Source organism: Poeciliopsis prolifica, unplaced genomic scaffold (genome assembly GCF_027474105.1).
Source record: "Poeciliopsis prolifica strain line A6 unplaced genomic scaffold, Auburn_PproV2 SCAFFOLD031, whole genome shotgun sequence".
In the NCBI taxonomy this organism is placed as follows: Eukaryota; Metazoa; Chordata; class Actinopteri; order Cyprinodontiformes; family Poeciliidae; genus Poeciliopsis; species Poeciliopsis prolifica.
The window spans coordinates 3,050,531-3,194,709 of record NW_026562406.1 but is presented as its reverse complement, the minus strand read 5'-3'; the positions used below and the strand labels follow the sequence as shown (position 1 = coordinate 3,194,709).

General features: G+C 39.6%; 1 protein-coding gene across 1 annotated transcript; it reads right to left on the bottom strand.

Moving 5' to 3' along the window:
- Positions 1–28,604: 28,604 nt before the first annotated feature.
- galnt9 (polypeptide N-acetylgalactosaminyltransferase 9) lies at positions 28,605–130,879 on the bottom strand. The gene is made up of 11 exons (XM_055050575.1): positions 129,590–130,879; positions 113,560–113,740; positions 98,346–98,512; positions 86,364–86,538; positions 72,167–72,364; positions 65,146–65,263; positions 41,260–41,445; positions 39,127–39,264; positions 34,994–35,089; positions 29,684–29,851; positions 28,605–29,572 (listed from the first exon to the last, which is right to left on the bottom strand). The coding sequence occupies exons 1-11, from the start codon at positions 129,828–129,830 to the stop codon at positions 29,426–29,428; spliced, it is 1,815 nt and encodes a 604-aa protein (XP_054906550.1). The 5' UTR covers positions 129,831–130,879; the 3' UTR covers positions 28,605–29,425.
- Between the last annotated feature and the right edge of the window lie 13,300 nt (positions 130,880–144,179).

The window sequence follows — 144,179 nt, the reverse complement described above, 5'->3', positions numbered from 1 at the left end:
CAAATAATCCCTGACCTACGGCCGTGGAGCTCAGAAGAGCTTATAGGCAGCATTGATGAAGAGCGGAAAGAGCAGAGGAAGAAACAGGAAGTCCAAACCGTCTCTTTCATTGACGGGCCGGGGTCATAACCTTGACTCTCGCTGCCTGGCTTCCTAACCACGTGACCAGACAGAGGCTTAAAAAGGAAACTTTTATATTTATACACCCCCTTTTAAATGGTTTGGTTTATTTCCAAAATGTGCTAAAAGTTTTCTTTTTATATATATACATAAATTCTCCTTTAACTTGTCTTTGTGAAACATGGCGTTGTGGTTGTTGGACTGAACATATCTCTCAGGAATGTCTGTAGATCCCCTGAGAACACTGTGATTAGACACCAAGCATTCACGAATGTCCATAGGGTGGGCCACATGCAAACACACCCTGGCGCGAGATAGCATATCTGAAGACGTAATCTTTGTTTGTCTTCCACTCCTTTCCAGCACTGTCTGATGATGAATAATTCAACCTTTCCTGAAGATAAGCCTCTGACAAATGGCCCGCTTAAATATGCAATTCATCACACAGGGGGACAAAGGGATAGTTAATTGTCACAGATTGTGAACTAACAACCACATGTAACTTTTTACCAATGCAGCCCAGAGGACAAAGAACAGGAGAACAGGAAAAATGTACTAGATTTTCAATACAATAGGGAAAAATGTCTTTTTTTATTATTATTTATTTTTTATTTATTTCAGCCTGCAGAAAAATAACCATCTCTTTATGGCGGTAAATGAATTCACCACAATGGATGCAGGTATTTCATCCTGTGCCAAAGCGCCACACGCAGTCAAGTCCACCGTTGTTCTGCAAAATTATACATTCGCTGCTCCCGCAGACACCTTTGGCTGAGGAAAAATGCTTCATAAAAAGCGTTTAATCCTTCTGTACTGCAGAAGCGAGTCCCAGGAGATAGCAGCCTATAACGGGGCCATTTTGATGAGGCTGGGCATGAAAGCATAAGTTTGTATATCTGCAAGGAACAGCCTGGCTTTACATTCCAGCAATGCCTGTAGCACCTTGCCTCTCAAGCAGGTGGGAGTATAAGAGAGTAAAACACACACACATTTAGCTCCCTGTAAGCCTCCCTCTACTGTCAGTGAACCTGAAGTAAAACTCAAAGCTTAATTTTTTGCATTCTGAAGCTGCATAATGTTGAGAAAATGGCCTTTGTGCTGCTGAAAATTCTGTAATGTGATTTTTGGGATGTATTGTTGAGACTCTTTTTTTTTTTGGCATGACAACCACTTTTCCTGCTTCTATTGTCATGTGTTAAAATATTTCACTTTGGAGATGAAAAGAAAATATGCTTTCCACCCTAGAATGAGAAAAGACCAAAGTCACATTACATTACAGTTGTCATATTTATTGTTTTATTTATTTTTTTTTAAAAAAAGTGAATGTTTGGAGGAGAACCAATTTGGTTATTTCACTTGTCGTACTTTAGCAAAGTCATCCACAGAGATTTGATGCCGCCACTTCAGACTTGAAGAAACTTAGAATAAACTCATGCGTCTAACATTTACTTCCCCTTCTGAACAGATTTCTTTAAGCACATCCTGTTTCCAATCATCTGTTGCATAGGCATCATGTCTATGGCTTGTAAATACATGCCTGACTTTGAAATCTATCTTCTTGCGAATGAAAGCAAAACTATCATATCTCATCCAGGACCGCAGCATAATTTATGTTACCTGCTATTTGCTAGTTGGATCCTCAACAAAGCAACATAGCCAATTTTTTTTTTTTTTTCGCTTTTACTGATTTGGGAGGAGCAGGAAAAGGAGCCCGACAGGCCAAACATCATTGTATCACTGCAGCAAAAAGAATTAGCTGACACAGTGAGGCATCCTTGGGCCTTCTGCACTCCTTGTTCATTCTGCCAAGGTAAGTCTTGCGAGTCTCCAATCCAATGCCACCGCCAGGGGAAGGTGATTGCAGCCGCAGTTCCTGACAACCCTTCCAGACTTCACCATGGTTACTGAAACACTGACGATACGCCTAGGAAGGCTGAAAAAAAAAAAAAAAAAGAAAAAAAGAAAAGAAAAAAAAAAGTGATAATTTGTTTTCTTCTTTCCCCTCCATCACCTGAGACAGGTGAGAGAAGACTGTGCATTCCCAATGGCACGGCGGTCCATGCATAGATCTCTAGAAGAGGAAATAACTTTGTTGTGCGCGGATCCAGTGGGGTGGAAATTTATGATAAAATATTCTGGTGGGGTAAGTTGGGGGGGCGGGGTGAGGTGGGGATAAAATATTCTTTGGGATTTTTTTTTTTTCACTTTTTTTTTTATCATTTCTGAAATATTTCACAGGCATGTGTTGTTTTCCTCGGCGCCGCCGCCGTATTTTTGTGCTGTCAAGAAGGCTTTGTCAGCGGGCTGATAATGATGGCAGTTTGCAGCGAGTCGGTGTTTAGTGGCAATGTACTCAGCATCTGCGAGGATGACAGTGGGAAGTAGGAGCCAATTATCGCCTGAAACAAAGCATTGCGTTGTTAGAGTCGGGAACAGTGACAGGAGGAAGGAGTCGACTCGCAGGAGTGCGGAATTAGAAAACATGGAAACGCCTCACCTAATGCGAGGAATGAAAACGTCATGTTAAACTTAGGAACAGTTATGAGTCAAAATGGGGGAAAAAAAAATAATTATATATTTTTTTACAGCTTCGAGATAACACTGATCCAACTGTTCACTAAATATTATCACATGTCAACTCAACCAGATGTGTGTTCTCTGCATCGGCTGCCAAATTTGTCGCGCCCCTCCAGACAATGTCACTGTCACATTTTGAAAAACACTGGAAAATGTTTTTCCACCCTCTTAACTTGCTTGATTGCTGCCCATTCAAAGTCACTGAACTGGTCTTGCACCTCCAGCCTATTGGACAATTTCAAGTGAGGTTTAGTTTCCACATCTGCTGGGTTTTCATTCTATCTGGCGAGATGTTTATTGTTGAAATAAAACGTGACGTTCCAAGACTTGAACATTTGTATGATTCCTGTCCAGGGTGAAGTCCACCTCTCACCCAATGACAGATTCAGACGCCAGCCTGTACTTAAGCAGATGCAGATATGATTTATCTCACCAATTTGAAAAGGATCCAGGATATATGGTGCTTGATTAGATAGTCCAGGAAAATATGTACCTTTTTTTTTATTGTTACGATCACAAACCAAAGAATTTAAAACACGTGTTAGAATGTGCACTAATTTTTTTTTCACAGTGTAAGAATTTGAAAAGAGAACATTTTTATCACTCTTGAAATTTTTCACATTATTTTACATTACACCCCAAAACCACACTATACCTTTTGTTTAGATTTGATTTTGCAAAGCAGCAAAACAGTGAAGCCAGAGGGAAAAAAATAATCGTTTTCAGAATATCTTAAATAAAAATATGAAGTGTGGCACTTATTTGCATTCAGTGTGTTTGGGTCAGTACTTGTTGAATTTCCTTCCACTGCAATTGCAGCTAAAAACTAAAACTTCTGAGCGTTGTTTCTCCCCAGCATGCTTTTTCAGCCTCTGACAATTTTTCCTTCAAATCCCCGCTGCTCACTTTCATCACTGATCTGTCGAGTGTGCTCTTGTTCTTCAGGATCCTGCATGTTTACCGTTTTCCACTAAACATTGACAAAATGGCTGTATTAGTCCAGGGATTTTGATGTTCTGCACTTCTCTGATCATTATCTGTACTTTTTGTAAGCCACGTAACATTTTTCTTCCACTTCACAAAAATGTGACAACGTTCTTTGTTTTGGCCTGTCGCCCAAAAATTGATGTACAATGCAAAAACTCAAAAACTACTTCCCAGTGCAAATGCGTTAGCAGGCTTGAAATAAGACAAAACTCACTTACTAGTAACTTGCTGTCAAATTATAGGAGCTTGTTTGAAGTCAATAACTTTTGTTGACAGATTACTTCACTTACAACAAGACATTTTTCCCATTTTAGAAGATCTAGTAGATCTAGTGTTTTATCATCAGAATTACAGAATTATTGACTTAAATCAAGTCAGATCGCCAAAGTGCTTCACAACGAACTCAACATCACAGGTAAATAAATGATGAGATGGGAGTAAAATTTCGTACAAATATTAATTGGACAAATATAAAGTTGGCAGATACCAAAAGCTAGTAGTGTGAATAAAAACCAAACAATACTGAATTTCAGCTGCAGCAGTTTTCTTCCATCCTTTATCTTTTCTCTTTAACTAGCGTTGAAGGCCAGGGAGAATAGATGAGGTGAATATATGCCTGTGAGTCAGTTTAGTCTTACTTCAAGCACATTATGACATTTGCTCTAGAAACTAGACCGACAATACTTGATAGGATTTCTTTGTGTTTTTGCAGTGTAACTGCATTAATATGTGCGGCTTCACCGCGACAAAACATGAAAAGGTGGAGGTGGGGAAACTTCTGCAAAGTAAATCATCATTAAAAAAAACATAATAATAATAAAAAAGAAACCTTTTGTACAGCAATTGAAAGGTTTTTATTTCCTTCAGTGGTTGTGCAGGTTTTTACTTAAAAACCTTTTTTTGCGACTTCACAGACTGGTTAGGAGTCAGGAGCTCCAATCTCCAACCATCTCAAATGAACAAGGTCGCTGTATGGCCACATCCGCTCACCACTGCTGTGAAAAGCGGGACTTGTCTCTGTGATCTTCTGGCCTGACGTATTCTGAAAGGCGCAGATGAAATCGAAAAGAACAGCTTCAGTCGTCCCGAAAACATTTGCAATTAGAAAAGCTGAAGGGGAAGTCAGGTAGCGAGGATGATGGCCGCCCTCACGCTGGCTTCTTTAAAGCCCGGGAACGGCAGAGCCCCTCCTAGTGGGGTGGATGTTTAAGTCTGGAGAACGTGGAGGCTTGTCCCGTTGAGTGAAAACAATTGGCTGGCTCCAGGTCCAATTCATCAAAGTGACAGTGCTTGGCCACATGGAAATGAATGAATAAATAAAAAGGAAGACATTCAGTGTGCGGATAAAGAGGTGCCTGCTGGGTAGACGCCGTCAGAGATTGGCTGTCACAGTGTATACCATCCAGGCCTTCTGGGTAAAATGACATCCACCAACGCCGGAAGCCATGCAGAAATCCCAGACAAATAATGTTTGACGGTTGAAAAATAATTTAAGAAATAAGTTCTTCACACCACTCACTTTCACTTCAACTCTTGTCTGATTGTGGAAAGGTAAAAACGACCAACCAAACCAGGCGGCGGTTTGGGGGCGCCTGGTTTTTAACATTTTCGTCTCCTTTTGGACAAATTTCTTTTTGCTCATGTTGTTTCTAATCGTCTGTTACATAGGCATAATGTCTGTGGCTTGAAAATACATGTCGATACATTTTTGGGACGATGATCTTACAGTACAAACAGGTGAATAATTGAAATTGCCAAAGCTAAGTTTTCAGCTTATTTCTTTGCTTTAAACGTAACAAGTGTTTTTTATGCAGGCGATCGTTTATATTTTCATTTTAGTGCAGGCCAGGTTTCTGAATAGATGGTTGTCTTTTTAAGGCTTTAGAAATATATGTACAATTTAACCTTACAATTTATCTTCCAAAAGGACATGCTTCTCAACTTTAACTATTTTTTAGAAAAACTGGTCTATGGTCTGCAAAATACCTTCATTCACTTAACATTCCAGTTTAATTAAAACATAATATAAAGTGTAACTTATTTCTCTTTTGCTAAATGTCAAGAACAGAACTATATAGAGGTTTTTTTTTGTTGAAAAAAAAATGTCCTGAATGCTTGTGATGAAAAAACAAAATGAAGTTCTTGTTCAGGTCCCTCTAAATACTTCTGAACGAAGCCTCAGTTAATCTGTCATTCGGTGAATTCAGCCAAGCAGGACAAAGTGTTTTCCTTCCTTCCTTGTGATGTCTTCTCATTCAGCTGAGTCGCATCATTCCCAGAGGAGGATATGAATCTCAAACATCTCTGCGTTATCTGATGCAAAGTCCTCTTTGGCCTGGAGACGACTGGCGGTGCCTGGCTTCTTGCTTGCTGATTCTCGTTCAAGCTTCCTATTAATCAATCTTAATCGCCCGTCGGCCATTTTATTCTATTACTTTCGTGACGAAATGATGATTGATGGAGGTGGTGTGGGGCTTTCTGGAGTAAACGGAGATTCCTTCAGGATTTTCGGGCTGTGTCACCACCTGCATTTGCAAATGACAAGAGACGCATCACTGTCACAGGGCTGCAGTGCCCCATAGAACTGCAATCCAGCCTCAAAGAGGCAGAGGCAACATTTTCATTAGCTGACAAAAATGGCCAGACAAAAGTAGTAGCTTGATTGTCAAACCTTATCATTTCTAACAGTAGTTAGTTAGCATTCACTTACTGCACACTGCAGCTTTAAAGTATGAAATTTTTCAACCGAAATGAAACCTTGCAGTACAATATATGCATATCCTGTCTGAGAAGAAACAGGCTTCTACAGCTTTCCAAAGTGGCAGAAGCAGAAAGACGAAGAGGAGGAAAAGTGAGCTCATTCGGGCTCTGAGCCAGTGTCCTCCAGGCTACATGAAACACTGATGGACTTGATAGATTGGCTCGAGCACCGGGGGGGGTTGAGCTGAGCTGAGCGCTAACTGAGCTCCGGCTCTGGGAAGGAAAATAAATCTGGCTGTCACCAGCCGAGCCTCGAACCGCCGTCTCCCCGCTCATGGATGAACAGTCAAATAGTTCTCTTGTGCTTGACAGCGAAAAGTACATGTGGGGGGATTTCTGCAAAGAGTGATTGGAAGGTGTGTGAAATAAGGCCTTTTAATTCAAATGTTGTCGATAAAAGATAGACTCGATGCATTTGCTTAAAATTCTCCGCTCACTGCGATGAATGAAATTTGTCCATTGTCAGCACTTGAGCCCGGTTTCTGACTACACCCAGCCTTAGCATTCGCGACAGGCTCTGCTGACGGTGAGAAGCTGTAGCAATAGCAGAGAGCAAGACAGGGAGAGAAAGGCTGGGTTGAGTGGCATGCACACGGTCTTGATTGACAGCGCTAAGACAGGCTTCCTGGCACTGATTGGTTATTTCTAGTTTGCAGGGAGACGGCAGAGGAGCTTGATTTTTTTCACAGATTTTCAGTCTCATATTATACTTTCATGACGAAGTGAAAGTTTATGTTAAAAAAAAAAAAAATATATATATATATATATATATATATATATATATATATATATATATATATATATATATATATATATATATATATATATATATATATATATATATATAATAATAATAATAATTCCCTTCTCACCCACCGCGGGTGGTTCTTATCTTCTGAGCTCGGGTCCTCTACCAGAGGCCTGGGAGCTTGAGGGTTCTGCGCAGTATCTTGGCTGTGCCAAGGACTGCACATTTCTGGACTGAGATGTCTGATGTTGTTCCTGGGATCTGTTGTAGCCACTGCTCCAGTTTGGGGTTACTGCCCCGAGGGCCCCGATGACCACAGGCACCACTGTGGTCTTCACCTTCCAGGCCCTCTCCAGTTCTTCCCTGAGGCCCTGGTATTTCTCCAGTTTCTCGTGCTCCTTTTTCCTGATGTTGCAATCGCTTGGTATTGCTACATCAACCACAAGGGCTTTCCTCTGATGTTTATCCACTACGACAATGTCTGGTTGGTTCGCCATTCAGACATTGTAGCTGACTGGATAGCTCAATAATATATATACATATACATATATATATATATATATATATATATATATATATATATATATATATATATATATATATATATATATATATATATATATATATATATATATATATATATATATATATATATATATATATGGTGCCGCTTTTACTGTTCTACCTGAGGGCAATGAGCAAACATTTGAAACATTTTAAATGAACGAGTAAGACAAAATGTGTTCAATCACAAAACTGGCAGAATGCAGGTACATCCTCTTACAACATTAAAAACTAAAAATGGAAACAGACACATAATAACAATTGTAAACATAGTAACTAAATTCTTTTTTTTAATCTAAACTACAATGCCACAAATCTGAAATTTGTGGAAGAATGACAGTAAGGAAATCATTGTTTGAAGAAAGCCACATGAAGCCATGTTCACGAATATCTTCTGACACGCGATCTAAAAATGTACCGTCTCGTTTCTGACCCTCGGGTTTCAGTTGCAGCTCTCTCCTGCGGTGCAACCCATCCTGGTTATCTCTGCCCATTTGCACAAACTGCGACTACACACTCACAGGGTCACCACTGAGAAAAGTGCTTACAATGATGTATCTTGGCTCAAATCGATAAGAAGTGGATTTGGACTCTGCAGAGACGGCCTCGTGTACCCGCTGGTGTTCTCGTTGCCAAGCAACAACTTTGTTTGGGGAGCAGTTCTTGACACTTTAGTTTCAACAACACAGTTATGATTTTATTTATTTTTTTTATGGGTGATGTGTAAAAAAAAAAACAAAAAATCAAGAGGACTTGTGCTTTATTCCAGTTGATTTTGTGACATTTTAAAGTTTGAAGAAAAAAAAAGAGGATTATTTTAGTTCTTTTATTTTAGTTAGAACGAATCAAAGGTCATGCAATTTGCCCATGCATAAAAAACCCCCCACAAACTTCACCTTACCTTGAATAAACAGAAGATAATAGAAGGCCATTCACTCAATCAACTGCCTACTTCATTTACCCTCAGGCTCCTGTGGCACAGCAATTATTTTATATTTTATTTTGCGTTGTGCAATAAACACAGAAATAATTTAGACAGCCGATAGTCTCCTCAAAGCTGTGAGTATCATAGCTTTTGAATCGAGGCAATTTCGTCTGTGTGGAATTTTGAATAGGAAGCGCTCACTTCCCTTCTGCTGGAAATTCCCACGAGGACGTGAAAAAAAAAAAAAGATAAATAAATAAATAGTTAAATAAATAAAGCTCGTCCAGACTTTGAAAAGAGATCAGAACAAATCAGCAAATTAGTGACCTTATTGTAATTTTGAAGTGATTTTTGGACATGTTTGGTAACCCACGAAACACTGTGTGTAGATATTTTCCCAAATTCCCTTTGGGGTTTTCTTTGTCACATCTTATTCCATAAAACTGATTGGATGTGACTAATTGGTGCTATGAATTTGCTTCTTTTGAACTTTTGCTGTGCTGTTCATCTGCTGACTGTGATTTTTTTTTTATTCCGAGGTTATATTTTGATTAAATTTCACTGTAGTATTGTACATCAAGAAGGGGCGGGATTACAGTCATTCAGAGAATTATTAAATCAGGCATGTATGAAAAAGAAATTGACTACTGACTACATTAAATGTGACTTCAGAGTACAATACAGGTTCGTTTTTTCTTAGCAGAAAATGACATGACATACTCTTTAGAAACCAACAATTACTGTGAGGAAAGTACAGTGTCTTCTATCTTATTCAGGTATTTGGTGGGAGACTAAGACAAAAACAAAGGTCCCTGCAGAAAGCAGTAGATACTTTAAACTTCATTTAGCTCTGTTCTTCCTTTGTATATGTAGTGATAAACATGATATTACTTATATGCATACATTTAAAACCACCCAAGCAAATAACATAACTTTGTGTTTATTTTTTGTATCTGTAGGAACAGAACTGTATGTAGACTCACTGACTTTGCTATAACATCTACATATTGCTCTGGCTACATGTCTCAGTGAAGAAAGTTAATACACTGGACAAAAAAAAAATCATAATTTGTATCTTTTATTTGAAAATTATTTGTGTTTATTCGACAATAAAATTAGTCGATGACAAATAAAGTGCATTTTGGAAGTCAAAGAGGCCAAGAAATACAAAGCTGATTGATGGCTTTTATTGCTTTATAGCAGCTTAGCACCAAATTCACTCTCTCTCTCTCTCTCTTTTTTTTTTTTTTTTTACTTCAGTTAAGTTTGTTTTAATTTGCTCCACTCAGTGTAATTACCCAATCAACATTTGGCATCTTTGAATAATTGTCACTGAACTATCAAGAAGGAAGAGATCAGCAGGCTCACACACTAGAAACGGAAAATGTGATAAATTAAAACGGCTTTAAATAATCTTTTACTATGTGCGTCTCTTTAAATCTTTCAGGATGAAAGAAAAAGCCATTTCACTGGAAGATTGTTTATTTTATTTTATTTTATTTTTTAAGCAGTTTGCTAACTGCACATCATTTGCCAAAGTGCCGTAAAGCTTTATAATTCACAAAACAAAGACGGAGACAATATGCTTCTCTTTTATGCTTGCTTTCACCAGCGGGCTGCTATTTAAACCACAAAGAGTTACTGACTGCGCTTCACCAGCAGGATTTTCTTGCCAATAAATTTGTTTGAATTTTTAGTTTCCGCAATATGCAACTCTTCTGTACACCTAGTTATTTTTGAAACGAAATATAATGTACAAAATGTACTTTGCATTCAGTTCAAATTAGTTTTCATGCAATTTGCAGCCGCAAACTTCAACGTGCCTCATTGGAATTTTTTTTAAAGAAACAAAAAAGTAGCATACAGATGAGTGAGGCATGTCAAATTATGTAATCTTTTACTTGAGTTTGTGTGGGACAAAAGGAATACCCAAAACCTGCGTAAAATGTGTGACAATAGTCGCAAGGACTGGACTGCCAAGGTTTCCTTGAGGCGACTTTTGAACTGGATTTGTTTGGGAGTCAGGGTGTCAAAGCAAAATGCATCTAACACTTTGCATACTTTTGTTTACATAAAAAAAATAAAAATATACATACATTTTCTTATGTTCTTAAAATACATACATTTTAAGTTGCTAGCCAATTAATTGGCCAATTATAAGTATATTCTACAACAGCATGGTTGCAATGTGACAAACTGAAAAGTTCAAGAGGTGGGAATAGTTTTGCAGATGCTGAATTGTTTTTTGAAGTATCAACTGTATCAATTAATTGGATTGATTTTGACAAATTGACTATTGAAATAATCGTCAAATAGATCAATAGTTCATTAATCATTAACTGGAGTATACAGAGTAAAAAAAAAGTATTTATGTAAAGAACAACATACTCAGAGCCAAAACTGTACAAAAATATTTACATTTTGCATTTAAGATATGAAAAAAAATTGCTGTTTATAACTGTATGTTCAACCCAAAACTCCTAAAATTGCCGAATTTTAGCTTCACCCCATTAAAGTATAAAATGATGAGCGCAAAATAAAGCCATAAAATTACAAAAGAAAATTGTTGTAATTTTATGGCTTTATTTTTATAACACTATGACTTTATGAGGTCTAATAGTCAGATTTAGGCATCCTGCTATTTTGGACCAGTTAGACCAAAACCTGAACACTGTACTGTCAAACCCCAGCTTGCCTCACAGAGGATTTTTGGCTACAAGGCTCATAAGTAAAAAAAAAAAAAAAAAAAGGAGGGAAAACACATTTGCTGTGAATTTGAGCCTCTTTTGTCAGCACATTCTTGTGTCTTCCATACCTCTCAGCAGGTTTATAAGAGTGTCCTACTTACTTCTTAGACTTAAGCAGAAATGTGAGCTCAGAGTTGCATCATGCAGACCTGCGCATTACACTTTGAGACTCGTGTACAGCAGAAATGGAGCATTGTTGAGAGCAAAACCTCGAGGATTTAAGGCTCAAAAAACAAAACAAAAAAATTAATATAAAAACACATAAGTAGAAAGCAGCTTTGCCTCAAGCACTGTCTTTTAAAGATTAATGAGTATTCCTGAGGACCCCAAATTAAAATAGCTTCACTTCACTGTATATATCATCTTGACAGTGGGTTATTAATTGCCTGTACATTCGACTGCTTGCAGGAGTGTTGTCATTGCGGAACAAGTGCAGCAAGTCGATGCTTCCATTAATAAAACCCACGACTCACAGATGCCTTTTCATAGAAACCAAACTAATAATTCTGCTGGTGGGTCGCCAGCCGATCAAGAGAGCATAATTTGGCATTGACCGAACTGCTGGCTGCCTCCACTTCCTCCTCAAACTGGAACAGGGAAAATGGGGCGTGCAATCCCGCTTCGTGGAACGGCAGCTGAACGCAGAGCCAGCGAGAACGACGCTGCCGACTTCTCACGTGAAGGAGCGTCGGATCGGGCGCGGGTTCTGTAGAGCGACCTGAATAAATTATGGAGTGCCTCACGCAGGAGATAGAGCTCGCAAGGAGAGTGGATAGAGCGCACTTTTTTCACCCCATCATCAATCAAGCATGGAAAGCAATCTAAACGCTGTCGATAGAGGATGGTGAATAACATTGAGAGGTCTTTGGTGAATGGGAAGGCAAGAGGCTCTAGGCTCGGGGCCAAGATGGAGGCCGACATCAGGGCAGAGCTCAATTTCAGCTGCTTGACGTCATCGAGGCCCTTCGGTGCGGTCCACTTGCTTGAATAATTTTAGAGTTTAACTGAAAATGAGTATGTCTCTGCTTTGGCCGTCACTGTTACGTAGTTTGACACCTTGTTGGATTAAGACGGAAAGCTGAAAAGGTTCAACAAGAGAACAGTTATTAAGAAAAAAAAGTGCAACTTTATCAAAAGATTCATTTTCTAGTACAGAATTGACTGAGGAGATGAGAGTCGCACATAACTATGACAATATATTTCATGGTGTAATGGGGCCCATGTGTAGGGATGATACCAAACACAGAGAAATAGAAATTTTAGTCACTCACAGAAAGAAGTTTTCTCACAAAGTTGCTCACCCAATCAGCAGTGGGCTTCCTTTTCCAACGTGGCTCACAGGACGAGCAATCGAACAGAAAGGTAAAAAAGTTTCCTGTGTATTGCCCAAGCTGGCGAACAAAGGCAGTAGCTGCTTTGTTGCTTTCGAATGAACTAAAATTTGATTTCCACTGTTCTTCAGAAATTTTAACTGCTTCTGACTCACAGCATTCCCCCACTTGGTTCCTTCAGACTAGCCTGCAGCAGTTAGTAAACAGCGGGTGGAGCTGCACAGCCACTGAGCTCATTATTGGAGCTACTTCTCAGTGCAACGCTGGTCAAAAATGTCGTTAAAGGGTTTATAGAGGAACATGGTTGTGATGGCATTCTGAAATGTTAAAAAGCAAAAGGTTTTTTTTAAAGAGACAGAGACCCAATTTGAAATTTTTTGTACCAAAAATCATTGTGGCCTTGTTTATGAAGAAAACCCTTTTCAAAAAGTAGAGCAGAGTGAGATTGCAGTTCTTCTCTGTCGCCATGTTGCATTTCTCACATCAGCAGTAATGTACAAACTAATAGACCTCGTCGATAGCATGCAAAACAATGCCACTTGTGCAAAATGGATGGCTAATCTGTCAAAAGCAAGTTTTTATGTGAATTTATATTAAGCCCTATTTTACTAATCTGTCTTCTAATCTGCACTAAACTTCCTTTGCGCTTGTCGACAGGATCAGTAATATTACCAGCCAACGGTCGACGTCAAACACGCAGCAGGCAACAAAAACAACAGGTCGGATCATCAGCAGCGAAGGAAAAACAACAAAGACTTCTTGCTTTTAGGAAACACAAGTGGGAGAGATCTGCCTCCTCCTGTGTTTATGATTCGTCTTTCAGGGACAACAAACATAAAATCTGCATGATATGTGTTGCTCATTCTCTGCCTGGTATTTTCTATGCTTCTCTCCTGATTTGACGGTGAATTAATGCAACTCTGGATGGTAATAAATGCGCAGACGAACAAAGAGATTTGGGACAGACCAGCTGCACTTCTCATACTCTTCTCCAGCACATCTCAGAGAGTCTCAATGAGGTTAAAGTCTCGACTGTGTGGTGGCCAATCTAGTTATAAAATTGCTGGAACATGCTGGTTGAACTTACACGGTTTAAGACTGATAAATCCTGGCGACGTCATCTTGAAATTAATATATCCTCTTAAGATAACTTAAGATTTCTCCCTTTTTGTGAAAACCCAATGTACAAAATGTCAAGCAATAAGAATTTGTTAAAAAGTAACTCATTTAGAACAATTTTCACTAATTTATTGAAGTGTCTAATCAGAAGCAGTCACTCCAATTTGCCCAAACAAAATCCAAACAAAGTGTTTGACCATTTAAAATTTTTTTTGTTGAGTTTGAACAGCTTTTATTGGTGTACTTAATCAGCAGAGCAGAATGTTTCTCAAACCTGGCGGAAGCAAACATTGTAGTTGGTAGTTAATAATACATGCAAGATGTAACAGAAAAAAAGAAATTACAAATCACAAGCAGCACACTTGATTGCAAAAATTAGTCACTTTGCAGATGGTGTGATTTAGTCGCTTTTTTTCCGTTTTCCCCTGCGTCAGGATCGGGGCGAAAACAATGCAGAAAAATGCAGCTGGGGACAGAAGTTGCTCAAAAACTCACAATGTCTGAACCTGAACTTTCGAGTTTGACAACGACAGATGTTTCATAGGCCGAGCAGATTCCTCCCTCAACGTGGAACCGTCAGATTTTCACCGGTTCTGTGTGACCTTGAAATATTATTCCAAGAAAGTAACTTTGAATGAATTGGAAGATCGTGGAGCCTGTGACAACAATCTGAAAAAACACAAATAATCAGCAGCAATTACCTGCCGATTCCTGCCAGCGACATCTTCCCTACTGCTCATAGAGGTTACCAAGCAACATACAGCAATTTGTTTTCTTCTGGGAATTGTCTTTGACACATTTGTTTTTCCCCATAAAAGTTTAAGTGGAAGCTTGAATCAGAGTTCATACTTTATAAAAAGTTTTTATTATAAACTGCAGATGGAACGTCCTGCTTTCAGAAATAAATGAGCTAGTCTGATCATTCGGGGTTGCTGTGCCAGTGTCCCCTCCTGCCTCTGAGAAAACACCAAGGGCATCAGCAGACTCCCACTTATGAGCAGACGTGGCCGATTATTTATACAGATAACAGAAGACGAAGGCTTATTTGTATTCATGAAGTATGAGGGACGAAGTAAGAGGGAGTAGTGAGTACATGATGACCGGGCAGGAGAGATACTTGCAAATGAAAGCAACCCATAGGTCAAATCAATACTCACTGATAATGCTACAAAGTAGCACACCAAGGCCGTTTATATCTTTAATAACGTCCGGGGTGTCGCAGGGCCCCGGCGAGTGACCGTGAGAGAGAGACGCTGCAGGGCCGGGAAACCCACGGCTGCCCTCAGCCACTCATCCATCTAACGCTCGTCAATGAGATGAAAAAAGGGAAACAAAGAGGAACCCGTCAGAGTGAATATTTGAGTGCACGTTGAAAATTCACTTCTGAGATGACTCACATCTGTTGAGAATTCACAAAGCTTTCATTTCCATTTTTCTCCCCCCCTCAGCCAATCTCTGATTGGCATTTAAACAAAGCTCCCAGTTTCCTGAAGAGGGCTGACATTTGCATTGCCGTTCTTTATCTGTTGCTACTCTGTGCGCTCGGCTGATGAACGGCTCTGAAATTCCTTTTGTCGGACTTTTTCCTCACTCTTGTGTAGTGGAAAGGTGATCGCAAGGACTGTGAACAAAATTCAAAAGCCATGAAAAGGTATTCTATGTTGTCAGCTGTTGGTTTTTTTTAGTTTGTGCTTTTGACGCTTTCAATGTCCTCACAGTGAAATGTACTTATTTTAGAAGATGCAAAATGAGGTTAAAAGGGTAACTTATCACAAACCTTAATACAGTTTAGGCCCATTTTTATGTCTAATGTATTTTATTTGCTGAATTTACTTCATGACGTAACAAAAAGTGGCACATTCCTTTAAAGTTGAGAAAACCGGTTTGTTCATAGCTTAATCCATTTCCAACTCTGACGAGATTCAGAGTGCACATGATGCCCACAGCATACTGCTGCCACCACCAGGTTTTATTGTAGGAATTGTGCGTTCAGAGCGTTGTCACTTTTCTAGTGTTGACCTTTAATTTATGCTCTCGTTGTGCATTTGGTTTTCAAAGCCTGGAAATGCCTCAGGAAAAACCAAAACCAATAATAATCTAAAGGAAAACACAACTTCTCTTAATTGATATGGCATATATATGTTTATGGCCAATTTCATAATTTGTTACTACATGATGTTTTACGGATTAAAGCCCTCTTTGCTGAAATGGTCGGTACAAATAAGTTTCACTAATTTTAAAAGTTATACTGCGGCTGTTTGAATGAATGCGATTTCTTTTTTACTGTCTGAGAAAATCTTCCTAAGTCAGAGGAATATCTCAGAACTCAAATATTAGCGCAGCTCAAAAGTTTCCCATCAAACTGCTTCAGTCCTCTGTGTGCTCAGCGCTGCATTACACAGAGGAAAGTCATCAGAGAGTTTCTCGTGGCAGTATAACCTCCAGGTGAATTAAATAGGCAGCTGAGCTTTGAGCTTTCTAGAGAGATCGGCGCTTTGGATCTGTGGAAAAAACACCAGAGAAGTCAGGAAACTTGATCATCACAGCTCTCCAGATTCTTGGGAACTCAGTGGACAAATATAGGAAAAAAGTTGTTTTGTGTTTTTTTTTCAGACTTGAATTTTTCAGCTCATCAAACTCATTTTAATTTCAGACAAAGACAAGCTGAGAAGCAGTTTTCACATTTCACAAAGAAAGCTATTAATTGACTGATTCTGGCACCAGTGATGGCAACAGCTGGCATAAGCGCACGTGATTAAAGAGCTACTTTTACACTCGTGCTGATTGCTGGAAGTGATGTATGGTGTCCTGAAATGTATGCAGACATATTAGACAGTGACCAAACTAAGCATGCCTCGACGCAGTGATCCTAAAATATGAAAAATGATCTCATTTTCCCCAGTCTCCTCTACTCGGGTTATCTTTGTTATAAAATTGGGGGTTGTTTACGGTGCACACAATTTCTCGTAAGCTCCAAAGCGTCGTTTCCTTGACGGGTTGAGCTGGTGCCTTAGTGTAATGTAAAATATTTATAAAGCCTGACGGTCCAGTTCAACAGCCAAACGTTTTTACTGGAGTCTTTGCTTTTGTGTGAAACTGAGTTTAAAGTTGAAAAGAGTTGACTCTCATGCTTGGCTGTGTTTATTTCTGAGGTATTTTTGGCTTCAAAGTGCGATCTTTGATAACGTTTGATGAGAATAATTAAAACTTCTCAATGTTTGGCCTTGTCTAGCCAAACATTTCTCCGTCAGGCTACATGGCTGCTTCACGGTTGAGCTGCTTGGGCCGGCCCTGGTCCACACCTCCAAGAAGATCCAGATGCTCAGTATAAAGCAAAGCACAGAACAAGGGTCTGGTTTTTACCAGGCCAAGTGTGAATTACAAGGAAAAAATAGAAACAATCTAGAAGAGGGGAGACACTGTATATGGGCTCATATGGTTAAAACACAAACACTTCTTGCTTTTAAAATAATGTATTACCACTAAAACGTGGCATTCACCTCACAAGGCTGCCTTATGCCTCCTCTCATCCCTCTGCACAGTCACGTGCCTGAATATCTGAACGTCCCATTACAACTTCACTCGACGGTGAGATTGATTCCATTCAGCCGTATTATTAGAGGCCAAGAGGACGGCCTCTGAATATGCAGGGCAGTTCGGCACACCGGAGCTCTGGTGACAATTCTATTAGCCGCCTCACACTTTGAACTACTTCCACACGGCCCGCATCAGTAGGTTTTGCTGACGACTCACCTATGCAAAGTGATGGCATCCTTAGATTATGCTGTGAAGGAAGCTAGCACGCTGACTAGCTCCGAGGGCTGGGGGAAAAGGGGAGGCTCAACGGCCTGAGTACGGGTGTGGGGGCTTTTCCTGTTATTTTTGGCTTGCTGATTGGTTCTGGCGTGAAAGCTTTAGACAATCTGTTACGGTTCTATTTCAGAAAAGACAAAAGCAGATTGAAATTAGAGCTCATTCTTTCTTTCCCCCTTTCAGATGGTGGATAATGCGCCATCATTGCAACAGCAGTGACTTTATTTCTGGGTTTTGGTTCACACCACAAAGAAAAACACAACAGGAAGTAGTTGGAGGATGACTCAATCAATCAGTCAAGTTTACTTGCTCAGAACGTTTCAGTAACAATGCAGTTCAATGTGCTTTGCATCATAAAAACGCAAAAAAATCAACAAGCGAAACGTAACATTTTGCCAAGTGTTGTCATACTTCCGCACGTAGAAGCTGACAGCTGCTTCTGACTTGTAGATAATGACTTATCACGTGAACAAACTTATTCACACGTAATTTCAAATGCGCTTCTTCCTGAATGGAAAGATTGCATTTGCGAAAAAATAAAAAAAGAGATTATTCGCTTTCTTATAAAACCATATGGAATAATTAGATATTTTAGCTTGACCAGTGGTGCACATAACAGTATATACTGTGTTAAAAGTAGCAAAATATGACCTGACTTGCTTTGAGTCATCTCAGTTATCCTTAAGACATTGTGCCTGACGATCATTTCCCGTTTCTGCAGTTTTGTTTGAAAAACTTAGATCTTTTCAGAACACACATTTAACAGAGTGAAAACCAGTGGCGTGCTTTTACACTCCCAACCCGAGGGAGCAGGAGACGCACCGACCCGAATTAGTAACCGCTTTTAGTGATATTTAGCAAAGAGCAACAGAAAGTGCAAGTGACAGCAGGAATCCGTCTAGCAGCAGGTTCCTGATATCTGCAGACTACAGGGCTGCCTGCACGCGCTTCTATTTTGGACGACAAAGACTCCCGTGTAGCATCGGCTGCATTTAGGACATGTTGACATTCAGTTTTTCTTTGCTGGAGGAAATGTCAAGCTGTTTAACATCCACCGCAAGTGTTGTCGATTCTTTGATCTTGTTGACTAGCTCATGGCGCTAAATCAGGCTTTTTTTTTGGTGCTTCGAGACGTCTTCAAAAGAGAGGTCTTCAGAAAATGAGCAGACTCTCTGAAATCGGACTTGGATTCTTTTAATCATTACTGACGACTGCTGCACCTCTTGACCCTTGTTATGAAGCCAAAAAGCCAGCACTTAACGCAACAGCTGTTCTTTCTTTTTTTTAAACCCAATTTTCAACTGTCCTGAGCAAAATCACAATTATGCACGATTCTGCAGCCCAGAAAAAAACAAAACTAAAAACGCAGATTCTGGCAAGACTTAACTTACTTTCTGACAGTAAGTTAGAAAGGTAGGCAAAGTTAAGCAGTTAAGTTCTGCTTAACTTTGTGAGCTTAGCTTTTTTTTTTTTAATGACAGGGTATTTAAAAAGCTCGGGGCAATTAAAAAAAAATTAAAAAGATGTGTGTGTTGCTATGTAATTAATGTACTCTCAGCTACAAGAGCAGGAAATGCATCACGGATGGGAGAAGCCGAAAGAACCTTGATGTGAAGAGAGCAACCTAAAAAAACAAAACAAAAAACCCAGCTATGGGTAACTCATGTACCCTCGTGTCATTGTGCTGTTGCAGGAAATAGCGCCATTAAAGTCATCATTGACTGGAATGTAGAGAGAATATGAGAATAAAAGACCAGAGGGAGGAAAAAAGAGAAAAAAAAGAAAGTCTGACCTTGATGGAGCTTATTAGCATAAACCAGCCCTGTGGGCCCCATATAAGTGGAGATGGTGTGTGTCAGTGTTTAAATGGAGTCAGCTCTGCAAGCCTTTTCACATAATCCTGTATCAGACGTACCCGCATAATAAAAAAGACATATGTATCGGAGTTGATTTCCCCGCTGACTTCGTGTACAGTTTTTGAGCAGGGACGGAGGGGGCGGGGAATTTTCATTTAAAAGATTTGTAATCTAGAACAAAAGCGGAAGAAATAACAGTCCTGCAAAGACGCCTGGCCTCCAGTATAGTAGCGTCTTAAATTTTTGCCAGACATTTGCCGGTGTTATGTAATTCTTCATTTGTGGTTATAGAGCTCCCATAAAACTGCTTTGTTTTAATGCAAGCTGTCATAATCGACAGACTGCTTTAAAAAATAAAAAATTATATATATATATATATATATATATATATATATATATATATTATATATATATATATATATATATATATATTTTCTAGGACTCAGCTCCTCCACTGAGCTGCAGTTTTTACCAGTGAAAACAATGATGACTTCAGGAAGTCATCATTTTGTGATGACTTCCTGAAAGTGGAGTCTCAGGAAGAACAGGAGTTTCTTCAAGAGACAGAGGCTCACTTTCAAGGCATAAAATTACAATTCTAATTTTCTTAAAGTCATATTTGATGGATACTGGTTTTTTTCTAACAACTAAAGGTAACATGGCTCTTTGACTGCAATAAAATGGCACAGTGTGTCTGGAAGACGATGATCTTATAGTTCACTTGACAGGCAATTCAGAAATCTATTTCAGCCCAAGTCCATTCAAGGCTTTACAAAGCAATAGCAAAATTATAAAAATCAATCATTTGACAAAAAGGGGACGGCTGGAGTGATTTAAGACCTGGTGTAATACGAGCCACTCTCCCGGTCTTTCCTTCGACCTCCGTCGCCTCATCAAGCAGACCCTACAGAGGGTCAAATCAATTCTCTTGGCGCTAAATGCACGGCAGCACTAAAGAGCACCACTCAGGCACATTAAGTTTAACAAAGCAGCAGGATCGTATGGCGATTATGAATGGGCGAGGAAACACGTCGCTGTAACTATATCCACTGTCACAAACGGTGGATATAGTTACATTCCAGTCCCTAAACAATCGGTGGTCAGGATCCGAACACCTTAACCTCCGTTTCATGACCCCATTGTCATAAAACGTCTCTCTCTCCTTTCCATGAACAGCAAGCCACCCAACTGCAGTTGATCTGGGCTTAAACAGTGAGTCAGCTCACATGGGCGAGTTTGAGAATCAGAGTCAGCGATCATGTACTGCATCGATGTTTGGTTTGCAAATCAGTGAACAGGAAGCCTGCAGCACCGCATCACAACAGCCTACAGAATCGCATGCACCCAGCAAATCCGCCTCACCTGACGCGCTCACGGAACCGCAGGGAAACATAATCAGGGTCCAAACCATCTGGGATGCAAACTCTTTAGCGCATTGCCGTCTGTCAAGCAACACGGGGCGCTTTACGCTTACATGATTTTGTCTGACAACTGGGCATATTTAAAAAAAAAAAAAAAAAACTTATTGTATTCACACAGTACATTTAAAGCCAGAGTTTTAGTGATTGTGGCTGGTCCTTGAGCTCTTTTGTTTGAGAAAATTCCTCCATTTTCTTTCGTTAGGCGGCTGCTCCATGTGGCACCCAGTGAATATGTAGTGGGTCGTAAAGTTTTACATGTTAGTGCCACACATAAATGTGCAAAGCAGGCAGAGCAGATGCCTCTCTACTCATCCATCAACCTCTTCTTCTGCATTTTGTCATATTTATGTGACGTGTTTTAATCCTGTTTTCGTTTGCGCTTACCTATATTTTGGTCTCCTAAAGAAGCTCTGTTAGCAGGGCCTGGTTTAGCCTCATTGATAATGAGGATATTTTCCAAAACTCGGATTTTCTTTACCACATTCAAGGAATTTTATTGATTTATTTTTTCTTTTGCTTTTGCCAGTCTTAGCGCTATTGCAGGAGCTAATATCTAGTCTTTTTATTTTAATTCCCACTCTTGGGGTGGGAGGCGGAGTAGCATTTAGCTTGACTTACAGCACAGCCAAACTTACAACAGTAAAGAGGTTTCTGTCCGAGGGATCAGGCAAAATATGATAATCACTCTTACCTTATTGGCAAAATAAATATTCAGATGCTACTTTTTTTTTTCCATGCTCGAGCAAAAAAATTGAAACGTGCAAATAGGAAAATTTTCTTCTAGTAATGAATTAGTTACGCCTGGATCCGTTTTAACACTAGCATATCAGGGGCCTACATGTGCCGAGCTCTGGGTCAATAAAGGGGCATTTGTACGGCTCAGCACTTTTAGCCTCCCGGTCTAAACTCAGTGGATTACATACACATGAATGAAGGTTTCAAATGAGAATCTGGTGAAGCAGAAAGGTAAGTTTATCCATATTAATGCACTGCTTCGACTAGTTCTGAGATCTGAAATGTTTGGTGGTCTCTGTTGCAACGTGAGTATTTTATTTTACACCCCCATTGACCGGAACCATGTCTTAATAGGTGCTGCTGCACTTGCATGCTGGATTACTGCACTGCCAATTGGATAGAAATGTGCTTTCTATTCACATAAATTCTTTTCCCCCTCCCCCTGAATGAAGACGAAAGGGAAATCACTTATGACACTTTTTGTTTTTTGTTGTTCCTTCAAACCAAGACAATCTATTATTTAATCGACTGATCAAATATCAAACGCAAGCTCCGGGTTTCTGAAACATATAGCCAGTCCTGGCCCCGCATGCGCACGCTCTCCACCTCTGTTGGAGGTAGAAGCAACGCCGGGTCTAATTGTGTCTTGGAGCTACGTCGCTGCTCATCTCTGGAGATCTCATTAGAAGATCCACAAGCTGTTCAAGCGTGCACCCGCTCCACTTGCTCTCTCATTCCAACGGCTTGTACAGCATGGCTTTCTAAAATCTCTCTTGCTCCTTGGTACTATTGACAGAATAAAGCAATTATCATTGATTAGGAAATGAAACCTTCCACCTGAAGGGAGGCTCGCTACCAGGGCTGAAGGTAGTTTCAAATTCTTACCGACACTATGACGAAAATCGTCAGTGGCCTATTGCACGAACCAAAACAAATAAGATCATTAATATTTTAAGCTCCTGCTTGTTGTTGTTGTTGTTTACAAAACCTCAACTTTACTTGAATTTGTTTTACATAAAGTTACTCAGTTACATTGGAAATCGTGTCCAGGAATGAGTGAAGACAAAACGTAGGAAAACACCAGAAGAAATGGCGTCGACCTTTCGGCTGGGTTTGTGTTCAGATCTCATGTTGCATCAACAGGAAGCCAGAGGATCAAAACCCAACAAGTGCAGCTCAAGTTATCTTCTGAGAAAAATAAGTCATCTTGGTGTATAACTGCAAGTATGAGAAAGGCATGCATTGTAAACTTGGATAATATTTTAGCAACAAATGTAAATGTCAATTTTATCAGGTTCTTGTGATTATGATTCCTGTTGGCTGAAAGTGAGTTTGGAGTTGGTCACATGAAGCTTTTAGATGGGAGGGATGAACAGCAGCTGATGTGAGATATTGGAAATGAATGCCCCATTAAAAATACACCTAATATTTTGTGCTGCTATTTTTTTTATTTATAAATGAGCTCCTTTAAATAAAAAATAGCTTGAGGTCAACATGTTCTCATTTCCTTTGCGATAAGCTGAACTTGGTTTTGCTCATCATGAAGTAAGTAAAGTACAATTTTAATGAGACATTAAGTGCAAATCTTTGTCAAAAAATTATTGTCATTTTACTTGAGAGGCCTCCATAATTTTTCTACAGTTTTATCCATTCAGTGAAGTTATTTTTTTGGATCAGCCTCTTTGCTTTCACCAACCTCATGATTTTGCGTGATACATTGGAAATGAGAAACCTTCTTATTGGCCATCAGACCATATTAAACCAGCTCAAAGTAATTTGCACAGAGCAGCAAGAATATTAATAGCTGTCAGCAGGGATGTGCAAGAAGGTTTTCTACACGTTTGACACGTGTTTGATACTTAATAATAAATGAATCTTTACGTGTTTCTGCTTCATTATCTATAAGCGAGGCGATTCCTGCGAGCTTGAGCTGTGCCGCTGCTTCACGCGTGATCTTCCTCACATGCAGCTGGATGGATCAGCCACATCCCAGCAATTTATTCAGGCTGTAACATAATGGCTGCAGCCTGCATTTCATGCACTAATACCTGCCTGTGTGCCGCCGCCGGTGCATCTCGACTTTGCATGACTCCATCCAGCCTCTGCTCTTTTGAGGTCAGAGACGCTCTGTCTGCTCCCCGGAACATTGGCTAATAAATGGTTGTTTTATTCAATCTTTAAACTAATTTGATTTCTTTACATGTGCCGATAACCTGGGCTTTTCAGAACAACCAAAATCTTGGCAATTTCTACTTGTTTTACCCTTTGTATTGCTCTAAAGTATGAATAAAGATGCGTTATCTTGTATGTTGTTGTTTTTTGTTGTTTTTTTTTAACGGAAAAATGTAACATGTTTGCTGGGTGTTGCCGGAAACACGATAAAAGTGAATGTGGCTCAGCATTCATGTGCAACAGGACGGCACCAAGCCGTCAGGAGCAGGAGGGGTAAAAATGTAGCCTCCTGATATTAGCATGACTTTTTGGTTTTCTTCAAATGAAACAACAACAAGTGACCAACCAGCCAGGCTTGTTTGCTCCTCCAAAACTACTGTTTCAAGCCTATTTTAGATCAGTACAGTAGCTAACCATGCTATCTAGCAAACAGCTAGCTAATAATAATAATAATAATAATAATAATAATAATAATAATAATAATAGCCTTCAGGACAACAAACAAATTCAATTTGGGAATACTTAAGCAAATGGGACCTTAGCAAAACTTGAGAGTCGACGTATTCGTGTGATGTTTAAACGCTGAATTAGCTGCACCCTAGCGCAGGTGAACATATTCACATTTCGCAGCGTTAGCGATTCGTCGTTGAGCGGAAATTGGTTTGATTTCAGTGTTTGTATATTTGCGATCTAAAATAGCCAAATAGTATTTGAACAACTTGCGATTTGTTGGCAAAAAAAAAAAAAAAAAAAAACCCCGAAAAAACCAAATTTGACCTTACTTTGTAATTTCATTGGTGCTCTAGCCTTACTTGGCAAAGGAAGAGTTTATCGTGACTCCTGTTTATCTCTTCCATTAAGTCCAAGAGCTGAGCGGCAAGTTTGCAATGATTTATTCTGACACGCGCTGATTCTATTTATAATTTCCTCTGCAGGAATGTTCGGGAGCCTTTCACCTTTTCACTTGTAGTCTGAGTTATTTAGTGGGTCTACCGACAACAGTGATATTATGTATTGTGAAGTTGTTGGGTTTTTTTAATGGTTCAGCAGCTTTAGGCGAGCCGGTGTTTAGGAATAGCATCTCACTTCTGAAACTGGTTTCTAGTAGCTAGGCCCACCGCGTCTTATTGGAAAGTGTGCTCCTTGTGCTGTTCCAAGATTGAGAAGGTCAATCGTCATCTCTTCAACATGTAGATTTTATCCAGCTCACCTTGAGGCTTAAATGTTGTCTTCACAGATGACGCAGCACTAAACGGACCACACAGCGAGAAGTTTCAAGAGACAAACTCTCTCTTTTTATGTGAGCCTGGAACCGAGGGGAGATTGGCCGCCTCAGATGAGGATTAATGAAGAGTTGAAATACTGTAAAGCAAAAATTATATCTCATCCTAAGAAGGGCTCATATACAGTATGACATTAATCTGCGCTGGAACGACCCAGTGACAGTTACAATAAAGCCTGGCTCTCATCCAGACTGCAGGGAGATGTGAGCGGGAGGTTTTTTTTTTTTTTTTTGCTTCTCCGTTTTAATAAGCTCTCGAGACAGATCGAAGTTGACAAAGCCAAAAGGTCATTTTTATACTTGTCCCCCCAAAGTAGCGAATTCGATTGATTATTTTGCTCATATACCTGCAAAGACAGCCTCTACGTCACACTGATATAAAGAAATACGCACTGGATGACGATACGGCCAGATGTGACAGTCCGTCAAGGTTAGCTCATTAAAGATAAACCGCCCGTTCAAATCTCTGCGTCTTCCGGGGACAGCATTAATTGCCGTCAGTTTCCCTGCAGGTGTGCACCACAATTTGCTTTCCTGTGGTTGTTAAGAACAACGAGGTATTGTGTAACGATGGCAATCCAAGGAATCAGTTCCAGCGCCTGGAAGGACAAGGTGCCTTCTGCCGCTCTGGTCCGAGATGCTGCTGAAGAAACCTACAAGCTCGAGCCTAAATATGACGCTGAATATGAATATGTGGGAGCAAACAAACAAATGATGATTGCAATCTTTTGAGGGACTCCACTGTCTGTGGTCACACTTTGCTTTTGGATCTTGTCCAGACTCACATGCCTCTGGCAATGAAGTTTCTGCATCAGTAGAGATACACTGTTGCTGTTGAGATGGACATATTTTTATCACTGCTCCCGAACTTAAGCACTCGCCTCTTAGGAGAGAAGAAAAAGGACAAACAAGAAAAAAAAATATTTTTGGCCAGTAGCATAACTGCACTTTCTTGTGGTTGCTAAAAGCTGACTTTTCCGGTTGGCTCAGTCTCTCCCGCACTAGTACTAGTACTGAAAACATAAGACCTAACATTACCCTTTTTTGTAATGTTGAAGATTTCTTCAAAGTGTAGCCATTACGACAATTCCCAAATGGCGGAATAAATAAAATTAAAAATGTTTTTCTCATTTGCTCTGTTGGCCGTTTGGCGCAGCGTTGCGTCTTTTGGCTTCTGCTGCCATCATCACGGTTCGTAAGTCTCAGGAAACCATATTGTTGGAGTAATTTCTTGGTTGGGACTCTTTTTCCTGTGAGACATTACCTCGGCAGCTTGTTTGCAAACCCTGTCGGAGACCCGAGTGAGATATTACCACGAGAGGAGACTGAAGCGGTCTTTGTTTAAAGGACACGCAGATGATGCATTGCTTATACGGAATGATTAGAGCCGAAGAAGCGGAACATAGTGGCAAGCAGAGGCAATCTCTCAGGGTCAACCAGGTGGAAACCAAATTAAAACCAGCCTCTGGAACGTGGAGGTTACAAAGCATGGCTGAACCAAGGAAAAGGGTCTTTTTTACTTTCCACAGCAGCTTGAAATGCCCTCTATTCAAGCTGGATGGCAGCGGAGAACACGTTTGGACACGCACGGTGACCTCTTGTGAACTTAAGAAATGCGTTCAGTGCTCAGCACAGACGGCAGCCTAAATCACACTGTCTGGTAAAAGAGCTTCAGACATCAGAGCAGGGAAGAGGGTAGTCCATATAAATAGTTTCTTCAGCTTGATGGAAATGTTAAATCTGACTTCCATTTACAGCAGACGTTTCCTCCTGAACCAATAAATAAACCTTTTAAGCGAGAGACAGGCCCAGGGAGACACAGTGGCTGCAGAAGTATACGCACCTCCTGAACTTTTGACAGGGATTTCCTTTGAAACATCAACGAACCGCAACGCATCATCGTAGAGCGGAAGTGAAATGGTTACAGCTGTTGAGGGCCGACAAACAACATTAGTGATCCAACAGCACCATCGAGACCAAGGAGCACACCGGAGAAATTGAAAGCAGGGCTGATTTAGTTAATGATATCCCAAACCGTGGACGTTTCAAAGAACCGTGTTTAATTCAACATTCAAAAATGGCATAGAGCTGGCGTACATTGCCTTTTAGCTGAACTGACAAGAAAGGGCAAGGAGTATTAATAAATAGAGTAACTTTGGAGGAGCAACAGAGATCCACAGCTCAGGCGGGATTAGCTGTTATTACAAAAAAACCCAACAACTACCAAATGCTTCACAAATATGGTGTTTTTGCACCATATCAGTCATAAAGACACAGAGAAATCAAACAAGTCGGAGTGAAGATGGTTCGGGCAGTTGAAGGTGAAAATGAATTTTTTATATTCACAAAGCTTTGTGTGCCACAAAAACAACGTCACATGTCAAGCGTGAGGTATATAGTCGATTTCTACAGTCAGAGCTTAAAATTTCATGTTCCCTCGGTGTGTATGAGCAGAGTTACATGGAGAACGACTCTCTCCTGCCTGCACAGCTTCAACTTTAACGTTGAGTGCATTGGGGATTAATGTGGCCGGCTGATTTCCACTCACAACCGTGAGACCGACAGGAAGTGGTCGGATGACGGCGCAGCACGAGAACGACGTGAAGAGTGACTTTAATTGTGTTTTTTTCCCCCCAATTTTTATTTAATGGAAACAACACAATAACAAAATTGTGTTTTTTTTATTTTTTATACATTTTTCACACATTTGCAGTGGAAATGCAGCTACCGTCTAACATCAGAGCTGAGGAAATCCCCAAAAACACACCAACTGGAAAACCTTTCTAGAAGGTTTGACGTCACTCAGACTAATATGCGAATTTGAAAATCAAAAAATACTTTGAATGATATAATATGTATTTATTAACATTTAATTTCTTTTATGGAAACACTCGTACTGTAATGACTTGAAACACACCGGTGAGAGACGCCTTCAAAATGCCCCTTTTTGCTCAAATACTTTTCTTGAAACTAACAAAGATCCAATGTTGCTTGTGCATACTGCATTTGTTTTATGTGTTTATTCTGGATAAAAATAATAATAATAATAAAAAATCAACAAAAAAACAGAGTAAAAATGTACACCTCTTTGTTTTGTGGCAGGGACAAGAAGCCATCGAAAGTCTGTTTGTGTCTCTTTGAAGAACTTCTTTCCAGTTAGTGGTCTGGATCAATCAGAGCAGAGGGACACAAACATGATGGAGACTTTCGCTGTCTGTAACCGCGGCCTCAACAAAAGACAAGCAATTGTTCTGTCAATGTCGGCAGCGGGCCCGGAACAAAAGAAAACGCAGGTATTCACCGAACACAATGACAGCACAACGTGAAGAAAAGGCTAACATTTGTTAAAGAAGAGTTTGAAAAAGAAAGACAGGCAACTAATAAAGAGGGTTTTTAATATTCTAATAGTAATTGTTTTGAGGACATTTATCAGTTATCCACTTTCGCTTTCTTTTTTACAATATATTACTATTATTAACCGTCTTTATACACTTTTTATAATTTAACTTTCAAATAGCTTTATACATGCTTTTGGGGCTGACATTCTCGGGTCAGATGAAGCTGAAAAATCATAAACAAAAGGCACATGATTGCTTTTCTTTCTTTCTTTCTTTCTTTCTTTTTTTTTTTTTGTCCACAGTGAGCCATACAGTCCACAGAAACGAAGAAGTGTGAGTACAGGTGAAGTCGCTCCTGTTTGGATGACAGCCAGCAGCTCTGGAGCTCATTACATGTCCTGCCAGGGCGGCACGTTATGTCCACAGCTACTTCCTCAAATTACTCCCGAAAGACTCAGTTTCATCTGGCCATTGATAACAATTATCGCTCCTAATTTACCCCAGTCCACCTTGTGAAAGTCAATAGGCCCCAAAAAGCCCAGCATGTCTTTTCTTCTTCTTTTTCTTCCCATGAAGCGAGAGTTTTACAGTAGAGTCTAAGCCGCAGAGTATTGAACCGGACTGCACAAAGGGGATGTGCTCTATATATATGGCTGAATGTCAGAGAGGTTGGCCATTTCAAACAGTGCGGCTCTGCCCAAGGTTGTGGCAGCAGGAAGAAGCCCAGGGGAACAAGTACATTGATCGTGTTCGTCTTTAAGGCTCGTCGCAGCGGAACCTCTGCTGCCCGAGTTGGAGGCCGGCGTGCTTTGCGAGTTCGTAGCGTGAAATCCCACACCTCGCGGCAATAAACCGCTCTCTGCTCCTCCCTCAGCAGTCCGCCGCTGCGATTGGAAATGCTGGCCAAAGCGTCCGGGAAAGACGGCCTCCTCAGTGCCTGGGGTGCCTGATCCAGTTCCGTATCATCCACTTCTGACCGGAACATCTCTGCACCACCAGGCGGAGACCAAAGTTGGCATCTTTGGACATCTCGACCTCCAAGCACCGACCCGTGTCTCTGTTGATGATCGGCCCGTTCTACAACAGAGGCCAAATAAGAATGAGATTATTTTAAAACCAGCGACATTTCCTGAAACTCTGCTATTTAATGCTCTTTCTTCTCTCTCTCTCTCTTTTTTTTCTCTGTACCTGCGTAAAATCCCAAAGCCGTTGGGAAATCCTGGAGACGGCATCGCATTTTTTCAGACTCGGGGTTCGTCCTCTGCCGTCATCAACGAGACATTTTGTGTCAGGAAGAAATGTGGTGGACCCCAGGGGTCCAAGCTGGAGAAGACCCTCGGTGGAGTAGCGGGCGAGCTGGAACACACAAAGTACGAATGGAAAACACTGTCATCATGGGAGTCACTGCTTGAAGCCGTGAAACAAACACTTCACTTCGAAATGCATCTAATTCCATTAATATTTTATGCTTTGATAATGTCACACCGGGAGATTTATGTTTCGGTTTTTTTTTTGGGTCCTAATTTTAACTTAAACCAAATACTTATTTAGTCCGCTTTGCTTATTTGAAAAGTGGAATGGAAAAAAAAAACACAACAAAAAAAACAAAATAACTTGACTCCACATTGTTTAATACCTTTCACAAAAGTGTTTTGTGTTGATCGCAGCTGTTGCATAATTTAGAGCTCAGACATTATTTATTATTGATGGGCGAAATCCCTGCTGGCAAATGAGATGACAACAATCAGAAGGTGTTAAGTGCAACAACAGCGCCCCCTTTAAAACTCTTGCGTATTGTTGTGCTTGTTCCCTGGGAATGTTGAAGTGCACATTTTAAAATCCTACAAGTGGTGCGAAAACCTTTAGCTGTGAATGACATTTAGTTCTGGTTGAGACAAAAAAGCTTTTGGTAAACAAGAAAAATTCAATTCCGTAACCAAATCAATGGTGAACCTGATCAATCTTAATAACTCCCATAAATATTCAGATGTAATGAAATGCACGTGTTATCTTTCTGACGTTCACTGGTCAACTGTAATCCAGAGTCACAAATTACAGTATAAAAATATGTAAACTTTTCAGCATGTATCTTTTTAAGAGGTCTTGGTTCGACAGATGAAACAGTCGTAAGGGATCTGAGTTTTCAGATGATTTTGGATTCAAAGTTCTACCCCAAACACCGAAGAAAAAACAACAAAACAAAAAAGATTTGTTGAGGTTTTCTCCAGCGTCTCGACAAGAAAATTTTTGACACCGACCGACTGTTTATTTAAATAGAACTTTGTAATATTTGACTCAGCTTCAAAGATAATTCAAAAGGCCGACTGACTGAAGTCTGCATATAGGAATAAGTCAGTGTATTCTCTTCTGTAGCTTTTCAAAAAAAAAAAAAAAAAAAAAGTGTGAATCTGCAAACAAACACTTGACACCTATCCAAGTGTGAACTGGTTTAATCACATTGACAAACATGCAGTCGTTCTGGGTTCTGCCTTTGATAAGCTGTTAACAGATATTGCACACATACACGCACGCACACGCACGCACGCCGCTTTCCTTTTGACGTCTGAGCCAAGCAGTTGATAAAGATAAACGTGTGACATGTTTGAGTTGCAGTGCAGATCTCTTCTGTTTCAGGATTTCAAACTCTTCTAACCTGTTAAATCAGACGCATCCGTTGGCTCGAAACTTACCGTAATTCCTGGACTATAGTGAGCACCTGAATATAAACCGCACCAATTAAATTTGAAAAGAAAAACGTTCATGGGTCGAAATTGTCATTACGTATTGTTATATTATTTCACCATATTATTTTGATGCTTTATGATAATTATTTCACTTTTTGTTTTTCATCCTTAACACAATTATGTAAAAAACAGAAAGGCCTCTTGTGTCAAAATGTACATCTGTACAGCCGCGTTAGCAGTCTGAAAATATTTGTTATTCATATCAAAATGTATCACATATAAAAAATATTCTGTTAGTACAGAATATATTCTGTACCAACATACAGAACATGTATGCTATTACACATGTATGTAATAACATACAGATGCAATAGCTAACATATGTTGGTATGTTATGTCATGGCCTTCTTCTAAAGCTCCATTTAATACCAGAAAATAAGCATGTTTTTGTCAAGAGCGTTATGTAAGTTGGGAAAGTAAGAGATAAAAAAAAAAAAAAAAATGCATGAACAGCATTTCCATAACAACCAGAGCTGGATTCTGCTTAATAAATTGAAAAAAAAAAATAAATAAAAAAACACACAAAAACATCTAGTTTGGCTTTTATTTATTCTGGTGTCTAAGCAAAGTTTTTGCTGAGCACATATCCATTTCTCATCTGGATCTTTTGGTATGCTTCTTTCACACTCTCTCCCCTTGAAGTGCCCCAGATTGTTAGTGTTTCATTTGCATCCTGAGCATATTTGCAAAGTATCATCATACAGTACAAAGAGAAAAAAAAGGTTTTTGTTTGTCAGACATTTATTTATACCTGATTATTTGAGTTTCCAAATACTATCCAATATTTTCAATACTGTTTCCATTACTATCTTTAAGTAAAATGCTTTTTATTTGGTTGCAATTCAATAAACGATTGAATCTGGAATTATATTATTCGCAGCACAAAAATATATCATGTATTCTGAGGAAGGTCAGTTTTCACCTCTGTTTGCCCCTAGACTTCTGGTCAGTCGGTGAAAAGTCTCGGTTTTCGGATGTTTCAAATCTTTATAGTACAGTCCCATTAAGGAGCTTTTGTGTGTATTCAAAAGTCACTAATTCAGTGTGACAATGTCTGCAAACATACGGCAGAGTTAAAAATAACTTTGCTCGGCTACAAGAGCAACCAGGAGTCCTGAAGCAGATGGGGCGGCCCCCGCAGAGCCCCGATCTCAACACTCCAGCTTCTGATTAGGGCAACTTGAAGGGACTTTTCAGAAATGCACAACATCATCGGACGAATGTGTGTTTTATGTTCAGGAAGTGTGGTGCAGATATAAGCACATGCCCCTACTTATAATGCATTCTTTGAAGAGGAACTAATTGGATCGAATTGCTCTGTATGTAACTTAACCTGAAACCTGCTGGCATTGTAAAATGATAGGACTGAACTGATCAGTGTGCAACCGAGTTTCAAATGAGATGAGTTAAGGTCTGTTACAGAACGTCCTTACAGGACTTTTGATCATTTTACATCAATATTTGTGCATGTAAATGTATGTGCTAGAGCACTGTGAGGAGAAAGTGAACAAACCCTCTTTCTGCAAAACTTATGTCTATTTATTTTAAAACAAAAAATCACAATAGTCTTTTTTCCAAAAGGACGTCATATTCTGCCTCAAAGATAGTTTTAATATTGTCACCTTCCTAAAATGAGGGCCTAAGTCATTTTTTGCAGAAATAATAATAATAAAAGAAAAATCACCAATGCTTTGTCTCTTATTTTTTCTTTGCCAAAAGGTGACTTAGAAAAAAACAAAACCAAAATCTTTGGCCAATATTTTCAGAAGGTGACAATATGCTTAACTGAGTACAAATATGTTTTTGTTGTGTAAAGGCTGCAGAGCTCTAAGCTGCTGTACAAAGTACGATGTGCAACTCACTGGTCTACCTCTAAAAACATGATTTATGTTTGACTACTTCAAGAAAATCAAGCTTAAGGTTCGGAAATTAAAGAAAAAATGCACCAAAAATCATCCGATGACCGGTATCATTCAATTGTCTGCCAAATGGTGGGAATATGTTGCTGACTACATTAACAACAGTGGTTCATTGTGAGTTGGAGACTCAACGTTTCATGACCAATAAGGTGTTTTATAATAAAGCAGAAGATGTGTAACGTCGGTTTACTGAGCTTGAATCTTTGTAAAATCACAAATTAGGAGTTCAAGATCCATTACTGCACCATTAGCACCATTACTGCTAATGGTGCCAACTGCTGCTTAGAGCACAATGTGAATTAACAGAGTCAGAGAGCATTGAGATGATTTGTTTGTATTGGTTTTCTTTGTTGAGTTACCATAATTAAAGGAAACATCTCAGAGTTAGATGTTTAGAGTCAACAGCACTGACTCAAACAAACCCCACAGTGGTTTATAATTTGACAGGATATTCAAATCATAATATCCTGCAAGAGAGAACGCATGACAGTAAAGTCGCTTCTTTAGCCTTCTGATGTTCAAAAGTTTGTGAGGGAACATGCTGGATTTGGAAATGATAGCAAAAAATATAACAAATAAGATATTGGATAAAAAAATAAAAATAAATAAATAATAAAAAAGGCACAAGAAATTAACAGAAGAGTCAAAAATCTTGCAATCATAAAATTTTGTTCATTCAAATATTAGTAGAACACTATTTTACATGGAATGTTTTGTCATTCAGAACAACACGTCTAATATGAATGATTGCTCATGGCAGCAAGACTAGAAAACCATAGAACAGTGTTTAATATAACATCTTAAATCTTATATCTTAAAATAATATCTTAAAAGTAGGGGTTGGAATCAATGACATTTTTTTCAATCAAGTTAATTGCAGGTTCAATAATTAATCTCAATTAATCGCACTTTTATCCAAAGTCATATTGCCTATTAACTTTCAATTCAAAAGACTTTTTGCTGCTGTATTTTTTAATAAAACGACATACGAGCTCAACAACAAAGATGTTTAATGTTTTTAATCTGTTATTTAGGTGAATCTTTGCTCATTCATGTAACATTTCTAAAAAAAAAATACTCGCTGACATTGGCAGTGGGGACTTATGTGCTTCCTGCAACATGTAATATTCTCTGCAAAAAAGCAATTACTTTTTTTTTTTAAATAAATCTGCTGTAGCGATAATGCGTTCTCAGCTTGCACAGTATGATTATGTGAACTGCATGTAAAGGATTTAAAGACACCTTCAGTATTCCTCAGATCAGAGCTTTACCTCACAGCGTTTCTGACAACCTCTGCAGGATCACAACATGATTATGCACCAAAGATCTGATCCACAGTCGTCTCCTCTGCTCTATGGCAAACTTAAGCACATAGGATTCTGTGGCATTTGTGAAGTTGTGCATCCGAAAAAAAAAACCCCAAAAGAACTAACAGATGTGTAGAAGATAGAAACTAAGGATGAGAGTTCTGCATACATCACTTATTTTAGTTCCTTATCAGCTGGATCACCTGTTAAAGAAAACGTGTTATTCCGCGGTGAAAATCTTCACCAGATGACGCGTGTGGGTGTCCACGCTCGTGCAAAGAGAGACTATTTAAGCCGCACGCTTCTCTCCTGCCACCACTTCCAATAGCAAATTTGATTTCACTCTCCATAAAGCATGAAGAGGAGAATAATTATGTCAAATATTCTTCAAGGGAGTATGAAATCTGAAACTGAAGCAAAACTTCTTAATCAATGGCACAGTGATGCTTTGAATGACTTTTCTTTTTTTTTTTATGAATGATGAATTTCACAAACGCATAACAACCGACGCAGGAAGAGCACCCTGACCTGGGAGGACATGCCGTGGCACGGGTACAGGATGGCTTTGTCGTCGTCCTCAGAGCCCTGGTCCAGGCAGTAGCCGCTGGCTTTACTGTTTCTCACCTGGAAGGAAAAACCACAGGGGACATTTTGACTGACGGGGAAGAATCCAGATCCGGCTCCGTCGATAAAGAATCGGGGCATATGGAAAGTGAAAAACACCCAGAGCTAACCCTGGAAATCACCAATAAAGTGTTTCATTATAGTTCTTGTCAACTTACTGTTGTTCTGCATCATTCAGCTGAATGATTGATTTTATTTTTTTTTGCAAACTGAGTTATATATTAACCTCAGGGGAAATGAAACAGAAGAAGACATGTATCTAGATTTAAGTTAATTAAGTAACTTAAATCAGTGTAGTTACTGGGAATGTACATCAAAACAACCCTTGGCAGCGTTTCATGTTGGCGAGACCAAAGGGGAATACTCCCGACTTTTTGAAGTAAACTTCTGTTGAAAGGTTAGAAGCAGCTAAAATGTTACCTGAGAAATTTACTTAGTATAAATCCAGATTAGTTGGTCCCCAAATGGCTAGTCTGGAGGGTGCAGTGGAGGGGATTAAAAGGGATTCGTGCATCAAAAACAACTCCAGCCTTAAAAACGTCACAGCGGTTCAAGAGACGGATACTAAAAGTGTTTTTATTTTTGCACTGGGCAGCATTTACTCAGAAGTGGATGCTTTTTTGAAAAAAAAGAAAGAAAGAAAGAAAAAATAAAGAAATATGGGAAATAGAACTAGAAGGTGGTGCGCTAGCAGTCATCTTCCTGAGTGAAACACTTATACTAGTTTAAATTAATGTTATTTTGATAATTATTGCACTGCCTAAATGATCTTTCATTAGGTATTCTGGCTGAAACATTTTGTCCTGATTGTACATGTGTTACTCATAAAGTATTGTGATGTGTTTTTTTTTTGTTGCTTTGGACTAGCTGTTATCTTCAACCTCTGGGACCGACTAATCTGGATTTATAATAATTAAAGATGGCAAGAGAGTTTCTACTGCAGGTCTGACATTAAATCCTTCCTTCCTTTTTACAGAGTTTCTCTTCAAAAACCCTGAATTAACTCTTGGAGATCCCGTTCTTTCAAACCAGAGATACTAAGAAATATTGTAAATAATAATCACTTATAAGGGTTTCGTTAGATGTAGATAATGTACAGTACATGCAATATGTCGAGTGGCTATAAAAGCTACACACCAGTAAAAATGCTAAGATTTTCAGAGGAAAAAATGTCAAAGATAAAGTATGACATTTTCTTTCCCCAAATTTGATACAATATTTTGTGAAAAAGCACAATGACGAAAGCGTGAACACACGGCCAAGCTCAAGTACTATTAAATTCAGCTTTAGGAATGATTAATGTACAAACTTTCAGCCCTGGTCAAATTTGATTTGTCCCACTTTCATGCTGAAACTCTTCACCTGTAGTTCTTTAAGCGGCCTGCTAAAGGTCTGTGGTTAAAAATGGCTGCTAATCCCAGCTGTTCATAATCTCAGTCACCTCAAAGACAATCTGGTTTCATCAGAAGTCACCCTAAACTAGTTTCTGCCAGCATCGCTGTTTTCCCAGCTACCGACTCGCCTCCCTACTCCTTATAGTCCAGGCACGAACGAGGCAGAAGCTTTGTTTGTCCTGTGTTGAATGCAACACAAATATTCTTATGTTTTGCAGGCATTCCTGCTGCTCCTTCAGTGTTATCATTAGTGTGCCATGACATATGATGTCATACTTTTTTGCAACCTCTGTCTACGTTGAAGTTGGCGAACCGATGCTAATCAGAAAACGATCAAAAAACCCCCAAAACAAAACATAACAAATTGCCGGGTGGAAAAACCGTGAAAGCCAATTTATGAACATCTTTAGAGTAAAAACATCCTTCAGTGACCATCAATGCATTTTATAATTTAGCTGTCCGTTTACATTAATATGCTGCTGCAGGCCGATCCATTGTCTATTTCTGACATTTCCTGCTTCCTGTAGGTCCACGATGGCTTATTCACACAGCCGTCACAAGGCTTCAAGTCATCCCGAAGGCCCGGCCGTGACAGGATGTTATCATGCAGTGACCAGTCCCAGTTCTGTCTCGCTCTCTCCTCCAGGCGAGATGATGGTGTGCATTTACTGTGGGCTTCAGTTCGCTGTGATTTGAATGTGTATGGCTTCATTTCAAGGTTGCGATGCATCCATCATGTGGCTGTGGTCGGGGGAAGGTTCCACCCGGCCGGCCTGGACGGCACGGCTGAGTGCAGCGAGGTGCTGATGCTCGGTGACAGATGGGACACGGGTCTGCCGCAGCCGCTGTGTGGCTCTGCGAGGCGAGGCGACCGCTTCCCAGCGTGCCGACAGATCTGAAATAGTGCCACTTGAGAGGACGCCACCCTGAGAAATCCATTAGCCAGGTACTGGAGCACAAAAAAAAAAAAAAAAAAACAGGCGGCGGAGGAAACAAAGGACAGTGTGAATCGCCCCATACTTTGATGAATACAATCTCGACTCCTGCTGACATGGTTAGACCTTCTGATTTTTTTTCCCCCTCAGAGTTTATGCCATATTCAAAATGGATGCGGGTTACAAAATGCCGCGTTTCAACATGTCTGAAAAAGACGTCGGACTCAGGAGTTTGCTCAATTCTCCAGTCTGCCATTGTAAAATGCTTCTTTCCCCCCCAACTGTGCCGGGTGCTTAAGCAGACACAAGACAATCAAGCTGGAATGGAAAACTAATAAGTGTTTAATTAAAACTCATTATAGGGAAATTGCATCCAATTTTGTGTAGTGATGTTGTTCTGTTAAAGAAATTCACCCTAAATCTGAAACACTGGAGTCCTGGTGTTTGTCTGTCATGTGAGAGGTTGAGGACAAGGCATTTGGCCTGTCGGTGTCATATTGTCTCGCCGGTCAATGCCTTTGTTGATTACTGCTTTATTTAAAAAGGTTATGTTTGATTAGTTTCCCCACAAAGGTACAGGGATGCCTCGGTTCTTTATGTGATCTATTATTGGCAGGGTGAAGCAGTAGTAAGACTTTCTGGTTTGGCAAATTGGGGAACATTTCCACTTCACCTTACATTCTAATAGTGAAACTCATCAACTCCTTCTTGCATGTCAAAAACTCTCCAGCTACGTGATATTGTGAAAAAATATTTTCCCCCTTACAGGTTTTTCTTCTTTTTTGCAAGATTTTCTTTTCCTTGGTCAACAAATCTGCCTCAGGTGTGTGATACTATCATGTCGATATGAATCAAACCTTGTGGTTCTGACACCTTGTTGAATTTATGGAACAAAGAAATATCATGATCAGAGTCTCTTCTTCACAAATATCTGATCCGACCTGTCTCATGTCCGAGGAGCACGTTGGTTCTTTAAAGATTGGAAATCAAACAGCACTGGTGATTTAAAGTACTGACAGCTAAAGATAATTTTGCATGTAATGCGGCAGTTCAACGCTATGAAGCTTACCGGAAATTGCCCGAGCTGTAAACAACCATCCTCCACTGCGGAGAGAGAAGTGCTGATCCGAACGAGACGGCCGTTAATGTTACCTCAATATTTGGAAGCGAGGTCAACATGCTGCCATTGCTAAATCTACAGACAGGCTGTAATTCTAAAACAGTGAAGAAATCAACGTCATTGTTAACATCTTCCCCTTCTGTTTGCTGTCTGGTCCGGAAAAAAAGAGAATCTGAGTCATGGGGAGAAAGACCAGACGGTGCTGGAAGCGAAAGTTTTTTTTTTTTTTTGCACAGAATTGCACAGGAAGGCAATAGACAGGTGATTTAAGGACCTCAGACAAAATTTTCAAATGTTTTAGGCATTCAGCAGCACTGTGACCTTGACTGATAGCTTGGTGGGTTCAAACATGTTTTTTTTTTCCCAAGAAATCTTGCTTTAAAAGGAAAATCACACAAAAAAGCCTCTGAAGAGCTCATTTTCATTATTGATCATTTGCTGAATCAAACTATCCACCTTTCTTTTAGCATCCTCTTTAAAAACATCTCCCTGTTATTACATCACCTGCAACAGAATCACAGCTTATGTTATGCTTAATTAAACATTCAGTTCATATCCAATAATTCCTTTAGCAAGCGACCTTCTCACCTCGCCATATGTGATGGTGTTGTTGTAGATCCGCATCTCCGGGTAGACGTGCTCCAGGTACCAGCGAAAGCTTCGACATTGCATCCTTTTCCTTAAGGCCACGCGCTCTGAGACATCGCCAAAATCAACTCCCGGGTTCTGTCAGCATGTGGCACAAAGCAAAGACAAAGAGAGGACAAAGAATAAAAAAAAAATAATTAAAAAGTCAGGTGCAACACACAGTACAGCAGAATCTTCTGCAGGAAAGGAAGAGTTATACAGCGTTGAAAAGATGCCATTAGCATTTAGGCAAGACACAGACAGATGCCTTCGTCATGTAAGACCTTCATTGTTTCTCCATTAGACATGATCTGTACTTAGCAGATCCTAATCAGCTGCTTGATTATGAGCGCTCACGTCCAGATAGCTTTATAGAGGACGGTCTCCGAATTGACTGGGGAGAAGGCCCAGTAGCTGAAATGCCTCGGGCCTAATTCTGACACACACGCTGTATGCATATCAATATGTGCTGCATTAATGTGGACTCATATGGAAATAAATGCATTGTGCACCAATCCAAAATCAATATCTGTACAAGTCCAGAATATAAAAATAATTCTACATTGGGTATCGGTGATACCCAAACATTTCCATGTTTGTGCTCTGAGCAACGTCATGCTTCATTATTTATTTTTACAATATTTTTAGAATCCCTAATTGCACTTTCTGAACCAGTGAAAAGAAGATTTGTTGCAGTTTATTTTTGACTATGTTTGGCCAATATAATCAACCTATTGTTTTTGTCAGTTTCAATATCTTTATCATTTACTTTACACTGGCTTTTATACTACTGTTTGCACTCACTGAACAAATAAAAGTTGTTTTGACATGTTTGACCAACTTTGTGAAGCTAATGGTGCATTAAAGTGTTCTGCACTGGTGCACAGAACCCCAGTGCAGAACTGAATAAATTTTTAATTCAGTGCATTTAAACCCGTTGAGAAAAATGAAACGTCTTTAGTCAATTAAGTTCTGCTTTTCTGTGACGGATTGATGTCTGCCGATACTAAACCTCAGGTATATGTATCGGTATTGGAAGTGGGAAAAAGTGGATGAGTGCAGCCCTGGTGTAGGTCCAGTTAGGATGCACAGCTGTGTGTATTAAAACAAAGAGATTGATACACACAGCAACGCACAAATCTGCTACCGCATGCCGTTTCCAAGAAAAGCCTTTTCTGCGGCCAGCGTCGAAGCCCGCTTCAAATCTGTGTCGATGATGAATTCCAGTTCGAAATATCCACTCGCTTCTCGGCTACTGGAGCACCAACACACACATTCAGATTCTCCGAGCTGCTGTTTGGTATTTGGACTCAGGGCTGCCCACTGTGGCGAATCATAAAGCCTTCTCCATTCAAAGCAATTGTGCTCTCAGCAGGCACCTCAGACAATAACAAGGGTCTGTGAGTGTGTATGGGGGACTTTGGAGGGGGTTTGATGAAATAATCGTAGCATTAGGCCTTTACAGTACACAAAATAACTCCCCGCCACAGGACAGCTGGGGTAATAACATGCCATGCCACTGAGTTCGGTAATGGCTAGTTCGTCACCTGCCACCTTTTAGTCTCCCCGTATGTATCTCCACTGCTCCTGCTGGAATCTGCTGATTCTGTTCTGGATTTGATGTGGTTTCATTTTAGAAGAGTGTACATGCATATGAATATAGTAGCTATATATGACTAAAATTTTCAGAAATAACACGTTGTTTTAAGAAGCATTTTGAGATTTGAGCTGTCCTTCATTCATAAGCATCTCCTCAGCGCAGAAGGAGGGAATCAGAATTCAATATTAAACTCTCCGTTAATAAAAGCTGCTGTTTAGTCGTTTGCAGCCCATCTCAGCAGACTCTTAAAGGCAATTATACAAAACTGACATGAGGCTTGTTTTCTCTTTACTTAGTGCTCCTCTCGTCTGACTCAGTTCTTCTTTCCCTTCACTCGGCCCACTGCCAGTGTGAAGGCCACGCAGGATGAAATCTGAATTTTGAATTTTGATTGATCAGCGTCTCACCTGGCCTGCAGGTTTGACTGAACAAGTGAGAGGTTCATTCTCACTTGTTCGCATAGTGATTAAAGCGCGGAGTGAAGAGAGGCTCACGTTCATGGGAATGTTCCAGGCCATGTAGACGTGGGATTTGTATTCATCCATCCACACCTCCGCCGCTCTCAGGGCGTTGCGTTTGGCGTAGTAGTCGATGTCGTTGTTGTAGGGCTTCTTGGTGCGCTCGATGTGGGCGACCCTGGCGCACGGCAGGACCTCCATGCTGCCCCCGCACTGCCATACCTAGACGCCACAGAGAGGAAGTTGTGTTTTCATCAAATGTGGTGGTCCGCATTGACGTTTGCACTGCAACTGCAAGTATTAGTGTTTTGCCCTTTTCTCACAATAAATGTAATTTAAACCATCAAACAAAACAATTTGAATCAGACCAAGATAATCTGTGTGAACAAAAAAAAGTGATTTACAAATAAACAAACAAACAAACAAATAAAAAAACTTCTTTCTGTGCTACTTTTGCCTTCTGGAGAAATTTACCGCTCCCATGTCAGACACGACCAATCAGAACCAAGTGGAAGGTCTTGGCGCTGTCAATCAAGCTCATGCAGCTGTGCTAATAGTGGAGAAGCAACTGATTGTTCCAGAAAAACCATTTATCCATCGACACGGCGGCCATGATAACTAGCTTTAGTGGAGAGAACGGGGAAAAGTGTGAGCAGCACTTATACAAGCTTGATTGGCAGTGCTCTTGTCTTAAATTATGACCGCTGGAGAAAGGCACCAGTCCACCACTACACCCTACAAGGCCAAGCAGGAGCAGACACTTTGTCACCGTTCATCTTTCATCTGGTGCAGCAAACAGCTGGGAAATAATGACTTTATCTCATAGAGCAACTTGATGACACTTCTGAAGTTACAGCCCATTTATAATTAAAACTGTCATCAGTTTATTATAATTGCCAACATTATTAAAAGCGGTAGTACTGTCATCGTTATGGCTTAACCATTGCTGCTGTGATTCTTATCTGAACTTATTTGAAGTGAGTGAAAAAGCAGGATGGATGTTTTATAAAACCCACCTTAAAGCTCCAAGTCCCAGTCCTGAGCGAGTTACCAGTGACAAACAGAAATCCCTACAACGACGAGCGTATGGCACAGAGGGTTATATAAGAAACCAGGCACTGCATAAATGTCACTTTTAAAAGCATCAGTCAGCACAGAGAGGAGTAATTGATTGTAGTCTGAGGGATGTTGTGATCCCCGACTACATGCTCAGGGTGGCGAAGCAGAAAAGTCATTTCTCAAAGCCATGTAAAAAAAAAAAAAAAAAAAGATAAAAGAAAAAATAACTCTGTCAAGGCAGGGCCCTTTCTTGAAATAAAGCCTGCCTGTCTGGGAATGCGCATCATGCTGGGGTAAAGAGACGCAGCAGCTGCATCCTGACACAGTGCCGCCATAAGGCCCAAGCGTATGTTAATGTTCTTACAGCTACACGAACTACCGCCGCCTCCCCATCACCCACTGTGCCCTAATGATTATCACCGCAATGTGCAACAGATGCTGCCATTCATTAACATCTCCATGACCCCCAAAATGAAACACGCTGCACACTGTTTAAGGAGAATATCGCCGGGAAACTATTTTCTCCAACTACCTGAGGAAAAGGGAAAGAAGCCCCGTGCCGAACCGGCAGCATTTATTTAATGATCGGAAAGGCCAACGACAGCTTCCTGTTTCGGCTGCGTGACGGCAAACAATCACGCTTGGACGCGAGAAGGACGAAGCTGAAGTTTTGTTTGTACAGGTACACGTCAAAGCTCAACTGGTGCCTTTCTTTTCCCGTGGGGAATATTTTTGGCCGTAAAGCAGCAAACGTGGAACCGATTCAGAATCAGCGCCCATTTACATTTTAACAAAGGAACTGTCATCCAGCGAAACACGGTGACTCACTCATACCATCCTGACGGCTATAACGATGGACCTTTGCAGCGCAACCGAACCAGAAATATCAGGCTTTGTACCTCACAGATATCTTTGAGTCAGTTGCAGTGTCTTAGGTTCCTATATTTGTCACTTTTAAAACAATTTAATTTGTTGCCACATAAATACTTATAATGGCGTGAGACGCTTAAGTCAGTCTTTCGCAACTTCTAATTATACTAATGAACAGTTTCTTCTGTTGTGATCCCTTTGATGCATCTGTTTAAATGTTTAATTTTGCAAAACTTTTCATACCCCAAAGCACATTTTCTTGCTTTAATGTACTTTGTTGAAGTTTTGTGGGATAGATAAAACATTAGTGTTTCTTTCTTTATATATATATATATATATATATATATATATATATATATATATATATATATATATATATATATATATATATATATATATATATATATATATATATATATATGATATTTGTGTCATGCTCAAGGAGGCAGGTGCCCTTGTATGCATTTGTTGTGTTAGTAAAAATCCATCCGACGTATCTACGCTGTTGTTCACTCCCTGAAACCGTCTGTATCAGCAGTGAAGGAGTCTGAGAGGAATGACCCGAGCCGTGACACCTCTATTGACCGACAAACCCCCTCATCTTCACCGCTGATCTACCGCCATGACCCCGGTCTAAAGAAAATCCATTAGTGCTTTTTGAGTTCAGTTTATCCATTTTTCTTCCGCCCGTGATGCAGTTCCCTCGCCACATAAGGCTTGGCGATCAGTGCCTTTTTCGTGGACGCTGGTACCGTGCTATTTTCTTCTTCTTTTTTTTTTTCTTTTCTTTTTTAAGTCGCTGCAGCTCCTTGGTCTCCCTTGGCAACAACCCTTGGCTGTGTAATGCTCTCTCTATAGCCCCAGCCCCTCTGTTTGCTGTGTAAAAAAAAAAAATCAATAGCAGGAGTGTAGTGTGGAAGTGTATGCGGTGACTGGGTATGGATATATGCACGCGCCACTCGTGGATAATTGTAAATGTGGATATGCATAATCACAGTTAGCAGTTGGCACTTAAAGAAAATTGCAGATCGATACCCTCCAGAACTATTCTCCAGGGTCGGGGGAACCTGTCAGGAAACGACGCGTGCCAAACTGTAAATGGTTTGTTTGAATCAAATTAGGCCTCAATTTGTTTTACTGAATAAAAATTAAAGAGCAATTATCATCTTATTCATGTTCAAGCTATAAAAATTTAAATAGGCTGTGCTCACGATGATTTATTTATTTATTTATTTATTTTTTTACAACATATAAAGATTCCACTTCATAATCATGTCCTGCAAATAAAGTATGTATTATAAAGTGTTTTACAATGTACCTCAATCAGGCATATCATTATGACCCCCAACAGATGAAGTGACTACTGATTAGTGGATGTGACATATTAGGAAGCATTTCGCCATCAAAGTTAATGATGGGACAGAAGCAGGAAAAATGTGCAGCACAAAAATTTCAGTAAGGTTTTTTTTTTTTTTTTGTTAAACAGTTTCAATTCCTGTTGTTCAACCTTCTGGCCTTCAGATTCTTCAATCCTCTGAATTTTCCCTGCTTACTTCAAACCCATATTAGACTGGAGTGAAGCGTTATTGTTACAGATATCTGTCTGCTCCGTGACCTTCGTGACCCTGATTCGGGTTGGATGTGTGAGGAAAGTTAATCAAACGTGCCAGCAACAGAACAGGTCAGGAGGTTCGTGGAGGCGAAGGCGCATTTCCCTCAGAGTTTAAACACTCGATAAGTTGCTGCGAGAATGTTCGCAGGGAATAGAGACTGTTGTGAAGGATGGTGATGAAACCTTTCCTCAGCTCAAAAAACTCACAATACATATGAGCTCAGCAAACTGTCAGCATAGTGTTTTATATTCTAGGATTTTTAATTCCTGTGAGCTTTTAGGTGGCAGTGATGTTTTAGCAGCTTTGATTTTGTGACAGGTTCCAAGCTGGTTCCTCATCATACTAACCAAGTTCATTTTTATTTTTATTTATAAGGCCTTGACTTGGACTTCTCCCTTTGTCTTTGTTGGCCTACATAGAAAAAAAAAAGTCCACCAGACAATATTCTCTTTGTTGTGAGAACTTACTTTTCACTTTTGGTGCCTGAAGTCTGAAACAATCTGGGAAAGAAATGTTTTCAGAAAAAATTGACTTACAGGTGCTGTTGTCAGGGAATGTTGTTAAGGTAAATGATTTAATCGAGGAATATTTTATTTTATTTATGATGATGTTAACTTTATCAGTTTAGATGTGAAGGTTCTGTAAACTCTGGGCTGCTGCCAGTCATGACTAGAACTTCCTTATAAGACACATTTCCGATACAATCGTCTCCTGGTTAGGCATTCAAACAAGACAATTAATTAAAAGTCACATCAAAACTCGTTCTGGATTAGATGACAAAGGCTAACATTAAGCATGCGGACTGGACTGGACTCAACAATCAAGCCCATGCCAGAAAAACAACCAACTTAAATGGTTTCTAGCTCTACTGTTAGGATGTTCAAATATTCAAATATAGTAATAGCAAAAGCGTATTGATAGTTACAAATGTATATCATTTCTTGGCAACTTGAGAATGAACATATATCCAAATATTAGATAGAGGGAGGAATTATGGTTATCTGAATATCAGCATTAAAGCCTGAACATAGACCTGAAAACGTAAGGATTCAAATGAACTGAAGACAATTATGCCCAGAAGCAGCATTTAAAAACTTGTAAGTATCACTGTACCTCTTTTATAATAATTCATTAACTATTAGCTGCTGTGCTTACAACTGAAAATAAAATATCCACATCTGATAATTAAATTTTTTGCTTACATACATTTAAAAACAGTCCTTTTAGGACGTCTGCATTTACTCGTTAGAGTGGGAGGATCTTTCTTTGGTGCAACACAAGCCCAGGGAGCTGTCTGTCGCTTTTAATATTCCGGACATCATTAAAACAACAACAAATATGAACACCAGATGAAAATGCTTTAATCTGCAGCCTCTCGTGACATCCCACACGGAGGTCCTCTGGTCTGCATTTTTGCAAAGTCCATTTGGAGGTGACCCTTCATCTAATTGCAGCCTGCATCATTAAGTGGAAACACTTAACACAGAGATCTTTGATGTGGTGGGAATGCAGTCGCTAATCTAATTTAATTGTCTGTGTACATATGGTTAGTTAATTGCTGGTGGACCATTTTGCCAAATAAGCTCCAAAAGGCTCTGGAAAACATCAGCGTAAAAGCTTTAAACTGTAAACATGCCCATGTTTGTGGTTGTGTAAAGCTAAATGTATTTGGTAAAACAGTGTGACGAGTGCCTGTTGAATTCAACGACGTAAGAAACGACGTAAAGAAACAAACCAAAAAAGAAACAAATAACTATATGAATTAAACTTCTTCAAAAGGATGTGAAAAACATCCCTGCAGTGAAACAGTAGACAGTCTCTTATCTTCGAGCCCAGACTGGAATAACCCCACAGGGTTCAGACAAACTGTATTTGTGTGTGTGTGTCTAAGAAGTTTTGGAAGTGGAGCTTGCTCTCCTATTTAGTCTGAGTTTAATGCCAAATAAACCAAAGGTTTAATAGTTATCTCAGCAGTCAAACCTTTTTTTTTGTTTGGAAACTGTTCATTTTTTTCCCCATAAGTGGTCAAATGAAAAACATAGTGCGGCAACAAGGAGCCAAGAATCCGGACTGAGATGATGAAAGGTTGTGATGAGCTCATACACATTTCGTAGCATGCTCCGTCCGACAGGGACGGCTGACATGTTTGACACACAGGGTTAAAAGCTGTATCCTCTGGTGACAAATAGACACTTCAGGATCTCCCAAATGAGTGTGTTGACAGTCGAGGGTCAGCTGGAGTTCACCGCTCGGTGACTAATGCGACTCAGCAACAGACAGATGCAGGTAGGTGTGATGAAATGTCAAAGATAGGATTCTGCGTCAAACACAAGCCCCAGCTGTCGCACAGATTCAAGCCGTTTTCAGCAATGCGCCTGCATCCTGCAAACGTAAAAATGCAGACAGTTTCTCTCGCTGCTTCACTTCAGACAATAAAGTTTATTTCTCTGAGGCGGATGTATTATTTAGAAACAGCGTGGATCCGTTAGGTTTGCTTTTTCCACCACTGTGTTGCAGAGGTGTCACCCGCTGCTGACCCTTCAGTAACAGCTTCAGTTTCATCTTGTGAACATTTCGAGTGGCTGGCTCATTTTGTCAGTAAGCAACATTTGAAAGGCTGGCCAAATAGTCATCTAGAGGCATGACTAATGCATTCAGAACGGGCCGTGCATTCGCATTAATCCAGGGGCTCAATTTTGGAGAACACATTCATGATGGCTGTTCTTTCCAATCAGGCGTCCTAAGATCACTATTTTAGTCCCAACTATTACCCAAGCACATACAAAAGAAAAAACAGAACTGCTGTGATATTTACATAGCACCATATAAAAAAGGTTGCATGTCAAATTTCAACACTTTCAATAAGGTTTTCAGAATTTTGAGTCTCTGTCTGATGCCATGCACATATAGTGTGTCAAAAAAGAAGTTACTGTGAATTTAATGAGAATAGATTCAGTGTTTAAAAGCCAGCAAAACCATTAACTCTAAAAAGGGACAAAAGGAAGAAAAAAAGAGGGCAGACAAGGAAAGACAGAAAGAAAGATAGAGCGATAGAGATAGAGAAAATTTTTTAGACAATTGGTTACTGAAAAAAAATATAGACTTAGACTTAGACTTCCTTTATTGTCATTGTACAAAAAAAAACACAAGGTGAATCTTGACAACGAAATGTCGTTACTTGGCTACCAGTGTAACAGAGCTAAAACCTTATACTACACAATAAATAAATAAATACAATACAAGTGCCATAGAATACACAGGTTCAGTGTTGTGAACATAACTAAACTAAAGTGCATGTATTGACCATGTCCATGGGGGGGTGATTTGGTTTGTGAATGTGTGTGGAGGGATGTTATGTGGCGTTAAGCAGTCTGAAGGCCCGGGGGAAGAAACTGTTCAGTAGTCTGGTTGTTCTGCACAAGATGCTGCGGAACCTTCTTCCAGACGCCAGGGGGGAAAACAGTCCATGGTTATGAGCAAACATAGATGAGCAAACATTTTCCACAATCTACTTTTCTTTTTTAACAATTATCAAGACATGGTAAATACTTCCAGAAAAATTGCTTACTTTCTAAAGCTGCCTTTCCCAAAGCCGAGGTCAAAATGCCACCATCTTGGATTGCAATCGCAACATCATTTTCAAAGACAGTTATGTCAGAAAAAACTGAACTTGAAGGACTTTTTTTCCCCCCAAGTGATAAATATTCACCAAAAGCAATTAACAGATTAAAACTCAGAGCTCAGCTAAAAACAGCAGGGAAACGGCAGAGTGGTGAAGGAAAGTTATTTAGATAAGATAATGGAAGGTATTTGCGCTTTAGACAATTAAAAGCATTAACATATCATTAGTTTTTACTTAGGGAAAAGTCACAAATAGATTTGAGGCTGGAAACCAGGAAAGCTGCCCCTCTAATGGCAGTCTACCAATCAGTCATTATTTTTGCACTTCCAGCGCGCCACAGTATCAATTACTTTTCAATTTTGACGATTGGATTATTGATTTCAAGGCAGACCTGCACCCACAACTTCCCTGAAGCTCAAGAAAAAAAGAAAGAAACAAACAAAAAAAAAACAATTAACTTAGAAGAAAGTGACTAACTCATTTGATGTGTCCCCTTGAGATAATAACTTGTGTGCACAGAGTTGCATCTGGGGAATTTTACGAGTGAAACTAGTGAAAAAGTCTTCACTAGTTCACAAAATGCTGATGAAGGTGCAGACTACCTACACATCTTTTTATGAAGACAGGGGGCTCTACAGGGCCCTCACTGGATACATCATAGTCAACTTTCATTGGTATATATTTGCTGAGAAACAAGGAGGAGACAGCAAATATTGAAACATCTGAAAGTTACCTGTCATTTCTTTTTTAATTAGCTCTGCTGGCCTTAAGCAAAGCTTGATCACGCCGATCTAATTTCAAGGTACAAAATCCTGAGCCAGTCACAAAACAGCCACACATTTCTACACACCGTCACAAATTCTTCTTTTTAAAACAGTCCTTTCAGTGCTTTTGGCTTTATGTGTAAGAATATATCAAAGATTCGCATGGTGTGACATATCCAAGAATCTGCCAAATTACACTCAAGGTCGCTCATTTTGCTCCGACGTGAACATGCCTACATGCACACGCTAAAGATCAGATTTCCCTGCAAGTTCATAACTGTAAAAGAGAGAAACGTTTTCACTCTCAAGGCATTTCTTTTTGTGGCACGCCGACTCTTTAATAAGATTCCCTTCGCACTGGACTTAGAATGCACCGTGACTCTACACTCAGTCAGAATGTAGATAGTCTCCGCAGAGTCTTAAAGATGCCTTCTGGGATGCATCAAGAACGCGCTGCGCTCCCAATTACGCGTCATGGAGCATGAGATTTTCCTGTTATGAGAGTACAGTTAGAATCAGCTGTGAGACCGTGGAGCCTCATTATTATGGCGGCAGAATGCAGCATCTGTCGCGTACCGACTGCCTAAAGGAGCCTGGTAGGAACAGTGGCAGTTTCTCCTCTGGCATCGACCCACCTATCTACTGAAGATTTTGAAAAAAGGAGTGCCGTACAGGCGTCGCACCAACCTGACCATGCTCACTCTGGTCTAAATGATATAAACGTAATGCTCTTAGTACATCGCCTCACACCACTGCTCTGATTGCAGCATAAGGGTCTAATCTAGCTGCAGAGACGATCAATGTAAAATCCAGCATGTCAGGAAACACAGTGCCATGTCAGAGCCTTGCGTGTTAAAGTTGATGTGCACCAAGTTCCTGGTTAAACAGAGTTCACAGCAGCAACAGAATGTTGTGAAAACCTGGTATTGGAGTCGGTGATGTGGTTATTTACCATTAATGAAAGAGATGGCTTGAATTTCTCTCTATGTTCTTTGGCCATCCTTTTCAACACTTCTAGGACGTGTAGTTCTGGTGTTATTAGAGCTTTTGAGATGCCAGTCAGCTGTTGTAGTAGTTGGTTTTGGTCTTGAGACTGACTACTTATTGATGCAACTTGCACCTAGGGTGGTAAAAATGAAAGAACTTGTCAACTCTCATAGGCTACAATTCAAAGGACAAATGGGATGCCATCAATAAGACATTCTGGCCTCAATAATGGTGAGGATAATGTAAAAGGACAAGGATAATGTGGAAGAAACAAGCACTATTCTTCAACAGTATAACACTTTTTGTCAGTTCTGGTTTCAGAACGCACACCGGAGAGAGCGGACTCAGTCTTCTCATCGAAGACTGAGCATCTGTTTGCTGATGAATAGCTGTTGGCTTGCCACAAAAAAAAAAAAAGAAAAAAGGAAAAATAAATAGCGTTAGATAACTCTTTGAGCCGAAATGCCAGCACGCTCGGCTCAACCTCTTCCGTCCTCTAAAATCTGATGGGAAGATGAGTGATGCATCATCAGAGAGCGTTCTGGATCAGAGCCTCCACCCCGACCCCCTGCGCTCCTTTGTGCGGCGGGATAAGAGGAAGTCCACATGATCCATCACTCCGTATCGTACATTTTCCCCCCTTTTTTCCTGTTCATACGTCTACAGTGGGAGTGGGGAGAAAAGAGTGATGGATATGGAGGCCCTTTTAACTGTGCCTGTCAAAAGCTAATTCCACCTCGTCGCTGCCCTTCGCCTTTGATATGCCTTGCAGTCTACTAGTGCAGCTAAACCACTGCAAGCAAGTGCTCTTCAAATGTTTGCGCGCTTTCAGAACACTTCAAGTTTTCAGCCAAAGTTTCTGACATCCGAAAGAGTTCATGATGTGGACAGCCTTTCTGATGCTCGGCCGATAAGTGAAACAGGCGAGGCTGCCTCTCAATTGTTTGTTCATAGTTACTACGCGGCCTTCTGAAAGAGATTTGTCAGAGCAGTGTAAATAATTCAGTTGTCTTCATCAGATTTATTGAACATTTTCACCTACTGCCTAAAGTTATGTCTTCAAGATAAGGATGAAGTTTCTATAGTCACGTTAAAAATAGGTTCGCATTGAAGGAATATGTCTAATTACATACTGGGACCTTCCTAAATTAATGACCCAAGTCATTTTATGCCAAAAGATGATTGTGGCAAAAAACAAAAGAGACTTAGGCCATTATTTTAGAAATGTTCATTTGGTCTTGAACCAAGGCGCCACACTCTGAGGCGTATGCTTCAGACTCCATTTGTTTCCCAACAGAGGTCGCATGTCATTATAAAGCAGAAACGCATAAAACACGCTTTCCAAAACACGGAATCCGACGTGGTGTAATTCATGCATATCGCTTGGATCAGCAGGCCTCGAACAGACAGCAAGACAATATAATTTGTGAATTATGCATGCACGGCGCTCATTAATGCATGGTTGACAATGTTAGTGGCTTGAATAAAACCCCCAAAACAAATTCCGCCGCACAACAAAAGCATATGCAGAACTGCTCCGCCTCGCCATATGTTCGCATTAAGTCCTTTCGGCAGCCGCAGTAATTCCTCAAACAAAACCTGATCCCTCTCCTCTACAGCTACATCTATTTTCATTTGTCCCTGCTCCTGGACACAGATTCATGTCGGTACATACAGTAAGCGAGCGTCTGAGTAAGCAACGCTGAGTCCATTAGAGACCAGCAGATTGATTCAGCCGCTAAATGATGCAGGCATCGAAAGAGACAAACAGTCGAGCGATATTCAGCGCCATAGTTAACGTCAAGTACACTTTATTGACGGCGAGTACTGAGGAGAATACTTGCGTGTTGCAAGTCTGGCCAGCAAGCAATCCAGGTGTGTTTGGCGTGGAAGTAACACTGAGAAGCACCTCATGCCAACTGTTAAGAAATGTGAAACATCTGTGATGCTGAGAACATATATTCTTTCAAAGATCCCAGGAAACCTCATTACTGTGCAGAGCATTGTGAAGACTTTGAAATGAGAGAATTTACACATTTACAGGGTTAAATGGAAATGTGACATCAAAATGGGTCAATGCAGGACAGTGACCCAAAACATTTGCCTAAATCAAGACCGTCATAGCCTATCGGACCCGATAGACCTAAATCTGGCAGAAGACCTGCAGGGTGAGCTGAAGATGATAGAGCATCAAAGAAAACCTAGGAGCTAGACTGAGGAAGGAAGGTATCAATAATTGCCCCACAAGTGACTTTTGACATTGGATTATTTATCTACTTTAAAAATATATAAATTTTCTTCCATAAAACATTATAGTACAGCAATAACTGTAAGGCTTTTCACACATCTTTATCCCTGGTAGCAATAAATATGATTCTAATATAAGAAGCTTCAAACTAAATCAAAGCTCAGACCGACAAAAGTAATGTTGCATCTATCTATATATCACAGACGCATTTAATTTCTGAAATGAAAAATGTTGGGAACCAAATGGATTGATATCGGGTACCTTGCTTTATCCAACATCCCACGTTATGGAATCCTTCCAGTAATTCCCCACATTTATCATTATCCATTTGCTAAATTGTAAACTCAGGCTCCCTCCTGGGCTGCTCCTCCTCCACGAAATGACTGCGCTTGTTGGAAAGGGCTCACATATGGCGAGCGCCTGCCGTCATTTGCAGTTTTGACGGACATGGGCGCACTGTTGATTTAGAAAGTGCCAGAACGGCTCCTTTTTACACAGATGGCTGCCACTCATAACGACACTCCTGTCCTTTTCAAGGTGACTGCTTTCACTGCGGCCGGCTGCAGCCCGCTGGAGACGACTGATTCAAACACGACTGAGAGTTTATCTGCTTTTGTCTGGTCGCTGCAGTCGTCTGCAGTATCTCAATGTTCCCCCGTATGGCAAAAGAAAAAAAAAAAAAAGTCTCTGCATAAACAGAAAAAAAAAATGAATTGGAAAGGTTTGTTATATTTTGTGATTTTTAGATAGCAGTAGCTTTTTCCGACGCCACGGAGATTATGAGGACACCCGTCCTGTTTTGACCTGCTTCCTAACCACATAATATTCTTCCAGGCTGTTGAGGGAAAACAACAACAACAACAACGCCCCCCAACCCTGCCTCCAGGGGGGACACAATAAATCCAGCCGGCCTGCGCACATAAATACAACTCAATTTTATAGTTGTGAAGTCAAGCAAAACTGCTTGGGATAAACTCTTTTCCTTTTATAGTAGAAATCTACGCATTTGAAGGTAACGTCTTTGAAATTTCGTCCAATATTTACCCACAGACACGGCGATAACCAATGTATCAGAGTCAGAGCGTTTTATTTTTTAATAGACAGCACTTTCACTAAACTTCGGAGCACAACCTTCATGTTTGCAATCTGAGAACTTTACATTTATTACTATCGAGAGTAAAAAAAAAAAAAAAAAAAAAAAGAAGAAAAAAAAGAAATATACTAAAAGTGCATCAAGAAAATCAGGAAAGTTTCTTGCTGGATTGATTCCGAAATTGATGCATATTGTGACTGAAATATTAACCCACACGCCCACATGTATAGTCTCTCTGCCTTAAACAAACAAACAAACAAAAAACATATCTGGAGGGATTCGGCTCTCTGTTTCTACAGATCCAGGTGGCGTGTGAGGTTAAGCGGTTGTGCTTAAAATGTCCTGTTTTGTAATTGTATCAGTGCAGCAGCTGTTCAGAATAATCTGAAGGTGTCGTTGGACTACATCTACAAACTGTTTCAAAACAGCAGCTGTCACTTTGCCACCTGAAACAAAGCACATCTCAGCAGTAATGCTGGGTTTTTCATAAATATATTATCGGAGGGTAAGGAGGCTATTTGAAAAAGGAAAAAAGAAAGAAGAGAGAGACAAAAGTAGTTGCGCAAGAACTAACATATTTTCATGGTCAAAATGGCTGCATTTATACATTGCATGACAAAAGTGCAGTGCTGTTCCTCAGCTCTACTGGCGCCGTCTCTAACAGTCTCTCTGCCTTAAACAAAAGTGACACACTTCCATTGTTCTGTCGCTTTTAAAGCTGAAAATATACACGTACAACTCCACATGTAATATAGTTAATGAACGTGTGTAACTTATGTAGTCTGTCTGATCTGATCCTAAATGTGCAGTGCAAATGCACAGGGAGAGGCAGGAAGTGTGACACCTCTTTGTGAGGGAGCAGTGCCAAGACTCAACGGCACAGCAAGCAACAGAATAAAAAATACCGGAATAAAATAATACAGCAAGGATTATTTTTCTCCAACAGAGTGACGATGATTAAAACAATAACTAAAAGGTTTTTAAATGACTAAATTAAGGTCAAGGCTGAAATATCAGCTTTTATTTGGGATTTTATGTATTGATCCGTCCAGTCTGTGCCTCACCAGTCATGAACGTCGCTGCATGTCTCCAATAAAATGCCTTAATGTACGATCAATGTTGCAATGTTGTAAAATAACACCCACACTTCCAACTTGCAGCTTTTGTTTTTTTCGTTCTTGGGCTTCTGGAAATGAGAAGGAGTTTTTTTGGTGTTATTTTTGTATCAACCAATGTGTCAATTCAAACCTGGCTGGAGGCTGTTAATACAGGCTTTTTACGACCAGAGATTTTATGTGATTCCCAATAATTTACTGAGTGTACTGTGAGAAGATGTGGTTTCATGACTCAACAAAAGAAAATTTTATCTACCAGCAGAAGGTTGCTCTAGCATGGGAATGATAACTAACATCAAATCATTTTAATAGTATATGATACATACTATGATATAATATTATACAGTATGCTTTGAGCATTTATATAATTCACCAATACTTTACCCAGAGGAATAAAGGGATGTAAAACGGATGTTTAGCTACCTGGTTTGAAAGTGTGACATGGAAATACGACAGTATGGCATTGTATAGGTATGGAAAGAAAATGTAAATATGTGAAGAGATAAATAATCCTGGGTCACCTATTCAGTTATTTCTTTTTTACCTTGAAATCTCTAAATAATAAATGCTACTGCTGTACAAAAACGGAAGGAAAAAGGGAGAAAAAATAAAGCAAGAAAGAGAAAGAAAAATTTCTGTCGAGTGCGTTTTCTTCGTTTATTTGAAGGCTTTATTCCCTGTGCGTTCGTTTTCATTTTGCTGCTTATTCTTGTTCCACATGTGGTCCCTTGTCGATGATTGCTCAAAAGCCATTGTTCATTTGTTGTTTTTCCTCGCTGTGTCTGCATTTGCTACAGGGATTTATTTGTTTGCTGCATGGTTGTCAGAGCAGATGTTGATTGATTTTCACTTGTATTGTCCGCGATGCCGTCCGATGGTTAGATTCTGCTTTGCCGCCGCAGCTCATTCTAGTCATTTTATGTTTTTTAGAGAGATTACTTTCCCCCCCTCTCGCTCTCTGTCTTTACACTTTAGGCAGCTGTGACTGAAGCGTGACTTTTCATTCTACAGCGACACACACTGACCCGGACAAGATCAAATCTCAGCATTATACTTTTCTCAGGTTCCCGGGAGTTTTACCTTGAAGAATCTCTCCCTTAAAGGTAATTAGGATGCAAAGAATACTGCCTGGGTCGACGATGTTTGGCTTAATTAACTGTTGAAAATTTCAGCTCTGGCAGATCGTAATGCAGGTTATTTAAACGGAAAATAAAATTCTCATTAGGGAATTTTATTTAAGGAGTTTATTAAGGAGTTACTGTCTCCTTACCTAAGGTGTTTCAGATTATCCATCTTTAATGCCAGACAAAGATAACTGATGGAAATACAAAATCCTAAAGATTGTTTGGCTTATCAGACCAAGTTAAGATGTAATCACTCCTGAACCTAAATATTTAGGTAACACTTTATTTGACAGGCTGTGAATGAGACCATCATGAGTAAGTCTTCATGAATATTTATGACTGTTGTCATAAAGTGTCATTCAGTAAATCATGACACTTTTAATAAAAGTTGACATTATTCAAAATGTCTTTGTTATGACAACTTGTCATTAACCAAGAAATCATCATCTGACATAAATTTGTTATAAAAGTATTATTGATTAAACGTTAAAAATGATGTAGCTTTATGTTATTAAAGCTAAAGTTATGTAGTAACCAAAGACAGGACATTGATGCTGTTTTTTTCTTTCACCATTTATATTCAGACTTGTTTGTGACATTTGGCTGCATGATCCAAGTGGACTCCAGCTTAGGGTCGTAAATTGATGGCCAAAAAGCTTCCTTCTGGATCGTCTGCTAGAGAGCAGGCCATTACACTATAGCGTGATTGACTGTCACTGTAATGATCTTTTTCTGAAATCATATTAGATTCATACCAGATAAAAGCTCCTGGTTTTTCTTTTCCTTCCTGGATGAGGATCAGCATAGTCTTATTTTTTTCACCTACGGTTGTGTCATCAAGGGGCCAGGGCTTTGTGAAGCTGACGTTTTTGAGCTTCACATTATGTTAGGATGTTAATTCCCCATCAAAACACACCTGGAGTGTTGCTTTGGTTTATACAAGTTTCAGAAATCCTTTATTCTCTGGTGGCAACCATTCAGCTGTGCAAAACACCTTGAAGTACCTAGCCCCGCCTTCAACGATGAAGCTCCTCCTCAGAGCTGCAGGTTCTGAACTGGAGGCCTTAAATCAAGGAGTCAAATTTCTTTGAAGTGATATTTAATATAGACATAGTTTCTTGATTGTGTTATAAAATCGCACCATACCTGGAAAATACATAATACCGTGCCTTTAATAAATCTTTTTGTTCATTAAGTTTTCATTAAGTCAGGTTATTTTTGTCTGATTTTCAAACTTGTTTGATCTGAAACATTTCAAAGGATCAAAACAGCAAAAACAGAAGAAATTTGTGAGGTGATTCACACAGATGGAAAAAAAACAAAAAAACACACATTTCTTATTCTGCAATCCCATCTTTAGATCAGGAGATCAGATGAAACAAATTTTTTGCATGACTGCCGAACTGTTTAAAGCTTGGATTGATTTCTGCAGGGAAGCAATTTCTGAGAATGATGTAATTTCAGAGGAAAACACAACACGCTGCACCTCAAAACCAAAAAGATTTATTTTGAGTCGTCCCAATTGAAATGTGGATACAGCCTAAAATTATGTCTAAACATTATTCGTGCCAAAACAGCTGTAATCAACTGGCAGAGAGGCAAGAGTTTTCACTCCTGAAATTAGCTGGATGTGAAAACGTAATTTACAGTGGAACATTTCCCGTTTAATTTGTTTGACAAAGAACGTATGTAAAGTCAAGCCAAAATCAAACATAAAAATAATGAAGTGTCAGCTGTCATCACTTTTTAATAACTACTTGAGATGTATAGGGCTCCAAGTTAAGTGAAGTGTAATTATGTCCCGATCCCGCACAGCCGCTGCTCCCGCCAGACTTTAATTAGCTCTACTTTCTCCACTACGGGGAGATTATGACCAGCAGCCTCTGGGCCCCGTCCAGGTGGAAATAAAGACAAGGTTTTAAAGGAAGGGGGAAAAAACAAACAAACAATATATATAAATAAATAATTTTTCGGTTCATTAACTAGGAAAGCAATGTGAGTTTATTATATGTCATGAAGAGAAGCAGGCCGCCCGGTGAGATCGCACTTCGTTTCCTGGACTGATTGATTGGGCTGCTGTGAAATGAGACAGAAATCATGAAGTACTTTGGATGGCTTCCTGCTGGCTAAGTGAGCTTCCGAGCAGATTGTTTTGGTAAACTCATCTAGACTTCACTTATTAGCCTTCTGGCGTCAAAGTGGCAGCCTTCTCATATAAAGTCGCAATACACGAAGGCTTCCGAAGGTATGAACGGCATTAAATCAGGTGTGGGGAGAGTAACTGGGGTTTGATAAAGAAACAATCTGCTGCGGAGACCGGAGCTACACAGCTTCCCTACGGGTTCTTCCGACAATGTTCAGAAATGTATTACATTTTAATTAACATTTTTAATCTTTGCTAGATAACTTTTTTTCCTTCTTTCTTTTTTGTTCTTCTTGTTTTGAAGACTAAGATTTGCTCATTTTTGAAATTGTTGGGAGCAGGAAATTCACACAATTATATCTAGAAAGGCAAAAACTATCATTGTACACATATAATAAAACAAATTGCTTCAGATGGTCTTATTTAGTTTCAGGTTAGTAAACTAGTGTAGCTGAATTGTGTGTTCTCTGAATAAATAATGAAAGAAACAATAATCACTTAAAATGTTCAAGTAGCAGCACTATTTGCTTTACTCAAGATCAAAACTCTTCAGTGATTTGCTTTATGGAGCACGATTGTTTTGCCTAGAATGAGCTCCATTATTAGTGTTACTTTCTGTACCGTTTCATACATTTTAAACAACATTCATTTGCAGTTTTAGATTGATTTATTTAAGTTTTTAGGTCATTTACAAGTTACCAGCTGATTATCAGTTGTTATCTGGCCTATTGATTCATCAATGAGGATGACAAAAAGGCTTCACATGTTTGCCATGTTGAGGGAGATTTTTGAATGTTATGAGACGTGAAGGTCTGCTCTGTTTTGGCACCAGTTCTGTTCCATAATACTTTGTGACATTTGACCTCAAACATGCTTTGTGGCCCAGTGAACAGAGTTGAGGAGTTTTAATTTGCTCTGTATAGACAACATGTATGCTACATGGATGTAGCATTCATGTTTCCACTCCTGTGGAACCAACTCTCCTTTGTTAGGTTTTGATGCAGCACAAATAAGTAAGTGACACGTGCAGATTTTATGGAAACTTTGATAACGTCCGAGGGATGAGTGTTGCAACACTGATGCAACAGCTGCTCTGAAATTTACACAAGCAATATCTAAAGTAATCTTTTCATGTTTTTTTTTTCTAGGCTAGAAGTAATAATATTCTAGAGAGCACCATGTCAGAGTCGAGACTTGAAACTGATAAGGGATCAGTTGATGGAGCTAAAGATTAGGTCGAAGGAAAGGAAGTCCTCCAACGTCAAGGACTTGAAGCTCTTCATCAGAGATTATTAAAAGATATATCATTGAAAGAATTGGAACAGTATGACCAGTGATTGATTTCTGTAATTTATTGACTTTAAAGGCTGTTGTGAAAACTGGCATTAATGGGTGAGATCTTTCCAGGTGAATGCAGAAAACAGATCATGAGGGCCTTGTATTTTGATTTACCGATGATTATAAAACAATTATCCTTGTGTTTTAATATTCTGATTTACTGATGATTATAAAATAAGAAATCTTACATTTTGATTTATTAATGGTTATACAAAGAGTTTGATGTAATGAAATGTGAATCAATGGATGAATAAAATGGTGAATTAGAAGTTGATAATAAAACTAAACAGCTGATTTTTAAAAGAAGTTATGTTGAAGATTCAGATTAGAATCATTAAACATGTAATGTTTAATGATGACCATGCAGCATGAATAGAATTGTAACTGGAATAACTATACGTTGGGTGGAGCATAGGGACATAAAAATCTTTTAAAATCTAAATCTGAATGACATTGAAAACTTTAAATAATCAATGCAGATTCACTCATGTGAGCATGTTAAATACTCGGAGTGGTTCCAACAGAATGCAGCTTGAGCTATTTTCTGATTAATTTGGACTTTGTTCCTGCTCATCGACTGCTTAAAACATTGCATTTAAATGGTCAGTTAAATATTAATATGGGGGGAAAAAGTACACTATGAAGTAACGGAAAACGTGATCTTACTCTCCCGCAACACAGCAGCAGACTAAAATTTACACCATTCATCCCAGTGTACACACGCCATACAAAATGGTTGTGCGTCATCAGCATCAACCCCATTTCACTGATGCGACAGTACATGATGTTCTACAAAATGCTCTCTCTTTTTTCTCCATTTTTAGACCCACATAGTGTTTTGAGTTGCAGCAACTGACACTGCACTGTAACAAACCATGACACAGCAGTTTTAGTGTGCAGAGGAAGATCAGATTGTATTCTGATTACCACGTCTCCCACGACTTTCCTTAGTCTATGCTATATATACTTCGATATTGGATTAAATAACAATATTTTCCCCTTTCATTTTCTTTTCTGCCCTGTTGCAGGCGTCCCTGCTGTGGTGCTTTCCTGTCGGCACATTTCTCTTTCCTGTCCCTCAGCTCCCAGATGGTCGAGACAGATGGCTTACCATCCTGCTGGATGCATCTTACTGTCAAAACAGTGTTCTCCTATCAAGCGTCGCCCACTACCTAATGGCTGAACATGAGACGCAATTACTGGTGTCCAGAGCTGGACAACATTTTACCAACTGTCATTTCATAACTACCATTATGTTCAGTCTGGCAAAATGAACTTAGGCACAATTATATTGCAAAATGTCATTGGACTAAAATAAAACATGCTCCACTTTTAATTCTTTTTAAAGTGCACTAATTTAAAGATGTATTCACAGCATATTCTGAAGTTAACAGTGCATTGGCAGCTTTTCTGCTTCTTTGGAGAGTTCACAATTCTCTGTAGAGCATTTATGCCACAAAAGAAAAGCAAATTTGCACTGATTATACAACCTCATATTTTGAATCGGCTGCTTGTCTTTTTACGTGTAACGTAATCTGTGCAGATGAGAGTTGTGGTTGTATTGCACTTTTTAAAATCAGAGGAAAATGCTTGTCTCCTGAGATGCTTGGTAAGCGCGGCACTCGGCAGAGCAGGAGGGTGTGAGATTCATCACAAAGTAAACTCGTACGGACGCTTCTGGTAGAATTCATCATTTCCGCTCAACATCATTTTTCTCTGTTTACACACAGAGCGGTAGAGGCGAGCACCAAGTTCACACGAGCCATTTACAATTGTTTACAAGTGTATCCAACACGATGTTGCTTTTCGAGACAGAAAGCATGTTGTGTTTGACTGTGTCAGGTGCTCATCAAGTAAAATGCTTTACTTACGTGTCCACATTGCTCTCAACCACAAACTTTACACAACATACTCTTTTTTTTTCTCCAAAAAACTTGCAAGGAAAGACTTGTAATGAGTGTCATGCATCTGTACTACTACAACCTCTTTACTCTGACACCCCTGAATTAATAGCGCAATCAACTGCCTCTAGAAATCAACCAATTGGCTTCAGGAAGTCATCACAAAATGGCTCCTCTATTAACCCTTTAACAACGTTTTCACTGGTGTTTCACTGAGACGTAGCTTGTAGTTCCACCAGATGTTTGCTAATTGGTCCTGGCTAGTCTGAAGGAGCTGAGCGACGGAGTCACAGGGAAGGGGTGCTCTGCGAGTTAGAAGTGCAGCAGCTTGGAAACTGCAGCTCCAAGGAGCAATGACGTCTCGTTTCCATGGGAGATGAAAGGATTTCTCAAACATGAATGGAAGAATCCAGGCCGACACTCCAGCTGAGTTTTTGACGAGGGAATGACATAGAAGGTGATGAACAGCTCGAAAATTTAGATTTTTTTATATTTCTGTTCCTTGTGAAAAGCATTTGAGTTTTCACAGTCACCTATCAAAACACAGCTGTAAAGACTTGAAAGAAGATTTTCACAGATCAGATCCATCGTCACAACAACATATATTTCAGCTTGTGGTTGTAACATGAGCGAGACGGAAAAAGTTTAAGGCGTCTGAATACAAACTGCTACAAACTTTCTAATTATGGACAGTAGGAATGAAAACAGAAAAAGCTCCTCCGCATTGATTTAAATAATTTCCGTACATAATTTTCGAGCATCTTGCCAGTTTTCTTTGTTTCTGCAGATTCATCCCAGCTTCTGAGCATTTACAAGTCCTGGCCCCGTAAGTTATTTCACACCTCAGCACACCGGAAACTCGAATGAGATGTTTAATTAATTTTTTCTGCCATTAACTTTATTCTATCACATTCCACTCGAAAAGAGCGGCACCCTCGTATCCGTGTGCTGCATAATCACATTCTGCACATCCTTGCTGCCCAACTTGCTGGGAATGAGCAAAGCAGTTTGCTGCCTTAAAGCCCTTTTCATCCACGCCGAGTCTGCGGCTCGCACGTAAACATGCAAGTAACCTTCCCCGGATGAACCCTGCCTTTCATCAGCTCACTGCAGTAATTGATACGCTGGTATTGTGGGCCGCTCTGGCTAATTGCTAAACATGTTCTTGTCAATCAAGCCTCTCCCCAAATGGCGACTCGCTCAGCTCATTTCAATGAACAGCCCTAGAGGAGTAATTGTGGTCCACCTGTCAGTCGCCTGACTCCATTCCATTAGTGGCTGTATATTATAAATGAATCGAGCTGGTTGTTCATTGTAGACCTATTCAAGCTTAGGAATGAACTCATTTTTTTTATTTAACAGGCAGGTCAAAAACAAAGAGGAGTGAGGGAATTGATTGTGTTTGCAGACAGTGCGGGATGTTTTCGTCATTTTATGAACCACAACGCCTGAGTGTGAAGTGGTGAGGAATTTGAGTCACTAAGCAGCTTGTGTGGGAGAGAGCTGAACCCAGTGTAGTGAATAGTAAGGTTTCTTGATTATTTCAGATGCTGACATCATATCAGTCTCGCATCCATCGAAAGTCAATCTGAAGGGTGAATTTGTTTTAATCATCTGGCAAGTGGCATGATTTAAGCAGAAATAAAATTCAGTTTATTTATAAGAAAATATGTATGAGACTCACACTATGTTTGCACACTATGTAATATTGAAACTAGTCACAAAGGACGCTTAAACATAATAAACATATATATTGAACTCTCAAATTCTATGTATACAATGTCGGTCAAAAGCAGAGCTTTGAAAGAGAGAAGAGGGATGCACTTTTGAGTTATCAAAGTAATCAAACATCCCTCAATAATTGAGAGTGGGCCTCTTGACCTGTATTCCTAATTGCTCCCTCTTCTCAGGTCCACTCAATGGGCAACCATTTTGTTTTGTCACAAACCAATCCCGTGCAAGCGTTTCTTTTGGTTCTGATCTGGCTGGTTGGTTTTGTCTCTTCCTGTCATTTTGACCACTTTACATTACAGCCAGTTGCACTCACCAAAGCACACACATTTATACACCGATACAGAGATCGGTAAGCAGCTTGGGGTTAAGTGCCTTGCCTAGAGGCACATCGATGTGCAACAGGAGGAACCTGGATTCGAGTTAGCAACTTTCCAACTGCAAGACAATTACTCTACCCACCTGCTCAACTCTCTGTGTGGGTTAAGTACAAATGTTACCTGCATGGCCAAAGCTACTGACTAATTCAAGGTCTAAGACATGCAAAGAGCGTTATTTGACATGTACTGCCACTTTATCATCTGCAGTGGTGTTTTTCCTAATAGGCGTAAAAGGTCTGCAAAAATTTGTGTATCTGAGAGTCCAGTTTAAGGGTTTTTTTTTAGCTCCTGTAGCTGAATGGATCTTGCCCACAAATCTCATCTGACACAGCAGCGTGGTTTTCTTAGGTGCCAAAGCTGCTTCCCGGAATGACAAAACAGTGCCTAACCCCAGGAGAGGCCGAGACGCAACAGAAACTGCTGAGTTATCACTCTTTGATAACGGCAGCACAGCGATCAGCTAGAAACACGAGAGGCCAGATGACTGTATCATTACTGCAGCTGGCAGCAAAAACATGCTATTTATATAGAAGGAAAGCTACTCAGTGGGGTATAATGGGAGGCTTTGAAATGGTCATCAACAACCATAAATGTCTCTGGTTCCAATAAAGCACTGCAGCAATTTGCAACCCAAGATCCATTCTCCAGCCTCAGTTCAAGTGCTTTTTTTTTCTCTTTTTTTTTTTTTTTTTTTTTTTTTTACCAGTAAAGCACCAAGCACCTCAGATGTCATTAAAGCCATCTCCAGATTCTGCAATGGGTGAAACGTAAAATGAGGAGTTGGATCTTCCGAGCATTCCCGTCTCCAATAATCCCAAGGAGGGCGTCTGGATTCAGAGCGGTTCCACTCGGCTGGAGAGAAACATTTTCTGAATTTAAAAGCAAACCGATTCTTCAGCATGCCACTCGCTCGCATGAAGCATTAAATTCAACTCAAAAAAAGAGAGATTTGCAATTTTTTTTCTATATCGGCTTTAGAGCCTTTTGGGTTGGCTGAAGATTTGCATTATGGGGATTTTTTCCCTTCTACTCCCAACTGAAGGAACATAAATGTGTCATCATAGCTTCCTTTGGCACCTCTTGGGTTTTATATGCTAAGCTTCATCCCGAAGGCAGAGAAACATTCAAATCTCCATTAAAAGTGCTTTTAAAAAGTCAGAAAATAAATTTCACAAACAGTCCCAGAAGAGCCGTTCAACCCCATACCGACACAAATTATTGGATTTCTAATTACAGCTTTTTTGTGAAGGCTGGGATTTGACACAAAATCATTAAAAGAATTTTTCTTTTTTGCAGAAAATCTAAGAAAAACTTTTTCTAATCCACTGCCTTTTTAATTAAGACAAATCAAAGTCACACCACAAATCGAGAAGCATTATGAATAACAGGCAGCTCCTTTGGGAAACTGCATCCATGGAACTTTTTTCGTGTTGTTACAACATCATAATTCAGTCTGGTCTCTCTGACTGGCCTGCTAAGTTAGGTTGCATGGACTGCCATGCTTTGGTAGGTTTTCAATTGTGCCACAGCCTTTGCCATTTTCAGATGATGGACTGAGCAGCTCTGTGTTTGGATTAGGCTGTAATCTATGTTTGGATTACAACCTAATCTTGCTGTGAACTTTTCCACAACTTTGCCGTCACAGAGCAGCAGCAGTAGTTGGATGATATGGATGTACACAAATCCATATTTAAATGTTCTGTTGTCAGCTGGTGGCATGGATCGGTTTTTATTCAGCAGTTTTAGAATAAACAGTGTTTAAAACCATAGACGGCTCTCCTTCCACTTCACAGTTATGGAATACTTTATTTTGGAATCATATGGATCCCCAATTAAATATGTTAAAGTTTTTGGTTCTAATATGACAAAATGTGAAAACAGCCAGCAGGATTAAATGCTCTTTTAAGTCAGTGTGGTATGCAGCAGCCCCTCACCCGCATGCCCAGCTCGATGTTCTCTCCTCCGTACACTTCCATGCCAGGATCCAGCAGACCGATCTCACCAAAGTATTCCCGGTCGACCACAAAGGAGCAGCCGATCATAGCCGGAGTCCTGAATAACCAGAGAAACACAGATAAAAAAAAAATTAAACCCAACATATTTAGAGACACTTTTTAAGCTCTTTCTTCCGAAATTCATGCTGAGGTCCTTCCACAGTAGCCAAACAATGTGCCTATATTGGAGATGTAAGAAGAGAATCTACTTGCGGTCCTGCTTCCTAATGTGAAAAGGCTGAAAGTCTCCATCTGTACTCAGAGGATGAGTTTCACTATCACATTTCAAAACAAAGCATCTTTCAGACAGAAGTTATTTTCTAGGAGACGGAGGCATGGGGCCAACAAAAGGACCCTCTGTATCTATTTTTCACTTTATTGCAGATGGCATGCTGCAGTGCAGTCTGTTTCAGAAATCTGCTCGGCTTTCACCTCATCACAGACAGAAGCTTTAGGGATTAGGGAACATATCACTAAAACTGATAAATTAAAGTTTTACAGCAGGCAGGTATGAAGTCAAATTCATATGGAAATGGTCTCTCATTTATGTGGTCTTCTCAAGTAGTAATGCTGATCTATCTTGATAAATTTAATTTAAGTCAACATAGTTCTTTAAAGCTGCCTCAAGTTTTCAGTGCTGGGCTTCAGTTTTTTTTCTTTTCTTTTTAATTGGATTCACCAAAGTCAATTTTCTCCATAAATGTTGATCTTGTAAGAACTATAGTCAGACTTGTTTGAATTTGCTCGGAACAAGTCAGATTCTTCACAGAGGCACAAGTTCTGCTTGTACAAAGAAGTATTATATGTAACTTTTGTTAGTCTTCTTGACACGACATCAACTAAGCTGAAATGACTATTGAACCAACCTGGAAACCAGAGACCTCTTGATCCACGACGCATTAAATGTCCTGATATTCTCTTTGCTTGAGAAATTGATGAGCTGAATGACATTCTAACTGGGATGAATGGTATCAATGATTTCATTGGTTGTAGTGTAGGAGCCATTTATGCCCCCTATTGTTTATCACCACTAGGGGGCATAATTCATTTTGTGTCTGAAGGGGCAAAGGGTTATTTAAGGTCAAGTATGATTCTGTTCAGGTGTTGCTAACGGGACGGGGAAAAAGCTGTTCTTCCTTTGGATTTATGTGGTTCTAAATGGAAATGGCAGGACAGTAAATATTGTACAGAAAATAACTGACTTTATGAGTTATAAAGATTGAAGATTGGGATAAATTCTGACTGAGGGCACATAAAACCAGCGCGTAACAGAAACAACAGCAACCACTAGCCTAAAATACAGAATTTCAGCTGCTATAAGTAGCTTAGGATAACAACAGTTTCTATTGAAACAATAAATGCAGCAGATACAAAGAGATGACCGCATATGGATCAAAGCTCTTATAGTATCCCCTCTACTTATAGAAACACAACAGGATGAATGCTGGGTGCATTGTGTGTTTTTGCTGCAGTCTGTGATTCATTCCTGACAGATATTATTTAATACAGAAGGTATTCATTGAGGCTGAAGTTAAACTGTGATACATATTTTTCTCTGTTGCATATGCATTAGGGTACCAGTCTCATTAAGGGGGAAACAACCAACGCATGACTCTGATTAACAAACACCAGCTGCACCCTCTTGACTGAAAGGACTCAGACAAGAGCCGCATCGTCTATAGACTGAGCACAACTAACGGGAAATATTTTTGAAACAAACAAGAGAGGCCGTGTTTCTACCTGGCGAGGCAGAAAAAAACGCTGATCCACCTGCCGCCGGCAACCAGAGGAGCAGAACATCGAGCGACTCGGAAAAGCTTGTTGCGGCTTTTACCGCAAAGACTTTATGAGCACCAGGAGTTCTGAGAAGGACTCTTCAGACATAACAGCCCATTTCAAAGATATTTCAAAGTAATCGGGACACTTGGCAACGCGACTGAAGGCAAGTTAGATCACTTGAAGCAGGTAGCTTTGTCCTTATTTGCATATGAGTAAGGTCAATGGATTGTTAGCACAGGAGGCACAGAAGTGGATTTTTTTTTAAAGAATAGAGTCATTTGTAGTAGAAGTTGTGCACATGACTAGGAGTAAACAGTTATGCCCGATTTTCTCATGCCCTCAGTAGATCAGGACGTAAAACTATTTATTCAACCAAGACGTTTGAATAGGTGTGAATGAGGCTGGCATCTTGGGAAAGAAAATGAAACTATGGAAAAGGAAAGAAAATGTTTGTTTGGTTCTAGTCAATTAAAAATTGAAAAATGTGTAAAAAATTTACACAATTCCCAATAATCATTAGAAAGTTTGATTGGCATGACTGATTTATTGTAAGTTTCCACTGATGTTTTCTGCATTTATGTTTGCTAACGTGCACAAAGTATTTGCTGTTGGAAGGTCTCCTTGCAATCACCCTAATCTTTAGCTCATGCCAGAGTTCACTCAGCCAAGTGTGAACTCTGGCTGGGTTGCTCAAAAAACAGCAACCCAGCCAGTCAGATGAAACATGTTGGTAAAATTAAAAGCTTAATTTAAGCCCAAGTCTGCCCGAGGCATGAATAATTTGCAGTATGAATAATTTGGCATATGATAATTATAATGGAGCTTAACTGTGCATGGAGCTGATTTTAAGAAAGTAACATTTTGTGGATATAGAAACTTCAAAGGCATATATCACAAAGTACTGCGGTACTTCGTGAGAAAATAACTCAAAATATTAGCCAATTAAAGGAAATGGTGAAAAGGTGAGATTTTAGCTGCTTCTTATAAAGCTCAAAGTCCAAAAAACATCAAATTAAAAAGCAGAAATTTCTGCAAAAGTCCTGGAGCAACTGCTGAAAAGGTGCTATGAACTTTTGTCTTTAGCTCTGTACACTCTATTTCTGAACTAAATCTGCTGTGTATATCTGGGAGGTTTATTTATGATGACATTTGTCACCGGCTGTGCTGAACAACCCTGGCCTTTAAGCGCAGGTCAAGTGTTTGCCTGACAAATCCGTTTTTGGGGAACATTTTCACTGCTGTCAGAACGGGCTGAGACAAGTCATAAAAGAGTTCAACCAAAGAAAAAAACAAACAAAACAAAACAAATGAAACAAACTCTTTACTCCTATTTTGCCATTTTTCTTTTACAATTTAAATAAAACAGCTTCATCTCAGACAGAATTAAAGAATATGGGTTTATATATGTCCCACTTTACTGCAAAAAAAAAAAAAAAAATCCTACTTAAGACATTTTCTACATCACAGAGCTTTAAGGGATGACAGGGTAAGAGACGGTTTTATTTCCCTCTCAGCTCGATGTTTAGTGCTTCCCTCCTGCCAAGTCTTCCCAGTCAGAGTGTTTCAGCCAGAGCCTTTATACTGGGAGCATTAACACTGTGGAGTGAACAGATATGATCTCAATTCATGTATCTGACATAATTCCTGAACTGAGTTAACCACGCACGTTAATACATAGATGAAGACGCTCACAAGTGACCATTTTGGCCTCAGCCAGAGGGACGTGGTGGTACTTTTAAGAGCTTTGTGATTTATTGACTCTGTACTGAGAGAGTGCACCGGTTCGTACGCCGCGAGAGCCAAAGTGAAAGAGGCTTTTAAGCTCAGACTTCAGATAAAACACAGCGTGAGCCATCTCTTTGAGTTTTATTTTCAACTTCCTGGATAAGAAAAAAAAGAAAGTAAAAGACAAAAAAAATGAAAAAAGAAGAAAAGACTCAGAAAGTTGAGTTGTATAGACGGCGGCGCAAAAGTATTGATAAAATTGAGGTTCGCTTCCATGCCATTACATAACTTGACGTAAACAGACCCTTTATTTTTGTCAAAAGCTAACGCTGCGTATAGTTGTTTATGTCTGCAAACTTGCGCACGCATACCTGTGGTTCCTGAAATTACAAAAATAAAGTCTTGTTTACATTTTAAGCGACCAGGAGGCTTCTAAGTGTCTCGGTTGCACAGATAGAACGAAAGACACTCAGCCTCATTTGTCTCGTCCTCTCTCATCCCTTCGACGGGCCACCTGCCTCGCCGAAAGGAGGCCAGGGACTGCGAGGCCGCAATGGCTTCGTCTCGTCTCCGAAGGCGCGATGTATATGTTGGAAATTCTAAGTGGTGTAAAGTAGTTCCTATCCAAGTTACATGCTGTTCTCATTCTGTTTGATGTGCAAGGTGATCAAAAGCGCAATATTAAGGCAATTCCCGCTTACTAGAGCCAATTAACTGAAGCCAATTATGTGAATAATTAGAGCCATCTGTTCCTCCTAAAAAAAAAAAAATTATAAAAACAGAGGCTAGCTCCGTACATCTGAAGTGGCTTCAAGAATCACTTCTTAATTTGCACAGTCTGAACTGAGATGTTACAGGAGCGATCTGAAAGCAGAGTTCATTCAACTAGCTAAAGGAAAAGAAATGAGGAGTTACTCTGATAAAATGAAAAAAGTTACTCGCTATGCCATGCATGAGGGTAGCAACTTGAAAAAAGTGAAAACCTTTTTTGTACAAACAAAAGTGATTCTTTTGCTGGTGTTGAGGTGTTTTACCGATTCACTGTCACATGGTTTGGTTATTTTTGGAGTGCAGATGGTGGGCCTGCAGGGGTCATATTCCTTGCAGCATAGCAGCAACATGAATCATCTAAAATTGAGATGCATCATTCATAATTTTGTGGCTCGATTCTGAGCTCTCTGATCTGCTCATACCACTTTTTAATTATTTTTTTCACACAGCCCGTTGCAATGATGTCCATTTATTGCAACAGGTTGGAATAAATGGTGAATACGGTTTAAGCAAATATGATACGCCGTACCCATGTCAAACTGTGAATGTAATATAAGCTAAAACACCATTTGTGATATTGTAATTGTTATTCATTTATTTATTTTAGCATATTTTCAGCTACACAGGGATGTTGCAGCTCCTCTCTGTCACCCCTTCCATCGTCCATAAATGGAACTTATTATAAAATTATTATTTTTTTCTTTACGATAAATTCAAAATAGTAAACAAATATGCTGAATTTATTCTGTCCAATTTCATCATGCTCACACTTTTCTTTACCACTTGGGAAACTGTTATCATTCTACTTAAGTTGAGTGTTTCCTATTCGCCCCCTCCAGAAAATACACTCCGTTTCCATCTCTACAATATTTCCGTTCTGTCATCTCCGTTTCAACATGCCATCGATAATCACAGCAGTTGCAGATGGAAGCCTTTGTCCATCTCCAAAACGGTTTCAATCTCCTGTCCTCTCAGAAAGTGACAGCTTTGCACATTCTGGCATCCTTTTGCAATTTTTTTTTTTTTGTGTGTGTGATTCAATTCATCCAAACCAAAAAAGAAGCCTGCTTGAGTGACCTCTGAGGATGACAGAGCTTCTGTCACTGATGGACACAGACCGTGAGAAAACAAGCGGCATAGCGATTTCCAATAGAAATCCACACAGCCGACACACTTCAGCCGGCCCCCGAGGCGATCCGTCTGCTGGTAGCCAATTGTCAACAGGGAAACGGACCCGACTCTGCGGCGTCTGAAACTCCTCTTGTGCCGCTTGTGCACCACATGCCAAGCGGCCGACACTCAGCGATGTCTTGTTTTCACGAAGCTTTGAAGAGACGCACGACACTTAGCGCCACGCGCCAAACTGTCATCAGCTTCTGAGAAGAGGAAGCGTGAGGACAAACTGCGGTCAGTCAATAAAACTAGCTTGAAGTTTTCTTGTTGTTTTTCTTATTCAATATTAAAAGGCCAATGTTTTGTTCATTTGCAATAATGAAATAATCTCTGGGGATAATCATTGGAATGGATGTTGTTGTAATTGAGATGCTAGTGCTTCTTTGTGCTTCGTTGTCAATTTATAACATATTTATAGCTTGTTCTCTGAGAAATGGGCTTTTGCCATAAACTCAAATGCTACAGATCAGACAAACTGGATTTTCTAATGAAGATAATCTGAGTAAATGCATAAATTATGGCTTTTAATAGAACAGGGAAAAGCTAGCCAAACAAACCTCGCTCAATGCGAAAAAGAGAAATCACGTCCTGGACCTAATAACTGGTAACTGGACATTCCTGCCCACAACGAGTAGAACTATTGTTCTGGGTTTTGTGACCTTTTCCAGACTGATAGAAACCAGTGACTTTGATTCTCACCTGTTTCTGAATTTCTTGTGTTTTACTGCCAGACAGCCCAGGTTATCTGTGCCATCTATTACATTTTGTTTGATAATGGAACACAATGTAGTAGAATGTAAAGGGGAGGATCATTTTTTACGCTAATGCATACTTTTTTTTTTTAACAAAAAGGAACATAATTTAGTCTGTAAATGACTAAACAGCATAACCAGATTCAAATGCAGTAAGTGGCTCATCATACTGTCAGGTGATAGTTTTAAGAAATAAGTAAAAAAATTTTAAAAATAAAAGTTACACACTGCAAGTTCAAGTTTCTTGGCATCTCAAAGAAACATCTCTTCACATAAGAACTGTTTGATGTAACTTTTTCTCTTTTTTTCTAGTTGTGAATCCATAACCTTAAAATCTTATAGTACCTTGATGGTGATAACTAGTCACTGCAGTTCTTCTTCTCACACTGTGAAGTTTTTACTTTTTCTACTGTATTTTCTTATGGATCAAATCTTCTGGATTGCATCAATATATTCTATGCTTCCCTGTCCTCCGGCTGGGGTTTGAAGGTCAGGTGTTGGTGGGGGGGTGATTGGACTCACAATTACTCTAATGACACCTCATCAAGAATGGCCTCGCGATCCTGCATCAAAACGAAGACGTTCGTCATGTTAATTAGACGGCTTACTATGGGACGGCTTTATTTGTGTGCAGCACACTGAACCACGGAACCCCACAGTTTGATGGCTCTATACATGAATAAGTCATATCCCAAAGCTATCCATATTTCATCAAACATCCTCATCCATAATGGAGGCCGTTCTCCAGCTCATGCCCTCACCTGATGGGGGCCGTCTCATCGCCCTTGTCCAGCCACTCCTGCGGCGGGATGATGTACATGCACCATAAACCCCAGTTGTAGCCGTGGGCGGCGTTGGCATACTGCTGCACCTCAAAGGTGTTGTACTTGATGTTGTCGATGGCAGGGAGAATAATGCGCGTGTGGTCCTCCTTCATCCGGGTCAGGATGGGTTCAGCCCTTCGGAAAGGAAGGAGATGACACCGTGTTAAGAGCTGACCTGTAATTCATGCAGAAGCTTTTTAGCAGTTCACTGCCAGGGAAGTTACAGTGTGGTGCTAACTTTAGCTCTGCTGTGAAACAACATGTCATTCTTGACCCAACATGTCAAGAATGACATGTTGTGTAATGTCAGGAAGGTTTAGATGTTTTAATACAAAGACGAGTAATAAATACATCTTGATGACTGAATATATTTATATTAATCAAGGTTTAGTCACACTGCCTACCACTGTTACAGCAACGCCTTGTTAAGTTGGGTACAAAATCCTAAACAAAAAGTATTATGGCACTTTTTTTTTTTACTGTTCAGTTCAATTTTAAATTACTTTATTATCCCCTAAAGGAAGTTACCAGTTGCTGTAACTTGCATTACTCCCATTTCTTCTATGAGTTATTTTAGTGCACAAGTGTCAAACTCGAGTTTGACTCGATGTCTATAGCTTTTTAGGTGGACTCTAGAGTCTAAAGGGACACAAACATAATACTTTGTAAGACGCCTTTGAGGACCTTCATACTCTTGATGTGGCTCAAAATGAAAACCAATTTGACATGAAGGAACTCATGTAGTGATCAATGTTCCTGTGTTTCTGAAAATACCTCTGACTGAAGATACTATGGTGTAAGACAGTTTGATCAAGACGATGCTCAGTGTTTCTTGTAATGTTCTTCGTTTTGTGAAGATTATGATATTCCATGATGATATCCGGAGGATCACTCTCCAGGACAAGACTTACAGATCAAATACTTTCTCTTGAAGTCTAAGAATGTATTTAAGATCACCTCCTTTGTTTTGCTCACATTCAAGACAAGATAAGTCCACCAGCTCTCTGTCCTCAGCTTTTTGTCCCTCTCTTCTACACTGGATGATTCATAAGAGTGTTTCTGAGGAAATACTGCAGGAAGTCTCAGGTGTAACTAGTGAAAATGAGTCCTGAGAATCTAATCCCCTGCGGTGCTCCTGTGTTTGCTGGCCACCTAGTGAGAAACACGACCCTTCAGTCTCACAAACTGTGATTTCTTTGTGAGACTGCAGGATGTTGAGTCCAACCTAGCTTCTTTACACCATTAAACAAATGGGAACCCTGGCTTTTTGTAACATTTTCAGTGAGAGATGCAACTGTGATAAGCAGTTACTTTTCAGGGTTTTTTATTTTTTTATTTTTATTGCACATCTTTGCCAGGGGTGCCAATAAATGTGAAGAGCACTTCAGACATCACTGATGAACTTTTGACTATTTCTATTTTTAATATCCTTATCTGATCCCAGGCATCAGCTCATTGCAATGTCAAGCACCGCCCTAAATGTTTACACGCGAGTTGTGTGGCCTGCCTAATAAATGGAAGAAAAGTGAAGTTGTATACAGCCAGATATATTGTTAATTCATAAAAGTAAAATACTTAATATGCTAAGATTAATGCTACTTTGTAATGGGACAAAATATATGTCGAGAAAAAGAGATGACAACAGAGTGAGAGGTAATATGGATAAAACAGTTATTTTACTCCTCGTTGAATCTTGCAAGTTTTGAATTATAGGTATAAGAGTGAATTTAATAATTTAATCAAGTAATAAATTGCATTCATGTACAGTCTGTTTCTTAAAGAATTCGGATCAGAATAAGAGATATTGGTAATTTCTGCAGCTTTACAGTTGCAGGGTCAATAGGGATGTAGAAGTAAGAATATTTTCATCTTTCAGCAACACTTCCAAAATGGTTTCTAATCACAACTTAAAAGTCATTCAGATATTTTATTTGTAGACACAAAAAAACATAAGAAAACATATTTTATAGACTAACTAATAAAATCAAATGGCTAATGTGTCAAACATTCCTTTTAGATGAACATTTTTGTGAGTTTTTCCCAAAATAAGAAAAAAAGAATAAAAATTGGATCACAACTTGATTTACTGAAATCTAAAGAAATTTATCAAGTGAAAGAAAATGTGCCCAGAGTTGAAATGTTAATGGACCCTCAGCACTGTTGGCTCTCAGAAAAGTCTGCATAGATGGTTATTTATCAAAGAAGAAAGAAACAAGATTTCCTCTCTGGAAATGCTGATTCTACTCTTTTCTTCAAAAGGGTAATTTTACCAGCCAGACCTGGAAAAACAGTGACAGATGGACGGACCTTCCAGCCATCTGCTAAGTTCCTAAGTTTCAAACCGTTTCCAGCTACACACCCAATCGAACCGTTCTGCGACCAGTCAACTTCCTTATAACATTATTTCTGTAAAATCTAACACCTGTAAGCCTCTAACCTGCATCTTTGAAGTCAATTTTTTGAAAGAAGCGAAAACTATTTTGAAAGTTGAGCGAGCAAAATGCGCCAGTTTGTACATTTCGATTTGCTTGAGAAAGTATGCTTTTTTTTTTTTCTCAAAAAGCTCATCTTCCTTTGAGTTTCTCTTTATTTGGAACATCATTAGCAGAAGCAGCAGTAGGTTTGTTAACTGACCCTTCAGAGGCAATGCTGCAGCACTGTCAGAAATGTGGTGCTTTTGAGAATTAATTATCTCCATTTGATGTCTGCATCTCTTGGTTTCTCGTCAGCACCACAAGCTGTGCAGTAACCGCCTTCAGCTATTTAAAACTACTTCTTAGGCCAAGAATTCATTAAGCTACACAAGTGCTTCTTGCACAAACTAAATTTGTTAAAGCTAATGCTGAAAAACGATCTAGAAACAAACTCCTCTTGCGTGGAATATAAACACACAGTCAAAAGAAATGGACCCAGTCTGCCTTTGCTTAATTTTTAAAAATATTTTTCTTCCTCTTTATATTATTAAGTGATGACACTTCATGTCTAAGAAAGTTTTATACACCCAACAACTTTGGTACCACTTTTTTCCCCTCCTCAACTCCTGCAAACAAGGCCGTTTTCCTTCAGAGTCAAAGAGATGTTTGGTTTGCAAGAGTTGTTTTCAGATTGCTTTGTCAGCTGCTTCGCCTCACCTTTTTCCTACCCGGCTGGAAAAAGTTAGCTTTTATAAAACGGTCAGTTTTTATCGTTTCTTCCTTTTTCCTTTAACTGACCTGCCTGTCAACCTTTTCATTTGTGCTCACCTTTCTCGATCAAAAGAACACCACAGTGCACCATGCTCTTATCTGTCCCTACTCATGAGAAAAAATATGGTTCTCCGTATGCATAAGGAAAATCTGATGAGTACGATTATTTGTTGGAAATACAAATGCACAAATGGAAATGCATTATTCCCTTCGACAGATAAAAGTTTTCAGTGAATTAGTACAAGAGTTATGAAGATGTTGCCAGCTCATGCAGTACAGAGAGAGCAAAGTGGACTAAATTTCTAACCAGCAAGCAAATGTCTAACGCCCCTCTTGTGCTCTGCATCTTGTTTTAATGCCAATGAAACATTGGGTAGTATTATATTAATATTTCTCACTGAAACAGACATAATTTGACAACTCAATAAAAGTCTTTCAAAAAGTCTTTTTTAAAGACTTTTTGAAAACATCTGCTGCATATTTATTAACCATATTAATAAATATGCAGCAAAAGCAACATACTCAGTCCTGATGGAGTAGAACACTGTGAACTTCCCACCCTTGACATTCAATATGCAAATCCAGAGAACATGAAAAGCAAAAACACTTCGATAACGTGAAAGGACTTGGCGTTCCACCAAATGCCATTTGTATCTTCACATTAAGATCTACATAACACGTTTTATCAGCACAGCAGACCCCCGCCTGTTCACGGTTCAGTATTGGAGGATTCACCTATTTGTGGATTACCTGAACCTTTGCCTATTTGCAGATTGTCTTGTTGACCATGCTGAGCAGCTCCCAACCTGCAAGAATATGTAGGTTGGGAGCTGAAATGCAAAATGCTAGTTGACACACCATTGAATGGCATTTGCAAAGCACCCAATCCAAGAGCAAAATTTATTCTCCTTTGCACTGATTGGCTGTACCCCCAAGAGTGAATACACCAAAGACCGTAAATATGCTACTGCAGTTGGCTAAAATGATTTCTACTATGTATATTAATTCATAATGAGGTGGATTTGGTGTTTGGACTATTAGTGCAGGTAGTCATAAACATTCTTAGAGCGGGTCTCAAGTATTCACAGAGTTTTGCTATTGTGGGTGGCTATGGTGCCAAATCCCTGCCACTTGGGTCTACTGAATACAGGAATCAGTGTGGCAGCAGCTCAAAGTTGGACATTACAGCTACACCACTGCCATGTATGAACAGGGTTATTAGCCATGGTAAGCAGTGGATGAAAACTACGGTGAGGCATGTGAAAAGGACATTTACTCCCTAAAAATAAAACATAAAAAAATAAAAGATATATCATCTAATCATTGCTGATTTATTGTTTTTATCATTTCTCAGTTCCTGACCTTCTAATGGCACCAGAAGTAACGGCATGATGTTTTCCTAGAGCTGTTTGTCCCTAATCTGGTCTGTAGTGGCAGAATGAGACTGAATGATGAATCTTTTGACGGGAGCAATGAAGTCTCTAAACACCTCATCTGCAACCAGCCTCCCAATCAAGCTAAGTGAGGCTCATCAGCATAAACTTGGTGGCCGGTTCTTCACCCAGTTTGTTTTTTTTGTTTTTTTTTGCCAATGGAATCTGCTCACTGTGGTGTAATAAAGCTTTGACGTGATGTGAAGTGGGAAGCAGTCTAATTATGAAGCATTTCTTTGTTTTAACACTGAAAGACTTACACAGGAGTTGTAAAGTCAAAAATCTACTGCTGCTTCCTTTCTTACCAGTTCTATAAACCGGCTTTAACGACAGCAACAAAAACGCAATGTGTTCACAGTTCAGTTAGTATCAGACTGCAAATACCTCAGTTAATTACCATAAAGCAAATATATACATATATATGTATACTTCAAGGGATTTACATCCTAACATTTACTACTTCAACATAATGAGAGCAAGGATTCAATGTACTGCTAAATATGTTCTTTGTAAATTCTTTGCATTGTAAAGTATTGTATAATGTACACCCATCAACTTGTGAGCAGCTAATGGGCTTCTTGTGCTGGGATGCACGTCAGAAGCGCCACAGTGCATCTTGTCAATCAACACACGCCGCTTGGTGCCTTTTAACACACATTAGAGGCGTAGTGCTGAGGTGTGAAGCGAAAGGAACAAATACTGGAGTCAAGTCTTGGACAGTTTTATCCAAAGCGTCAACACTTCTGAACAGAACCCGTTAGAAAAGCCTCAGAGCTTTAGCCAGATGCAGCTGGTGTTGGCTGAGTTCTTCTTCCTCTTTTTTAAGATAAAAATAGAAACAGACTATTTGATGCAGATGCTAGCGATATTCATTGCCCTTAAAATTTAATGGACAGATTAAACATGTGGGTGTTCTTCTTTTAACAAGATGAACTGACATATAATCTTGTTTTAGTGCAAATTTCTTCTTTCAATTGATTCTCAAATTGTGTATCACATTCAGTTCTTTATTCAAATTGTTGTTGAAAGTTATCTTTCTAAGGAAACCCAGCAGATTGCGTGGTGTCATTGAATTTACAGCAATCCCTCTTTGTGAACATGCAGAAAGCAACAGCAGAAAGGAAAGCTCCCCTTTAACAGGAAGAAGACAGAGCATACACAAAAACGAAACAGCAGAACTGATGTAGAAACTGTCGTTTATGTCACAGAAAACAAGAGTTAATAGAGGAAGAAAAATAATGTTTAGTTGTTGGCAGCGTTTTCTCAGTCGATGCCCCACCTTCAAGAAGGTATCGCAGCTAAACATGCCAGGCTTTTCAAGAGAAACCAAACTCCTGAAATAACAATAAAGTAGAGTAGTAGAGGAAGAAGGTAGCAGAATGAATGAAAGTGGTCAGGTTAGAATTCATCAAGATTTAGGGACAGATAAAGCTAAATATCATTGGCGTAATGATGGAAATCTATTCCATGCTACATATAGATAGCTTAAAAGAATTGGGTCAAGAACCGAACCATGTGGCACTCCACAAATAACCATGGGGCGTGTAGAAGATTTATCACATATATGAACAAATTAGACTCTATCGGACTAATATGATCTAAACCAGCCAAGAGGTGTTTCCTCAACTCCTTCCTAAGAGAATAATGTGGTCAACTGTGGAAAAAGCAGCAATGAGATCCAACAAAACCAGAACACACAGAAGACCAGTAGGATAAAATAAAGATCTGTAATTGATGAAGTCATGTTGTTTGACAGAAGGTTTCTTGAATAAAGTTTTAATTGCAGCTACCTTAAAAGCCTTTGGTACGTATCAGTTTTCTAAACACAGATCAATCTGAAATGGAGTCAATAAGCAAAGGGAACATTTCTCTGAATAATTTAGTTGGGACTGGGTCCAACATGCAAGCTGAAGGTTGAGATGAAGCTAATATTTTTGATAAAACAGACACCCCTCCTAGATCATAACAGTCCAAACATATCAAGTTCTACAATTCAGTGGTTCCTCACTTACTATGGATGAAGTAATTACGTTCGGGAGGACACCGACAGTTTCATTTTTCACAGAAAGAATCATTTTTATTTATGAAGAATACCATAAAGTTGTTACCGCACAGAGCAACAGTAGACTTTTTTTCCAGGTTAAGTACGACTCATCCCAGTATCCACAAGCTTAATGAGATGAGAGAAGCTCTGGGAATGAGGACACATCTGGTTTTGACAGGCGAGCATGCGTCATCTATCTTTCTATTTGCTACTTCATCTACATAACACTGAGAGGGTAATTCATCCCCACTGAACCCAATCACTCTCAGTTCCATATTAAACACTAGGATTTCCCCTCCCTCAAGTAATGACTCACGCGAAACTGAATATTTGATGGCGGTCTCGATTGCTGCTGCCTTCACTGTGCCACATTGAGTCTGACGCAGCTCTTAAAATATTAAAATACATAAATGAATAAACTTAAGCAGGTCAGTTGTTGCTAATCAAATGTGCTTGATTAACTTGTCAACCTGGAGCTGGAGTGTTTTGGTCTTGAGCCAGTTGCAAACAACGGCCACAAGGACATTTACACCCATTGGCTGGTAGGCACTGCTGACAATGCAGGATCAGATGTTAGTAAAAGTGGAACATAAAGAGCAGGGAGGATGAGCATCCATTCAGTGAGGTCATTTAAATCCAGCTGTCTCCAGCGAGTGTAACTCTACCATCTGTAATATGGATACCCCAGAGCAAGTGCAGTTTGCAATCATTGGCTTCCTTTTATTGAGGCTCTTAATAAAATTAGTAAAGTGAGCATAATTCTCGTGACGCTACTGGTTAACAAATGTGGATTTTCATTTCGCGTGATGCGAAGGAATGTTTAACGTTGCACCTCAGTCAGTCAGGCTCACCACCCTCTGTTTCAGAAAGTCTGTATTGTTGCACGATGGATATTAATAAATTGATGAAAAGAATTTCTCTCCAAAAAGAAAATCAGGTTTCTAGGTTTAGAAAATTAAAGTGTATCGAACATATTTTAGAAGCAAATCCATCTTGAAAATTTTTTAAGACATGAAAAAAAAATTATCCACATTTCCACTTTTTTTTTGGAGCCAGACAACAGAAAGCCACAAGCTACCATATGCAATCTTGTTTTGCTATTTATTTGTTGGTTTTTTATTAGAGACCCACTGATCCGATATTAATATCATTATCGACCCATGGTTACACTTCCCACAGTTATTTGCGGAGTGCCACAGGGTTCAGTTCTTGACCCAATTCTGTTAAGGTAGTGCAGGATTTTACTTTAAAGTGGTTATGTGTCACTGGGATGAATTTCAAAAAGACTGTGTTCCTGTGTGTTAGATCTCTAAGCTACTGCTTCTCAGAAAAATTTTCCCCCTGTCTCCTCCTCACTTGCACTAGACACCATACTCACTTTCATCCCATTATTTCACATTTAAGCTACCTCTGCTTTCACCATTGTGTTATGCGCTGGAGGCTGGAGTTTGTTTATTTGTTTTTTTTGTTCCTCATATTTCTTGAAATCAGGCATGTAAATGGTCTAAATTGACAAAGTTCTCAAGCTGCAGTTCATTATGTTAAAAAATTTAAAAATGCTATTAACAGCCCTTCAAGCAAACATTTAAAATATTTCTCTTTTTCAATTTTTAGAAGGTAACAAGGATGTAATGGTAAAAATCAACAAAGTAAACAAAATTTGATGTTTTATTGACTAATTAATTTAAGATTTTACAGTGTAAAGTTATTACATACTCATCACAACCCCTTGGTGTGATTTCTCATTGAAGTTTTTTCAGCAAAGCATTTTAAATATATTCCATAATAATCATTAAATTTTAAATTACATTTTATATTATCATTAAAAAAACTGTGATTTGGTTTTCATAAAAAACAGCACAGAGGCTTCTCGGCTTTAGGCAACTACAAAATGCTAAAAATAAGTCCTGCAAATTGTAATTTTCATTTTCTGAATGGATATGCTAATTGAAGTAATATGGGAAGGGCTTTTAACCATTTTAAATCTTTGCCTGTGCAACTAGCCAAGATAATTTCTACTGCCAGTCTCACAGAGCGGCTTCGACATGCATATTTAGAGCACATAATAAAACCGGCCGGTCTTTTGCCTCCCATGAAAGAGGCTGAATTTCAAGAAGGTAAAGGGCCCCGTGCAGAATTTCAATTCATTACGGCGTCTGGCTTCACCTGGAGCGCATGGCAGCTTCCAGAGGCATAAAACTGGAGACGGGCCTAAAGAGTGCAATGTGAGATTCTGCACTCACTCCAAATGTATTTGCCCAGGATGTGGTGAGACACTGAAGAGTTGTGGTAACAGCATAAATCTGTATTATTTTTTTCCTTTCTTTGGATTTGGAGGTCAGCTTAGCCTGAGATCTGAGGAAATGTTGAGGCTTTGATGGGAGCATAATTCTTGTTTGCTATGAATAAAAAAGCTATGTGCCATGAATTGAAAGTATCTCTGCATCACTATGACTACAAGGTTGTCTAATGTGCCTAAGTAAAATCAAGGCCGATACTGATATTAATATCGGATCAGTGGGTTTCTAATAAAAAACAACAAATAAATAGCATTTGACATCATGATGTGCCAAAATGTGGCTAAAGTTCCAAACTGTATGAATGTTTTTTTTTTTTTTTTTTTTTACAAAGCACTCTCCGTTAAAGCTGTGGGAAATATGACATATAAAATATAAGCACAGGAGGTTGATTTGATCCAGGTTTAGTGTTATGAACTTCAGTTTGTCTTGTTCTCAGATGCTCTTAATGGCTCATAAAGGGAGCGGCATGTTTGAAATTCATCAAAGTGCGGCTGTCTGCAGCATGGCACTTATTGAATGGCAATATTAACTTCAGCGGTACAGTCGGCATGGCGTAGTTTTTTTTTTTCAATTGTTAATAACCACAGATTTGACTCCAGAAGCCAAATAAATATCAATTTCCCCGCGCTTCTGAACAGCCGCCGTGGTTGACGCTATGGAAACGGTCGGCCCTAATTATGGCGCCTTTACTTACTTCTAATCTGCTTCTTTGCAGCACGCTCCTGTTTAGGGCGCGACAAACAATTGCTGTCGCAGGGCTGAATCATTATCAGGTGTTGGCAGGGTGGCTGTTGACGCAACACCTCAGTAACCTAAGCTACAGTTTGACATCCTCGTATTATAGCAAAAGCAAAGATGTGGTATTCAGACTCCGTAGTTGCTGCGGTGAGAGCCAGCGGCCTCTTAAATCCTCATAAGACGCCGCGGTGTGAGGGAATGGAACGCTGCTTTCAAACGCACCGTATACTGCACAATGCAATTATGTGTGCTTTAATAATAATGTGAACCAGCGATATGTTTCTGCTGCAAATGCACCCCCCTCTCAACCCTGAGGCCCCTGCAGGGGAAGCCTTCGCCAATGAATCACAGTGCTGCAGCTAGGAGCTGACAGCGCTGTCTCTGGCTCAGTATGCACATGCAGCTAGTGCAAGGTCATTGAGGGGAGATTCACCACAACATCTCAGCTACCATTCATCTCACTTATCAATGCATGTGCCACGGTGAATAATCATATCATGATAAATAGGTATTCTTCCCGTTCTAACAAACAGGAACTGCAGATAACACGAGTGAATCTATCTGAATAAAGCAAAGCGTTATTCAGCGTTTGCAGGCATTCAGCCTGAGATAAATTCACGCACACACACTTAAATATATATGTGTATATATTTATATATCTTAGTACACACACACTCTGATAGAAAAGCACCACAAAAAAGCGCTTCTTGAAGATGCCTGTCATCTCCTCCGTCACTATATCCTTCCACCCGGCAACTGCACTTGAACAACGATCACAGCGACGCCGCTCTCATTTTCTTTGACTTCAATAAATAAAACCTCACGCAAAAGCACATCTGAAAGCAGGAAAAGCTATTGCTGCTGGTCGTCGAATAAAAACGAAAATGACTGAATGTCGGTGAGGGTGTGTGTGTGTGTGTGTGTGTGTCTGCGCAGGTTTGTGAGGATGGCAGCTGGGAGAAAAACAAATCCCACGTTGGCAGCAGGTAAATCTAAGGCCACGGACTGTTTTGGTGACGGGCCGGAGTGAGAACGGAGACGGTTGGAGACCGATAACGCTGTGTGGAGGTGAGAGTGCCTGTATCGGAGGAAGGAGGGAAAAGCACATCTATTTATGGAAAGGACAGATGGGAAAACTGCCACGGGAACCACACAGGTATCAATTATTATCTGTATCATTAGGCAATGATGCAGATTCTCATGCTTCCTGAGTGGTTGGCGTGCCGTGTGTGACCTGCAGGTCGCATTCCAACCATGAAGCGAGGATCATTAAAACATCCCCCTGCATTAAAACCTTCCCTTCAAATGTTTTTATTTTAGCTAAATAAACTTCAGGAGATTCGTGAGCAGGCCTATCAAGGTGACAATGTTTGCGGGACGATAAATTATGCCAGAAATTATTGCGATAAATGATATCCAGAATAAAACACAAAAACAAAACAAAACAAAAAAAGATAAAAACTCCACACAAAATCAAAACCCTATGTAAAATGGACTATCAAGTCTCTGAACAAAATTGCCCTTCAAAAAGTAATAATCAACTGTATGTAAATTATCAAGCTCATTTTAATTTATCATGTAATGAACTTATTAGTAGTTTATTGTGACAGACTTATTTGTGAGCATCTAAGGCCACTGTAATGACAAACGTGTGGGAAGGCCTTCCAAATAATTGAAATCAAGAGTCTAATCATTTTTCTGACCAAAAAAGTAAAAAAAAAATAAATACAAATTAAAAAAAAAAAATTGAAAATCAAGAGTCAAAGGATGCAGACAGAGTCTACAAATATTTGTAAAGTAAGTCCTGACCCATCAGGTTCTGGTGGCTGATAGGTCAAAGGTCAGCATTCTGACGGATCTGCACCAAACTTCTGTACTGGTTGCCTTGTCGTAAGCTCAGCTTTATACCTAAATTGAGAAATTGTGCACCGGCCGATGTAAGATCTCAAAGCAGGACTTTTATGACCGTTTAAAAATTGGACGTTGATTTACAATTTACTGTTGCATTATTAAGGTGGAATCATTTATTAACTGTTCAAATCAGAGTAGCACAGATACATTAGTTCTGCTCTAAGCTCAGGAGCATCCAGAGACCTTTGACCTTTTTGTTCTTCAGTGAAAACACTTAAGGCAGTCAGAATATTTCATTTGATTCAATTGGATTTATTCACGTTTGCACTCAAAGCAAGCTGCAGCTACAAAAGTTATCAATGAATAATAAATAATAAAAGTGTCACTGGTCAAGTGCACTGGGAATGTGCCAAAAACTATTTAATATAAATTGAAAAATGAGAAGAATCTAAGCACTACAGGTTGAGTTTAACATGTTTTTTTTTTCTGAAATAGTGGAAAGAATTACAAAGCTTAAGTTAAAAAGAAATAAGCACTGGAATTTCCACAAAAGGTTACATTGTCAAGTAGGCCATACCGCAGTATTTTACATAAAACCAGAATATAATTTAATCTCTTGGCTATTTTCCAGTTCCACCTGAAACTGTTGTGTCATCACTTCCTGTCCACTGCCAAATCAGATGTCTCTTTTCAGTCCCACAGGACAAGTGGACCAGTAACAACTTCCAAATATATCGCAGAGTTATTGTAGAGTTTATACAATCTGTATCATCATGTTTAGTTTTTAATTCTTTACAGTTTATATCAAATTGTCAAGACAACAAAAACCTGGAAGATTTGCATACTGACGGAAACAGGATTTGTACTAGTATTCCTACAGATCTACGGAAAATTATTGACAATTTTCATCATCCTGGAGCAGGTTGGAAATGATTACTCATGACTTATTGATTATTGAAATAATTGTCAACTGATTTAGCAATTGATTAATCATTAATCAATTAAGAAAATTTGCTGAAAGAAAAATATACTGGAGAAGTAAGGAAGTAAAAATTTGTACAAGAAAATACATACATTTTGCATTTAGGACCCAAAACTCTTCAAGTGGCATAATTTTAACTTTACCCAATAAAAAAAATTCCTCTGACTTTTATTATGCTGTTCAATATTTAATCCAAAAAATAACCAAGAAATCACTAAACAGTATTTCTCGAGCTGCAGATTCTTTGCTACAAATAACTAAGGCCACACTAAAGGAATGCTATGCTAATGTATTTTAAGCAATACAATTCTTATTTTCTAAGTCAAAAAAAATGATTGGATCATTTGGTTATTTGCATATTTTGAACTGTTTCTAATACTGTGTAAGAAAGCCTTGAACAGTTAGATGAAACCTGCAGAATGTGCCTTTTTTTAATCCAATTACTCAATGAATCATCAAAAAACTGATTGATTATTAAGATAATTGTTAGCTGCAACCGCACACTAAAATTGGAATTGCATCGATTGTGAAGAAATGAACATTATTTTAAGTATTCTGCCTTTTAGATGTAAAGATTTATGCCATTTTTGTTGCAGACCTGGTAAATAAGAGACAGTATAATTGTATATGTTGTTTCAATTTTACCCATCTACTTTACACTGGATCACCCAGAGACTTTTACTAATGTGAAACCGAAGTGTCACATGCAGCTGTCCCCCTCAATTCCTCAACTTCTCCCTCAATCTGTCTCTTCCTCCCGCGTCTGACTCTTGCCTTCCAGGCAGCTTGCAAGGAAACTGCTCCTACACTTCATCTTCAAATACTGACAAGGTGACAAGCGCAAATTAGGTGCCAATTGCATCGATCTCAGCTTGCTGGTAAACTTATGAAACAGGCAGACACAGTGAGATCCCGGGAAGTAATCTCATTCCACCAAAATCAGTGCAGCACCCAGGGATAAAATTACTTCGAGCTGAAATGGTCAGGACTGCTTGCCGACTGTACGTGTTTAACAGCAAGGGTTCTCAATCTGTGGTGCAAGTACCGCTAATGGTACGTGACATGAAAACCCTTCATGTTACATACCATATTTTTTTATCTGAAAAAAAAAAAAAGATGATTATGTTCTGGATTTACAGTGAACCAGAAAAAGGTTCACTGTGGCCCTCACTGCTGAAACACAACGCTCCAGACAGAAACAACCAATCAGAGTGAGGGGGCAGGTCTTAGCAGTTTCAGTCACTTTTCTGTATGCGCTACTCATATCCTTCCCCCGCACAGCGCATATCATCATTCAAGCTGAACTTTATCAGTTGCTGAAATTGTGCTATTAATGGTGGAAACACATTAAAAAAAAAAGCTTCTAAAATTTCGCATTTATGTTTTGGACCATTGTATGAATAGTGATGTATCAAGTTAGTGCTTGATATGGTGTTATATCAGAACCAGACCAAACTGCAGAACATTTTTTTTGTTTGTTTTACACATGCTGCAACATGACATCCCTCTGTTGTAAAAAATAAGACAAGCACAAAGGCAAAGGTGAGCGAGAACAAAGAAGCAGCTTGGACGTCGGCCTGTTAAATGTGACCTTTTCTTACCAGCCAGTGTTGAACTCGACGTGAGCGTCAAAGAAGCCAACGACAGGAGACGTGGCGGCATTCCAGCCGTGGATCCTGGCTCGGATCAAGCCCTCCCGCTTGTTATTCCTCACAATCTTCACCAGGCCCGGGTAGCGTTTGTTCACGTACTGGTCCAAGTTGAATTTCAGCTCCACTAAAAAAATGAAAAAATAAAAAAACAACAGAAGTAAAATAAAAATAAAAGATTCTCAGGTCCTTTCTGAGTGCAACACTGTCTAAAATGAACTTCAAAAATTGTTGGTCATGTTACACAGAAAGTCAAAGTAACTTAAAAGTTAAAAGTGAATGCTAAATGGAGATTTAGACACGCATCAATCTGTTCCTGAAAAGTGTTATTTCTGTGTAATTTAAGGGAAAATAAATCTTTGGTTTGCATGAATTACACCAAATAAAGAATAACAAATAACAGCAAAAAGGCTTTCTGGTCTTCTCAGTGCTAAAGGCTTTCTGGTCTTCTCAGTGCTGAGTCATTCAAGAAAATAATGGGATGGAATTAGTGGTCCTTAAATAATAATTAAACCTCAAAACACCAATGTGTCACATAATGGTTCCCCATTATATAAACGCTAGATCAAATTTCAAAATGTATAAAATTGCACTCATTACGTTCCGACAGAATGACCCAAAATAAGATTCCTTTGTACTCATTCACACCTACAGGATGCCATACTGCACTCCAGATTTAGATCCCTCTCCATCAGACATCCACCTCACACAGATTCGCAGCTACAAGGTCGACAACAACTCCGGCGTGTTGTTCGAGGATGCTTCAATGCTTGGAAAGAGAGTATCTCACTGAAAAAGTGCTAATTAGAAGAGCAGCAGCACCCTACAATACAACAACAACAGAAATACTAAACAGATGCCTCAGATGCTGTGTTAACTAAATCTACATGTTTATATTCGGTATTAGTTTAAACTGGATTCATATCTGATTCAACAAACGAGGGAAGAAAATCTCTGAAGAAAAAAAAAGTGGATTTTACCTGTCAAACATTACGCTATTTCTAAGCAGGGTTTCTAATACTGTTCTTCGCTATGACCGCTGCAGCAGCATGTAAGATGTTACTCTTTCCACTGCGATCAATAGGGCGAGGCCTGAACAGCGAACAAGTGTATCCTGGTGTAAGGAAGTGAGGATCAAATAAACCTGAGCGTTCAACTCATAAGAAAAAAGATTGCATTTCTCCACAGTGACGCAGCTATTTCAGTCAAAATACAGTCATTGAAACAGGTTGAATCAGATAACAGTAACGATGGCGATCTCTATGTTAATCCAAGACAATGCCTTTATGATCACCATGATTAAGTGGATTGAGGCCTGGCTTTGTTTAGTTTAGAGATGAACAGACAAAAATAACCAGAGTGAATGCAAGGAGCTGTTATGACGATGAATTCGTTTAAGTTATGATGCTTCCCAGATATTCAATTTTTACAACTTTATAAGTTCTCACCCATCCAAGACAAAATAAACAATGATAATAAAAGTTTAAAGCAACTCAAGTTATCATTTAAATAACACATGACTTGTATTGAGAACCACGGCAAAAAATCACAATTTATGAGGAATTTTGTTAGGTGGAGTTACTTTTTAAAACCTGCTTGCATTTAAGTTTTTGTAAAAATGCAGCAGAGATTAGATCTGTGACACTGAACCAAGTTCATATCTAAGCAACATTAGATATGAATGTCTCCTATGGGTCTCAACAAGTTGTTTACTGAGAAAAACACCTTTTGTTATTCATTGTGACTTACTAGTCATTTTGAACACACACACGCAATAAAAAAAAAAATGTAACCATATTTTTCTGTAACTTTGCCAACCCAACCAAAATTGCTCTAAATTTTTTTTCCCTGTTTATGTCCCTGTAATGCTGGTCATTGTCAGTGTTTCTCATCTATTTTTGAGGTCTCTTTACCTACTTCATGTTGTGCTTCTGGTACTTCAGTCAACAGTAATTAGGTGTTGGTGTGGCTTTTGAAACTGAACAAAACAAAATGCTTTGCGAATCACTTTGAATTTTTTATTTTTTTGTGAGAAAAAACCAGGTACTTTGCAGGCAGACATGGCCAGTTGGTTTGAGAAGCAGTTTTCCCCCCTTATAGCTAAAAGCAGCTTTTAAAACCCAGATTTTGCACATGTTCACATTATCTCTCTCATACATTTAAAGTGTCTACTAATCTGAAAAATTCCGTTATTGATCCTTAATAAACTAAAAGTTCTTGGGTTGAAATACGTTTCTAAGCTGCTCTTCAGGCCCCTCGTCCTCTGAGACCAGATCAGACACGATTTGTTTTCTATGCTCCTCAACTCTGAAACAAACTCCATGAAAACCTGACATGCAGAATCGGCTGATTCCTTTAAATCAAGGCTACTAAATTCTCTTTGCAGCAGTTTTTGAATAAATGAAACCCACTAATGAGCTTCTGAAAAAAATCGACGTTTTAACATCTTTGTATTTTATACGACACCTTTATGCTTAAGCTTTATTTTCTTTCTGTATTTCTTTTGATGTTCAGCGCTGCACTTTGAGTTGCTTTGTGCATAAAAAGTGCTGTGCACATGTTGGGATAGAGAAGGAAAAACAGAACAATAGGTTTTTATAGGACTGCTTTTAAATAGGCCAACAAAAAAATGTATGTTTCAATCAAGTAAAATGTAGCCAATATAACTCAACAAAGCCTTTACCCTCTACCAAAGGTTGGAAAACATATCTGCTGGCTTGTTTAGAAGATTATGCTTAATTATGCCACCTACATTGGATTCTGCGTAAAGAGCTGCAATGAAAATTTCAACAAGACCAAACAGCTGGAGGGGATCCCCTTTAATATTAACAAGTCATATATATTCGCATCATGTCTTTTTCAGTAACGAAATGTAACAAAGCACAGAGATCTGAAATATTCTCATAGTCATACAGCAACGTGCTACAGTTCCAGTGGAGAAGAAATTTTCTTTCAACTGAGACGATTGTTTGGGATTGGAAACAGGCAGGCACGCCTAGCAGTTAATAAAACAGAAAAAAGGGGCATTTTGAAACAAATATATATTTTTAAAATGTACCTTTTATTTTAAATCGACATGTTAAAATATTTATTTTAACTAGTATAAAAATATTTATACTAGGGATGCACAATATCATCGGCATGATATCAGGATCGGCTGATATTAGCTGTAAAATATAATTTTAGTTATAAAGGGGGAAAAAATGCTTCTCAAACCAACTGGCCAAAATAAATTAGCGACATCGAAGCCGTTATATTTGACAAACCAGTGACAATGATTCCTGCAGCACAGAACAATCTCATAAGAAACTGAGAGCATTAATGCACGACTGATGTGTTTTTCATGCGTTGCCCCTGAGCAGGTTTGTGCTCAAACCTGCTCAGGTTTGAGCACAAAGGTTAACAGTGCACATGGTTAACCTTGAAGGTTAACCATGTGAGTGTCATTGTCTTAGAGAGAGCGGATGTCAGGAATACATTTGACATTAAATGTAGGGCAAGTTGAAAGTGTTACATCATTTTCAGCTTCCTTTTATCATTTGCATTTGATAGCAGCATAAAGTGACAAAGATGATGCAGTATATTAATTCCACAGTAGAAAAAAGTCATAAAGTTTCAGTAAGTAGGTACAGGGAAAAAATATCGCTATCGGTATCGGTTACTGGTCAAATGTGTTTTAGTATATCGGCACATTGGATATTGAACAAAAAATCTAATATTGTGCAATTCTGATTTTTATCTTTCTCTATAGACATTACAAAAATAAGGACACTAATCCAGCCATTTTATATTGCTGCTGGCCAACTTTCTTTATGTTTCCACAGTATTTTGACAATTTCTGTTTTGTGATCAGACCTATGTAGTTGTGGCTGGAAGGTCTACTTTCCATCACCCTAATCTTTAGCTCCCTCCTATCAGATTCTAGTCAGATTTCTTGTTGCGATGCCGCAAAATGCTAATTATACTTTCAGTCCAAAGACACGCATTTGTAAAATTAGAAGATTACTTTTAACCATAAATCTGCCAGAGGCAGCATTAATTCATCTCATGCTGTGCTTTTTAGACACTTTGCACTGATAAAGACTCACCCTCCTTTGCATGCTAATTGCAGCGCCTGCAACTGATGGCCTCTAGCCCAGCGTTTCTGTATATTCAGCTGACGATTATTTGACCACTTGCACACACAAACTGACGTTTATTCATTCAGCGTTCATCTCCAGATTATTTAGTACTGAAAAACAAAAGTTAGCTCGCGCCGAAAGTAATTTACCAACCTCTGATGCTGTAGAATATTGTGCTTATTAAACTTTACACACACACTGTGCAGAATGGAGGCAAATAAAACACATGCACATCAATGTGTCAGGAGCTGATCTTCCAAAGAATCAGCTTATTTCCTTATTCAAAATGGCCTTTTAATGCCTCATTTACGAGGCAATGCGGCTTGCTAAATTGAACACTATATAATTGTACTTCTTCCAATGTGAAACTGTGACTTGAAGGTCAAAAAAAAAGCAACTTAAGTTAATTTCCTCTACAATACGCAAAGCCATGTGCCAGTAGGAAAATGAATCGAATCCCTGCATTTAGAGGTCTGAATGGATTTAGGGCAAAGTTATTTTAATTTTGACCTTTTCCTTTCAAAGCAATAACACGTCTTCAATAAAAAACACATGGATTCTCATAATGTTCTTAACTAACACATGCATTTAAAAGAAGTAATGAAGGACCATTTTTCATCTTGACCCAAGAGGAGAAAGGCATTCGATTCCTTTTGGTCAGGGTGTAATATTTTCCCAACGAACATAATAATCCGGCGTTCCCTCAGAAACTCACGCTGTTCAACATACATAAAGAAAAGCCTCTTGTTCAAGGGCTGCTGTGTTACAAACAATGTGCAGCGTCCCCGATGATGCATTTCTCTACTAATGTATTTATTCCTGCTGTAATATTACATCTAGCGTCCTTGGTGCTCGCACTCGCTGCCGGCTGTCCTCGGCGGAAGCAACGCGTGCGTGTTGCAGTGAGGTTCGCAAATTGCTGTCTGTGTTTTATTGGAGGATTGATGGTTGTTTGAGCTTCTCCTCTGGGTTACTGCTGAGCGTTCCACTTTCTGAAAGAGAGATTAATAAGGACGCTTGTGGGACACCGCCTCTGAGTGGTATCCACACCTAGCTGCTGACATTGGCTTGCAATATAAATCAGCCGGTGAGAGAAAAAAAAAAAAATGCCAGTCTAATCCCTCGCCTGTGTGATTGAGGACACACAGTGAGCGGAAGGATTGTCAGGAGTCCTTTTCCTGCTGAAGGTCTTAATATATTGTGGCGTGTGCTGTAAGGAAAGAGGTTGAACTTAAAAGCATTGACCCTGGAAGAAAACAAGTGTTAGCTTCTGGCAGTGTATTAAAGCAACGGACGAGTCGCTACAACCTTCCCTTTAATGTTGTTCCTTTGAGGATTCCTTTCATTTAGGGCTCTCTGGTGTTTCTACATTAGCAAATGTAGTTATTTCATCATTTCTTAAAGAAAAATCAAGCAAGAGTGAAATACTGGGGCAAAACTAGATCCACTGAGCAACAGGAGGGTAACAACATGCCGACCCATTCCTGTGCCCACTTCAGTTGTACGTCCATAGGACATCGGTAAGGTACAGTTAGGTCAGAACTACATAACACAGTCCATTGATTAGGGGACAGAAAATTGCGACTGCTTCCAACAAGAATGAGACTTACTAGGGCGTTTCGTTGTCCGCTGTTAGAAATACCGAACCAACCCATGTCAAACCACTCAGTGTCATGCTACTGAGTGGAACTGAGCCGTTGGTTCCAAATGTTACTTCATTAAAAAATTAATTAAACAAGAAATCTCTACTTTTACATTCTATGTTACATGAGTTATTGCTAAAAACCGGATTTTGGCTCCCCAAGTAAACAAGCATCTTTGAAGTTTTATGTGCTCCGACTGAAGGTCCAAAGCCAGTTCAGCATGACACCTTGAGGACCAGCATGACCTGCAGCTGCAGCATATTTAAAGCTTTTAGACTGTAATCGTTATTGGACTTTGCCGGAAAAGAGAAATGCAGGAGAACAACCTCCTTAGCCAATAGTTAAAAAGAGAAAGAAAGAAAAGAAAACGCACTGAACACTTTTTAAGACGCTTATGAAATATAGATGGCTTTTCAAACCTGCAAGTGAAACGTGAAAGATTAATAAATATTCAACATGCAGTAGTATGAATGGAAGCAAATTTATAGCAGACTCTTTAAGGAATAATATGGTGTTGAAGGGAAAACTTGTTTGAGAAAATTATTGGAGAAACATCACCGAATGACTATAGTGAACTACTGAAAAAAGGCCTAGAAGTCATTCATACACTTATGTTACTTCATACAATGGTTTGTCACTTACTAAAAAAAAGGTTTTTATGAAAATTACTCTTCAAGATTCACAACTATCATTTCCAGTACACTGTGGTACTGTTGTAAAATGATTTCTTACAGAAAGAAAAAAATAAAGTTCTGAAACTTTTCTAATTCAAATATGTTGATTAAAGTTAGTCTGTGCAAAGCAAAGTTTACAACAAGGGTCTGGTTTTTACCAGAGGAGCTGGAACTCTGAGCTATTGAGAAACGATTGCTTCCTGAAGCCGAAGACTGTTCAAGTTTTAAATTTTACCCGACTGCTAAAGTTCAGCCGCGACGTATGTCACACAACTCTACGAAGCTTACAGAAAATTGCCTGCACTGCCAACAAGCATCCTGAACTGCGAAAAGAGAAGCGCCAAGTCGCACAAAAAGGCTGTTCATGTTGATTCATTATTTGGAAGAGCAGCCAGCATGGACTGAGTAGCTTTATTTCCTTCCTCCACTGTCATTTCCAAAACTGTCTGCAGTTTGACATCTGCAAGTCAAACCACCGACACCCAGATCATTACACGACTTTTTGAAAAACATGGATCTTTTCGGTGTGTTTTTTTTCTAAAGTGCTGCTTCCAGAGGTGGATCTACTTATCTTCTGTGGGTGTGCTGTTGTCAGCCTTCCTGAGTTCTGTATTTGTTCCTTCTTTGGTGAAGTGAATGTTTCTTTCCTGTACTTTAAAACCAACTTTAAAAGTGGAAGTTTATGCTGAGATGTACTTGTAACCTTCGGGAGCAAGCTTGGCCGCAGACTAAGAACAGACCCTGGCTTGGAGGCATGACATAAAGGAATAGAGTTAAGTGGAAAAGCTTCAAGATATTGAAGCTTTTGACTTTTTGCACGGGAGTTGCAATAGAACTTTTGTTGAATCCTGTTCAATGACAATAAATGCTATTCTATTCTATATTGTGCCATTTCTTTCTTTCTATTTATAACCACTGTGCACATAACCACAGCCAAGACAAACCACTCAGGCACATAACATTTATATAAGGGAAGGCTGAAAAATGGCAGCTAAGACAGAGATTCGTTAACATTCGTTTGAACGTTGACATCAAGACATTTGGGTGTTGTGATGGTAGCCTGACAACGACTCAGATCATTAGATGCACCGTCAGAGGCGGCTCAAAAAATAACTTAATAAAAATGATCATATATATTTTTTTAAATTCTAATTTCCAAACTAAAATATATTTTCTTATGCCAAAAGGCAATATGATTTTTTAAATTCTCTTTTCACCCAAATGTAAAGATTACTAGCCTTTCTTGTATTGTGTCACACTACATGGTAGGTAAAGGGCTGCAGGTGTAAATGTCTGTGAATAAAATTCTGCATTTTCATAGTGACATTTTCTGTTGCCGTGTCGGATAAATTTTTCTGCCAAGCGTTAACAAGCCAATCCTATGTTCACAAGCTTTAGCAGCACTAAATGTACACAATGATTAGGTCATTTATCATCACTTAAATTTAATTTTATGAGCTGTACTCAACTGCTGCTAAGTTTATCTCCTGTTTTCATTATATGAATCATTAACTCATAAATTGGTGCTGCAACAGGATCCTGTAGGCTTTATTAGGCCTTCCTGTGCTTTTAGCGCCGCGAACAACAATAACCTGGAGTAATTCTGGTTGACACGAGGCAAAAAGGTAATCAATGGGAGCGGAAATGCTAAGTAAGATTGCTGCAGCTGTTGCTGTGAATGAACCTCTCCATCACCAGCCGAATGTCACTGCCTGTCCCAGAAACCGAACGTGTTACTTGAGCTGAGGCAGGGCCCTCCTGAAAAGGTCATGCTGATGTTAATTTGGCAATGTTGCAGCGGAGCAGTCACCGAAAATCTGCTCACGCTTCAGCAGGAGTCGGCGTTATTCCGACGAGAGGAGCTGACAGTCGTGGTAAAGACCTGAAAGTGACCTTTTATTAAAGATACAAGAGGCAAACGGACGGTGAAAACACCTCGAGGTCGTTTAGCAACATCGCACGGAACCGTGGAAGCAAATTTGGTATCAATTTTAATTGGTTACTTTTCTGTGGGTAAAGACTGTTTTGCTTTGACATTACTAATGAGTTTCCGTGCCTGGAGCATCACTGTGACAATTAGGCAATCTCTTTAACATTTAATTAGTGGGAATAGAATTTATTTATTCATTCATTTTTAAAAAAACAACAACAAAAAAAACAAGATAATTAGACAGCCAAGTTATTTGTTGATAAAAATAGGTGGCTGCTTTTCATACTTTTAAGATGTAGGTCATTTATCACGTTTTTACTTTTTTGTTGCACGTTTTTACTTTTTTGTTGCACGTTTTACCCTCATTAAAATATTAATATCAAACAAAGATTTAAAAGTTTTTTTTTTCATTTATTAATGTAAAAAATAACTATCTGAACCAACCTGGTAAAATGTGAAAAACTAATCACTCCCTAAATTACAGCCTTTAAGAGTTTGTGTTAAGCAATGGCACTTTCACATGTGTTAGCCTGTGTCTAAGGTTGCTTTAATTGTGTCAGAGGAATATGTGCCAAATTATCTCACTTGGTCTTATGGTTGGACTTTAACTAGGCCACTCAAAAACTTTCATTTAGTTTTTTTTATATTATTTCAGTGGTGCCCAAGTGTGCAGCAGTTGGGTAACGCAAACCCATTTTCAAAAAGAAATGTGTTTTAAATAACCGTCGGTAATTTGGCAAATGGTAATTTGAATAAGTCAGAGGTTGTTTTATAACCTCACCTTGCCCACCCCGACCTTCCTGTGCACAGCACATGCTGGAAATAAAAAGAAGAGGTTCATCCAGCCTAATGACCAGAGGCTAAAAGAAATGTTACTGTGAGTTATTAAATATTTATACACCAGGAGAACAGAATATCACAGTATGCTAATGCATAAGTCCTGAAAATTTTGATGGAACTTGAAAAATGCTTAAACTGCATTTCTTTTTCATGAACTGTTAGCTGTACCAATACTTGAAGCACAAGATGTTTTATTCAAATTAAGTTTTTCAGCCACCAGTTTTATTTCTTAAAGAATGTATTTTATGATAAGAAAAGGGATTCTATAGTTTTACTTTTTAAAAGGTATTTGTTATAATAATATGTAATAACTTGAATCTCGATGCCCTGAGGTTCCCACATTTTGTTGTGCAATAACACTGAGGTATTAGTTCCCACTTTCCACTTACTTCACAAAGTCAAGAAGTCCTTTGCTGACATTAAATTAATTATGGCTGATTTAAGTTATCCCTGAGCAGTCATAACAATAAACAAACACAGCTGTTACTTGCTCTGAAACTACTTCAAGATTTCACTTCACTCCATTTCCTTACCTGAAAACACCTGGCCCTGTTCTGCTGGGGATTTAAAGACTTACCTCTTACCAATGTAAAACGTCAAAGTCTCTCCGGTGACAAAATGGTATAATCACTCATTTTCAAAAATGACAACATGCATTTGAAGCTAACGAGGGAATGTATGCGAAGGAAGCTTCAACCAGGCTGTTGTCATCGAAGCATTAATACAACATGACTGGCCGTGTAACCAATGTAGCAGGCTTCGTTTTCATGACAAGATTTTGAGCCAACCAAATCAGTTTCTGAGGGTGAGAAAACACGAACCCAAACCCTCACAAACAGACAGGCTATACATAAGAAAAGTAGAGAGCCAGATTTATATCTTTCAATCTCTTAGCATTTCGGATATTTTGGATAGACGCTACATCTAAAACAACTCAAGTGTAAATTGTCATGTCAGATTGCAGTTTTCCAGAGTGTTCTACTTTTAAGACTTTATAAGATACTACAAATTACAGGGTGAAAATAGCAATATAAATAATTTTTTATCATTATACATTATATTTCCGTGATGTGACCACACGTCACTGAGTACGGGGTACCTGATCCTTTTATATAGATCGACAGGTCCCAGTATGACTGGTGTCAGAGACGTTGGCCTCCACTCAGAACTCGTTTTCCGTGAGAGTTGGACTCTTTGTTCCATACCTTTATGGAGTAAATTTCTGGGCTCAGTGAAGGTTTTGAGTGGAGCCATTTTGCCTGAGCCCTCAGGACCAGGTGTCTGTTTTTTGCAAGCAAAGAGGTTCTGTTGGCTTCATCAGTCCGTGACCTCCAGCTTTCACTGGAAAAGCCGAGTGCGCAGCGACCAGAATAAAAATCACCAATTCAAAATCCCAGACCATGGTCTTGAACCGGAAAAGGATGGAGTGCTTTCTCCAGGTATGAAGGCCTGCCTCAAGTGGAGGAGTTTTAAGTATCTCAGGGTCTTGTTCTCAAATGAGGGAAAAATGTAGCAGAGATTGATGGAGGGATCAATCTCAGAGCACTGGCATTGCGTGCTCTGTAATGCCCGTGCTGTACTAGTTTGAAGTGGTGAAGAGAGAGCTGAGCTGAAAGGCAAAGCTCCTGATTTACCAGTCAATCTATGTTCCTGCCCTCATCTGTGATCACAAGCTCTGGGGGCTGACTGAAACAGTGACATACAAGTGGCTGGAATGTGTTTCCTCCACAGGGTGTCAATCAGCTTTTGTGTTTGCTTATGATGAAATCTTGTTTTACTCGGGCATTCCTCGTCTTGATTTGCATTTGCACTTTATGCTTGCTTTTGACATACATTCAAATTAGGTCATTTTTAAGTGTACTTTAGAAAACAAATCTAAACCCATTAAGCCTAAATTTGAGGGCTGCCAGATCTAAAGAGGGGAGTGGTGTCGGTTTCTGTTTCTGTCTCTTCACTGGCTTTTAACTGTCTCCTCTTTGGAAGGAAGGCAGTGAGCTCCTCAGCGGGGAGCAGAAACCAGGCACCGGTGAATCCTCATCAGCCTTCACTCAGTATGCGATTGAAGCACCATTTTCCTCTGCAGATCCTAAACGAGGCAGGTTTGTTGCTTTGTGCCAAGTTGGGGAGCAGCCCGGTGTGGTCGGTAACCCAGCTGACGACCCGTCAGCCCTCCAAATGGAAAAGCTCCTGGGATGTGGAACCAAAACGCTGTCAGCTGGTGTGGGCGTCACAGCATAGATGGAACTAAAGGATTTGCCCACATCGCTATGGAGACAGCAGTATGCAGCAGCTTAAAGAAGGATGGATAAATCCCATGCCCCCTTTCCTTCGTTCTTGTTTTTAAGCTATTTTAAAACCCTCACACTGATGTGTTCACCTCGGGAGTTATTCACTCTTTCTTCTGCTACTCAGACACATAGAACAGATGGAGGCAAAATGTAAAATCACGTCATCTACACCCCATTTTATCTACCAAAAAGTAATTGAAACGATTGAATAACCAAATCTATAACACTCTGATAACCTCTGGATAGTTTGATGCGCAATTTGAAAAGCAACTTGATGAGATGTTTGTACAAATATATAAAAAAAGATAAAAATAGGTATCTACCAAGGTTGTCTTGTACTGATTCACTGATTATATATTTTTCTGTCTTGCTACTTTTTTTTAAAGGAAGTTGTAGCTTAATTTGGATTTAATGTCATAAACAATAAAATGACCTCACCGCTGTCACTGTTGTCGTCTACCAAAATGATCTCCTTCAGCAGGTGTGCCGGCGTGTGGTTGACCACGCTGTGGACGGAGCGGAGGATCACCGACAGCGCCTCGTTCACGAAGATGAACACGACGGAGATCTGAGGAAGGTCCTCCGGGTACGTCAACTGCTTACACCTGATGGAACAAAAAAAAACATGTAAAAGTTGATTTTTAGCCTCTGCCAAAAATATTTTTCTAATTTTAGAATCGTAACATCTGGTGAAATTAACAACAATAACATAGTTTCTGCTTTTCCTGTGTTTGATCACATCAGATCGTCTATGAGAAGAAAAAGACAAAATTTCAATGTTAGCTAATGTTTTGTTAGCTAAAACAATGAAAACAAATAAGCTTGTCCATTTTCTTTTGTCAGATTGTTATAGTCACTGACACATTTATTTCTGTGGTGCACATTATTTTGACTTTCTCCCCAAAATAAAATGTATGCTTCTGAAACAATGTCTCAGTATGAGAGCAAGTAAAAACCAAAAGAAAATGGTTTACTTTGAAGAATTAGTTCTATCTGATTAAATTAAGGCTACTCTGCAGCACCTGCAGGATATGTCTCACAATTAATTCAAGTATTTTGTTTGCTTTGTTTTTACATTTTATATCTAGACAGTATTGTAAATAAGCAAAAGAGTACATAGTCGCAACATATTTTGCTCTTTTATAGGTTTCAGGTTTTCCCTTATGTCAACCTCTGACCCTTATACTGCATCTTTTCTCATACACTGATAGAAACTGAGATTTGGAGGCATTTCAAAGTACTTAAAATCTGTCTCCTTTTTATTCAGTGGTAGGAATACACCAAGAAGCGCTGTGAACTTTGGCCTAATATTTCATCTGCTAGCATTGCCTAACTCAGAGGTTTGTGGATTTAATTCTCAAAGCTCCAAATCTGATTTCTAGATAAGATCAAAGAGTCAAAACAACTGCTGGATGTTTTTTTTTCTCCCTCCGGATAAATAAAATCAACATCTACAAACTGCATTTGAACATATTTTTGAAGACAGTTTTGATTGAAGAGCTGAAATATTTAAGTATAAAGATGCATGTAGACAATTGAAAAAAAAAAAAAAAACGTTTTCTGGTCAAATTCACAAATTACAAAGTTACACAAAATGTCGAGTATTTCAGTGGATTAAATGTTTTAATGTGACCAATTCATTATTCCATGTGTATTTTTGAGACAACAGAAATCATAAGGCTTCAACAAACAAAAAAAGTGTTAACAGGATACATATTGACGTGGCATTATGTCTGAATCTGCATCTGTGTTTTGAGAATTGCCATTCTTTACAACAGTACCTGTAGATTTAGAAAGTGCACAGGAAAGGCTTACAGACTCCAAAAAATATAACCCAACCCAGATTAACCAGATCCTTCTGTCCAATTTAAGGCCAAATATGATTACGATGCAGGATCAAATTTCTCATCTCTGTATGGTAATTTCTTTCCCTCTCCATTTTGGCCTTTCATCCTCTATTTAATCTCACATAATAACTCTAAAATAACCTCTTTTTTTCAAAATGTGTTATTAAAACCCAAGTTCAACTTACCACTTAACCAACACTAAATAAGACAAACTGCACACTGATATCAGGTCCACCAAACCGCTGCAGTCTTTTTAAGAGATGCTTGGGGGATTTTTTTCTCACATATTTGCACCAGCTTTGAAGTAAAATACAACACAGCTGACCAGACCACGGCACTTAGCAGCTGCTGAAGCAATTGGCTATCTCAGGCACATACATGGAATGTGTTAGTGCAAACCCAATTAGGCTTTGAATGCTGAAGCTGGAAGAAAGAAAAAAAAAGTAAACATTTTCCACCATCTTTCTCCATGTTTTCTTGTACCCTACTGAGGAGGCTGAATCACTATGTAGGACTAATGAGGTGACTATTACCAACAGAGGAGAATTATTTGCACGACAATGAATCATTTGTGTTTCTCTGCAAGAAAATTTATCAGAGTAAATTAGCTAAAATAGAAACAAATCCATGTGGTAAGTTGAGCTTTAGTGATTTTTGGCTTAACTTTGAAGGCAGCAGATGTAAAAAACAAACAAACAGATTTTTTAACAAACTTCAAACCAGGCATTTACCAATGTGATCCCAATGTGGACATTATCACACATCCATTTTATGCATGTGTGATAATGCTCAGAGACATCCCCCAGTTCCTTTCCGTAAAGTGCAGGGTTTCCCCCCAGGGTATTATGCAGATTGTTTGACATGCAGCTTGTTGCCATCAGTTGAAAGAAGCACTGAAACACTTTTTTGCAGTGTGTGGCAGATATTAGCATTAACACTAGTATCGGCATCGCTTGCCTATTTTTTCTTCTACTTCACAGTTATTCTAACTTGGATTGGTCGATACGGCTGAAAAGTGCATCACAATATGAGCATTTCATCTCAGTCAATATTGACAATGATTAATTCGTTTTTTTGTTGTAAATATCTGAAAAACTGCCGTACTGGTGGTGTGACCGTTCCTCTTTTAGCCACAGTTGTCACTAAACGCCATTGCTTTTTTATTTTAAAGCAGTTATGAAGCAAGGTGGTGAAACCTGAACCTGCTGCTGCGCATGTTACGCAATGAGTTGTTGCTAGGTAACCAAAGAGGGAGTGAGTTAGTCGATGCCTTGTTCAACGTCTCATGAGAGCTTGAGGGGCTAAAGTATTTCCTCTTCCCCCAGAATGTTGTGCAGTTCTGGACTGAAGTTCAGTCCAGAACTGTGTTGAATTTTCTCTATTCACTTTGATCACATGTTTATATTATTATTGGCTTGTTGTCCTGCTCTAATTCCCACTTTATGTCATTTGGGTTTTATGCAACTCAAATGACATACAATGAAGTTTGTGGTGCTTACATGTCAAGAGGAGGGAAAAAAAGTTCAAAGAGAGTGAATACTTTTTGCACGCCGGCCCGGTGACTGCTTTTCCTGTCTTGCTATGAGCCATCTGAACTCCACCGGTGCTTGGCTCCCAGATAGCAGCGATAACTGGGACACAGCAGCATCCACGGTGTCAGGCCCCTGGGGGACGGCTCCACAGCAGATGGATCTCAGCATGGTGCTAAAGTTATATCCTCCTTCCCTTACCCAGAAAACCTTCCTGGAGCTCTGCAGCAACTGGTTTGTGTGGGTGAATTTTAGTGCGTGAATGTATGTGCGTGTGAGTGTGTGTGTGGAAGGGCTTGAGAAGATTCTCACCTTCAGTGAAAAGCGTCGGCCAAAGACGGCATGGGATGACACAACAGATGGTGCACACAGAATTGTGCAGTTACATAGTAAACACCTTTCCTTACGACGTTAAAATGGGAATACACTTATGTTCCCCCTTTTTTTCTTAATGTTTTTCCTCCCCATCATCGCTTTCTCATACTTCATAGCAGGCGACCGGATTCTTGTAAAATGTCAAAACTTTAACTTCAACTGCAAAGAAATTGACTCCACTGAGAAGAAGAAGAAGAAGAAGACACAGGATTGTGCAGATTTAATTTTAAAGAGACATTTATTTGATCACATGAACGTTTATGGTCCTGTAAACAGGATGGCGTGGAGGCTGACAAAGCCACTGGGCTCCTGCATTATTAATAAAAGCAACTGTGGTTAAATAGTTGTTAAATTATTGTTATTGATTAGAAATTGAAACATCGTTACTTTATGGCTCTTCAGCTGCAGAATGCATTATCAACAGCGCATTCTTTAAAAATTACTCAAAGTAAAGCATCGGAATAAAAACTAATTGTTTTTTTGAAGAACAATTAGTGAGGGCAGAATCGCACTAATCTGTCAGAAAAAGGAAGAGAAAGTCAAACTTGGTCACCTCTTCTTTTTATCATTACTACAACTCAGTTTATGGTAAGTTCATACGTGAACAGGCTTGATGGAAGCCTGCTCAAAAGATTTAATCACACATTTTCAAGGAATTCGCAAACACTGCTGCATCATGTTTTTCCAACTCATTTCTGAAATTCGAAGATGAATCATAACTGATTGCATGCTGTTTAAAACAGCGAGATGACTGAACTTGTGCGTGTGACAATTTCACCATCCATACTGCCGTCTCCCATTTGGCCCTGTTACGACCGCTGACTTTCAATTGATATTTTTACGTGAGACTCACACAAAGAAGCACATCTTTATGAAGAGGAGAAAAGTTGAAATGTGGTGTTCAATATTATTTTTTAGGAATGACAATCTCATAAGTGTCGCATGTTTTAACATTCAGCTTTTACCTAACACGTCGTTTTGCTGCTGGATGGTGAACCTGCTCTGGGCGTGCAACAAATTTCTTTAATCCCACTGCCGTTGAATTTCTAACCACGACCTCAAGCTCCTGCTGTTTGTCTCTGTCACTCCCGCAATATTTGTGACCAGTCCCGCCCGCCGGCCCCCAACCTGAGCTGATGAACTGTACAATTCAATAAATGGAAATCCACTGGATGCTTTACTGCAGCTTGAACAGCAGAAAATTTTAATTATATAGCAAATATCTAATCACTTTTTCATGTAAACTGAGGCCAACAAATCAAAAATAACCTGCTTGTGCACAATAAAATATATATAAAAAATCTATAAAGAAGAAAATGTATAAAACAATATTTAAAAAAAAGATAAAATTCCAGAGAATCAGTTGGAAAAAAATTCAAAATTGCTAAACATGAATACAAAACAATGGCTCAAAATCTACAAATGAAAAATAAAATGGAAACTAGAACTGAACTCTCACTTGTGATTGCTGGACATATTCCTCACACAGTGTTTGGGACTGAATTGGCAGTCAGGCGGTGAACAATCTCATCCTAGTCCAAAAAAATCTTTCTCAAAAAATGTCTTTTTTTTATTTTTTATTGCGGATTCCTTTCAGCTAATTTATATTCTCAGTTCCAATTTGCACGACTTTACATAGTCAATGGAAATGCAGCTACTGTCACTTGAGTTAGAGGCAGCCGTCACATGTGCAGAGTGGCTTTGAATCATTACGCATGCTTTCAGAAACCTGTGCTCTTGCTGCTGAACGTCATACACATGGTTGGCTAAAGATGGCAAACCTGTTGGGGTGTAATGGATATGTTACGACTAGAGTTTTCAGGTTTCTCCGTGTGCAGTCTGTGCTTGGGTAAACCCTGCTTGTGCTACAATGAGTGGAAACAGAAATCATTCTGACAGATTTATGTATTGCACCATTAAGGGGAACACTGGCACATACCTAGAAGCCAGGTTAGAGAGGGGGAACAGGAGGACTTGCTAGTGAGCATCTATTGGGTGACTTGCTTCCTGGAGCTCAGTCAGTCTAAAAGTAAACTTTAACCAACGGGGATCCACAGAGGAGTCGAGTTGGGAGCAAAGTGGAAGGTTACGTCTGGGATGTGGACATGCTGATTCTGTTACAAACTGGCACTGGCATGGACATGGACTGGCATTTTTCTGGTCAGAGAGGAGCTGGGAAGTCGAGCAGCAGGATAAAGTTGGATTTGCCTGCACACAGTTGGATCAGCTGTGTTCTCCTATACTAACCCTAGAGGGGGACTGAACTCTCATATTTGGGAAACCATCAGAAGAAGAGGTGTAGAAATCAAGAAAAGGTTTGCTTAGGCTAAAAATCCAGCTGCTTAGAGCTGCATTTGATTAGCAGTAAATGGAACTTTGATCAACATAGTTGATGTATGTTGATGATGCCATTTGACGAAATGTGATATTCATTGCTTGTTTTACAATTAGCGACTGTATGAAGGGGAGCAGCTTGAACTGCTTTGTTGCTGAAATGCACTATGTAAGTGAATAAATTTAACTTCTTGGAATATAATGACGTAACAAAACAGGACCGTCCGGTTATAAGATGAACTGGGGGCTTGAGAACTGACACAGCCCTTTTGTGAGGCGACTAATGTTAAAGTCCAATGCAAACATGAAAACAGACAGGATCCATTAGAAAAGCCTGCGGCACATCTATCAGATGTGTGACAAAGGTTTTCACACAGGTTGTTGAGAGAGTCACAGAGATGTAGGCTTTGTGATCCCATAGTTGCAGAGATCTGCACACAGCAGCATGTTAACATTTCTGAGTCGTTTGAACCTTCTGCACTTTTAAACCATCCTGAACAAGCTGGGCATTTTGCTCTTTGAACAGTTGAGTTACCACAAATGACGCAGTCGCAGTAGTACTTTCTAATAAAATCAAACATGGAGAATCAACATTTAGTTGTATATAGAGAGGAATCCCTACTAGGACATAAATTATGGACGACTTATTCTTATTAAACACGGGGAACCGATATGTAGTTTTATGTTTTTACCGTTTTGTCTTTCTTTTGGTTTTGTTGTTTTGTTCCTATTTCTTTCGAATTCATGCAAAGTACTTTGAAATACTTAGTTGCTGAAAATGTGCTATATACTAAAATAAGTATAATTCTGAATCCACTTGCATCTTAAATTTTGCATTTCACTAACTTCTGACTTAATATGCAGAATTACTTTAATCCATGCTACTTTTATGCATCATGAAAGCATGATGAAACATATGTAACTACTCTATATCTTGGTGGATATGATTTTTATATTTTATAGTATTTTTCATTAGAACTTGCATACCTAATAATCCCTGAAACTTTTACATCGAGAATACATAATTTTCTTATTTAAGTCTTTAACATTTACTTTCAGTCAGTCACATTTTCTGGAGAACAAAAGGCTAAATCTGTCCTTTGCCCATCAGTGAATCCTATCCGCACTGCTCGTCTTTCCAGCAACATTACGAAGATGACTTGCTGCAGTGCATCATGGAGCACTAACTTCAGTACGACTGACAGCGAGAATCTGAAACGTGTGATTAGAATCGCTGAGAGAGTCGCTGGGGTCTCGATCCCTTCCTTGGAGGACGTTTTTATGAAGAGATGCCAGAAGAAAGGCCCTCTCTTTTGTCAGAGACGCCCCTCGCCATCTCCCATGTGGCGTTTAATTTCCTGCTTTCCGGGGAAAAGATATCACTCTGCTGAGTCACTAGCAAAGCAGAATGTGCAGCATCATCAGTAACATGCACTCAGTCCATTTGCAAAAAAAAGAGTAACCGTTTTTAACTGTAAGTGTATATTACCATTACCAACCAATTTAATTTAGTTTCTTTCTGATATGACTATATAAGCTCATTCTCTTCGATCTCTTATTTTGAAAATCTATGTTATGTTCTTTAGTCTCTCTGTTAGGGCTGGACGATAAATCAATAACCATTCATACTGCGACAAACTTATGACAAATATCAATAGATAATATGTCTGCAAATATTAACTCATTTTACTGAACTCTGATACAGAAACGCACTGCATTCTGGGGAATGTAGGCAGAGGGAAGACTTTATCCGTTCAACTTTTCACAGACAGCTAAACAAAGATGGTGGGATCAACAAACTCTCTCACTCTTTGGTTACCTAGCAACAACCTCTTGAGTAACTTGCGCAGCAGCAGTTTCAGGTTTCACTGAGCCTCATAGATCCTTTGAAATATATGAAAAAAAGAATTGCATGGAGTGAAAACTGTGGATACATTGAAAATCGCTTTAATCATATTGTCCTTTGTTCAAATTGAAGAGTAGAATGTCAATATCATAATTATTGTTTTTCATTATTTTGTTATTTGTTAGTGATGGTGATAAAAAAAGCCCAAAAACAATTATGAAATAATACTTGGAAACTACCATCATAGTACATTGTATGGTTTATCTGAGCGAATGTAAATGATGTTAGTGGAGACTTAAGGTGCCCCGCTTAAATGATATAAAATTAGATCCCAGAGATTGCTACTTAGAGCGATGCGCTTAGGCTCATTTGTGGAATTTCTTACCAGACACTTTAGCTAATAGTGACATCTCCTCATGCGTGACAATGACAATTTGCAAGGTTTCCGTATTGGGCAGGTAGTATTTGCGTCTCTGGAGAGGAAAAGCTTTAATTTCATGCTCTGTTATCAATCACTTCCATTACCACACTTTGCTTGCATTTGACAGCAGAGACTAATAAAGGTAAAGCTAAAACCAAGGATGGTGTTTTTGATGAAGGACACTGCATAGGTCTATCTATATTCTTAAACTCTGTCCTCCTGCTCTTTTGGGAGAATAAAAAGCTGTGAATTTTTATATTGATAACCCCTCCACCATATAATTTCAGTCTCTCCCGGCGCTTTTATGCCTTTCCCCAAACGACTGGGTCCTCTTTCTCATGGCTTTCTCTTCTGTCTGACTTGCCAGGTCTATAAATACAATGAAAAATCTTTCAACGAGCATGAGAAGGGATTTTTTATTTTTTTTGCATCATAGCTCTACTTTGCAAAGGCTTGAGCGTGACATGGTGAGTACGCAAAAAAATGATTGGATGTATATTTCACCGCCGTTCGCTTACACGAGCGCTAACGAGGTTGTGTCTCATGAATTTTATCGAAGTGGTGTCTTGAAAATGTCAACGCGGTCGGGGGGGGGGGAGGGCAAGGCAGCTGGATCGCTTCTAAGCAAAACGTGTTGGAGGAGAGGAGGATTTTAGCACCCAGATCATAAAGTGATATTGTAGTTCCATTGCCCTGGTTATGGGATCCAATTTGGGGCATCAGTCAACCTTAAATTTGTACCTGTCCACAGTGGCGGAGGGAAGCCTTGTAAAGCTGTAACAGGATGAGCGATCGGCTCATCTGTTAGTAATGGGACTGAGCGCTCCGGCCAGCTCTCATAATTTGATCCGGAACAAGCTTTGACAGAAACAGAGCGCCAGATTAAGATGTATTCCTATCACACCTCCCCCTGCTCACTTCCCTTAGCAGCCCGCAGCTCTGGCCCCTCTCACTTTTCTCTTCCCCCGCCCCACGCCTACCCCACTGGCCATTTTTATTTGCTGTGAAATTTCACATTAACCTCCCATAACCTGCCGAATGCAGGCAAGACCAAAGCAACTTTCCAATCTGCGAGCACTTTTCCCTGAAAGATAACCGTTTTGCCTTGTCACCTCCCCTTTCTGCCCCTCTGCCTCAGGCCCCCACCCTCTTTCCCCATTTCAAGAGATAAACTCTAGCAGTGAAAAGAGTAACAATTTGCAGTAGGAGCTCCTGCGCCACAAAGACCTTATGATCCCATTCTGCAGTATCAGGCACTTAGAAGATGAGGTAAGCTTGTTTCTTCGGGCTTCCTCTCCAGTTATCGTCCTCCCGCAGGCGGACAAACCCAGACGAGGGGTCATCGCGAGGGGTGGGGGGTGGATTGCGGAGAGAGGGGAGAACGCAGCATGCGCCGTGTTTCAATAAAGTTTTGGATTTAACTGCTATTTTTCGTCAAAAACAGAAATCAAATCTTGGGCGAAGCCACTGTGGATATAGAGGCGAGATTAAGTGTAATTGAATAGGAATCCTCTTGATAGAGGAGAACTGGAGGTTGAAAGGCGGTGTTGGCGTTTTCAGATGAATTTTGGATTTGGGTGAGAAAACAAAAACCTGCAGTCCTCCTTATTTGTTTTGCCGGGGATTCCGTAATCTCACCAGCTTGCCTGCGTTTATTGTTTTTTCCTCGCCTCATTCCCCCGTGAGCCGATGTCGTACCCATGAACCTCTCAAGGACGGCGGATGGCGGGCCCAGAGTTACCGTAATATACAGCCTACTTAAGACCCCTTTGTATCCAAGTTAAGAATGTCACTCGCACAAGTGAAGGGCAGAGGGAGAGAAATACAGGCTAGCAGGTGGCAAATGGGGATTACAGGCTTTTGTGGAAGATGCTATTGGGCCTGTAATTATTATGAATTGGTTTTCCTGCAGACGAGGCGTATTGAAAAAGACAGGGGGTTGGAAAAATGTGTAGTTTTCTCTGCCTTGGTGATGGAGTGTGACTCCCTGTAGTCATCACACACCTCTCTGCTCAATGATTCAGATTTCAATTTAATGCCTATTTGAACTATAAACGTGTGTCTGACCTTAATTCTGGAGTTCTGCACTCCTGATTTACCAGCAGGGGGAAAAAAAAAGAAGAAAAACAGCAAAGCAAAAATATAAAGTTGTAAGCAATAATTTTATGTCTCCTGCAGACGTGAAAAGCGGATAGCAGAACATAAAACACGGCAGCAAACATCTGACCAATCACTTCACGAACAGCTGTTGAAATGTTTAGCCTCCGTTCGCCTCTGCAAACAAAATGACGCAATTTCTAACACATGATCATGTCAAAGAAAGCTGATTTCAGCACTTCTGATGAAGGACTTTACGCCATTAGTCTCTGCTGTAGGCAAACAACTATTCTGCTCTAACCAAAATAACATATTCAAACTTTCGTAGATACGGCAACTTCTCTGATCGCGTCATTCTTTAGGCTACTTTCAAATTTGTGAAGCTGAGTGGCATTCTTTCTTCTAATAATGCCCATTGCTGGTATAAGGGATAACAAACATCTGTGTTTCTTTGTTGGTTTTTCTCACATAAAAAACACCTAAAAAAAAGTATTTCACTTCATCTTTGAAACTAAACAATAGTAGAAAAGCTCTTCCCAGGTGAATTGGTCAGATTTCAGGCTCCCTGTTTTTGGGATGAATTTCTGAATGCCTGAAGCGCTTCTGGCTGAAGTTGCACACCAATTTGAAGAGATGAAAATGGCTTGGTTTGTGTTGAATTTGACACAAATTTGTATTTTCAAAGAATGTATTTAAAACACATTGACAGATTACTTGACAGCCCCAAGTCAGACTACAGAAGTGGGACTGCAGATAAGGACAACACCACAGAAAAAGTAACTTAAAGGCTACAACACAATCCTACATTTCCAAAGTACCTAAAACAGTAAATGTCCAGAAAACAAAATCATATAACCAACACAATGTCTTTTGTTTAGATTTCAAAACTCACGAGGGATAAACGCAGCACATCATGAGTCTATTATGCTAATTTAATAAAAGTCAAACAGTATAATGGTAGCATTATCCTCCTTAGTCAATCAGGGATTTCTGTTTCTGTTTGTGTGCTTGGTTAAATTGAGTGTTTACTTCTTCACATTGAAATTCCTGAAAATATGACAAAAACAAGATCAAATTGAGATCAATTCATTGACTTAATTGAATGTCTGGTATAATGTTCTGTTAAATGATGCATAAACAGATTTGATTCCTTCTCAAGGGTGGAACAGATGTTTTTTTTTTGTCACAAAACCCCAAGAGGACATCTATCTCTCTTTCTTTTTTTAACTATCTTTATCTGGGATCAGGTTGTCGGAGCAACAATTCCAGCAGATATTTCCAGACTTCTTGGTCCTTAGCGGCCTCTCTCGACTTTTCCAGAGGGACCCCAGGCCAGACAGGGCTCCAGTGTGGATGACTGACAGCTTTGACTAGGCTCTCTTATTACCGAGACAGACTGGTGCAGTGTCTGTGACACTGCAGAGGCTGTCCTAGTCCGCCTTTCTGCTCAGTTATATCCCTAGTCATTAAATTGACACTCAGGCATCAAATTCCTTTCAAAAGTTTACGACTTACGACAAACATGTTGTTTGAAATCAATCTATTCCTGGCTGAGGACAGTCACCTCAAATATGGTAGTGATATTTCTGAATAATCTGCTATAAATCACTCCACTAACAGCTGGAAGCTTCTTTGTTTTTATAAGAATCATGCATTGTAAATGCGAAATCCTGTGCTGAACTAATGAGTCAGTTTTATACTCATGATCAAAGCGTTTTCATCTGTTGAAATTACATTCACCTTGAGAGAAAAGGACACTTCATCTGCTGTTCTGACTGTCATGTGACCTGCTCTGTGCTGCGTCGTCCTCAGAGCCCTTCAGCTACCCCGGAGGAGCTGCACACTCATAACACAAACTAGCACTTCATTTAATCCACAACTTTTCCTACAAGTTTGGTCTAAACCAAATTACAGCATGAATAATCAAAACATGGAGTGGTTAGCAAAACTTGCTAAAGACAGCCTGGCACCTCAGCGACCATCTCTGTGTAAGAACAACGTCAAGCGGAGAAAGAATTAAGGGATGTCCAGTCAGATATATCTTCAGAGCAGTCTTTCTCAAACTGTGGCGGCGTTCGAGATGTTCGTCTGTGCTGAATGCGATATGTCGGTGAACAATGCTGCGCCCTATGCTGACTAGCTGTATCTTAACACCTGAAATAAAATTATTTATGTTGGGCTATCTACTGGCTGAAACAAAATGTTTTGTTTCTGCCAAAGCAACTCAAGTCTTCTTTTCTTTTATTATGCTTCTAAATTACAAATAGCTCTAAAACTTTACTAGGACACACAACACTTGTAGTAAAGAACTTTTTTTAAATTTTCATGTGTTTTCCATTATTGAAAAGCTTAGTGTCCATACTTTCAGAATCTGTAAATAACTCAAAAGACCCCTGTTGATGTGTTCATGGTTTTATTGTGGCCAGTTGCATTTAAAAACAGCGCCACCCTTCACATTAGGAGATGTTTAGATACTTATATTTTCATTTCAGATTATGTATATTAACATATTGCGTTATTGGGAGGAGGGGGGTATTTCAAGTTGTTTGAGAAACACTGCAGTATTCAATCTACAAAGCTATCAGCATTTCAGGTAACACACTTTCAGGGCATTTGAGTAACTTTCCTAACGTGTTGGAATGAACGGTCGGAATGGCGCAGAGAAAGAGAGAGAGCCGATTCCTCGGATAAATTTAAAAACAAAATTTCACAGAGAACTCGACTACTAAAATATTCTTTTACAACAGCCCTAAAAATCACAATCAGAATACTGACCTAAGCCCTGTAATATGTGAACAGTGTAAATTCATTGCATATTCACAGTATTTAATTTTCATGTGGTAATGAATCTCATATTTCTTCTGAAAAAGGTTACAAAATTTCCACTGTAAGTTAAGATAACAAGCTAGCCTGGGTAGTTAGAGATCTAATAGCACTTATCTTAGCATATCAGCCAGATAAGCCAAGGGAAAACAATACTAAAGCAGTAGTTCAAGATTGTGTTGGTTCCTATAATTCTGGTTTGATGCTTCTTCTCTTGATCTAATGACAAATCTAGAGGCTTTTTTTTTTTTTTTTTTTTACTTCTGTCTAAAGTATGACAAAGCTGGCAGGGATAAAAGCTTTCTTTGACCAACTCTGTGTTTTCTTTTGTTGATATGCTTGTTGAGTCAAAAAATAGTTTTATTCCTGGGACAATTAAAGAACGGATTAGTAAAACTAGGAGAGAAGAAAAAAAAAGTATTGTATTCTTTTTTTCTTTTACAGCGTGGGAGGACAAGCCTACTGAAGCAACAAGTGCTGGGAACCACATAGAGCCCCTAACAAAGGCAGCTTTTCTAATCAGAAACCAGCAGTCTTCATTTCTGCCTTTTCATAAAAAATATTTTTTCATTAGAAACACTTTTAGACTACTTTATTAATTAGCAATCTTCTCCTTTTCGACTCCCCCATTCCTTGTCTAATTTTCTGGGCTTGAGAAAGAGCAGAGAACAAAGGGCCACAGATGAAATGAATTGTTATCCCGCCGCTAAACCCACAGAAACCTCTCTTGGCCATCAGATTTCCTCTACACCACTCTGCCTGCTGCCATTGTTCTTTGACACGGTGTAATATAAATGCCACTGGCAGCGCTGATTATCAGCAAGCCCCAAGAGTCCCGACTGCATTAGAGCTACATTTCATTTTCTAAACGCTAAATTTCTTTTAAAAGGAAAAAAAAAGAAAAAGGCCATTAAAGGTCTGTTCTGGGGGGAAACCACCTTCCCTTAACCCCCCAGATAATTCCTCATTTGTTTAATTACAAGTTCAAAAACACAAACCAAGCACCGCCGCCACCATCATCATCATCATCATCATCATCATCATCATCATCATCATCATCATCATCATCATCATCATCATCTCAGATTCTATTCATGTTTTGTTGAAGCATATGACTACATGCAGTTTGAAGTCAACATCACTTATTACAGTCCAGGCACCTTTATGCAGCATAACTTTGTAATTTGACATCCAACAGTATTTTACCCTCTGTAAATTCATACAGTCTTTAATAAGAGTAAAACTTTGATATGAGGCAGTGTTTGATGAATGTTGCATTTCATTACTTGAGAGGCCGATAAAAGGTTCTGCTCTATGAAAGCAGAACCTTTTCAGAAAGAGATTCTTTTCAGCTGAAATAGAAAACATGTTTGGATACCATGTTGCAAAAACACCGCTTTGCTCACCTGCTCCTGAAATGAAGGGGAGGGTTTGGTAAATTTGTGTTCTGTTCCTATTTACCAAGGGATAAGGGACAGTTTCCAGATAAATAACAGCTTTTTTAATGTTGTCATTGTTCTAAATGTATGTGTGAAGGTTATACATTGGTGTCATGCAAGCTCAATCTGAAAATTGCACAGATGAGACAATGAGCACCAATCCCACATTTCAAAGGACTCTACTTTGTTTTTGCAAAGTAATACAGCTTCACTCAAAGTCGAACTAAGACCTAAAAGAAAACAAAACCTAACCGGTATTCTTAAAGGGGCAGTATTATGCATTTTCCAAGCATCTTATAGCACAATCAAATAACAGTTAACTTCAGTTGTTATAAAATTATCTACATGTCAATTGTGGCTTAAAACGTTTTTGTTCATATTTTAATGCCTTGAAATTGGGTCTCCTGCTCTTTTTGAAACGCCACCTTCAGGAAGTCACCACTACATTGCATTTCACTGAGAAGTAGCTCCTATAATGAGCTGAGCAGGTGCACTATTCCTCCAGATGCTTGCTAATTGCTGCTGGCTAGTCTGAAGGAGCTGAGTAGGGGAGTTGCGGGGAATGTGTGCTCTATGAAACAGAAGCTCGGAAGCTGCAGCTATGAGGCGGGGCTCAGTCCACCAAGGCAGATTAAAGGATTTCTCAAACATGCATGAAAGAATCAAAGCAACATTCCAGGTATGTTTTAAATGAGTAACATTATAACATGATTTAAAGGTCAGAAAAAGTCAATTTTACATATTACTCCCAAATTGAATAAAACCCATTCAGTCGTTAAAAAAGTGCAGCATAAAACGAGTTAACAAGAAACTAGAACAGTAGGAGAAAGTACGCTTTCATCTAGCAGTCTAACTCCCCCAGAGGACTTTTCAAGAGAAGGAAAGCACAAGTGGTAATGCGTGGCAATAAAAAAAGAGGAAGAAGCAAAAGGCTGACATACTTCTTAGGTCTGTAGTCAGGGATGCTCCTGTCAAGGGAGATGCGGTCGCTGAGCTGAGCGTTGTAGCCGTACTCCTCGTACTTCCCCTCTGCGTCGTGGCTGTCCTCTCCCAGAGTGGCGGCGGCTCCCCCCTGGCCGAGGCCTCCGGGTCCCTCCACCAGCCCCATTGGCTTCGCCAGACCTTTACATGAACCAGAAGAACAATCATGAAGATACGGAAGGACAAGTCTCTGTGAAAACACTGAGAAATTAGCAAAAGGGGAGACAGGCGAAGTGAAAGGCCATGAGAACGAGCGGCTGACTGACATTTTGTATCAGTGAAAGGAGACTAGTGTATGGCAGCTCTGAGACCCATCAGGCCATTATTACACTGGCGGTAAAGGAAAAAAAATAACCCAGAGGATACTGCTGTCAGAATAATACACAGAGGCTTTCAGAAAAGGAACAGAAGGATGTTTCAGAAATAAAGAGCAAAAAGGAGAAAAAAATGGTCTTTAGATGGTCTTTAAGTCGTCATTAGCAGTTTGATAAAACTGACTCATTATTACCTGGTTGTATTTTTTGCTTAATATTTTCCCTGACCGTTTCCAACTAGGTTTTCCCTCTAACTTTGGTTTGAGTTTTCTCAGACGCATTTCGGTGTGTTCCCATGGTAACTCAACTTTATGTAGACTCTTGTTCTCAGTTTGTTTTTTTTTCCACTGTAATGATGTTTTATCTGACCTACATGCTCGCCCTTTCCTTACCAATCAGACAATCAGACCTTGGTGTCTTTTGGTAAACTATTCCAAAAATCAATGAATTATTGTTCGTCCATTTTTGAAGCACACACTAATTTCTCTTGGTCTATCACCTAAAACCCAAATGAAATAAATTAAAGGTTATGATTGTGATAAAATGTTTTTAAAAAAAAAGTCTGAAAGGGAATAGATTCTTTGTTGGGAATTTAGTTTAAACAAGATCAGCCAACGTGTTTTCTAAGGTAGCCTTTGATGCAACCTTCCTAAGGTTGCATCAAAACTTCATGTGGAGTGAGAGCGTGCAGATGTTTTTCTCTCTTTTTTTCTTTTGGCATTGAAATTTAACAAAATGAGAAAGAAACCCAACAGAAATCAGCTACATGAAAGCTCCCATCCCCACCGAGGCCATACCCACCCTCATCCCTTATTTCGGTTCGGACCCTAAACAGTTTGTCACTAAACCCCGCAGCATCTTCCGTCGACGCCAGGCCTCCGCCAGGCCTCCGCCATTGTTTAGCTATTTAAAATTCAGCGAAATGGCAGGATAATGTCAGATCATTGTTATGCGAGCCGAGTTTCCAGCTCAGCCTCCGCCGAGAGAAGTCGAGTCGCGTCTGTTTTCCGTATCAACAGATGGACACACAGACGACGACAAAAAAAGATAGTAAACAGCGCACAGCAATGAAGAGCTCATCTCTCAGCTCGGGGGCCCTCTAGGAGTCACGCAGTAATCACCGCGTTTGGATGGCCCCAAATCCTTGGGTGCTGCTGGAGATTTGTAATTGGAGCTGAATGGTTGCAAACCGGCTTCTCCCGTGAGAGGGATTAAGCGCGCCCTGGCGCCGGCCAACGGGTGGCATAGCGTCGCACAATAATTCAGATAGTCTGAGCGCGTGGGGCAAGGGGTGGGGGGCCATAGAGGCTCCGTGTGAGTCTTGGAAGCCGGACAGTCCCCAGCAGCTGTGTCGCCTACTTCATGTCTCTCCTCCGCTGTCGGCTGTCTGATTGAAGGAAATTTCATAATAGCATAAGACCTGCCTGTCTGATCCACTTCAACATGGACTGGAGGACAGAAAGAGGCAGGGGGCTTTAAGATTCACAAGCATTCTTATATTGTCAGAGTACACCTGACATGTAATCAGTGCTGCCAGATTCAGCAGGAGTGTATTTTCTTTTCTTTTTTTCTTTCTTTCTTCTATTCTTGCACGGTTCCATATTGACGCAGCTGCTGATAAAATGCTGCCTTTATGCAGCTTGGTCGGTTTGTTGAGGGAGTCAAATTGTACTGACTGGCTTTGATTTTCCTTTTATGTTTCTGCCTTTTAATGTTGGTTGAAATTGTTTGCGAAAAAAGAAAAAAAACAAAATCACTTGCAGAAATTCAGGTACCTCACTCACTTTGTGAAATTTTTCACCAAAGCTTGCGAACGTGAATGGAAGCTCTTTAATGCACATCTTGCGAGGCAGAATTTGGACGGAGTTTGCCTGCGGGGAAAGCACTGCACCAACAACAACAGCAACGCTTAGGATTAAGAGCTCCTCTCCTTCCATGACTACATGAGTTAAAAATGCATGCACCCATAATGCTTTGAGGCACAAACATCAACATCTCCGAAAAAGGAAAACAGAACTGAGGAGCCCCCACAAACATTATTTTATTGTTAGAAGCACTATACATCAGAGAGTACATCATAAGTACTCCACTTAGCATGCCAACATTTTCTCTTAAAATGTATTGACATGAAATTCACACCATACCAGCTGCAGTATGTAACTGGCTTAAAGAATATTTCTTTAAATATTTGTTGAAACTCACTATATGTCATGTTGTATGAAACAGATAATCTGAAAAAAATGAGACAAACTAAATCAAGCTCCTCTACCTTCTTCTTTATGAACTAGAAACAGCCAATCAGAGTCGAAAGGCGGGTCTTAGCTCTCAATCATCCTCCATCTTCATCCTGCTAGCAGAGCCTGTTGTGAATGCTTCAACTGTTAGCACAGCTGCTGATTACAGTGGAGAAGCAGTTTTCCTGCAACAGTAATTTGTTTCTCTGACATTAGCACATTTAGCAGAAACTACATGTGCTTGATTGAAAGCACCGAGACCAGCCTCTTTGCTCTGATTGGTTGTTTTTGGTCGAGAGTGGTGCATTTCGTCAGATGACAATAGTAGCTCAGGAAGGAGGAGGTGGAGATCAGTCTTTTCACAAATTATCTGTCTCAATAGCAAACTGTCACAACATGGTGACATTTTAACAAATATGTAAAAAACATCTACTTTTTTTATAAAAGTTACATAACTTATCTTTGATCTATTCATACACAAAGACAACAACACAAATGAGCCCAAAAAATAAAGTTGTGTCTAACAAACTGAAATAAGAGTATTGAACACATTTTCTAGTTTCTGCTCTGAATCTCAACTTGAATCTAGGTTTGTTCACAACTTTAAACAACTCTTTAGCCACTGACTACTTCTTTAATGAACAGAGGAGCAACATGGGGTGGCTGAGTTGGTCATTCTGCTGCTTCTCCATGTTCTGCTGCTTCTCCATGTTCTGCTGCTTCTCCATGTTCGCCGTCTGTAAGTTTCTAATAGTTTAACAGAAAACACCAGCTTTAGTCATCAGGCGTGTTCACTACTTCACAGCTGTAGAGCCAGGAGTCGAACTTAAAGTGTCACTCTTCAAGATGTTTTGCCGTGGTGTGTGAAAATACTTGTGTGCTTTATGGTCAATGCGCTCTTTTTCTTCAGCAGTGGAGTCTTGAGCATCGAACACTCACAGGGGAGCACATATTCACAGCTTCGTCATTTTGAGTTTATGTTCTGTGTCAGGATTGTGATCTTGTTGGATGTTCTGGTGATCACCAAACACTTAGAAATTCATCTGTAGCTGACGCCATCAGTGTTTTGCATCATTAGGCTTTATAACATAAATTCATTTATTGACTGCTTTGTTTTGATTTCTTTGAACGTGTGAAGCCCTGATGTGTAAAACATATAGAAGACACTCCGGCTCCATTTAGATGGCACATGAAAATGCCAATAAAAATTTCAAGTATCCGTACATTTCTTTTTTTTTACATTCAGTATTTCCAGTTTTATTAACACGCCGCACAGCTCTGACTCTTTTATCATTTCACTGTGAAGCAATTACAAGCCAACATCTGTTTGTTCCGCTGACGCTCCGTTCCCAGCTAAAGAATTAGCTGGGTGCAGATACTTTGTAAGCTGGGCACTAATTTAAATCTCGTTGTGTCCATGTACGCATCTGTCCCCGCGCTCGCCTCACTCGCAATCCATCATATGACTGAGTGAACCTCCACCGGCTTCGACTTGAAGAGGAAACTTCCAGAAAGCGTTTGATTTGCCTGCATGAAAAACAAGTCTCGTTTTCAAAGATGACCCATTTTTTTAGTGAAATATTTAAGAGGAAGAGTGGTTTTTATGTATGTCCAAAGTGATGCAGCTGAGCGCTAAATATTGATGCTGAGGGGACGAGGGGTACGGATCCTCGTGATTTTTTGAAGAGGAGGTGGAGGGGGAAAAAGTATCTTGCTGGTTTAAAAGGATTAAAAAACCAAAACAAACCTATGAAATATTAAGAGCCCACAGAAGGCCTTCAGGAAGTCTAGCTTTTCCACTTATAACAGCTGCAGGAAGATCAAGTGGACAACTAGCATGATTTGAAAGCTGAAAGTAAACCTTTAAGTTTTCAACATACAAAGCCCAAGACAAAGGGGTGACAAGGAAGGTTCACGCATCTGAATCTCATTTATAATAAATTTGCCATCTTTTTATTTTTATTTTTTTTATAAAAGGGTAAATAAAATTTTTGGCAAATGCCAAACAGAAAACAAAGCTACAATTAAACATTTCCTTTCAATCAGTATCCATTCTAACATAATGTGTGTGATAGGTTCACTGAGATATTTTAGCAAAATGATCTACATTGCTTGGTTTGGCATGATGTTTTAACTCGATGAAGCTGAGGCTCCCTTTGTAGCCACATTTGTATTTCTTTCACTCTTCTACCCTTCTGAAAATGTCTCAAACCTTTAACTGGAAGCAAGTTTGCAATCCATGTCAATCCCAGTCTGACTGATCATCATCTTTCAAAAACTTTTCACGTGAACCCTGCAGCCTCAGCAAGCTGTGGTCAGACGTTTGTGTAATAAAACTAGCAGCACCATCATCTGCTGGTGTTGGATCAGACAAGCAAGTGTTTTTTTTTTTTTTTCTAAAAATACTTATGTCCCGCACGCAAATACAGTTTCGCTTTCACTATTAACTTCCTTTCTTTTTTGGTTTGAGTTACTGTATGACTATTCTGAATGTTACAGTCCCTTGCAACCCATTCATAACCTGTGGAGGTCTCCATATTCCACCACATCACAACTACAAATGTATTAGGTTTGGATTTTATGAGCCAGAGCAGCACAGAGAAGTTAAAAATTGGGAAGTAGAGAAAAAAATCTAAAAGAAATCTGGTGTGTATATATTTATCATCTTTTGTCTTTGTATCACAGGCATTTTACTTGCTCTCAGTGAAGGTACCCATCAGGTCTGGACTTTGACTGGGCCGTTCTAGCTTTTAACGCCCTAAATGTATGGCTCTGGCTGTATGATTAGGGGTGTTTTTATGTAGGAAGGTGAAGCTCTGGCTCAAATCTCAGGTCTGACCTTTTCGTTTCTGACATTAACCAAAGTTTAGCCCCATCCATCTTCCCATCTTCCCGTGCTGTGATCGGGAATCACAGCACGCAATATCTACTGTTGCTGAAAAAAAGAAAGCATCCTCGCAGCATGACATAGCCACCACCATGTTTCACTGTGGGGATGTTATAATCTGGATGATGAGCAGTGTTGGTTTTCCTCCACTAAAAGCATATTCTATATCCATCCACAGAGCTTTGTGAACTGTTCAAAGCTTAAGATTCAACTTTATAACCTAGTCCTAGTTTAAACTTCTTTGAAACTCACCTTGGCCTATCTGCTGTGACACTTTTGTCTTCGTGATGCTGCCAGTTTTTAACTTTTTTACAAACTTCTGCTGCCGTCACACAACCGTAAATTAAGATTGAGGTGAAGACTGCATTTCAATTCAAGACCAAGGCTGTAAAGACAGTTGGTGGGATTGGATTGTTTAACAACAAAAGAGAGGTGAAAGCAGAATGTACGCAACACTTTTTGTTTGTTAGACATTTTGAAGGCAGTCATGTATGACTGTCACAATTTAGTGCTTTACTACTCTGTTAGCCTATAACATAGAATACCATAAAACCTACTGAAGTGTGTGGTTGCAATGTGAAAGAAAAAAAAAATACACAAATATCAATGACTCTCAAGGTCAATAAGTATTTGTGTTGGAAAAATGTACCAACAATCATAAAACTTTGAAAAACAAAGACTGTCACAATAATATTTTTAGGTTTAAAATCTGATCAGAACAATGAAAAGGGAGCATTTTGATTGTTTATTTAAGCTCCACCTGTTTCATGAATGCAAATGTATTCAAAAAATACATCATTTAGTACAATAATAATAATAATAATAATAATAATAATAATAATATAAACTAATTTAGAATATGAGTATACAGCCGCAACGCAGGTTGCTAAAATTGTTGTTGTTGAGTTAGAATGCAAAAATTCAAAGATAAATTATTTATTTTACTCCATTACAGTGGTATTTGGATTCTTCAGTGAAACTCTCCTGGCATCGATATGAGCAAATGCCCCTCTGCTGCTGAATCTTACAATCAACTGTATGCAATCGTAGCACGTCTCCAAGCCAGCAGCATGCATAACAGAAAGACTCGCTCCATCAATAACGAGCCTTATTCTCTGAGGCCACCTGCTGATTGTCAGGTGAGTCGCTGAATTCATTAACTTTATTCCCCCGCACTCCTCCAAGTCTGAGCAAAACTGATTTTAATCTGTTTTTGAAGCTATGTTATCAACCGGTTGCTCATCTGCATATCTTTATTGGAATACATTTCATGTCATCGTGAATCACAGCACACAATATATAGGCACACGGAGATACGTATCATCCAGATCTACTCTAATCCTAATGCGTCTGTCATCGTGGAAGACAGTGAATGTGACATTTACCCCCCTCTCTCATCGTCATGCCTTCTTTTTTTTTGCTCCAGCGGGTTTGGCACATAAACAGCCTGAGCTTCTTTGTCATAATTGTGCGTCATAGATAAGACGTATATCTGGTGCTGCAGCTGAGCCTCTGTGGCCTCCATCCCCGTCAGCACCTACGCGCCGGGAGACGAATGGCAGTGACATGCGTGGCTGATGACAGAAGCCTCAGTGTGACCGTGAGCTGTGGGACAACAGCCTATATCAAAAAATAAATAAATAAAAAGAAAGAGAAAAAAAGACGAGGCACCTGCCGCTGGTCAGACGGGGAACCCAAGAGCATTGTCTGGATTGATGGAGCTGTATTTCAGAGCGTTCCTATGTGAGTGAGTGACTGGAGAAAATGGTGGACAGTGGAAAGGAAGGTCAGGGATTTGTGGCTGTCTTGTTTCAGCAGGACAGCCACAGATCATTTTTTTCATTAAACTGAACGCATCGATACTGACCACCTGCATGCAGGGAGAGCTGGCGATAAACAGCACGGTTTATACAATACGAGCTCATATTATGTAGATCCCCTCTGAACTAGACTAAGACTACCCCGAGGCAACCAGACACTGCAGCATCCAGCCATCCTCCCCTTATGCTACTTCCATCTGCACCAGTATTACTCTTCAAAATCTATTTCCCTTCACAGAGAGACAGAATAAATAAATAACTCTACACATTGTTTAATCAACCAGCCAATTCATAATTTGGAGGACAGTTTGCAACCCTACTAGCCTGGCCATCGCCTTCCTGTGCAACTTTGCAAGAACATTTTTTAAATTGGTGCATTGCATACGTTACAGTAAAACATTAGCAACTTGGTAAATTTTAAAGCTTCAACAGAGTCCACACCTCAACGGCCAAGAGCCCAGACCCTCTGTACAAAGCAAGAAACATAGAACGACTGACTGTTTTTTACCAGGCTACATCCCTACAGCTAAGTGCAAGGAAACTGTATTATCGGTAAGAAATTAAAGGAATCAGTTGTGAGACATACGTCATCAATAAAATAGTTTTTCTACACCGAGGTTCCTCCATGCAGCATTCCTGACCCAAATATACTACTGCTGCCACAATAAAGAAGAGATTCACACTGATTGAGCACCACGCAAAGGACACAGGGAAAACACACAAAAAAGGCCAAATGTGTGAAACATGTTTAGCAGACATAACACAGAAGTGGCATATTATTCCTTTTTTTGAAAAGGCAGGAACAGCTGGAGACAGACAAGTGAAAAGATGACACAGCAAGATGATGCTCATGTGTCACTTGTACTCTCTCTCCCCCTGCTGTCCGCATCTCCTCCTACTCTGCACTGTTTGAGAACTGCTTGAGAGCGGCAGTGAGCAACGGTTTTCCGTGGTCGAGAGAGATAGAAGTAGAAAGAACCTCTGGAAGTTATTTTATTGATTTAGACAAAAAAAATTAGAAGTTATTCACTACTAAAGCAGCACTGAACTTCCGTGAGCAAAGTAAGAAAAAATGAGACATACAAAAGCAACAAAATCATGAGAAAATAATCCTACATTTAGCCTGCTACGCTTGTCTTGCCCAAAAGTGACTTACGTTGTTAAAGTCGGTTTATATAAAATGACATGTAACTTAATGTGAAGATGTTGTAAACACTTTCAGGATTTCTGGATTTTGGGGGCCTTCTCAAAGCTTTTTTGTTTAAGGCACCTACATGTCTAGCACCAGCCCTGTCAAATAACCAGCACCTCACAAAATACAGTATGTACTAGATTATTAGTAAAAACTGAAGACTGCAGCAATTCCTGCTCTTGTTGATTTTTATTGTTGTGGTGCTGGATCAGTCTGACCTTACTGTACTAATACAAAACAAAAACAAAAAAAATTTTTACTGTTCCAAAAATAGTAGAGAACAGTTGTTGGAGAACTGCACAATACTGACCATCTATCGAATTCTTACCAAACTGCAAAAACAAATTGCTTATGAACCCATCTCCTCTTCCCTCCTCACTATTTCTGTCAACATTCACATTTTCTTTTCTTGTTTGAGTAGATAAAACTGAACGTCGGGTTCCTACATACCGACTGTGATAATAAACATCATACCAATAACTGCTGGAGAGAAATATCTTTGAGAGAAAATGGAAAAGAAAAAAGCACATTCAGTCTACCGTCATCAGGCTTAATCCACTCGAGTTGAAAGGGAATGCAGCGAAATGGACATCGCCGTCTGGAGAATAATTGCTTTCGGCGTCATTCCACACATGTGCGTGTGGGTTCGTTTAGGACCTTTGCACTCACTAGACCCCCAGAAGGTGAGCGAAAGAGAAGCAGCATTTACAGAGCCTAATGCAACGCTTGGGGTCAAACACTGCTTCATATTAAGCTTGTTAACAAGCCTAAAACCCCCCTTCGTCTGATTAGTCCGAGGCTGATGGCATCAACAGCAGAGCGGCGCTGCTGATGACCCTCTTGTCGCTCGTACTTTGTGCAGAACGGGCGGCTGAAAAGGCTTCGCTGTTTACTCGTTGGGAGACTGGTGACCGTCTACCAGACAAACCGTAAAAGAGGAATTCTCCGACTTGTTTATTGTCCTCCAAATCTAATTGGTCCCTGCTGTTGCTGCTCCGATGGCATGTCATTGGTAGGCCATAAACAACGAAGGAAATGGGCAATTACCTCGTATTGCTGGTGGACATGGTAATAGTTATTTGCACACTGAGTCTTCCTCTTAGTGTAGTTATTCCCTATAGCAGGAGAATACAATTTGTGGTCTCTGCACAAGTTAGGCGGGGAGGAAAAAAAAAAGAAAAAAGGAGGCTGTTGACCTGCACTATGAGGACGTGATTAAGTATGCCATTAAAGAGTTCAAAACAAATCATGGAGAAAGGCGACAGCCAGCAAATGTTTCCACATACCCTTGGCTCTGTTCGAGATAAATTGCGACTGAATTGCAGTTCTCCTTTCGAGACCTACATTTCACAGAGAGACTGTTTGCAGACGGTAAATCAGAATTTGTCGGAGTCGCGCTGAACGTCTTAATTTGTTTGAAGAATAAAGTTCAGCAGTTTGTTATGTTAAAAATCGCTTTGAATTTGAGCCTAACAGCCTGAAACCGAGTGAAATGATTCAGAGTAAATCTAATTCATCAAATGTATATCAAATATCTGGAAGGCTTTATTGGTGCCACTTCAGCATCAGAAATGCTTTCATTCTGCTGCGTTCGAACGCAAATATTCGAGCGACAGCGGCAATTGTGGAAGCTGTTCTCCATTTTCCGTGTTTGTTTCTCCTTCTTTGTAATCGTCATTTTTGAGGCACATCAGCTTTGGACTTAACTGTGTCACACGTGGGACCTGGAAGCTGATAGTCATAGCTGACTTTTTGGACCGGTCAAGAATGGACAAAAATTGAAGTTTTACATTCATTTCTATAATACCATAAAAAGAAACAGAAACAGATTTTAAATTTATTTTTAAAAAGATGTCTTTATTTCTTTCCTCTAAGCCACATGTGTCAAACTCAAACTCAGGGTCCGTGGGCCGAATCTGGGCCGCCATAGCTTTTTATGTGGTTCTCTAAATTCTAGACTAAACATTAAGTCTGCTTGAATATTATGCTAACAATCAACATTATGTCATTATATCAGTCATAGTTTTATAAACAAATTCTCAAAAACTTTCTTAACTGCACTACATAGCTGCCTCTGACTTAATTGATGTCAAATTACAGTCCGCGATCTATACAGCAAGTAATAAAAAGTTGCATTTACCGTCATAAATAAATACCGTAAATATCTTTAATATTTTCGAATTAGCACTACAAATGCTTTTATTTGTATTGCAAAAAAGAAAGAATCACAAAATCCTGGACGGACTGAAAAGATGTCAAATAATATTATTTAATTTTAAGAATTTTAACGATTTGTGGTCAGGTTTTATCAGGATGTTCTGGCACAATCGTCCCTTTAAGAGCATTCATGATTTTGATTTGGCCCAAAACCAAAATGAGTTTGACACTGCTGTTCTAAGCCCAATGGGGGTTTTACCTCACTGTTTACTTGCATTATCTTCACATACATCTGAGTGAAGGAGAGGATTCAACGTCCGGTTTGAGAGCCTATCGCTGCTGGCTGTATGCCAGAAGCTAAGCATAGCTCAAAACGACAGAGTGGCCCTCAGAATTGTGCAGAAGATCCAGCATTATAACAGGATCCAGGACAGAAAAGCCTGCATTTGTACTTTGTAAATGTGAAGCAAACAGACTAAAAAATGACTATTGTGAAACTATGTAAGATGATGAGATACTGCAACTTCAACAACTAAGCTGCAACCTTTCTCCTCTGTCAAACATTAGGTTTTACCATGCTCCAAAGAATCTATTTTTATTTGGATGTAACACTTTTGGCAACTATTGTTGAATGACATACATATGTGGTGAACTAAAATCACGGCCAATTTTAAATCCATATTTTTATATAATTTCTCCCCTATCAAAGGGTTTTTGGAATATGATGAATGTTTCTTTATCAAAATACATTTTGGACAATATGGTATGTATTGCATTCTCGCATTGAATTGAAAATATTTTCTAACCTGGTGAAAATTCACAGGTTTAAAGACAAAGATGTTACAAGATCTCACCATATTAAAACAAAATAAAATCTAGTCCAACAAAATGCTGCATTTTAAAAATGCCATAAATTTGTTATTGAACAATGTAAAAGATAAGAAACAGCTTCTGTGCTAAAGTAAAGGCCTATTTCACTGTCTTTTTTTTTGTAATTTTCTCTACTCTGCACTGAAATGAGATACCCCAGAACAAAGTTTCTGATGTATAAAACCTTTACTCTGCTCATGAAAACAGAATCGAAAACATTTCAAAACCTCTGACATTTGCACTGAAATTAAGCACTGAAAGAAAAAAAACAACACAGTCCAATCTAAACTGTAACATTTCACTCATTAAAAATTATTTTCAACTTGAAGATACATGAAACCTTCACTCTGTGAAAACAAAACAATGGCTCTTGTTGTTTAGTTTTGGTTTAATTGTGTCGTCTGTCCAGGAGCCATTGTAAGAGCTTTTTAAGTACCCTAAAAAAGACAAGAAAAGAAATTTTAATGCTAGCTTTAATATGTTTTAGTAAAGGAGACATGGGAGCAGTCTTTCATAGATGGAAATGTCTAATGGTTCTCCCTGCCGCAACATTTAAAGTGGAATAAAATAATAAGTGTTCATGAAAATAAAAATGGGGACAAGAGGCTCAGTGTGAATCGCTTGAAACAAAATGTCTCTTATGGTTTTGCTTAATTCTGGTTTTCTGTTGTTGTCTAATCATTTGATTACGTTACCTCTAATTATAGAATTAATATATGTAATGAAGCCTAGGCGTAAATTCAAGCTGGGAGACAGAACACAGCTGATCCCCATCACTCATGACACGCCGCAGCCAACCAGGATCGGCGCCTCGTGCCGCACCACCCAATCATCGTTAAGCCAGTCCCTTTAAGGAGCCTAGCCACCGGGTGTCTGCCTGCTCGTCAGCCGTGCTTCATCCCGCCTCCTCCCCATCTCCACCTTCAGCCCGATGAACATCCTCCAGGCCCACTCTTCGTTCCTCCTCCAAGGCTCCGCTCCATCACCAGGATTCGGACCGGGGGCAAAGACTAGTGAGCTTCGCCGGACTCATCATCTACCCTCGGCAATCCTCAGCTCGCTAGTCTTCTGCCGGGTTCGAGCGCCAAAGAATTTGTTGATTAAAATCTTCTAACTGCTTCTTTTCTCTGTGTGAGTCGATACAGATTGAATTGTGTATAGTTGCCACACTTAAAGTTAAAACATTTAAGTTTTTGGTAATAACTTAAAGTACCAAATATATTTTCTGAAACTGTTTCAATGCCATCTTCTCTAGATTTCAAATTGTTATTAGACACAGTATTAGAAGAGATTAAACAATATTTGATCATATTCCTGCATTGCATGCATTCAGACTTTGTGTTATTTACTGACTATATTATTCAGACTAACTGAGCAGCAAGTAATAAGTCAGATAATAATTTTGTCTTTATATAGGTGCTTAAAGTTTTATAAACTAAGCACATCTGCTACAGCTTAGCAGAGTTACCGAATGTCTGAAATGACACATTTTAGCTGGAATATACCTTTTGAAACATCTGCAATTTGCCATCTCACTTCTTCTTTTAATCAGCGAATCAGTCTTCCATCAGCAACGCTGCTGGATCCAAGCTGATGTAATGTAATAAAGCGACGCTGTACGAGTCGAAAATTAAGAACATTTTACTTGTTCTGTGGGCGAGTGCAGCATGGCGAGAGAGAGAGAAAAAAATACTTTATTCAATAAGAAATAGTTTCTTTCGTTTCAACAGCGGGATGCACAGAAGACAGAATGGAAAACCTCCCCGACAGGCACTTAAGTTTTTTCAGTATAACAGAAAAGGGTATATTTGAAGATAATGCATTGTTCTACACAGTTTTTACACTTTGATTAGTTACGTCTAAACCATTAATTGGTTTACTAAGAAAATGAAAACTGGGTCAGCACATGGGATACATCCCAAGTGTTAAATGCTATCATAAAGGATTTTCCTATAGAATGACAAAAAGATAGCACCCACAAATTCAGCAGACACAATAAACTGCACTTCAGCTGCCAGTAGTGGTCTTGACATTCGGGTTGGATTGTTTATTCAGTGTTAAGGTATTAAAACACCTCATGTCTGTTAAGATTTTACTACAACAAACTTGTGTTTTTTTGGTTTTGTTCTTTGCCTTTCATTGACAGACAAACATAAAGTTGTTCCTAATGGTAAAAAAGAAGGAACAAGAAAGTACATGGTTTCAGAACAGACAGAGGTTTACCTTCTAGTCGGACTATGACGCCAAAGATACATTCAATCAATGTAGCCATGTATAATATTTAGCGTAATATCAGTCTATATGTTACTGCAATCACAAAGGACTGTTTTGATGCAACATTTAGCTAAACAGTACAAAATAAAATTCTATAAATATATGGTGCAGGGAGTGTAACTGGCCTTAGTGCCAAATATGGTGGTTGCCTTTCGTGGTTGAGGTGCTAAAGCTCAGGGAAGATGGGGAAAATTGTGCAATTTTAAAGAAGACAACTCAAAAAGTATGTTTAGAATCATAATTAGAAGTATTGCAATTACAAATGTACTTAACATTTTGCAAGCCTAGTTAAGATGAAGGTTTCTTTGTAAGTTAGAATGCCCCAGTCAAAGTCTGGACCAGAATCTAGCTAGCGAGGTTTGACCACTGATGTCCACGGACACTCGACAAACAGTCTGACTCCACTTGTGCTTTTCTCCCAAGAAAACTAGGCAACAAAAATTCCTGCTCCTTTTGATCAGTAAAGTCTAGTAGCTAATGGCAGCGAAAAAACACAAACGGAAACCAGATTTTCATTTTTTTAAAACTGTAAAAATATTTTGAATCTTTTTAGCTCTGCTTCACAGTTTTTGGAGCTTTTTTTTATGTCTCCCTGCCATAGTAAACATTACCATGACAGAATATGGAAAAGATCAAATCACCAGTCTTCTGGTGAAAATTATCTGCAGGTGATGCTGCTGACATGTAGACAGACGTCTGTTATTTAAATATGTAATGTGCACGCAATTACCGACACAAACACTTACAGTCACTGTGAACTTTACAACAAGTCATTTACTGGGAAGGCTGTTAAAAGAATATAGTCCAGTAAAGTCTGAACAGACAGCACACGCAGACGGCATCGCACTCTCATCGAGAGCCTTGCTTCATTAGGCTCCTAATAGGCCACCCGCCAAAACTCACCAACCCGGTCAATGCAGTTTCATGTGTGTAGTTATGTTTCAGTGTTTCACAAAAATAAAAAATGAGGCCCCAAGATTACAAAATAAAACACAGGTCCATGAATTGTGGTCCAAATAAAGCCAAACTCATGAGACTGCAAGCTTGTGTTGACAAGATATTGTACAGTTCAGAAAGGCTATGCAGTGATGTCAATAACAGGAGGCTGTTTCTCTTTTGTATTTGGATGTAGAGACGTTTAACATCAATCATAGCAACACTGAGAAATTCAAGCGGCACAAATAAATTCCAAAAACTGTAAAATGCAACATCCCTATATGCATACCCACTTAAAATGTCTCCAATTAGACACATCATTAGAACAGCATTCCTCAGCATTTTTGAAGGACTTTTCCTGTGTATAAAAAGTCGGCATTTCTGGCAGTGAACACGATGGACAGTACAAAAAAATAAGGGAGAAACAGTTTGTGTAGAGCATTCAGAAGCAGATAAGCCACTGCACCTCAGGCAGACCTAAAATAGGTCTCAAAAGAATTTCAAATCAGTCATTCTGATCTTTACTGAAAGTCGTTTTGCAAGACGAGGACGTCCAAAGCAGCTGCTGACATGCCCGAATCCGGCTGTCCGAGTCGAGCAAGCGTCGCTTCTGTTCATTTTATAACACGCATTTACGCATTCAGAAAGAGAGCGCAGAAGTTTAAATTCAATGGGAGAGAACAGCTGCATCATAAGGAAAACATGAAGGCTAGACTACATTTTCAACACAGGTAGAAAAAAAGGCAGACAAAAATTGGGACTTATGTAAAACTATCATTAAGACAAGATGGGTTGATCTTTTAATATTTCAAACTCCAGAAACAACGTTCTAAGAACGTGATCTCGGAGCAGCTGTGAAGCACAGAGCGAGAACTGTCATAGTTTGGGAACGTGTTGCTGCAGCCTGGATCCCACTTTGAAATAACATGGGATTTAAGAAGGTGCTTGAGAAAAGAAAAAAGTGAGATCATCAGTTCAAAAACAAAAAGAATCAGCTCAGAAATTGTTGATCAGACAGATGTCGGGTATTGCTATCTGACTGCATGAAGCATGTCACTGAAATTATTAGACTTTCAATGCAGGATCCTCGGATAGAAAGTAGTTTTTGTAAGAATTTTTTGTCTGCATGAATGCAATTAAATCAATTCTCGGAAGAAAAAAAAAGACTAAGCATCATATGTGAACGTTTCTTAGTAAAAAGAAGACAAGTGATATCCTAGTCTTTTGACTGCCCCTCTTATCTTCATGTTTGGTCATTTCACCCGTCTCAAGTCAAAACACTTCCCCGCCTTTTCCAAAGTCCTACCGTTCAGCTGGTTGTAGACCACATCCTCCAGCCTCTCCAGCCGCTGAAGAATCGACTGCCTGTCCACCAAGTTGGAAACTTTGCCATTCCTGGCTCTCAGCCTCTGGTCGGAGAGGCGACCCAGCTGGACGAGCTCCTCGGATCGGTCCTGGATCCTGCAGTACACCGAGAACAGGATGATCCCCACGAACACCAGGATGTTGACGGTCAGCAAAGTTTTGATTTTGCGTGCCACAGCCATGTAAAAAAAAAAAAAAAAAAAAAAAAAAGTGAAGAGAGTGGGGCGGGGAAAAAAAAATCTGGTGCGGAGCGACCCAGTCAAGCCCGGCGGTTGTCCCGGCGTGGCGGAGGCTTCGGCGTCCGGCTGGTTGATTTCAGCACCGCGGACAGCTTCAGGAGGCTGCGCCCGGAGTCATGGAAGTTCAAGAGCCGAGGGCAATTCAAATAGCAAATAAAAACAAAAGGGAAAAAGGAAGAGACGGTCGCTCAAGCCGGAGTACGACGCTTATTGTTGTTATTATTATGTTCATGGGCTTCAACAGGGACAGCTTTACGTGCTCGGCTCCCCCCAAAACACTACGCCACGCAGGCGAATACTGACGCCACGGGAGGCGCATCCCCTCCGAACAGCGGACTTCAGTTGCAAAACATCTCTTCCTCCCCACCCACTCCCAGCAACGTGGGAAGTCGCCAGCTCCTCTTAACCCCGACGTGTCTCCTTCATTGTGCAGGTAACTCTCCCTCTCTCCTTCTCTCCGCTCATGGCCGCTTGTCCCGAAGCATTTCCTCGCCGTCGCCGCTTTCTCCCCACCCCCTCTTCCCCAGCTCTCCTGCTCTCAAGACGCGAACCCACGGCGCGTCCAATAAACACGAGCTCGCTTTTTAAGATAAATAAATAAGAGAAGAGGACAGGAAGAAGAAGAAGGCGGCGTTTCTCTATCTCTCCCTTGCTTCGCTGCTTCCCTCCTCCCGTCAGTCCATCGCAGCGCCGAGCCGAGCCGAGCCGCCGCCGCAGCCTGGAGAGTGGTTGGGGGCAGATTCAGCTGTCGGTGGGAGAAATGCAGCCGAGCGATGTGGCATGCTGTCCCTCCTCTCCTCTCTCCTCTCTCGCAGCCTCTCTGACAAGGAGGAAGAGCCGCCGCTGCGTCCTGACGTTCAGAGCCACTATCATGAATATTCAGGAACCGCGTTGGGCTGACTGGAGGAGAAGCGCGCGCGCGCACGCGCACTCCAATGGAAGAGAGAGAGAGACAGAAAACAAACGTTTCCACTCGGCAGAGCAGTCCTCCTCACACTAAGTGAAACTGTGAAAACGTGCGTGAAGATGATAGGTGATGCGAGGTGGGAACGCTCTCCGTGCACTGCGACTTAAATCTGACCATTATGCAACCGCCCTTGCACGCATTAAGCGACTCTCGTCCAGAGGTCGCACGTTTCAAACTAACGCGGCGTTATCTTCTTCTGTGAACAGGGGGAAGGAGAGTGTCAACTTTTTGTTGCCCCCACCCGCACCCTTCCAGTTTTGTCTCATTCCGGCCCCAAAACGTTCTAGTTCGAGATTGTACATTTTTAGAGAAAAGAGCTAAAAAGTGAGGAACGCGCTGATATTCAACCCCTTGAGTCAACACAAAACAGCTGCAAGTCCTTTCGGGTACCATCGGTTTCTGCACATCTGGACTGGCATTAAGTCAACTGAAAATCAGTTTCCAACTCTCCGGGGTTATACATTTTATATATATATATATATATATATATATATATATATATATATATATATATATATATATATATATATATATATATATATATATATATTTTTTTTTTTTTTTTTTTTTTTTTTTTTTTTTTTTTTTTTTTTTTTGCTGCGTCCCTCCTCCCGTCAGGAGGGACGCAGCAAGTAGTATATATATATATAAGTTTATATATATAAGTTTATATATATATATATATATATATATATATATATATATATATATATATATATATATATATATATATATATATATATATATATATATATATATATATATATATATATATATATATATATACATATATATATATATATATATATTTTTTTTTTTGGCACTTTTCAATGTTTTATGCAGCAGCATACCTTAGATGCTGCTGTTACACTTGTGTGTTGATAGTTCTACTCTTTTTTGTATTATTCTATTCTGAATCTATTTATGGGTATGAGAGTAAAAAGGGCCTGGATGCTTGTGCTTGCAACACTTAAGATTTATTTATTTAACAGTGCAGATTCCTGCAGAGAGCAAAACCTCCCCTGGATTATTAAAACACATCTGTTTCATAGAGGCATGCTGTGGCTTTTAAGGACTTCCCTCTGTAATCTGCCTCCTGTAACAACCAGCTAATTAACGCGGTAACAGATCCTGCACAAAGATGCTGGCCGTGTACTTCGATGTCTTGGCACCACCAAAGTTCTGGAGCGTTGTCCAGACCTCCGTGGCTCGTTCTGAGCTTTGCAATCAAACAGAGAGGAGAAGTTTAAACTGTAGTTTGTGTAAATGGAGGCTGTTACTTTCCTCGATGAGCTTCGAGATGAGACAAATCAAAAGGTTTTACTCAGCATCATCGCAGGGATCTGCAGCCAAAGGTGCTAATGCTGGTTTTTAAAAGCCTTTGACATCTGATATGCATTTTGGGGAATAGTAATAATAATAATATAAAAAAAACAATCTGTGATTATCCTTTTCACCTTTGTGTGATGGCTCCGTCGCTTTCTTCCTGTCGCAGATCGGTCACCTTTTCGTCTGGCCCAGAAATTGTGATTTCCAGCTTTGTCTCACTGGTATATTCAAAATCATCTCTTTTGTATATGCAGCGTGTATAATTAGAATTTCTGCTGCACCTTTTTTTTTTCTTTTAACAAAAAGGTGCTGAATTTTATTCAGGGTTTGCAGAAACAGACTGTGGGGAAATCACAGTTACAGCTTCCTCTGCAGCCTCAGATCTGCCCTCAGCACAGCTGCTTATACAGCAGCTACTCACACAAACACACACACACACAACAAAGACACACACACCTCCCCTCCCCACCCAAGGCTGCTTTGTAAGACTCTCTGAGGACTTCTGCTCTGTTTTCAGCATTCAGCACCCCGTGTGCCTCTGCGACTGCCGACGCTGGCACCGAAAAGCATTTTAATCATATTAACCTGGGTCAGTGGCTTGCCGCACTTTTAGCCGTCCCACTCTGGGGTGTTGCCCACTTGAACATATTCAGTGGGAGGACACAGACCAGACAGAAATATGTGGATGTGGCCCTGTTGCGAGAGCCAGACACGATCCGCCCGGTCATCTGTCTGTGTTCACAGAACATGCTGGGAGTTATTTGCTCACTCTGAATGCAGACGGTCACAATTACAGATGGAAAACGTTTACGCGCCCTCCGTGCAATGGGAGGTTTCTGTAGCGCGATTTCAAAAGAGATTGTTATCCAGCACAACGACGACATTAAAAGGAGCATGTAACTTAAAAAAAAACATTTGAAAAAGCCCAATTTTTTTGTAAAACTGTCATGACAGTAAAGTAGGAGACAAGGAAAAAAGTGCTAACTAGAGAAATGCTTTGAAGAAAAAGGGGAAATTGTTCCATTAAGGTACACGTACACGGTTTTGATGCACAGCGCGAAGGCCCCCCTCCCATCTCTGACTGGTTGTTTTCTTCAGTGGATTTCTTCAGATGTCTATAATAGCACCAGGAGGAGCTTGATTTTTTTATTAATTTATTTTTTTCACAAATGGTGACAGTTTTAGCATAAACTATCACCAAAAAATATATTTTTTTAATAAAAGTTACATAACCCAGCTTTGATGTACAAACATTGCAGGTTTTAAGGTAAGCAACCATCTCTACTGACCTGTCTGGTACAGGATTTTACAACCAGTCGGTCTGCTAATATTTTCTTTGCATGACACATGCGGGAAAAATTGCAATGCATATCCTACTCTTATTCAAGAAATCGACACCAACCAGGAAGTGTGCTTGGTCTGCAAAGTGAGCGTATTCATTTTTAAGGCTTGTTAAAAAGCGGCACCTTGTGTATGCACCAAACAAGCATCGATTGTCAGATTCGTTTAGAGTAACCGACCGAAGAGAAGCCGTGCCAAAGCCAGGCTCATACCTCATGCTACCAAGGGACAGGAAATCAACACCGACACAAGCAGCGAGACATGCCGTCAGCAAAAGTACAGAGGTCTGGCACAAACCTCGAGACGCATACACTGTGGAGGAAAGTTTTGCATGACTTAACAGGTCTGGTTGTTTGGGACTGAGGCTAGATGGAAATGGGAGGCAGAAACAATAGAAAGTAACAGAACATAATCTGTGTTTGGAAGTTGAATTTTCCAACATGAAAACCAGGAGGTCTACAATCGCCCCAGTGGTCGAATAACCTCAGGTTATTCAGCTTTGTCTTCCCAGGTTCTGGTTCCGCTGCAGGTTTCTTCCTGTTACGCGTGAGTTTTTCTTCTCCCACAGTCGCAACATGCATGATCTGTATGAGGGATTGCTGCAAAGACAACAAAGCTACACGCTCCTCCAGAAAACATGACCAATGAGAAGATTAAGATTTTTTTGGGCCTGTATTGAAAGTTACTAGACAGGAAATGGGCAGCCAGAGAAAAGAGGAAGACATGCAGCAAAAGGTCTCAATTCCTGCTCAACCACTCAATATTTATTCAAGGTTCGAACAATAAAATGAAATAATAATTAAAAAAACTGTCATAAAAAAAGAGTACACTGCATTCAGAACAACTCAGGTCCACGTTTAACATCATGGTCGGTAAATGTGATTGTCTTCGCCAATTCAGTCTATTGTTAAAATTTAAGCCTCAAAGTTTCCTGTAAGATTGCTGAATGGTAAAAAAAAAAAAAACTAAATTCATAGGTTGAAAAGCAATCTAGAAAACATAGTTGCTGTTTAAATCATTTTAAAGCTGGAGTTTGAGAATCAGCAGAACAATTATGAGTTTTGAACAGTCGAGATGTTTATGGTGTTCTTTGGCCAGTACCAGAGTAAGAAAACAGGTGATCGAGAAAGGTCTTAACATGGCCTTCGTATGAATAGAGGTAAATTTGCTTCTCACGAGATGCACTTAATAAACTCCTGCCATTTTGCACTAACCACACATCAATTCATACTCACCTGGACTTCAGTAAATAATATCCATCAGCAGGATGTCACGAGATGTGATGTGAAGCGTCAAGGACTGTGATAAGTCAACAGCATTAGCAGACAGTTCAAGTTCTTCCTGGTGGATTTTATTGTCCTATGTCTTGTTTTTTTCTTTTCTTCTTTTTTTATAAATAAATCTGCTCAGCCAAGAGATCCCGTTCCTTTCATATGTTCATAAAAGCATTCAGATGTCTGCCTTTTCTCTGTGAATTCTTGATGCTTAAGAGTTTTTATCCCCTGGCGGTTGTGTTTATGCTTCCATTATTTTCGGGCTTTTCTCAACACTTCACACTCCTGCATGAACCTTTGAAGACCAGAAACAATCAACTGAGAGTCAAAATGGCCTTTTGCATTTATATTTCTCACAGATTGCTGTAATGCAATGGAAGCTGAGTAGCATCACATAGGTCTGAGGGAAAAAGAGGAAAAAACCCCCAAGAATAACAGAATAAATTATGCAAGTCTCAGTAAACAAAAGGTTGTTAAAAAAAAAACAAATCGTGTTTCCCAAAGAGGGAGAGAAAATGTCCTCCGCTTGTATTCTGAGTGGCTAATAAGCATTATGTTTCTGCAAAACAATCTCATTCACCACAAACTGCACCAAGGTCAGTGTGACCACTGCAAACTCGAGGCAAACAAGTGAGACGAGCGTGATGCGCCAGGAACACGGGTTCTGATTTAACGCAGCAAATAACGCTTGTTTTCTTCTCGGTCGGCCGGGGAGCAGACCCTGCCGTCTCTGTGTCAGCGTAAAGCAGGCCGCACCAGGACACTTGTTGGCAGCTAATGCAGTGGGGCCCGCCTGGCCGCCACAGCTAAGTTCAGACATTATCACTTTGACCCTGAGGCTAACAGCGAAGCCCCAGTTCTGTCTGCCTTAACTTAGCTCATTCACATTCCACCTCCAGCTACTTCTCCCCACTGCTGTGCTGCTGTGGGAGATGTTGATTTGCCTAATGCCTTAACTAAATTAGAATGATAACCCAGAGGAAAGGAATGTGTGGCTGCGGGGCAAGCGCATTCCAGCGTTTTCAGGGGTGTATTTTTTATTTTTTTTTATATTCACTTTTTTATTTTTTGCACAGCAGAGACGAGTCAACGCTCCAGATGGCAGCAGTGTGTTTATTAAAGCCAGGGCCTCACTAACACACAGTGTGCTCATTAAACGTGTGCAGAGGAGTCCGGCTGTATCTAAGATACCGTACTTTACTACGGTATTCATGCGCCTCGAATCTTTGTGAGGCTCTTTCGTGTTAAATTGTAACTTCCCACATGTGCAAAGCAGTAAACAATTGTAAGGTGGGAGGTGGAGTTCACATGGTTTCCATATTATTTTAAATAATAATAATTGAAAAAATGTCCCAAAAGTGAAGCGTGCATTTGTATCCAGCAAGGCTATTAGACTTAAAACGAAATGACGAAAACTGAACTTGAGCAAACATTTCTTGTCCACTGAAATAAATAAAAATGATAATTAATAGGGTGACGGGGCGACTATAACTAGCTGGAACTACATAAGGCTTTTATAAAACTAAAATTGAATACTGAAATTGTAGATATCATATCCATGACTCCCACAAATGCCAGAACTGTGCTGTTCTCCATTAAAAGTTGCTAGTGGACGTGAGTTTCTTCGTAGTTTTTAACCGGGCCTTTCTTTAAATTAAGACAAACGTTATTGCTGACCTGTCTGCTCCATGGTCCACTTCAAGTTGTCCGTTGTCTAATGCTCTCTAACAAAGACCCGAAGCATTGGCAGAACAAGTGCATTCTGAAGGGAAATTCCTGAACACAACTGTCTGCAGCAGAGTTTCTCATACTGCATCAGAATGAAAAGGTGTTGAATATAAATGCATAACTTTAGGAGTTTATACATAAAAAGCTCATCAAAATACGTTGAAGGCTGCTTTTGTGACAAAGCGGTGGAAGAGTCAAGGGAACTAAAAGCTTTTACCATGCACAATACAAGAACCAGCAGAGCTTTAAAGTGCTTTGCTTGTTGTTGTATTGTACAGTAAAAAAAACCCCCAAAAAACATATATTTTTTTTTTAAATCAAAGTATGCCAATGTGATTGTTGACCCTTTAAATGACTGAGAGACTCAGAGAGAATAGGAGCATTCATTGTCTCTGTATGTCAGCAAGTGAAAGGTGTCCGCACCGCAAGAATGACACACACAAAATCTCAGCTGGAAACTGCTAACATCAAATATCAAAATGTCAGGATTAATGACTTGGTTTTCCGATATGTACACGAGCCTAGACTCTCAGAAAGTTCGCTGTATTAGAGCTGGAGCTCTCGAGATGACGGCAAATGCTTCCTGATTTATAGCAGAAGCAATTATGTCATGTGAGCGAACCAGTACTCGATGGGCAAATCGGTGCAGGTAATTAGAAAGAATAATGAAACAGCGAGTCGGGGGAATGAATTCCTGCCTAAAAAAAAAAAAAAAAAAAACTAATCAAAGATAAATGGCCCGTCCATATTACCCAGTCATTAGGTCTGAGAGATGATTGTTTTAAGTCCCAGAGTGCAGCAGCCACAGACTGTTTTTCAAACAAAATCTATTGCCTTGCTGACACTGCCGACTTGTTTGCAGTCTGATTGATATTTCATAACACGTAAACATCCCCTCGGTGAATAAACTCAGCTGCAGGCTGAATCAGTGGAGGTTATCATAGTCAGGAAAACGGTTATCGATGGACTGACAAAAGAATTCAGCTACTGTCATGAAACGGGTTCAGAAGCAAAACCAGCTGAATATTTTGGTTCATTCATTTAATACAAATAAATGCAACCAAAGCTATTTACTGGAGTAGTTTAGATATTATGCGAAGGTATTTTATCAGTTGCAGTTCCTGTACTATCAATGGAAAAGACTCCAGAATTTGTCCAAAAGTGAAACAATCCTGGGATCAATGGAAAGTTCAACAGCGAGCAGAGTTTTACCTTTAATGGATGATATTATAACATGACTATGCAACACTGTTGCTCAATGGGCAGTTTCATGTTTGGCTGATTGACAGTGTCAAAATGTTTATGTGATTTTAGGATCTCAGAAGAGATGTGACCGTGACCGTTTACCGACACATCCCCCGTTACTTTCTAAGTAGTTTGCAACATCTCAGTAAATGTGAGATTTTTTTCTTGATTGCTATTTGGCAACCAGGCTTTAATTGGTCTAAAAATGTGTAACTCGATAACAAGACCAAGAAAATGGCTTCGTGCCATTTGCCGAAACACCAAAAATCTTTTTTGGTTCTTTCTACTGAAGTCCATAAAAATATGAACTACAGTGTGACGGTTTTTATTGTATTGATTAGGACGAAACTAGAAGAAAATGTTATTAAAGATTTGATCCTTACAAAAATCATCAAACCACCTCCTACAAGGTGCCGCCCCGGGCGGTTGCCCATATCAGAAACCGCCAATGTATATACGTCGCGATTTTTGTACCAATCTGTTCCTGTAGTAAGAAAGAGTTTCCATTACAAATGTGTTCAAAACTGTTGATATTCAGCAAGTGTCGAGAAAGCATCTTTTTCCAATTGCTATGTTTCCATTAAACAAGATAAAATCTCGTGAATAAGTTTGTTCACGCAGTAAGTCAATAAACAACATCGCGCATCATCATTCCCTTACCACCTCCTGTTCCTGTTCTCTTATTCATCTTTTTTTTAAAATATTCATTCGCCATCTTCTTCAAACTTTACCATTTTTTACTAACCTTGTTCTCTCGCACAATATTGCCGATTCACTTAAAAATGGGAGCATTTTAAACTTGTCTCAATTCATTGCACATTTTACGCGGTTTGCAGTCCAAACTTTAGAAGCAGCTTTCCTGTTGGAGCAGCATATTGAGGATGACTTGCAGAAACTCCAGGTGGGGATAAACTATAAAGAAAAGGAAGATTAGGAGAGACAGCTGCACCCAAAGAATCACTAGAGAGCGAGTTGTAATTCCGATTAAATGTTGCATTTTATTTTACTGCGCTGTAAAAACACCGAGTTTTTAAAGCATGTACATGAGGCTGATTTTATAAACTTTACTATCATCAGACTCAGTATCGGTGTAATGACTTTTCTTAAGTGACTCTTGCTGGGACTATTATTCAGCCATGTTACCTTCAGTGTTTTGGTTGTGTAGGAGCAACTGACATTTCCTGCATGTAGTATGAATTTTATTTTTTTTTATTTTTTTCACCTTTTCTGATAACCTTTTGCCTCTTAAGAGTGAATGTGTCCAGGTGACCTCACCCGCCCCTTGAACATATTTCACTGACCTCAGCAGCAGCGCAAACCTTTTAACTTCTAATAGGTAGAGCAGAGAAGGAGAGCAGAGAAGGAGAGCAGCGCAGCGGCCTCCTTCTTCCACCACCACCCTTCCCTTCTTGCCCTGTCAAGTTGCTTTTGGTCCAGCAGCTTAAGTGCATTTGTCCTGTGCTGATTTAAAAGATTCTGTCTCCATCTACAGAAAATTGGAAGGGTTAACCTTTTGGTATTCAGCTCCCACTCATTCCTCGTGGATGGGCTGATGCTTCAGAGGCTTGGTATATCCTAAGGCAATCAGGTAACATGTTTGCTTTATTTCCTTTTTTTTTCTTTTCAAAGCGCTGATTCTACTTGGTGTGAATAGGGCGCATGCAAGAGAAAACAAAATTGCAAGAAAAAACGTTCAAGCTTTCTTTAACTTTTTTTTTTATCATGAACATTCAATCTATTCGTTTTCAACGATATGTTAGAATCTCAATTTTTTTCCCTTTTCCTCTTTTAACTAGTCTTGTCTTGTTTAGTTGTAGCAGGTTTAATTTTCCCCAAAGTCCCGGGAAAGATTTGTTTTGCTCGCCCAGTTTCCTCGATTGCACTAGCTGGTGAAGCGTTCGGCAGGATGTCACGAATTTAAAATCTCACACTGCTACTGATTATCCAGAAAGTAAATTGTTCAGTGTGGTTATCTGCTATTTTCCTCCATTGAGACAATTGTGATGCAAAGCGATGATAATTCTCTTTAGAAGTGATCATTTGAAACACAATAAGACATCTGGCCACTTGCAAAAACAATTAGTGTGCAGATCCACCAACAGAGTGATTCTGGCTCTACTGGTTCATGGCGCCACCTGTGCTCATGACTGTGCAAAAGGCTAGCGAAGAATATTTTGTGATTACAAAAATGCAGTAGAAATTGTTTTATGTTAAAAAAATCCATGGAAACCTTTTAAGGCAATGGAAGATTGCACAGTGTTTGTCTTTATTTTGTCCAGGACATCAGTCTTAGTGAGCCCTTTTCATCACCTCCATCAGACTTTCAATCAAATTTGGACGTCTGCTGATCTCTTTATGAAATTCTTTTCAACTTTTTAATTGTCAAACACAATTTTATATCATTTAAGTTACATTCACACCACCCCTGTTTTAGTTCGATTTCTCATCAAACTGTTTTGTTTGCATTGAAAGTCTGGTTCTCTTGGGGAACCGGTTTGAACTCTGGTCCACGTAGGTCTTGGTTCGACTGAAGTGAACTCCGGATGCACGTGTGGATCCAAGCGTACAAGAGGCCGCTCCAAAAGCAGGAAGTGCACTGCACAGAATTTCGGGTAGGAGAAAACAAAACAAATGTGCAACTATGGCGCTAGAGGGAGAAATGGCTGGTGGTCTTTCACCAAAGACAAAACAGAAATCCTACAACCACTAAAATGTGACTCTACTCCATTTTTGTTTACATTTGTGAAGAAGAAAATGACGCTCAGTGTGTTCTTCAGAGGTTCTCATGTCGTTTTTTTCAATATTCTTCGAAAAACCTCTCCTGTGGTCGAAGGGTTTGTTTTGTTTGACACAGTGCAGTGGGAAAGCGAGCTGCAGTAACTGAAAACGCAACAAATATTAATAACTTTGGTCCCTAACAGAACCAAGTCTTCTGGAAGATCCGGTGTGAAAACTCCCTCAGAGGAAAAAAAAAAATCCTGCATTTGTTTTAGGAAAATTGGCGGAGGGTCAGACCCAGGCAAGGAGGATCAATGATCACTTGTCGCACGTCAGATTCTGCCCTCATTTTCATTATGCTTGGTCATGATTCACAATCTTGTTACGCTGCAAAAATATCAATGGCAAATCCCAGCCGGAAGCACATGGAATCAGCTCAGCGTATTGTGTCATGTTGGAGCGATGTCAAGCACTTCTCCACGTTGACGGTTCTAATCTTAGATGATTAAAACACATGGGTTCTTGATTGTCTTTAGCGTGAGCATATCAGTTTCCTCGTACCTCTCCCTGAAGCTCGGGGTCTCTAAACGGCTCCCAAAAGGGAAGGGAGGGTAAAACAGCCTCTGTTGGACAAAGAGTAACCCATGACCTCTTTTACTATCTTTTTCTGCTCTTCTGCCTTCTAATCAGCCATCAGGGATTGTTTGCGTCTTCAATTGTGTGTGTGTTGCTTTTTTTTTTTTACCCACAATCCTGTGCAACCTCTTCGACCTCGGCCCTGCAGTCCCCCGTGGCTCTCTCTCACACACCTTAACTACTGTTCAGCCTCACACACTCCCTCCTCCTCCTCCTCACTACACCTCCCACATAACCTCTTCACTGGCAGAGCCACATAATTATTTTCTCTGGGAGACATGCTGCTTGTGCTCGTCTCTATCTTTAATTACGATCATGCAAGAGGGAGCTTCAACAGGGGGGGCGAGATAGGAGGCTTTGATGTTGTCTTGCTCCTGGCCCTCCAGTTCTTTTCGTTTTCATGTCCAGGCAAATGGCAGAACGTTTATATCTGGAGCCCATTCATTCGCACCGGAGCGCCTCGTATTCTCTGGCAGTGATGGACGGAGCGTCTTTGTCCACAGCAGATTGTGAAAGCTTGGATTCCACACTGCCGGTTTTCAGGCAGTAGCATTGAGTTAACAAGGCCAGCGTGTCATTCTGCACCAAAAGTAAATTCCAGCCTGGCCATCTGAGCGCTTTGATCCCTGCTGCCAGTGCCAGCAAGACTTTGTATGTTTTTTTTGGGGGGGGTTTGTAAAGGAAACATTGTCAGCAGGGTTTTTTGTATGCGAACAGGAGTGTGGGTAAGCCTTTTCTGTAGGTTTTGTGAAGTGCCCTAAATTAGTAAGCCCACTGTGCATTTGAAAAGAATTATAATTAGGCATAAAACAGACAAAATTACATTCTATAAAATATTTAGCCTTTTCCTGGTGTGTATTCCATGGGGCAATCCACTTTTGCAGCTATCAGGCAACCTGGGGGAAATAAAGTTTTATAGAGAGCAAATTTTAATATCATTTGCATTTGTGTGCAGGCACTAATTTGCACCTGAAAGCACGTAAGCCTGTGCGTTTGAATGTCTGTGCAGACTGAATAGTGGCTGAGAACCTGCTGCTGCTAGTCTGCAATCAGAGCATTGGCTCAGATGTTGGCTGCTGGCTCTTTTGGAAACGATTGGGAAGAACCCGTGCCATTTCAGACTGAGGCAGGGTCTGCTGCTTCCAAGCCTGTGGCTGCCTGGATTTTACCCTGAATTTATCCTGAGGTTATTTTGGTTTGGAAAAAAATAATAAATAAAGGGGTTATAAGTGACTCACCACCCAGGCCGTCATTCTGACAGGAATATAAAAACATGTTCAACATATTCTTGATAAAAGCTACATACTGCAGTTTAAGTTTGTTGCTGCAATGTGATAAAAGCAACAAAAAAAGTCCAATGCATGACATTAATCTTCTTTCCACTCTGCCCTGTCCTCATCGACTGCACTCTCAGTAAAGCGTTTCTATTCAGAGTGACTTCCTGCTAAAATATCAAGGAGTTGCAAACCACGAAACAACCTGAACAATACTGTTGCTTTTACTCAGCTACTTTGACTGAAAATGTTTCACATCTTTTGTTTTCAGGTTGCATTTTACATAACTGCTAACACACTCTCTCCCACCACCGGTTCTTGTTTTTTGTACAGAGCACACATACATTACTTTTCTACTAGAAATCTGGCTCGCTCCATTTCTGAGCAATAGCTCAGACTCACCCATTTGTTAGTCCTTGTCGCCGGGCTGAACGTCATGACTCCTGAGTCAGAAGTCAACAATAAACTATAACAAAATCCTTCCTAATGACAATAGCAGAAGCAGACATGTGGAGCACATTTGCATAAATGAAAACAACCGCAAGAAACTGTGTTTGAACTAGAGGTTGCCCGCTCCTGCCATTTCTCAGGCATGGCATCTTCCTTTTATGTGGAAGGGTAGGAAAGTCAATTGAAAGTTAATTCCAGTGTGTTTGATTAATGGGCGCCGGAGGAAGGCGCTTTAATCCGTTCAACTGTTTCATTTCGAGCGACACACACAAGTAATTATTCCCCCCCCGCTTTCTCCCAGAGTAAATGTTTTTGTTGCGGGTTGCCATCGTCTGACAACAGCTGTCTTTCCAGGCTTCCTCTGAAGAATGTGAGGGGAATAGGTGCTGGAGGTGTCGTCTGTGTTTTTTGTTATTATTATTTTATTTTATTTTTTTTTTTTGTTAACAGATGTACAGTTTTGGCAATTCTGGAGAAAAAAAAGTACAAAAGTGAAAGAGAAAGGCAGAATGATTTTCATCAGTTGATGCTGCAGGTGATGCTGGAGAAGGTAATGACAGAGCAGCAAGGAAAATAGATGAAGAGGTGAAAACATCCTGCTCAGCCGACTTGTGCAACACAGCGCCTTGCCTTTGTTCTTTCTTCCCCTGCCAGCCACAAGGTTAAACACGAGTCATGGATTTGACGTGATGCATAATTGTGAAGTTGAGAGAAGAAGATGCAGCACATCTGTCCATTTTCTATTCCTTCTTTATCACTGGGGTCATTGTTGCCTTTCTGAAGTTCTCATTGCAGACATACTTTCAAAGATTTTGACAAATGAACTTTGCCAAATTGGAACATTGGCCAACATGTTCGATGCGTATTAATGATGGCATTCGTCAAAATGCAACATTTGCCACTGGTTTCTCAGTTGTTGACTGTGTGTTGTTTTTATGACTTCTTATTCTTCTTACTGATGTAAAGCACTTTGAACTGCCTTGTAGCTGAAACGTGCCACACAAATAAACTTTGAAATATCGGAAAATTGTGGCGGTCATTCAACCTCCCCTCCTTGTTTCCAGATAATCATATGTCTAAATCCATGATTGCCTTTATTGCATGTATAGCTCCATCCATCTTCCCATTATCTTTCAACCACTTCCCTGTTCTTGGAGAAAGTTAGATTTTGGTCTGATTTGATTTAATCAGCTCATTTTTAAAAATAAAATGTTTGTTGTGATGCTAGCCATCACTTGTGGATGAATTGGTCTTCTTAAAGCTATATTCTAATAATGGCTTTCTTCTTCTTCTGAGTGACTAATGCTCACTCTGCCTAGTCTGTGAGTGG

What these genes read in the sequence shown, in the direction of transcription:
- galnt9 (XM_055050575.1), bottom strand. Translation starts at nt 129,830, where the DNA reads ATGGCTGTGGCACGCAAAATCAAAACTTTGCTGACCGTCAACATCCTG. An exon ending in CCTGGAACATTCCCATGAAC is followed by an intron (nt 39,265 to 41,259) that starts GTGAGCCTCTCT and finishes ACATGCTGACAG; the next exon opens with AACCCGGGAGTTGATTTTGG. An exon ending in ACACCATCACATATGGCGAG is followed by an intron (nt 35,090 to 39,126) that starts GTGAGAAGGTCG and finishes TTTTCCTTCCAG; the next exon opens with GTGAGAAACAGTAAAGCCAG.